At 43.9% G+C, this 144179-nt stretch overlaps 1 protein-coding gene and 1 pseudogene across 1 annotated transcript; one reads left to right on the top strand and one right to left on the bottom strand.

Annotated features, from left to right (window-relative positions):
- Nucleotides 1–13660: 13660 nt before the first annotated feature.
- RND2 (Rho family GTPase 2) lies at nt 13661–97127 on the bottom strand. Its single transcript, XM_033918625.1, has 5 exons — nt 96571–97127; nt 96092–96179; nt 42248–42357; nt 22269–22403; nt 13661–14270 (listed from the first exon to the last, which is right to left on the bottom strand). Exons 1-5 carry the CDS (start codon nt 96670–96672, stop codon nt 14022–14024), a joined length of 684 nt encoding a protein of 227 aa, XP_033774516.1. The 5' UTR covers nt 96673–97127; the 3' UTR covers nt 13661–14021.
- Nucleotides 97128–127399: 30272 nt separating this feature from the next.
- On the top strand, nt 127400–128055 carry LOC117347122 (annotated as a pseudogene).
- The last annotated feature ends 16124 nt before the right edge of the window (nt 128056–144179 follow it).

Genomic DNA, 144179 nt, shown 5'->3' on the forward strand with positions numbered 1-144179 from the left:
AGGAGGGTTGCTGGTGCCCCCACCAACATGGTGCATGGGGCAGACCTCACCCCCCCTCTTACTATGCCACTGAGTCCATATACCCAAAGGTGGGTGTGAGAATCCCTACTAGGCGCTATTCTATAAAGGGCACGGACCCCAGACCACCCTTTCTAGAGTCCAGCTGAGCACTGATTTCGTGGTGCCATTTACTGAATCCAGACCTATATTCCAATAGCATGCAAGCGCACTGGTGAATGCCATTTGTTTCAAACAGCCCATGTCTACCCCAGGTTAAGTTTATTAAGCCCTGACACAGGTTTAAAACCTGAGAGTGGAAAAGCAGTACCTATCCCCATGGGCCTTTGCTGTAATATCATCCAGATTTACAGATTAAAGAACCAAGGAGTCACGAAGACAACTCAACCAGCGGAAAATTATCAGGCAGAAAAACCTCGCTCCATTACAGCTTCTATCATTACTCAGTGCATTCGCCCCAGACACTGCAATAAATAACTGCCAGCTTTTCTCATGTCTCATTTGCAGAAGAGACGTAGTAACTTTCACTGGTGAAAAAACAGCCCTGACTGCATTCGAGAGGCTTAAATCATTCCAACCTCCTTGGAAGGCATTGCATGTGGAGAATAGGTGCCACTTTCGTAGAATGCATGCTATGACAGTCCAAGCTCAGTTCAGATCATGGGCTCCTTTCGACTAGCGCCCACAATCCCTCATTGTGAGGCATCTTTAGATTGTGAGCTCTTTCGAGCAGGGACTGTCTCCTCTGTGACTCTGTACAGCACTGCATACATCTGGCAGGGTTCTAGAAATAATCAGTAGTAGTAATCTGGTTGATAAACTGAGCTAATTGCCATAGTCTGGTAACCTGCTGGAATAAAGGTGTGAGGGGTAATGCTTGAGGAAGACTATTAAAAAAACATAGTGCCCCACCATCCAATGAAAAGTGACAACCCCTGCTGCAATATAGTTTAGTTAGGAGATTTGGGATGGAGGAATCCAATTCAATTAAAACCAGAGCTGATATTGGGCATTGTGAATATGCTATCACATATTCCCTCCCAAGTGCCAGGAGCGTGGATCCAGTGGTGTAGCAAGGGTGGGAGGTACCTGGGGCAGTGCTCCCTCCCACGTCCTCCTCTATGCTCCTTTCCTGTCCTCCACACCACACTCACACCCTCCCTTCCCTCTTTAAATCTTCACTAGTGCCACACTGGACAAATATGGGTTTAGTGGTAGGTTTGTATCAGCTATTAAGGCGCTCTATACTTCCCCTCAGGCGTTCTTTTTTGTTAATGATTACTCGTCTTCCTCCTTCAAGATCTTCCAAGGTACCAGGCAGGGATGTTCTTTATCTCCTTTGTTGTTTGTTTTATCTTTAGACCCCCTGCTTAGGGATATTCATGCCAATTCAGATATAGCGGTTTTAAATTAGCGGCGTTTGCAGATGACATCTTAGTCCACAAAGAATATGGTGATTTTGCTGGTTTTAGACTCAACTTAGCTAAATCAGAGGCCTTACTGTTGTCGTTAGACTTGAAGATCTTCTGGGGCTTTTCTTTTCTTTTGTGTTTGGCAAAGGATTCCTTTCGATATTTGGGTATCCAGTGTTACACCAGATGACTGAACAGTTGCAACGGTGGAAGATCTCCCCTTTTCTTTGCTCAAGAGAATAGCATTGATTCGCATGGTGATCTTTCCACACGGCTGTATATGCTACAGGTGCTGCCCCTGCAGCTTCTGAGGAGAGATCTTAAGGCATTTTGTTGGAATGGATGAAAACCACATCTTTGATATTCTCTTCTAGTAGGCACTTGGTCGCAGGGTGGATTAGGTATCCCTAATTTCAGCTTATATAATTGGGCATGTTTGTTGAGACATTTAAAGGATTGGATCTTACATGAACAACAATTTACTCCATTATCTCTAGAAGAGGCATATTATGCCCCATTTTTCTTACACGTTTTTTACATCAGTCGTTACATTTTTTCCTCATTGCTCTATAAGTCACTTCCCCAAGATGCATCCTCAAACTAGTCAATTAGGTGATAATTATTGGGGTTAATTGGAACGCATTGGCACTTAATTGGCAGCAATTTGAATTTCGTGCACATCTTCCCTAGTCACTATTCTAGAACGTTCACACCAAAATTTCATAGTGCACAACTGAAAAAGGGCGTGGTCTTGACAGGGGCATGGACAGATCAGGGGTGGTTTCAGAAATTAGGCGCAATGGTATAGAATACTCGTACATGGATTTACAGTTGGGGGGGAAGTATGGTGTAAGATCTCGTGCCCAAAGATTGGTCACTTAGACCTAGATTCTCTAAATGGTGCCGTTGTCGGCAGCCATCTTAAAAGTGGCCGCCGATTGCGTGTCAACCATGTGACAGCACCATTGAGCGAATTACGCCTCCGGCAAAGGTAGGTGCCAAACATGGAGGACAGAGTTTTCAAGGCCCACATTTCCGGTGCCTTCCTTTGACATGAATTGTGCCTAACGCTACAGTGGTATTAGGCAGTAAAAAGCGCCTACAGGGGCATGATTCTGGTGTCAGTAGGTGCCTTGAAAATCGTTTTAAAACATCTTTTAAATGGCGTTTTTCATTTAACCTAGGCACTACATTAAGGCACCGTTTATAGAATATGGGCCCTACTGCTAAGCAACTTTTATGGAATTGGGGCTTAACTTTGGGCACCATTTACTAAAGCTGGACCTTTTTCTCCCATTGCCTCAGCCACTTAAATTTTAAGCTTTTTAAGAACCGGTGAAATTTCACTTGAATGCTTACAGCCAATGCTCAGTGTAATAAAAGAAAATGGTCTATTTGCATCAGTTGATTTTCAACTTGAAAAAATTTGATCATGTAACTAGATTCTAGCAGAAGCTACATTGGCTCCCAGTTGAGGCAAGAATATTAATCAAGTTAGGTTGTACCTGTTGTTTGTACATTGTTTGGCCTTGTAGCTGATTATATTATTGATCACTTTAAATTTACTGACAGAAAACATTTTTCTCACCATTTTAAATTATTTACGTTTCCTAATGTAAAAGGTTCCATATACAAAAGATTTTTCCTTAGAATTTTATCTTTACAAGCTAGATCATGGGATAAACCCTTTTCTGTCCTGATAAACTCTAACTTCTATCTTTCCTTAAAAAAAATGCGAAAAACCTACTTATTTAACAAATTCTTCTGAATGTGATTATAATCCATTGTGCTTGTACAGTCTCTTCATTGATGTTAAATGCGTTAAACTGAGAGGTTACTGCGGTATATAAGTGAATGTTATATATATACTGTACAATATATTATATATATGTGTGTATAGTTATCCATTGCATAATTTTCTCTATCTACAGCTCTCACTGAACATTAGTTTTGAGAATGCCAGCTCATAACAGGACAACAGATTTCTTCCTTTAATTACCACTGCATTTAATTTAATTAGGTTGGCATTTCCAGTGTCTCTTTTATGGAAGCTTCCTCTCATGCACAGTTGCCATTCAGAAGTCAAATGGAGAGTTGCCATTTGCAAATTCCCACTGAGCTAATAGCCTAGTGGATCATGTCTGCCACCGATGCTGCATTAAATGGCATTCTGCCCATCGGTGGCACTGAGAGCAAAAAGTTTGTCAGCAAAACCCGTCAAGAGAAATAAAGAAAATCCATTTGAATTTCACTCCAGTGTCCTAGGCCATTGTCCTTTTTACAAAGTAATCACTTTCCAAGAGCATGAACCACTAAAGGATAACACAGTACTATTAGAGTTATAATTACTCTAAAAGTCACATATGTGGGATTAAGTGTGGGGAAAAGAGATGAAAAAGGAAAATGCAAACTGGAGTGGCCTAGTGGTTACAGCTGCTGTCTCAGCAGTCTGCAGTTGCAGGTTCAATCCCAACACTGCTCCTTGTGACCCTGGCAAAGTCATTTAACCCTCCCATTGCCCCAGGTACCGTGGTTAAAATTATGAGGTTACTAGGACAAATAGGGAAAATGTTTACAACAGTGGCGTTGTAAGGGGGGGACGGGGGAGGGTTCGCCCTGGGTGCTTCCTTGGTGGGGGCGTTGGCACCCATTCTCCTCTCTGCATGCGCCTTCAGTTTACCCCATCGTACCTCTAGCCTTCACTGGTGCAAACAACTCCATCCTGCTGCTCGCACCAGTGTTGGCTCTCCCATCTGATGTCACTTCCAGGTCCCACGCCTAGGAAGTGGCATCAAAGGGAGCGCCAATGTGGGCAGCAAGTCTGTGATGGTATTCATGCTGGGAAAGTTACATGTACATGGGGGGTGGGGTGGGGCACCACCGCCCCGGGTGCCTCTTACCCTTGCTACCCCACTGGCTTAGAGTACCTGATTTCTAGTCAGTGTGTTGTAAACTGCTAGTATATGGAATAAAAATAACCATATTTGATGGTTAACACTCAGGAACAGAGAGGCAGCACCATGCATGCAGAACAAAAAAGAAGACTCAAATTTTGAATCAATGTTGTTTATTTGATTCCTGTAAAACTCAAGTTAGACATTGTGGCACAGGAGACCAAACATGGCATTTTTCCATTTTATTTCCTTAGTTTTACGTTTTTCCTTAAAGTGTCTATGTGACATGAAGTCAAAGTTAAACGGTTGTCGAAGGCATTAGATAAAAAGCACAAGAAGCAAAAGAGGCTGAGGATGGGACAGAGAATGGATACCAGATATTTTGGCAGCTCTTGTATATTTTGTTAAAAGTTTTGAACACTTTTTCACATTTTAAAAAAAAAAAAATTCTTTATGTGAAATGAACTCTAGTGTTAGGGTACCATGCAACATTTGAGAATAACTGGACAGCGAGAAAATGCTTGCATTTGCTTAAAAAAAAGGCTGTAATTTGATGAGAGTTAGCCTGTCATTAGATGGAGCTTCTGGGATACCAGTGACCTACCCCCCCAGACCAGCTTCAAATGACCTTTACTGAATGCATGGCGTTCCTAATCAGACTTTTAGTTTATGCACATTTTGCCACCAGGATATATGGCAGGGATATGCCTAGGCCCTGCAGTGATGCAGTCTGCCAGTCTTCTGCTATTTATCTCCTGAGAAATTCTGGTGCCTGTACTGCTGATTTCCAACTGGGAAATGCAAAGCAATTAGGACTGAAATAGACTAGGAAAAGTAACAGTCAAACATTCATATCATCTAAGCACAGGTTTTCCATCTTGGGGGGGGGGGGGAAGACATTTTAATAGTATGTCTTCAGTGGCGGAGGGGGGGCATATGGTGGCAGGAGGGAGTGGGCATTCCTCCTGCCATTTTGGGGGGTTGGGGAGAGGGAGGGGGGCTTTTTTTTTCATTGGGTAGATATTTTGCATGTGTAATACATGCAAAATCTCTGTGCCATTAAAAATAAATGAAAAAAATCCCCTGGCAAAAGCCCCCGACAGCAGTGACAGGAGGCTGCTTCTCCTGTCACTACTGTCAGGGCTCTGCACCAACTCAATCACTCAATGAGCCGGTGAGTTTGCATGCAAATGATTTGTACCTCCGTGCAAATAATTTGCATGCAAACATGATAGTGAATCAATCACTGTTTGAAAATTGGGACCTGCAGAGCTGATTTCAGTGAACAGATGAGAGACTGCCAATCCAACATGCCTTTAGGATGTAAATTCAAAAACTAGAACTGGCCAAAAAGTCTCCCTCCTAGAACCAGGTAATTTGGCAGCTCCCTGGACCTGTGAACATACAAGATCCCATACGAAATCCAAACAAAAACAAAAAAGTGGAAACCAACAATGTTCAAAACCTTTTTATTTCTTCATAAAAAGCTAAAAAAATCCACTATTCACTTTTGTATTACACGGACCCAACCTGGGCCATGTTTCAGTGAAACACCTTCCTCAGGGGTCCAATAAAAGACGATGTGATAAAATAGCATTGTTAACCAAATTTGGAGAAGGGTAGGCGCTACAGCCTGGAACCTTGCTTAACCCTATCGTTATCTTTAATTGGACCCCTGAAGAAGGTGTTTCACTGAAACATGGCCTGTGTTATACAAAAGTGGATAGTGTTTTTAGCTTTTTCTGAAGAAATAAAAAGAAGGGTTTGAACATTGTTGGTTTCCACGTTTTTGTTTGGTTTGCAATTTTCTCTGTGGAAACTTGGGTCATTTTTTTTGTTTTTAGTTGTTCCCATACACTTAATCCAATATCCTGTTCTATCCTGTCTTATACAAAGTTTTGTAATAAGCAAAATAGTAACCAAAGATAGTAAGGCGGTTGTCTAAATATCCAGATTTCAAGGTATCTGTGGCCTTGGTGGACGGTAATTGGCCATATGGCTGTTTCTAGAAAGGTGACACATTACCAGCTTGGCTATAAGGTATCACCAGATGGTGCTTTCTTTTTCCTTTCCATTTATCACCTGGCCACCACAGATTAGCCTTCGTGATAGCACAAGGCTATGTTTACAAGATCACAAATTTGGCTACCTGGATTTTAATTAGGGAGAATTCTGTCTACCATTTCTTGAGCATTTTTAAACACAGTAAACAATCAAGCCTGGTTTCTTTCTTCCCAGGTCTGTTGTTAAGATTTCATTTGCCAATCAAATAGGTAATGAGGGAGCCATTCTATTGAAGTGTGCTGTCATTGACAATGTTATGTTTCATGTCAGGTATAAACCCATCCCATAGTCAGCATTTTACTTGGATTTTCTTTTAACTTGTCTAGCACATGCCTATCATATACAGAAATTTGCCTTAGCAAGCATGGAAGGGACATTTCACAGATGTCAAGCGATTCCTGGTCACCCTGCAGCAGACTGACCCCATGGCATGCTGGGAAATGAAGGCCTGTTTTTATTAAGGAAATTAAGGAGGTATGGATGCCTCTGTATAAGACTCTGGTGAGACCTCATTGTGTACAATTCTGGAGGCCGCACCTTCAAAAAGATATAAAAAGGATGGAGTCGATCCAGAGGAAGGCTACTAAAATGGTGAGAGGTCTTCATGATAAGGAGTATGAGGACAGACCTAAAGCTCTCAATCTGTATACTTTGGAGGAAAGGCGGAAGAGGGGAGATACGAGAGAGACGTTTAAATATCTATGTAATGTCTCTTTCATTTTCTTTGCCCTATATTGTTGAAAGGAAACTGCAATGAGAGGGCATAGGATGAAGTTAAGAGGTGAGAGGCTCCGGAGTAGTCTGAGGAAATACTTTTTTATGGAAAGGGTAGTGGATGCGTGGAACAGTTTCCTGGAAGAGATGGTGGAGCCAGAGACTGTGTCTGAATTCAAGAGGTCCTGGGATAGGCACGTGGGATCTCTCGGAGAGAGAAAGAGATAATGGTTACTGTGGATGGGCAGATTAGATGGACCATTTGGCCTTTACATGACATCATGTTTCTATCTCTCCCAAGATACAACTAGGGATGGATCAGCCTTTCTGATAAAAGGTGGAATCAGTCATTAACCACAGCTTGATGAAAACATGACTCAATAAAATGTCTTGTTCACCTTGTCAGCTGAATTGCATAATAAATTAGGAAGTACTAAATGAAAACATTTCTTCTGGTTCTTTCCTTATTGTGTAGGCAGGTGGACAGGCATTCATGATTACAGGCTGAATCAGAGGCAAGTCTCTGGCAACCGTGTTTCATAACATGGAGTTCTGGCTCTTCCCATCCCTCCCCCTCCTTACTTCAAGTCTCAATATGCTGGCAAACTCTAGGAAAGTTATGGAAGGTGTATCAGCAGTAGGTAGCTTCAGGCCAGTCTTGGTCCATGCAAAGAGACAAGAGAAATTCAGGCCTTGTGGGTAAAAATCCAGCTTTCTAAAGATCTTGTGCATCCATCTTGCAGTTAGAAGCCCTGATTTTGGCCAAAATGCCTGGACAGTTGTGGGCGATGCTACTCCACATAGCTCCATGTGGTGATCTTGAAATGGGACTAACCTACCTCGCATTAGCCCAAAATGGTGAATGTCCACAAGTACATCGGCAGGGGGCATCAGGGAAGGGAGAAGGAAGAGAAAGACAGCTGCCCCACTGACACTGAGGAATAAGCTCAAGAGCCTTTTGTAAATCAGTAACGGAGAACAGGACTCGGCCCACAGCTACATCTAGGAGACAGCCAAGGTTATCAAAATGTATAACAGTCTCATTCCCAAGATGCTGGGAGGACATAGTTCTCTAGTTATGGCCAGCAGCATACAAGTGGTGGGAATGAAAATCAAGTGAGCAATTTGTGGTTTTATTCTGGATTCTAAATTTAGACATAATTCTAAATACAGTAAAACCTTGGCTTGCAAGTAACTTGGTATGCACATGTTTTGCAAGACAAGCAAAGCATTTGATTAAATTTTAACTTGATATACAAGCAATGTCTTGCAATACAAGTACATACAGTATACACACATCTCTCTCTGATGCTGCAAGAGTGTAGTGACTGTTCTAAATGAGCAAAATCTTGCACTACGAGTACATACAGGATACACGTGTCACATCATCACAACTGAGCCAATGCTTCTTCTTTCTCTCTGACGCTGCAGGAGTGTAGTGACTGTTCTAAACAAGCAAGGTCTTGCAATACAAGTAATACAGTATTTTGTATTAAAGTTTTTGGGTTGTGGAATTTCCATTATGGGGAAATTTGCTTTGATATATGAGTGTTTTGGATTACAAACATGTTTTCGGAACAAATTATGCTCGCAAATCAAGGTTTTACTGTACTTAGCTTTCTACTGTATGTTGCAGGCTAGAGATCTGGTCAGTACAGAGCATAGTATGAAATCCCACTGCTGGCATGCAGCTTTCTATCACTATTGAAAGGAAAAGACCCAGGATTATGGTTTAACAAACACTGCAGAAGGTGCATTAAGAATTCTGGCTAGAGTTATGAACCAAGGGGAGGAGGGTTCTGCAAGCCCAGGGAGCTGACTAAGATGGTTAAGGGGCTGGAGGAGTTGCCGTAGAGTGAAAGATTAGAGAAACTGGGCCTCTTCTCCCTCGAACAGAGGAGATTGAGAGGGAACATGATCGAAACATTCAAGGTACTGAAGGGAATAGACTTAGTAGATAAGGACAGATTGTTCACCCTCTCCAAGGTCGGAATAATGAGAGAGCACTCTAAAATTGAAAGGGGATAGATTCCGTACCAACGTAAGGAAGTTCTTGTTCATCCAGAGAGTGGTAGAAAACTGTAACACTCTTCCGGAGTCTTGTCATAGGGGAAAACACCCTCCAGGGATTCAAGACAAAGTTAGACAAGTTCCTGCTGAACCAGAACATACTCAGGTAAGGCTAGTCTCAGTAAGGGCGCTGGTCTTTGACCAGAGGGCCACCGCATGAGCGGACTGTTGGGCAAGTTGGACCACTGGTCTGACCCAGCAGCGGCAGTTCTTATGCTCTTTTGAATGCCTACCCTGTTTCTGGGAAAGCTACAAGTCAGGAAATTCACCCAATCCCTTAGTCCTAAAGATCACAGGGCTCGGTACTTGGGCCGATCCTTTTTAATATTTATATCAATGACCTGGAGGAAGGAACAACCAGTGAGATCATCAAGTTTGCAGATGATACAAAACTATGCCGGGCAATCAGATCGCAGGAGGATAGAGAGGAACTCCAGAGCGACTTGTGTCGGTTAGAAACATGGGCGGAGAAATGGCAGATGAAGTTCAATGTGGAGAAATGCAAGGTAATGCATTTAGGCAATAAGAATGCGGAATATGAGTATACAATGTCAGGTGCAACTCTGGGGAAGAGTGAACAAGAAAAGGACCTGGGTGTACTGATAGATAGGACCCTGAAGCCGTCGGCACAATGCGCGGCAGCGGCGAAGAAGGCAAATAGAATGTTGGGCATGATAAAGAAAGGAATCTCGAGTAGATCGGAGAAAGTTATAATGCCGCTTTATAGGGCAATGGTCAGACCACACTTGGAATACTGCGTCCAACATTGGTCTCCCTACCTAAAGAAGGATATAAAACTGCTGGAGAGGGTGCAGAGACGAGCGACAAAACTGGTGAAGGGTATGGAGAAACTGGAATACGAGGATAGACTTATAACACTAGGATTGTTCTCCCTAGAGAAAAGGAGACTGCGTGGGGATATGATCGAGACCTTCAAAATACTGAAAGGAATCGACAAAATAGAGCAGAGAAGATTATTTACATTGTCCAATTTGACACAGACTAGAGGACATGAAATGAAGCTAAGGGGGGACAGGTTCAGGACTAATGTCAGGAAGTTCTGCTTCACTCAGAGAGTGGTTGACGCCTGGAATGCCCTCCCAGAGGAGATTATTGCGGAATCGACCGTCCTAGGCTTCAAGAGCAAACTAGATGCATATCTCCTTAAGAGAGGCATATAAAGATATGATGGACTATAAATTACGCCAGGGTACACCTGGCAGGGCCTCCGCGTGCGCGGATCGCCGGACTTGATGGACCAAAGGTCTGATCCGGAGATGGCAGTTCTTATGTTCTTATCATAACATATATCTGATTAATTCTGTGTCAATTTGATTTTGAAATAGGACCAGTTCAGACTTGCTAAGCTTTTTTCTTTCTTTTGGCGCAACAGTTCCTTCTGCACATTTATAGCGCCAGTCAAAACTAGCTTCTGCTGGGCTACAGAGTGGCGAGCCTTCGCTGGCACCAGCACTCTTCTTCATCATTCCCTAACTATGCCCTGGTACCGAGGTGATAATTCTTAACCAAAGTGCCAAAAATCAGGGCTCCCTTATAAACAGTGGATCTCAACCCAGTCTTCAGGACACACTCGGCCAGGTAAGATGTCAGACTATACATGAGACGTGGGCATACAATGGAGGTGGCACATGCAAATTTATCCCCTACATAGTCATTGATTCACAATTAAATAACAGGGACTTATCAATTCATTTAAATAGCTTCAAAATAGTTAATACCTTAATATACAAAAAAGCTATCACTTCATAGTTTAAAACATTTATTAAAGAACTTTCAATATATTTTAATATTATATCCATCAATTTTTTCAAAATATAATTTATCATACATACAAAACCTTCCCTGTCAGTGCAAGCAGTAAAAACCCCTAGTTCTTCAAGATAATTCTTGACTCCTTGGGTTTTGGTCAGGTATTAGTGACCTGGATAGGCTTCTGGGCTTGATGGACCATTGGTCGGACCCAGTAACGCTATTCTTATGTTCTTAACGAGAGAGAACAGCAGGTCCACTGGAATGAAATCTCAAGTCGAATGGTGCTATGAAATAAATTTGCTAATTGCTTGGACACTTTAGGGTTTTTTACTGCTTGCACTGACAGGGAAGGTTTTGTAGGTATGATAAATTATATTTTGAAAAAATTGATAGCTTTTTTTTGAAGCTATTTATATTAATTGATAAGTCCCCGTTATTTAAATGTGAATCAATGAATATGTATGCACACGTCTCATGCATATTCATTGTGGGTTTTCCAACATCCTGACTGGGTTGGGACCTACTGCTCTACAACATGGATAACACCGATCCTAGATTTGGCCACTAGCTGTCATCCTAGTGCAGGGCTATGAATTCTGCTATCACAGCATCCCCAGTGAACCAGAGGAGCAAGAGCTCAACTTGGATTTTCCTCGTGGTAATGTACTTAGAGTTATCAGATATGATGCAAAGACATCATCGCACTGCATCTGCAGATGCCCTCCAGACATGGCCCTGACAAGACAAGGTATGTGTAGGGCCGGGTTAGGGGGAGGTGGAATGGGGCGGGGCCACACATTCTCTTTTTTTGGAAGAAAAATATGGTAACCCTAAATGTACTGTACCTCTACTACGCCACCTGGCTGGATCTTTTATTGGAGAATGAGAACCCCAAGTGCTTAAGCACGAGAGCAAAACCAGTCTCTGTCGCTGATGATCTTAGAAACCTCAGTTCAATTGAGAATCGAAAGTGCAAAAAGCACAGACATGGCTACGAGGGTGCTGGTGACCTCAGGACATCAGCAACTTCACCCTAGTTAAAGCTGGATTCCAGCAGATAAAAGTCATTGATTAGTCACTGATTTGAGTGTGCGGACAGCCTGGACACCTCAAGGAAAGAAAACAAGATAAGCTGCAATTTTCCTGCCTTGTTCCTGGTGGGTGATTTCAGTACTTTTCTGCTAATCACTGTCTGTTCTTCTCTTTTTACCATTTCACTGTTTGTGCTGAATTATACAGATGTCTGACTCATTCAAATCAAGTCCACATATTACATGGGGTGGGAGGGGGGGGGAGGTAGCGTGTATGCTTCTTTGTGCATATGTATATACACATACTGTATATACACACCCACAATACATTCACACACAAACTCATATACAGAGGTATAATACATGTTAACACATGTACACATGTGCTTTGTATATATTTACATATAAAAATATGTATATATATGTATGCATACAGAAAACCATGTGCACACATAAATATATACAAAATACAGCAAACCTGGACTACCATTGAGTCCTACAGCATAAAACTACTCCCCAAAGGAAGCAGTGAAGGCCAATAATATTGTCCCCCTTGAAGTGACAATTCCTTCCCAAAGGGCCAATAACTTTTCATAAGGGGGAGGGGAGGAGCAGGGAAAAAAGGGAGTAGTTAACATTTGCTTTGAGGAACTGCCTCCCACCTGCACCCCACCAAAACCAGGTCAGAGGACCTCATAATACAGACTAGTACCCGATAAACTATTACCCTCCGTCTTCCTTATTGATTACGGAATCAGAAAAGGAGCTATGAAAGGTTATGATTTAAAAATGCCAGCTCTATGAAAATAGATGATTACTTCCAGAGGCTGTTATAGCGGAAAACACCCTCCAAGGATTCAAGACAAAGTTAGACAAGTTTCTGTTGAACAAGAACGTGCGCTGGTAGGTGCTGGTCTTAGACCAGAGGGCCGCCGCGTGAGTGGACTGCTGGGCATGATGGACCACTGGTCTGACTCAGCGGTGGCAATTCTTATGTTCTTGTTTTCTAATCTTGGCACTATTTACTCACAAGCTTGGCAACACCTCAATAAGCCCTCAGCTGACTGGCTCCTCTTCTACACTACCAGCCATTAAGGTTACTATATGGCTCCAGAAAAAGGAGGAAGGATTGAGACATCCACATTTTATTTCCATTGATGTCGCAGAAATAGAAAAAGTACAGAGGCGGGCAACGAAAATGATAAAGGGATGGGACAACAATTCATTGCCAGTTAGCTGGTTTAAAAAAAGGTTTGGATAATTTCTTAAAAGAGAAGTCCATGGTCATAGTAAATGACAGCAGATAAAGACCTGAACGGTCCATCCAGTCTGCCATGATTGAGATGGCTTGGGGAAATCCACTGCTTATTCCTAGGATAAGCAGCATAAAATCTGTTTTACTTTTTGGGATCTAACTAGGTACTTGGGACCTGGGTTGGTCTCTGTTGGAAACAGGATACTGGGCTTGATGGACCTTCAGTCTGTCCCAGTAGGGCAACTCTTATGTTCTTATGGGAGCCAAGTATAGGACAATCATTGTGATATCATTGATGAAGTTGGCTCCTAGGCATTGGAGGAATGAGGAATTATGATGTCACAATACCAGCTCTGGATTGTTGCTATTTGGGTTTTTGCCAGGTACTTGGGTTGACCACTGTTGGAAACCGGATACTGGGCTTGATGGACTTCTGGTCTGTTCCAGTATGGCAATTCTTATGTCCTCCTTCCTTCCATTGCTTTCAATGGAAGTAAATCCCAGATGTCTCAATCCGTCCTCCTTTTTCTAGAGCCATATGGTAACCCTAAACCAGCTTATCAGATGCACAACCTTCATGCAGGGGGAAGGGGAGAAAGAGGGCTTTCCACATACTCTCCCCCTCCATTTCTTTCCTCCTATTACTCCATGAAATGAAGTTTTGGGCCTTGCATTTAGCATAATGCCATTTGTTCCCCACCCCCCCTTCACCAGTTACTGTACAAAAATGAACAATAGAACACTAATTATTTACAGTTCATTTTCTTTCATCTGTTGCTGGTTTGGTGTTTCACATTATAGAGCAGCTCTTGGCCCGGTCCTTCCGAATTTCTGTGCCCGTCAACAAATCAGTCCTGCCGGGCATCTGAGAGACCCGCTTCAGTCCCCTCTTGGAGTTGCTGCGCTTGAGGTGCTTGTGCATTCTGTTCACGGAGGCTAGCGTGGTCACGTGAAACACATCCCGGACGCTGTTCTCCGACACTTTCGACGAGCACTCGGTGTAAGCGACAGCTCCTATTTGCCGGGCTAGCATGCTGCCCTAAGAGAGAGAAGGGATAAGAAGAAATGGAGAAAAGAAAGCAAAAAGTTACAAAGATTAAGCCAACATTTTCTCTTTCATGCCAACTTCCTCATCCTGCTTTTCAAATGCTCCAGTTAGTGACTACGGCTGCGCTGAGAAAAATGAGCCCAACTCCTTGGCTTCACAAGCTCCCACCAACTTTAAATCTGCTCATTTTGGAAGATGAAAGACCTGGCTTTGGAGACGCTGAAAGGCTCCGCGCATCCAATTACAGGCCAGTACAATTCCTGGCCTTCCCCAGCAAGCTCACTTCAGCTCTGAAGCAGCCCGCTATGGCACTCGAAAGCAGTGATAGCTTAATGCACGGTTCTACACGAGGAGGGAGCGGCCCAGCGTGGCTCAAACAGCTTAACCTGCATCAGAGTAAGCAGGCCCTAACTTAACCTTGTTAACATCCAAAAATCCTACCTGCCTCATAAACAGAATGTCAAGGGCAGTCAGAAATAAATCCAGGTTTCACTGAAGGAGAAACAAGGAAGAAATATATCCATCTATCTCCATACATATAATTATCATTCCCTCTGTGAGAAATTCCCTATTTGTCCTGTTGGTTTTGTTTAGATCAGGGGTGTCCAACCTGCGACCCTGTGAAGTATTTTGTGTGGCCCCGGTTGAGGGCGATGCAGTGTTTTCCTCTGCTGTCCCCGGATGTTTACCGTCTTGCCGGCTCCCTCCTCTGTCTTGCTGCAGCGTTTGCGTGGCCCCAGAAACATTTTTTTCAGCCAATGCGGCCCAGGGAAGCCAAAAGGTTGGACACCCCTGGTTTAGATTGTAAGCTCTTTCCAGCAGCGATTGTCTCTTATATGCGTTATGTCTGGCAGTGCTAGAGAAATGATTATTATTAATAATAATTATATTAGTGGGGCTCTTTCGAAACTCAGTAGATGGATTGTTAAGTATTTTTTGTATGTAATGTACTGAAGTCAGCTTTCTTTCAATGACTCTAAAGCATTCATCTTGTGCTTGCCTCTCTTTTTCAATTATCTGCTCTTTCCCCACTTCTCACTCTCTCTAGTATCTACATGTTGTCTTCTCTCTCTCGTTCTGTTATCCAGACTACTCTGCTCTATCTATTCTGACAAGATTTTAATAAACGAGAAATAAACTCAGGCACAAAACCTTGTCCAGCATATGTTGCCCACACAGAGCTGCCAAGTCACCCAGTCTCAGGAAGGGGATTTCAGGCCACTCCTGGATTTCTTATACCCCAGCCCTGGAACTACAAATCCTACATTGCTTAAGGTGCAAGTTTAAAACTAGAACTGACCATAACATCTCCCTCCTGGAACTAGATAACTTAGCAGCTCCACATCACCCATCAGACATCCCACCCTTTAACCTTTATGTATCCTATATACCCTTCATCTACCACACAATCAACATATGGTGATTAGGGTTGCCAGCTGGATCTAGATTTGCCCAACAGAGTTGATCCAGTTCTGGGTTTAAACCATTGCTTGCCAGGACTTGTAGTTCTGATTTCCCCATTGCATTTCAGCAAAACTACACATCCTTGCATGCAATAGGGTAAATCCAGGACTGATCAACTCTGTTGGGTGAATATGGATCCAGTTGACAAGCTTAATGGTGATCAGCTTGGGCTGCATAAATGCCTTCTGAGGAGTGATGGGACCATGGCGAGTTCAGCAGAAATAGCTACGAGCCACCACTGCCAGTGTCCTATGCCTGGCTGCAGCAGTGTAATATGCTAGTAGAGCAGGACTAGAAGGACACGGGCAATGGTGACCATGAAGTGAGGTTCCTGATGCCACCAAGAGCAGGGATGACTACAGACCGAGGCAGAAGGTGTATATCAGTGCTGCAAGGGGGACACAGATCTGGGCTGCAACTCATAGCGTGTGTACCCAGAAGCCACTAGGTCCATGGTACTGGCATCAGTCATTGGTCTACAGTGAAGGTAAACAAGAACTAGATGTTGAGGGCAGTGGGAGCTTTGGGAAAGCTCCTATTACCTCCAGAAGGGTGGGGGGGGGGGGGGGGGGGGAGGAGTGGGAGCTCTAAGATGGGATGCATCTCTGCATCCCTCCCTGTTTCCTTGGTTAGTTTAGTCTCTCTTCTGGAACTTGCTGTGCCACAAGTCTCTCTGACAGTCTGAGCATGGCAGGGTACACATATGCACCCCCCACCACACACACACTTTTGTGGACACAAACCTCTTCTGCTATTTTAAACACATGATAGATATATACACACTGACACCCCTCTTTCTCTCTCTCACATACACACACTTCGCTCTTTCCACCATTAGAGATCTCCTGTGCTTATCATCACAGTTCTATGCAGGTGTTGCACCGATAAATGAAAGCACGAATACACCGTAGGCAGCAAAAGAGCAGAGTTTCACTGGAGCCCTATGCAGAAGAGCAAGTTTATTCCCACCTCTCCTTTCTTCTTTGTCCTGGCACAGCTTCAAAATGCCAAAACACAAAAAAGAGTTGGTATGGGAATAAGACACAAAGAAAAAGCTATGGAACAAAGAAAGATGAAATTCATCCATGAAGCCAGCTACAGATTGCTTCTGTGGTATATGTGCATCCAGTGGCGTAGTGAGGGTAAGAGGTGCTCAACCCCCAACCGTTCCTTCCCTGCCCCCTCCTGCTGCATGCACACCCCTTCCCTGTACCTTTTTAACGTTCCCAGCATGAACAGCAACCCTAACCTACTGCTCACACCAGGGTTGGCTCTTCCTCTGACATCACTTCCTAGGCGTGGGTCCAGAAAGTGACATCTCAATACATGTTACTTCTCATTCATTTACCTAATTTTTTTAAAAAATTTTATTTTGGACTAAGGATACGCACCCTTCTATTGCAATGTGTCGCAAACTTTTTAACCTGTGGCACACTAATCTCAGAGCTGTGGCGTGGAAGTAGACGCAGATGTCCTCCATTTGCGGCCCTGAGCCACCTATTACCTGGGGGGGAGGGGTGCTGCAGAAAGAAAGGTGAGAAGTAGCAGAGGCGCCAATGAAGATGGAGAGGCACAAGCGCCAGCTGACTGCTTCTTGCCACGTCCTGTAAGCAGTCAGCCAGTGCCATGCCTCCTCGCCGGCATCTTGAGGCACACCTGGAATCTGCCGAGTCACATAGCTTGCAATACACTGGGTCCCCGTTTCTATAGCTAATAATCTCAATGCCATTCTTCAGCTGTTCATACTGTTTAATGTTTCTCTTGCATTGATGGGATTGTGTGCATGGATTTCTCATGACAAACAGCACTGCAGCACCCTCACATTCTAAATCATGGAATCTACTCCAAGGGTTCAAAATACCTCTCTCCTTGGGAAACAGACAGCCTTATATATGCTGTGAGATAAAATTATGAATTGGCATGGCTCAGTAGCTCCTCAGTGATCTGCAGTCCACCTTGAAACTCTTAAAGAAAAACAAAACCTTCCACTGATTTGCTGGAGGAAAAATGCAGTCAATAGGCCACTGACCACAAGACCAACTATTGAATTACAAACCTCATGTTACCTATCAGATGTCCTTCAGGTGACAAAATTGTCTATTGTTTATGCCTCACCCCAAATTGGCACTGCTCCAGCCCCTCCCTTGGCTGAGCCCCACGGACTGTGGACCAGGATTGAGTGGCTGTCTTCCTTGACTTCCCCCCCAGCGTCCTCCGGATTTCCCCCCTTTAAAGCTAATTAAAGCAGCCTGCAGAGCGAACCTAGCAGGCTGACGTCAGTCTCCGCAGCACGTTCCTTCTGCCGTGGTCCGCTCCTTAAACCAGCTGAATAGGTTTTAAGATTTGCTATGGTACAGTTTTCACAATGTTATGCAAATCAGTCCAATTCTTAAATGAATAATCTCATATCCACAACTTTGCAGTGAAATATTCTCAATAACACTAAAAATTTATCAGAAGTGTTTAAAGAGCCATCAGAAGCGGCACTCCAGATATATAAAATATTAAATTGAACTATCCCTTCCATGGTCTGGCATCTCTCTCTCCTTCCCTTTCCCTCCAGTAGTCTGACATTTCTTTTGTTCCCTTTCTCCTTTCTTGTGGTCTGGTATCTCTGTCCTCTCCTTCCCTGGAAGATTGGCATCTCTTTCTTGTTTTTCTTCTACATCCCCGCAGTCCAGCATTTCTCTAATGACTACCCCCTTGTGATCCCCCAGCCACCCCACTGTGTTCCTCCCTTCCACAGGATCCGATAAGGCAGCTACTCTTGCATTCTTCAGGCTGCCGGCAGCGTGATGCTGTCTTTGGTGGCCTGGAATTTTTCCCTCTTCTACTGCTTTGCTTCTAAGTGGGGACAGGAAGCAGTAACAGAAGGAAAGCTTCCAGGCAACGGAAGGCAACATGCTGCCGGCGGCCCAAAGAGTGAAAAAGCAGCTGCAGTAATGGATCCCACCAACCCCAGACCGACCATCTCTCTTTTTCTCACCTACTCTTTCATCCAACATCTCTCTCCCTCCTTTCCCACCACCCCAGGGTCCATCATCTCTCCCTTTCTCTTCTCAACTATCCTCCTATCCAGTATCTCTATACTTCCTCCCTCCACACCACCCCCTGGGTCCAACTTCTCCCCCTTTCTTTTCCCTCCCTCCATCCCATTGTCCACCATCTCTCTCCCTCTCATCTATTTCCAGGCCCATTATTTCTTTCCCTTCACCTCTCCTCCCCCCCCCCACACAATCAGTCCATCTATCTTTCTCCCCGTAAACTTCAAGAAGGGCCTTTAGGGCAAACAGAGCAGTTGCCCTCAGCCCTGCAGCTTTAGGAGGCCCTCCCTCTCGAAGGCCATCATACTTCCATCTTTTTTCCTCCCTCGCTCAGCATCCCCCTGGCCTTCCTGGTCTAATTTTAGAAGTTCATTATAACCCCACAGCAAACAAGCTTCCACTCACCTCCTACTACCCTCTGCCGTGTTCAACTCCAGTGCATGCTGTTCCGTTGTCTTTGTGAATTTTCATTGGTTCAGCTGGGACACAATAGACCAATCACAAATGACCTTTGAGTCCCTAAGGTCAATTGTGATTGGCCCATTGTGCTAAGGTAGAACTAATGAAAAAAAGTCAGGAAGTTTGCCAGATCCGTGTTATTTCTGTACATGTTCCGCAAACACCTGAAAGCATGGCTTTTCAGAAACCTGCGAGTAAAATTAGAATTTCACTTTGTAGAACTTTGTGTAACGATAAAGCCATTTGTAACTCACTATCTACAAAATGATATTTGTAACCCACTATGTGCAAAAGTCTCTATTAATGTCACAATACGATCTTTTTTATATATGATTGTAAAGTTTTATGAAATGTAAATGCTATTTGCCTAGAACTCCATTACATGAGTATTTGGCGGGATATAAGACTGCATAAAACATATGAAAATAAAGTAATGATAGGAAAGAAGAGGCAGCATCCTTTACTGTAAATCCACATTGGGAATCACTCTGGTTGCCAAACCACCAAAATTATAAGCTGTACAACCAGAAAATACTTGACTAGTTTAGTCCCAATTCACAGGATTCATCCAGGAAGTCCTGAATCAAATTAGAGACTATCGGACACACCCAGCACAGAACTCTGATGATAATGTCCTTCAGCTGGCCTCTCCAGGTTCAATCCTCTCTGTAGCTCCTTGTGACTCTGGGCAAGTCACGTAACCCTCCATTGCCCCATATTTACATAAATATGTAAACCACTTTCATTGTAACCACAGATAGATGGTAAATCAAATCCTTTTCCCTTTCTCTCTGAGACTCTCACAAATTATTTAAAATCCCAGCTCCAACAAAAAAGAAGGAAACAAACAACACAAGGACCACAATTTTGTTCCTTTGTCTTCTCTCTACTCCCGTTCTGGAAGTGAGTTGATGCCTGTAGGGGAGCAACCGTCCCTGCCTCCAATCTCCCCTTCACTTCCCCCCTCCCCCCAAATGATGGCAGAGTTCTTCCAAGACAAAATTCACCTCAAGTTCAAACCAGGACACCTCCCCCCCACCCCCCGTTCCAGCTGTCCATTCTGCCAACCTCTCTTCAACCCCTGCCACCTTTTCTGAAGAGGAACCTGTACATCTTCTCTCCTCCAAACCTACTACTTGCACATTTGATCCAATTCCCACTCTCCTACTCAGCACTCTCTTTCCCACTGTCATCCCTCCTATCTGTCACGTCCTCAACCTATCACACTTCACCGCAACTTTTCCTGATGTCTTCAAACATACCCTAGTCACACCTCTCCTCATAAATCTTCACTAGACCCCCCCACAACCCCCTCCAACTATTGCACCATCTCCATCCTCCCCTTCCTATCCAAGTTACATGCTGTTCACCACCGTTGTCTGGACTTCCTTTCATCTCAAGCTATTCTTGACAAACTTCAATCGGGCCTTCGCCCACTCCATTCCACAGAAACTGCCCTTGTTAAAATCTCTAATGACCAGTTTCTAGCCAGATCCAATTGCCTCTGCTCTACCCTCATCCTTCTTGATCTAACTGCTGCCTTTGATACCGTTGATTGACACACTTTCCTCGCTGGGATTCCAGGGTTCTGTTCTCCTGGTTTTCTTCCTACTTCTCCGATTGCATTTTCAGTGTATGTAATGATGGATCCTCCTCCACTGCTATCCCACTGTCAATTGGTGTACCACAAGGCTCTGTCTTGGGCCCTCTCCTTGTCTCCATAGACAGTATACCCACTTCCTCAGTGCACTGATATCCTACCATGGCTTTCAATATCACCTCTATGCTGATGACTGCCAGATCTACCTCTCCAGATCAGACATCTCTACCGGAATCCAGGGCCAGTTCTCAACCTGCCAGTCCGTGCAAATCATTTGCATGCAAGCTTGATAGTGAATCAATTGCTGTTTGAAAATCGGCCAGAGAATCAGCTAACAGCGATTGAGTCGCTATCTTTAGTGAATCTGGGCCTAAGTAATTTGCCCAGAGTCACAAGGAGCAGTGCGGGATTTGAACCCACAGCCTAAGGGTGCCGAGGCTGTACCTCTAACCACTGCACCACACACTTTATTGCTTAGTAATAGGAAAACTTCACCCCTGATTATACAAATGGGGAATCTAATGGATTATTCATGTGCCAAGGTACTATAAGGCTGAATGAAAGTTTTTATTAGAAAGTGTCTAGGATTTGAAACTAAATATGCACAGTCTAGAGAGGAGAGGACACGATAAAGATATTCAGATGCTTATAGGAAAGATAATTCTAGAAAGGTGTCAGGGTACAAGGCTTTGAGGGGAGCAGACTTGGGAAGAAGAACAGCATACATTTCTTCAAGGAAAGGGTGGTGAAATGTGTGGTCTGGACTCCCACAGGAAGAGGAGGAGGTACTCAAAATTGAAGAAAGCCTGGGAAAAGCACAGAGGATCTTATCCTTGTGAAGCAGAGAGGGGAAAACCATAAAGCAACAAGGATCTATGGCACTTTAACTGTAAATTAACTGGGCAGACGCCACCCTACATCTTTTGTAAACGCACTAGAACTGAATCCCGTGACTGCCAGTTAATTAAAGACTGCCACATTCTGCCATGTGTGAGTCTCATAATCAGCAGGTCGGATCGCACTTCTGTGCTGGTGTGAAACGCAGTTCTCAGTCAGGAAGTGAGCACTATGGAAACACTATGAAAATACAGCGAGCCATAATTCCTAAAGCCCCGTATAAATACCACAGCACCTGCAGAAGTAAACAGCTTGGCCTGAAACCCATTTCCTGGTTCTGATGGTCTTTGATTTCTCCAGGTCACTTGAGTAAGATGTAAGGTTGCTTAGGCAGCATCAGGCTTGGAAGACACTACCAACCTTTAAATGCTATTAACATGACAAGCAAAATGGTGCTCAACCTATTGCAGAGAATGTGCCTTTACAGTTGTAAAACGATGCGTTCACAAAGGTCAGCTCTTGACTCGAGTTAATTGTCATCACTCCACTAGGCCTTAATGAAAGGAGTTTGGGGAAGTACCTCACCTGCTCATGCGTGACTGGAATCAGCCGCTGCTTGGAGAGTTCACGGAGTGTGTTCAGGTCGGTCCTCATGTCTAATTTGCAGCCCACCAGCACGACCTTGGCATTGGGACAGAACTCCTGCGTCTCTCCTTGCCACTGAGAGTGAGAAAGAAAACAGTCAGAAACTGGAGCCAGTGATCAAGTGGAGGAGCTCAGAAAAGACAAGGAAACTTTAATGAAGCATTTTAGGCTGTTCATGGCCAACGGTCTTCACTCTCAGTCCTCAAGAGCTACCAACAGGTCAGATTTTCTGGATACTCTAATGATTATGCATGAGAAAAATTTGCATAAAATGGAGACTGAAGTTCTAGGGCAGTGGTCTCAAACTTAAACCTTTTGCAGGGCCACATTTTAGATTTGACGGTACTTGGAGGGCCTCAGAAAAAATAGTTAATGTCTCATTAAAGAAATGACAATTTTGCATGAGGTAAAACTCTTTATAGTTTATAAATCTTTCCTTTTGGCTAAGTCTTAATAATAATATTGTCATTTATAGCTAGAAACATATGATCAAGAAACTGTTTTATTATACCTTTGTGATTATGATAAACACACCGAAGGCCTCAAAATAGTACCTGGCGGGCCACGTGCTTGAGACCACTGTTCTAGGGGGTGTGAGCGCTTAGAAAAGTGCATGTTTTTAAAAAGCCCCTTACCTCCTGTAAATGGAGGCTAAAACATCTTGTGACAGTATTCCCTAATTTAAAAAACCTCAAAAAGGCAAAAGGTATCATGTCAGCAATATAGAGGACCTAAATCAACTCGCACAAAGCTAGTGCAGGGATGGCACATGCAGCAATTCACATGCTGTACCTGGCTGGCCCACAAGCCTTCCCTCCGACGTCATTTCTGATATCGGAGAAAAGGTTCTGGGTCAGCTACGCAGCGTGTGAGTCACTGCTTGCGTCCCTGCATGGAGTGGTGCTGGGGGAGGAAAGAGTCAGTCCGGCTCCAACAAAGTAACAGGGTTGGGCTTTGGGAGGTGAGGGATGGTGCAGATCGGCAGACAGGGATCCCTAGCAGCAGCTTCAGCAATGGGCGGGTGTGCAGGGAGGGATCTCTGGTGGCGGCCAGGCAGTGTACCGCGTGTTGAGAAACACTGTTGTATGTTGTGTAGTGCTGTGTTATGTTAATCAGGTTTTCTATTCCGCCTTTACCTATTCAGTTCATGGTCAGATTACATTACAAGGGGTTGGATCAGTTCCCCAGGAAATTGCAATGGACAGTTTGATTCAGACATTCAATAGTGTTGCTACTACTGGTAGATCAGTAGTTAATAATACAGTTAGGTCATAGTTACAAATACAAGTATGTCATCATTGACTCTTCATTTTGTCCCAGGACTTGCATTAGACAGTTTAGAAATGGGCTTTTACCATTAACATTTCAGTTACTTCCTGGCTGGCTCCCTGTCTTGCTACAGAAATGATTTTAAAAGTTTTCTGAACCCAAGATACTGGTCACAATATCATAGTGTAGTTGATCCAGTCACCGGATAACTTCATTGCATGCAGGAACTTGTAGCTCTGATGTGTTAATTGCATTCCCTAAGAAAAGCAAGACTACAAGTTCCTGCATGCACTGGGGTAAACCCAGGACTGGACCAACCTGAGCATCCCTAGCTCCTTGCCCTCAAGCATAACTACAAGAGCTCCCAAGTTACCCAGTTTCGGGCTGGAGATTTTTGGCCAATCCTGGTTTTGAACTTACATCCAAAGCAGTGTGGGATTTGTAGTGTCTGATCCTGCCCATTGAAATCAACGCTGCTCGTCCCATATAGTGCACTAGGATGAAGTGGTCAGAAATCCAGGATTGCCCTGAAATCTCTAGCCTGAAACTGGGTTAACTTGGCAGCTCTGTTTTTTTGGTTTTTAAAAAAATATATATATATTTATAAGAACTTCAGGGGCAAGAGAGAGAAGGGGTCAGAGCAATGGTATCATTGTTTGCCAAGCCCCCACCAATTGAGAAAATTACTTTTTCTTTTTAAAACCAAAACCTATTTTTCTCCATCTGTGGCAGTGCAGCCCAAGAGATTGTACCCCGCTGTGCCTGGGGGCATTTCATTCCAGTCGACACTTGAATTTGCGCACAATGAACTACAGTATTCTCTTTAAAATGGCAACATGAATACTCCGGATTATCTGACATCGCCAATCCCTCCAAGCCACACTTAATAACTGAAGCAAACTGCTCAAATCCTGCTCATTTTATGTTAGGAATGAAAAAAAGGAAAGTGTTGAGATTCCTTAAGCCACAGATTGCTGAAAAGACCTCTGAACTCATTTTACAGTTTACCTCGCACACGAAGAAAGGAAAGGACCTGCAGGCAGCGGGGCCAGAAATTCTAACACCAAGCTCACAGTTTGGAGGGGTAACTGGCAGGCTCCATCCTCTTTACATGTTTTCCAATTTTTAAGGAAATAAAGGACCCAGATTGTCAATGGCGTACCAAGGGTGAGAGGCATCCCTCCCCGCTCCCCTGCGCAAAGGGAGTATGTGGTGCAGTGGTTAGAGCTACAACCTCAGCACCCATGCTGCTCCTTGTGACCCTGGGCAAGTCACTTAATCTCCCCATTACCCCAGATACAATAGAAAGAGTTTGAGCCCACCGGGACAAATAGGGAAATATGATGAAGTACCTGAATGTAAAACCACTTAGGATATAAGTGGAATATAAAGAATAAAGCATCACCAACATGCTGCCCGCATTGGCTCTCTCTCCGACGTCACTTTCTGGAAGTGATGTCAGAGGGCGAGCAGCAGGTTGGAGGTAAGGGTGGGGAGAGAAGTGAAGGCACGTGCACGGCAGGGGAAGGAGAGGAGGATGGATGCCAGCGTCCCCACCAAGATGGCTCTCGGGGCTGATTGCACCCCCCTCCCCTTACTATGCCACTGAAGTCGGTATTTCTCCTGACCCCAGAATCAGTGTCACACATTTCAGAAGGAGCTCAAAGCCCAGCTTTAGGCAGGCTCGGGACCCTAATTTTTAAGTGGAAGCCACTTTGGATCCAAATGAACTGAAGGACAGCCATCAAATATCTTATGTGAGGACTCAGCCTCTCTTCAAATTTTCATTGGGGGTATCCTCATGGAGATTGGCATTTCCAAATATATTCTCTTTGTCTACTCATTACTACCTACTATTTATCATTTCTATAGCACTGAAAGTCATATGCAGCACTCTACTCTCCTTCAAGCATCCACTTCCCCTTCCTGCTGTGAACTTGGGTAGAGAGACAAAGCCAGAATGATGAGGGCCACCCCAAAGGTCTCTAGCTTCTGTCTTTAATCAGCTCCCACCCTTCACCTTGGTCCACATAAGACTTAAATGTTAGAACACAGCTCAAACTTCCCCATCCTCTGCTGGGATCTCATTCTCCTCAGCAATGTTCTCTACAACTACATGATGCAAAAGGGACTCGCCAGCCTTGCGCATCCCAGGCTAAACATGCTTCCCACAGACAGAGGCCAAACCACCCTAGACGGAGGGAAAAACACATCTTTAGAAGTTAAAAATGTTTCCCCCCCGAGACTCAACTACAATTATCAGTCTAAGAGATCTTAAAAAATAAGACTGAAAAACCATGAGAAATATTTATAACTCACATATATCTTAAGCAAATAAATCTATCTGAAAATTTATGGGAGGAAATACCTCAGGCAAATGGCAGGAAAAGGAAAAATACAAGGCAAGATGAGAACCCTAGTTACCCCCCAATTTACATGGCTGGGTAAATGAAGTTTCAATTTGATGGGACTTTGTTATAGGTCTTTTGATGATATTATTTCCAACTGAGGACGCAAAACCCTCCTTTCCTTGAGTCTAAATCACCTTTCTCTGCCTGTCGGGCCTTAACCTCGGTTAACATTTCAACAGCTGGATCTGAGCAGCCTACCAGCCCTGTGAAAGCTGAGGACATATGGCCTCTAATGCTAAATTGACTTTAAATGCGTTTACTCCCCCACAAGTTGTCCAAGTGGAATTATGGATCGATAGAAGCAGAATTAATGCTCTGTGGACTCAACTGAACTGTTCGGGAAGACCTAGAGGGAAGGCTAGAATGGGCATGCTAGGTGAAAATTATTGTTGGTTTTTTATATATAACGCTGGCAGAAGGCACCATGCCCAGTAAACTGAGACCTTGATACAGGGAGACAATTTATTATCAGTACAAGATGTATAGGAAGGGCTGATAGCTCAGTGGAAGTATAGTGTGATTATTGCTTTGCCATGGTTCTGGATTCACCAGACTCGGTTTCTCAGCCCGGCCAGAGCTCTGAGGAGATTGTGGACATGGTGATCACTGCCACTCCTCCCTTTACTTCCTCTATCCTTCAATAGGGATAAGGGGGAGCAGAAGGAGTTCCCAATCACAGATCCATCAAACAAAATGCTCTCTCGAGGCGTAGTACAAACAAACATAATACAATTAATACCCAACCAGTGTTCCCGCTAAGGTGCGCTGGCCTGCGCGCGCGCACAAAATATTACATCGCAGCGCAAAGTTTCTCTTCACAGCGCACACACGCGTCGCAAAGGTAAGGGGAGGTAAGGTAAGGGGACGCATTGGGGGGATTGCACTTCCCCACAATTGCCATGCTTCGGTTCCTCTTCTTCCTTCCTTCCTCCCCCCCCCCCGCGGGACCCTGCGGCACCATCAACTCTTACTCCCTCTAATGTCGGCCCTGCAGCTCCAGACTTCCTCGCACCTTCTCCCCTCCCCCTTTGGATCGCTATTATTTTAAATGTTATAGCCGCGGAGCTGTATCCATCAGTGGAGATGTCTAACCTCGGCCTGCCCCGGAACTCTTACTGCAGCAGCCGCCCGTCTAGGCAGGAACAGGAAGTCACTGTTGCAGTAAGAGTTCCAGGGCAGGCCGAGGTTAGACATCTCCACTGATGGATACAGCTCCGCGGCTATAACATTTAAAATAATAGCGATCCAAAGGGGGAGGGGAGAAGGTGCGAGGAAGTCTGGAGCTGCAGGGCCGACATTAGAGGGAGTAAGAGTTGATGGTGCCGCAGGGTCCCGCGGGGGGGGGGGGGAGGAAGGAAGGAAGAAGAGGAACCGAAGCATGGCAATTGTGGGGAAGTGCAGAGCTGCAGGGAAGAGTGTTGCGGTACCCAGTTGGAGGGAGAAGGAAGATGAGGGAGGGAATTAAAGGAGATGCCAGGGCTTGGAGCGTAGGAGGAAGGTATGCCAGTCTAAGGGAAAAGGAAGGGGGAGATGTGAGAGCATGGAGGGGGAACGAAAGATGGAAGAAAAGGAAAGGAGAGAGATGCCAGAGAATCAGGGAAGGGGAGATACCAGACTATGAGGAGAGGTGTGGGAGAGGGAAGGCGAGGAGAGAGATGCCAGACCAATGGGGTGAAAGGAGAGATGGAAGGGGGAGGCATACAGTTTCTGGAAGGGGCATAGAAGGAGAGAAGATGCCATATAGGGGAAGAGAGACGGCAGACAGTGAATGGAAGGAAGAGAGTTACAAGAAGATGAGGAAAGGAGAAACCACAGAAGACAAAGGTAGAAAAAAATTTCTATTTATTTATTGCTTTAGGAGACATGTGTCACTGTTTCTGTGAAGCATTGTATGCAGAGTCCAGCTTCTTGCTGGTTCAATTTAACCTTTGTCTATGTATTTTTATTTTATCCCCCCTTTTACAAAACTGTGAAGCGTTTTTAGCACCAGCCTTGGTGGTAGCAGCTCTGATGCTCAGAATTTTATGAGCATCAGAGCTGTTACCTCCGTAGCTAAAATCCACACTACAGTTTTGTAAAAGAGGGAGGGGTTAGTTTGTGATTACATATTCCTTACTAGGCGAAGGTGTTTTCTGTGTTCTGTGTGTTCGAAAGACATGGTTTTCTGTTAGGATTGACGGTGTAGGATTGATCTGTGCTGGTCTGGCTTGTTTAGTTTTACAATGGGTGTATTGATGTACTGCTCACTGCAATATGTAAGATGCTGCCTTTTCCTAGGTACTCATGTGTGACGTGTGGTTTGTTACTAAAAATCATGTTTTTCTTACAGATGGGGGGGGGTGCCAAAAAATGATGGGCCCCGGATGTTACATATGCTAGGTACGCCACTGTATGTAAAGATACCAGAAAGCTGGCGTAGCAAAAACTTCTAAGTTTTGAGTATTTAACCCTCCCACAATCTCACGGGCACTCGTTTCAAGTTTATTGAGATTTTGATTTAAACGCAATATCAAATATTTTCAATGCGTATAACAAAAATTAATTTGGGGAAATAAATAAAACCATTTGAACCAGTGTTCCCGCTAAGCTGCGCTGGCGTGCGCTGGCGCACAAAATATTACATCGCAGCGCACACGTTTCTCGTCACAGCGCACGATCGGAAGAGGCGTACGGCAGATGGCAGGGCGGCGAGAGGAGAATCGGGCGAGTTGGCTCATAACTTGCTGGCGCCCGATATTTTTGGCTCACGGTGAAAAAAGTTTGCTCACAACACCCGCCCGCTTAGAGGGAACACTGTACCCAACCCATTTAATTCCTTCTTTACCGTCAAACCTTATCCAAATAAAGCAATAAAACAATAAACCCTCTGATATTATCACCCAGTTACTCTGCTCACCTAAGGGTTTACAAAGGCAAAACGTGGCCTCAGCGCACCCTTACATGGGTCTTTCCCACAGGACTGCACATAATCTCCATCCCAGATGCGCCCCCTCAGCCAAAACAATCAAATTTGTTTCTTAGCGCAAGGGCAGCATGCTCACATGTACATCTTACCACAGTAAGCCATTTTAAGCTGTGGTAAACACGCATTAGTACTTAGCACAGCTTGGTAAAAGGACTCCCTATTCTTCCATGAAAGCCAAAAGCCAACAAGTCAACCCCTACCCCACAAAAAAAAACCCCACAAAAAACCAACAACCCAGGATTTAACCATTTTCTGAACATAATATAATTGGATTCTAATTAAATCCTCAGAGATAAAGAACTACTACTACTATCCATTCAGTCTTGTCTGACCCTTGGATACTCTGTAGGCCAGTCCTCGCCATGCTTCCCTGTGTCCACAACTTCTTTCAATTGCTTGATGTTCATTCCCATGTCATTCAGCCAATGGGCCTTTGGTCTCCCCTGCTTCCTTTCACCATTGACCATTTCGAGTAGCACCTCCTTTTCTAGTGAATTCACCCTCATTATATGTCCAAAACAGGTCAGTTTCCGTTACAAACAACTCTGGGTTTATATGATCAAGAATATCTTTGTTGGTGATCCTAGCTGTCCATGGGATTCGTAGATGTCTTCTCCAGCACCACAGCTCAAAGGAATCAATTTTTCTTCTATCTGCTTTCGTGAGTGTCCATGTCTCGCAGCCATATGTCACGACTGAGAACACAGTGATCAGTCTTTGTTTGATGGTGACAGATATCCTTGCATGTCCATATATGGTCCATGCTCACCATGGCTACACACCCCAGTGCTAATCGATGCTTGACCTCTGCTGTCGAACAGCCACTGTAATCAATGAAGGACCTAAAGAAAACAAAGCTGTCAACCACTTTTATTTCTTCATTGCTGATCTTTATGTGGACTTTCTTGTTGGCTATAGTCATGATTTTGGTCTTCTTTATGTTTAGGTAGAGTCCCATAAAGAAAGAATTCCATAAATGTGTGTGTGTTGGGGGAGGGGGATGCAAACACCCTTTGTAAATTGCAACAAAGTTGATAGAGGAATTAAATAATTTTTTAGGAAAGGAGCCAACAACTCAGCTAAATATCTTGGGTTTTCATAATGGAAAGCCCAGAAAACCAGACACATGATCTTAAATTTGGTTCACTTTTCAATGGACAACCAGTGTAGAAATCTCAAAACAGGGGATATATGATCATTTCACATTTTCCCCATTATAAGCCTTGCAGCAATATCCCAGGGGGGGGGAGGGTGAAGAGACCATATAAAAACATCTACAGTAATCTAATCGATTGGTTATCATTGCATGGGTCAAAGTCAAAAGTCTTCTTTCTGAGAAAAAGATTTGACTCATCGTAATGAATGCAAAGCAAACATATACCATTGATGAAATCTTGTTTGCTGAATTCCATAAGAACATAAGCCGTGCCTCTGCTGGGTCAGACCTGAGGTCCATCATGCCTAGCAATCCGCTCACGCGGCAGCCCATCAGGTCCAGGACCTAAATAGTAGCCCTCTATCTATACCCTTCTGTCCCCTTTTCCTTCAGAAAATTGTCCAATCCCTTCTTGAACTCCAATACCGTACCCTGTCCTATCACTCCCTCTGGAAGAGCATTCCAGGTGTCCACCACCCGTTGGGTGAAGAAGAACTTCCTAGCATTGGTTCTGAATCTGTCTCCTTTTAATTTTTCAGAATGCCCTCTCGTTCTTGTAGTTGTCGAAAGTTTGAAGAATCTGTCCCTCTCCACTTTTTCTATGCCCTTCGTGATCTTATCATATCCCATCTAAGTCTCTGCTTCTCCAGCGAAAAAATTCCCAGTCTCTCTAATCTTTCAGCATATGAAAGGTTTTCCATACCTTTTATCAAATATGTCACTCTCTTTTGAACCCTCTCGAGTATCGCCATATCCTTCTTTAGGTACGGCGACCAATATTGGATGCAGTACTCCAGATACAGGCGCACCATCGCCCGATACAATCTGAATCCAGCTAAATCCCCAGACTGCAGATAGACGTGCCAGCAAGCAAAGGTGGTTTACTCCACCTCCCTTCCAAAACCTAATGAACAAAGTGCTTCCTGATTTACCAGGGTTCAGCTTAAGTCTGTAAGAGTCAAACCAAGAAATCGAGGCTTCCAAGCAAAGAGGGGTCTTTATCTAGATACACTACAATGCGAGTATCATTCACAAACAGATAAACCAAAATACATCCCAAAATATTTAAATACTCCAACACAAAAGAGAAGCTAAGACCTTACACATATATGAATTTACTTATTTGTAAAAGATATAAATTATTAATTAATCAATAATACAAATCCCTTATCATCATAACATCATATAGTGAATATATTCAAAATAGCAATAAAAACCCTCCCCCACAATACTAAAACTTCTGCTCAAACATCCTCAATTATTAGGCAAAGTGTTTGAGTTAGTATCTTCCATATCATGTCATAACATAACAACAGTAATCTTATATACCGCTACAACCTCACAGCTCAGCGTGGTTTACAAGAAAGAGAACTGCGCATATGTGGATAAGTGGCTTAGTGGTTAAAACAGCAAGTCGTAAAACAAGAAGACCAGGCTTCTTAGGGCCTTGGGCAAGTCACTTAGTCCTCCATTGCCTCAGGTACAAACCTAGATTGTAAGCCCTCTAGGGACAGGGATAGGGTTAACATATTTATGATGTATAAATATAGGACATACAACCCCTCGCTCCTGCCCCGCTCCACCCCACCCCCTACCTTTCACCAGTCTCATACTTGCCATGCCCTACCTTCCACCCATTTCTTTAGTCCCCCTTCCCATCTTCTGTACCTCTCTCCCTCCCTCCACCTCCCCACAGGTATTTCCTCTCTATCCCCCTCCCTACAAATCCCCCCCACAGGACAGTGCTTCTCTTTCTCCCTATGGCTCTTCCCTGTCCCCCACCTACTTCTTTGCCAAAATTTAATCTTCAGGCCAGCCAACAGTAGCAGCAAGGTGAGCTTGCTGCCATCAGCCTGCTCCAGAAGCCTTCTCTCTGGAGCATCCTGCCTACACAGGAACAGGAAGTTGCTCCAGAGAGAAGGCTTCTGGGGCAGACTCACCTCGCTGCTGCTGTCAACTGGTCTGAAGATTAAATTTCAGCGGAGCCAGAGGAGGTAATTGGAGGACAGGAGAGAATACCCCAGATATTGTAGAAAGTTGTCTAAACGCCCGGATAGTCCTCTAAAATGAGGACATGTTCGGGTAAATCCAAATGTCTGGTAACCATAGGCAGAAAAAACCTACTATACCTGAATGTAGCTTGTCATAAACCACTACCAAGGTAAAATGCTAACCCCCCAACCAACCCCCACCAAAAAAATCACTATAGAAGTCAACCATGAAACTGAAAAACTTACAAGCTGTGATCATACTTCTCTGTGGCAGTTCCAAGTCATTTGGTAGCCATTTAGAAGGCTTAACATATTGGTTCCTCACACTCCAGAAAGTTCCAGAGAACCACAGACTGCAATAGGACTACACAAATCATAACACAAGAATACCCTCACTGGGTCATACCAATAGTCCATCAAGCCCAGTAGCCCATTCTCACAGTGGCCAATCCAGGTCCCTAGTACCTGGCCAAAACCCAAGGAGTATCAACAAAGAATAGCAAGATTCCGGAACCCCAATGAGAGCAACATTCCAGAGCTGAGATTGGGATGTGGATTGGCTACCCTGAGAACATTCCATGCTACCAATCCATAGCAAGCAGTGGCTTCCCTATGTCTTTCTCGATAACAGGCTATGGACTTTTCCTCCAGGAAGTTGTCCAAATCTAATTTGGGAAACAACCAGCACAAGAGTCTAGCCATCTTCCAGTGATCAGATATATCATGTGAAATACTTCCGTATAGCTGAACCCTGGAAAGCAGGGGACTGAGTCTTCTTGTAACTCACAAAGGAAGACAGAATTTCTTCAATCTTAGTCATAAAAAAAATCTCTAACTCACTCTGCAGTAAGCTCTGTGAAAAGGAATAGACTTGCAGATGTTGTCAAGTGGTGGGAAGGAAGAAGCCCTCAAACAGTTAATAAATGGTTAGAATAAATCTTTTTTAAATGACAGGGAAAGTAAACATTGTGCTCAGAAACTGATTTATGATAGATTTCCTCCACCCCACCCCCAGCCCAAGCTCTTTTCAGCCTTATTCAGAAAGTGATAGTCTGCCTATGTGGGAAAACATTTTTTTTTAAAAGGAAGTTCCCCATGAGTGAGAAATGCTGGATGCAGGGACAATGAATCTTTCAATGTTAAAAAAAAAAAAATGGCATTCCTTTTTTCAAGAGTGAAAATGGACTTGTGGAGTTGCTGAATGGTTTTCAAATTTCTGTTACATGTCCCCCAGCTCCTTTTCAATCAAAACTGGTTTCTATGGGGATACCAGTGCCATGAACCTTTAATCATGGTGGCCTGAGGTTTATTGCTAAATGGGCTAGGGCTTTATCCATCTTGCCACCAACCAGGGAGTCAGAGACTCTGCTTCTTCTGAAAGCCAGTGCATGTGCATCCCATGCCCAGCCAGTAGGTGTCAGCATTGTGCAGTGGGCTGGGCCAGGCCTCCTTTCCTTCCTCTTATTGATAGCTGTGAACACTGCCTCTTTAAGGCATCCCTGGGTCACAACAGCCAGGTTAGCAATTGTGCCCGAGTGCTTCTGTCACCAAGTCACTGTCTGACAAATCTCACCTGGCCATTTACTTCATATTAGACATATCAGCATAACAAACTAATTACTCCTGGTGGAATTCTGCACAACTGTGAAATGCAGAATTGCACAGAATTCCCTTCTCCTGCACAGAATCTTGATCATATCAGCATCTTTGGGTTGCAGTATCAGCAGCAATTCCCACTTGCTGCCTGCCACTAACCCAGAAGTCCATCCGCTGCAGAGGGGAGGCTTCCGGGTTAGTGGCAAGCAGCATGTGAGAGTCGTTGCTGATACCGTGATCCAAAGAAGCAAGCCTTAGAGTATAGGGGAGGAGAAGAAGGAAAGTTGCTGGCACAGGAGGATGGGAGGGGTGAGAGGAAGGAAAGATGGTGGGCCAGGGGGAAGAGAGGGAGACATGCATGGTGAGGGGAAAGGATAAAATAGCACATAATGGAGGGGAGGAAGGGAGAAATGGTGCATGGAGCGAGATAGAGAGATTTGACACAGGACACAAGGAAAAAAAAGAGAGGTGTTGGATATGGGGGTGGATGAGAGGGAGGGAGAGATACTACTGCTACTATTAATTATTTCTATAGCACTACCAGACATACACAGCTCTGTATAGAGTCACAAAGAAGGAGGGAGATATTGGATCCAGGAACAGAATGGAGAGATGCCTGGAAATGGGAGTGAGGTAAGAGAGTGGGAGAAATGCTGGACCATGGGGGAGAGTACAGCAGGGAAGAGATAGGGATATGTCAGGCTATGAGGGTGGAGAAAGAAGGAAGAGAGAGCAGATGCTGGGCTATAAGGGTGGAGAGAGTGGCAAGGAAATGGAAGAGACGATAAGTTTCTAGTTTTATTTAAAATTTGTTAAATCGCCTATACAAGGTTTCTAGGCGATGTACAATTAAAAAATAATAGGTATTTATAAAACAATACACTTTAGACCACGATTTAGTCAGACAAACTTACAAATACAAGCAGCAAAATGAATATCAATAAGGAAAGAAACATGACAGGTAAAAACATGGGGAGAGGAATTTTCATGTCGTCCTAAAAAGGACAGTTATATATTATAGGCGTCCCTAAATAAAAATGCCTTTAGTTTTGATTTAAAACGTTCCAATGATGTTTCTTCTCGTTACGTGAACAGGGGCAGCATTCCACAGCGATGGAGCTGTGACAGAAAAAATGGAATGGTTAAGAGGTGTTGTGAGGCAGACCTTAGATACCTTGAAGGAATGAGGTATCTATTTATGAATTCTGGACAATTAGAAGTTAATAGAGAGATATTACAGAGGGTAGAAATGGAGGTACATTGATGATAAAAGGGAATAAGGGCTGAGGAAGGAATGAGAGAGAAGATAAAAGTGAAAAAGAGAAGGAGGGTAAGAAAAAGGCAGAAAAAGCTAAAAAGGAATGATCAATATATCTGAAGCAGGTGTAGTGAGGGAATAGACAGAAGAGAGTAGAAAAGCAAATGGATAGTAGCCACAGACAACAGGAAAGCAGAAAAAAGAAACTGGAACCAACATGATGGAAAAATATAACATCCAGGCAACAAAAGTAGAATAAAAACATTTTATTTAAAATGTTTTAAATGGAATATAGATAATTAGCAAAAATATTGTTAAAATTTTGACAAGTAAACTTGCAGAAATTTTAATTTTTTTGCGCAGAATTCCGCTAGGAGTAAAGCATTGCCTATGCTGCTGGTTTTATACACAAAACCAGTCTAAAAGCAGTTTGTTGCCTTCTAATTCTAGGCAGCATAAAGCCAACAACTTTCAGTGCTGCATATAAGACTCAACTCCCAGGTATTCCCCCACCCCCGAAGAAAGTCACAGCTCTGAGCTCTCGCTCATGCTTCTCAGACCGAGTTACTCTGTCCTATAATTCCCTCAGTTTGCCTCCACCCTCCTAGTGGGTTTATCAGAGAAACAGTAAACAAATGCTTTGCAGAGGCTTGGAGTGCCACCAGGGCAAGAACAAGGCTCTTCATGGTACTCAAATATCATTCACCAAAAAGCACAATGCTTCTCCAGTGTAAAGCCAAGCCATGAATGTATTATAGAGACAAGAGATGTTGGGTGAGGGGGTTTTACCCAGGATTGCTTCGATATAGGAGGGAGGGTCCCCAAACTCCACTAACCAGGAGCTAAGCATGCACATAAATTCGGCCCAAGAGTCACCACAGTCTGCAGTATAGTGGTACCTTGGTTTGCGAGCATAATTCGTTCCAGAAGCTCTCTTATATCAAAGCGAATTTCCCCATAGGAAATAATTGAAACTCGGCCGATTCGTTCCACATCCCAAAAACTTTATTAGAAAATACAGTACTGGTATCTCTCCTCCTCTCTACACCTTATCTTTTTTCAGCCCTCCACTGGTGGTGGAGGGCCTCCACGCATACACAGATGTCGATGTGATGATGTCATGCATGTGCATGACATCATCACTTGGACATCACGCACTTCCAGATGCCCTCGAGCCACGGCCCCCAGTTCAGTGTGCCGTCAGCTCAACAGATGCATTACAGACATAATACCCAGGATGGTTTAAAAGTATATTCTGCGATGGTAAACAATTTTTCAAAGCAATGCGGTTTTGTAAATCAGATCCATCTAGGGGTGAAAATAATCATTTTAACAGTTCCCAGCTGATCACCCAAGAATTGGCAGGTCAATAAAGAATATCAGATTTATAACCCCTATTATACCAAGGATGGCAAGAAGGTGATAAATCTTCACACAGGCCTACACATTGCAGCCATTCCCTCCTCTCACCTCCCGTGCCCAAACTTCGAGAAATATTTCTTTCCCTGACAAGAAGTCATTGGCTCGGCAATGTGAAGGTTCTTTGTCTGCTTCAGCTGGTAGGGGAAGGTCAGAGGGAGGGAGGGAGGGAGGACGGGTGGGCATCGCAACCTCCACCCAACGCAGAAGCATTTCCGACCAGGCAGATGGAACCGTACAAAAGGAGTTAAGGTCTTCACTTCACTGCTGTGGTTCTTGCCGTGACTTTTGGGGGTCAAGAGGCCAAGAGAGACCACAATGCAATTTATTCATAAAGACGCAGCCCGGCCTGTAACAAATAACTGCTTTAGCTGCCTCATGGTGGGGGAGGGGTTGTTTAATCGCCTGCAACCAACAATAATGTGCATGATGCTATTTACGGGCTCTGTGCTGGGCTCGTTTGAAATCGCAAAAATCTGATTGTTTTTAAGCCAGACAGAAAATGCTGGCGCGTAATTACTTGTGGAAGGGGGTGCTTAGGAAGAGTTCTGTCCTACAAAGAAATCTTTTTGGAAGAATTTATTCATAAGCTCAGGGACTAAAAAATAAAATAAAAGGGCTGTGTGTTTGAAACAGAATCTTCTTCTGTGAGAGATTTCAGCTCCAGAAAGCTTTGCGACAAAACATTTAATTTGATACACAGTTTTATAGCCTGCCACTTTCAGCTTAACAAACTGTACAGGACGGGTGACAACATAAAACATTCATCATAAAAATATAAATACATCATTCCAAACCAGCCATCCCCTCCAATCTCAAGCTAATATCTGAGGGGGGTTGCTGAAAAGTTCTCGTCCCAACCAACCAAGTTAGGGCAGTCTCCCAGATTCTCAAAATGGTGCCGTTCGGAAGGCGCCTACGTGTTTTAATTAGCCGTTAACGGTGCAGTAATTGACTGCGCCATTAAAAAACAAATTAAGAAAAAAAAAGTAGGCGCCATGAGGTGTCTATTCAGATGACACTGACCTGCGCCAAACGTCAAACGAGGAGCGGTTATGGACGGGGCTGACGTTCAGTGCTGCTAAGTGTGGTCCTACGTCGAAGACAGGTGCCAGGAATGTAGGCCTGTAAAACCCTGGCGCCTATCTTTGATGCACATTCTCAAAACAGCGCTGTAGTTTGAGTGATGTGCAACGGGCGCTGTGTTTTCAGGCGCCGGCCAATTGCGGCACCATTTTGAGAATCCGGGCGATTTTCAACATTTTTTTGTTCCATATTTTTCTGACAGAATGAAAAAAGTGGAAAATTGCTGGACCTCAAGCGTATAGCCCTCGATGGAGACTGCCCCAACTTTGTTGCCTTTTTAGCGGCCCCTCGTATAATAATCTTACTTTCTCCCTTAAGAAGGAGCTAGAACACTCCTTAAAGATCCAAATTCTCAATCGATTCCCGAAAGGTACATACTTGTAGTGACAATACCTTCAACTCGGTCAGAAATTATTCCACATTTGTAGAACAGCACCTGAGAAACCTTTATTTTTGTGAGGCACCAGGTGCACCTTCTGTTATTCCCCCCCTTTTTTTTTTTCTTTCTCTTTTTTTTTTTTCTCTTCTTTCTTTTCTTCTTTCTCTCTTCTCAGTGTTGGAGTTTAGCTTTTCTCTTTGGCAGTGGGTTATCAGAGTCCAAGCCTACTGCACTAGGGTTCTTCTACTTTTCAGATCAGGGAGTTTGGGGTGGGGGTGGGGTGGGTGGGGTGTTGAATCCGATCTCATGTATCTGATTATTTTCTTTGTCCTTGTGATTCTTGTTTGTTGGTTTGTGTTTTTGTATTATTTGATAATAAAAATTGATTCAACATAAATTCCTTCACAGATGGAAAGTACAAATTATGAGCATTTTTGAGCATAAATTTTCAGACTTTTCAAATTGCCCAGCCCTATATCAAACATCAGACTCAACTGGTGACAAATGCACTGTATATAATAAAGGAGTGGCACCATCCCCCCAATTTCTCATATGTGATCACACACATCTCCTAGCTATATGTCACAGACATAGGCTTCTTTTTCCCTGCACTCAGCACTTTTCTAGCGCTACGAGCAAGAAGAGCCAGTAAAGCCACTGTTGAGTCTCCACCATAGGGTTACCAGACGTCCGGGTTTTGAAAAACTTCCTGTCAAAATTGCGCTGGGAAGGGGCATCCACGCATGCAACGCCACGACATCACATGCACTTGACGTCATTGCGTTGCATGCGTGGATGCCATCTGGGGGCGGGGCAGAATGGGGCATGGAACTTTTCGGGCCTAGGGGGGAGCGTCTCCACCAAGAGATCAACTCTACAGTCGACCTCGTTCGTTGTCAGCATCTCTGCGCAAACTCAGAGGCTCAGGGGAAAGGCAGAAAGATACAGAAATACTTCCTATTGTTTTGGTGCAACAGACTTGATTATAAAGAATTGGTTCACTTTGATAGGTTGCCTATACAGGTAACGTCTTATGAAGTCCAGAAGGAAGCTGTCTGCTGGGAGTTCCCGTAGTAACTCCCTACAGCCATTTCCTGATGGTGATCTGCATGGGGCAGGAGCGTAGGAAGATGGCTCCTGCCCCGAAAGCCCTCTAGACCACCAGGTAAGGCCGGGAAGGTGGCAGGGAGGTGGGGGTGAGTCAGAGCCGGATAATCGCGGTTTTTCGCCATTCACGGTCCGGCTCTGCCCGTATGCCCCGCAAATGACGAGGGAGAAGTGTAATAGAACTTTGAATGACACAGTTTAAACTTAAACTTAATGCGGATAAAACTACGTTTTTTTCTGGCTAGTCCCATTGATAAAATTACAGATAAAATCCTTCAAATCAATGGCATAAATTTCCCACTTGCTACCTCTATTAAATTTTTAGGAGTAACATTAGATCGACTTTAGAGGAGCACAAAGAGATGTTGATTAAAAAATGTTTTGCTATTCTTTGGAAACTACGAACAATCAAAAAATACTTTGATATAACATCGTTTAGATTAGTAGCTCAGACTTCTATTCTATCCGTTCTTGATTACTTAACATAATATATCTAGGGACCCATAAAAAGATTTGTCACAGATTACGTTTAATACAAAATACGGCAGCCCATTTGATTTTTGGTCTAAGAAAGTTCGATCATGTGAGTCCTTTTTATCAAAAGTTACATTGGTTCTTGTTTGCTGTTGTGTTGTGTCTATTTCTCAAAACATAATAAAAAATTTATTTAAAAACGAACGAACAAACAAAAAAAGTTATATTGGTTGCTGTTTGAGGCGAGAATTTTGTTTAAATTTGTTTCAAGACATTATTTGGCTTAGCCCCTGAATATCTTTCCTCTCAATTTAAAGTTTACAATTCTAACAGGAATCCTCAAAACAACATGTTTATGTATCCATCTTTACAATCTGTTCGATATAAGAGATTTCATGAACGAACGTTTACGTTCCAGGCAGGGAAAATGAATGTTTGGTTGAGCTCTTTCATTTCCTTAGGCGAATCTTACAAAATTATTTGGAAAATTGAAAAACCTGACGGACTTTTTACCTGTTTGTATAACGTTTATTCTTATGTAAATTTGATGAGTTTTTCTTTCAATTTTTGCATGCATCACTGAATGAACAGTGTTCTTTTATGTAAACCGCTCAGAACTTATGGCAGGGAGGTATATAAAAATAAAATGTATTATTATTATATTTCCTAGATGTGTTTGTCCTCAGTGCGTGAAGACAAAAAAAATCCAAACAAGGGACATAGGAGAAGCCAGCATTCCCAGCAGACTGGCCACAGCCATCCCAGCAAAGCAGTCACTGCAGTGAACTTCACTTAAAAGCTCTCAGGTACACGTCTCGCCATAACCCCCTTACATTGTATGGTGAACCCTCTAAAATGCGCCCACAACCTACTGTACCCAACTGTACACAACAATAGTCTTTATGCCTGCAGGGGGCACTTATATGTCAACATAATAGGTTTATGGTCTAGACCAGTGGTTCCCAAACCTGTCCTGGGGGACCCCCAACCAGTCAGGTTTTCAAGATATCCCTAATGAATATGCATGAGAGAGATTTGCATATAATGGAAGTGACAGGTATGCAAATCTCTCTCATGCATATTCATTAGGGATATCTTGAAAACCTGACTGGCTGGGGGTCCCCCAGGACAGGTTTGGGAACCACTGGTCTAGACAATGGTGTAGTAAGTGGTTGGGCACCCATCCCCCTGCCCCTTCCCTCGTTAACATTCCCGGTGTGAGCAGCAACCCCAACCTGCTGCCCGCACCAGCGTTGGCTCTTCCTCTGATGTCACTGCCTTGGAAGTGATGTCGGAGGAAGAGCAGACGCTGGCGCAAACAGAGGCTGCGGATGCTGCTCGCACTGGGAACATTAAAAGAGGTATGGGGGAAGGGGCACGCAGCAGGAAGGGGCGGGTGGGGGTGGGGAGGGGAGAAGAGGCACCACCGCCCCAGGCCATCTCTCACCCTCGCTACGCCACTGGCACTAGTTAGAGTGAGATACGGCCTACTCCAGCGACTTGCTTGCTGCTCCAATAGGACTGGTCATAACACTTAAAAGCTGTCATATAGGCCGGTGGGAAGTAAAGGGAGCCAGCAGTCATCTGGTCAGTTTGGCCACCTTGTTGGCACTCATTCATTACTGACATAGGTCTAGCTTCAAAAGTTCAAGTTTTGCTCTGGACGTTTCTGCAATGATCCATTATTGCAGAAGAATGACCAAGTCAGAAGTTCACCCTAATCCTGACCAAAACACACACCCCTCGAGATTTACATGCACTACAGACAAACAGCATAGAAAACCGTTTAAAAATGTTGTTTTGAAAATGGAAATTTGGACGTTTTAGCAAATAAAGATGGCAAATGCCACTTTATGCCAATTTTGGGGAGGCTTTTTTTTTCTCTTTTGAAAATGAGCCCCATAGCGTAATTAGAAAGGGCCACAATAGCTATAGAGGCCTAGTATTTGATTTAGTAAGATCCAGAAAGCCTCCTGCCTCCCTTTTACAAACTGAGTACAGATATAAAACAGTTTATGTCCCAGGGAACACATTCAAAGATCCAGAACAATCTATAGCTATGGCCAGCTCCTCACACTCAATGTAAAATTTGGATAGAAAGTTCCAAGTGTCTGCCCTTGGTCTGTGGTAAAAAAAAGACGACGACAGAGGATCAGGGTCTGGGGCCTGGGAAAGTCCTGCAACTCAGCTCTGGCTCAAAGCCAAGTCACCCCTTGTGACTTGGCTTTGCTATGAAATTTTGCTATGAATTAAAAATATCCACTGACATTTACATTTTAAAGCAGCTTCCATCAGCATATACTTCAGCCCTTTTGGTTTGGCTGTTTCAGCACTGTGGGATCTCTCTGCCACAAGCCTCAGCCTGCTGGACATCCATCTGTCCATACTTTGCTAAACAGAGGTCCCCTACTAGCTCAATGATGCGATTCTTGGTTCCAAGCCAAATCCCATCTACCCCATTCTGAAATAAATTTACAATGTATGAGTTCAGAGTTACCCACTTATCCATTTTCAGCCTGGAGATTTTGGGACAGTCCTGGATTTCTGGCCATTCCATCCTGGTGCACTGTGGGACAGGCAGCACCAATTTCAATAGGCAGGACCACGGACAACAAAGCCCACACTGCTTTGGGATGTAAGTTTGAAATCAGGGCTGGCCAAAAAGTCTCCAGCCCGGAACTGGGTCAGTTCTAGGGCATTTTGGTGAACCCTGGGATCATAGTTACCAGATCTGCCTCCATATAAAGGAAGGGGGGTGGGGGGTTTGAGGAAGTCATGCTAAAAGAAAAAAAAATGAAAACACCAAACCTTTTTTAGCACGCTGTCTAGCGTTTCTGGACGACTGATGTCAAAACAGATGAGAACAGCATCAGAGTCAGGGTAGGCTAGTGGGCGAACATTGTCGTAATATGCAGACCCTGCAACGGAAGAAAGGGAGAGAAAGGTAAGGTGGGATGATATGGAAAATTTATTTTGTGTTATTTATTTAATTCATTTTCTGTCCCATTCTCCACAAGGAGCTCAGAATGGGTTACAGGTTAAACATACATAATATACAGTGAACAGGTTACGATTTGCCATAATTATAGTACAGGTTTTTATCCAACACCTGAAGCCTTTAGTAGAGAAAGATTGATTATAAAATAACAGGAGAAAAGAATAAAACCAAGTTGACTGAAATAAAATTTTATTTTTATTAAGAAAGGCAAAACAGTTTACAAAGAGCCTTAGCACTGAATGTTACTACTTCTACTTATCACTTACCGTATATAATCGATTATAAACCAGGATTTTTGGGCCCAAAAATGGGGATCCTGGTTTATATTCGGCCCAGTGCCCCCCTCCCAGAATTATTGCAAGCCGCCGCCAGGCTTTGCACCCTGGCCCCCCTCCCTGGCCCTGTCCTCATACCTCCTCTGCCAATCCCTGGTGGTTCAGAGGTGCAGTGGGCAGGAGCGAACTTTCCGCCCTCCAACCCTGCTGTTAACCTGGTCAGTGGTGGCTGCCACGAGATTGGGTTTCTTCAGCCGCTGAGCGGCAACGAGCAGGAGCTCGGCACTGAGCGGCTTCCTGACTGGCTCCCGCAAACTCAGCAGCTCGGGTTCTGATGGTAAATCCCACTTTGAGCACATTACACCAGGTTTAAAGAAACTGCATTGGATCCAAATTATATTTAAAATACAATTAAAAATTTTGAAAATACCGTATTTTCACGCAAATAACACGCACCCGTATAAAACGCGCACACGTGTATAGCGCGCAGAAATCACGATGATAAGCACAAAAACTTTGGTATAACGCGCTCACGATTATACCGCGCATGCTGCCCGACTCTCCGTTCACCCCCCTGACTTCCGTGCACTGCCCCGCCTCTCCGTGCGCTGTCCCGACTCTCCGTTCACCCCCCCCTGACTTCCGTGCACTGCCCCGACTTTCCGTGCGCTGTCCCGACTCTCCGTTCACCCCCCCTGACTTCCGTGCACTGCCCTGACTTTCCGTGCGCTGTCCCGACTCTCCGTTCACCCCCCCTGACTTCCGTGCACTGTCCCCCCTTGAAGGTCTGTCCCCATCCTGAAAGCCTGATGCCCCCCCCCGACGTCCGATACATCCCTCCCCCCGAAGGACCGCCGATTCCCCAACAATATCGGGCCAGGAGGGAGCCCAAATCCTCCTGGCCACGGCGACCCCCTAACCCCACCCCGCACTACATTACGGGCAGGAGGGATCCCAGGCCCTCCTGCCCTCGACGCAAACCCCCCTCCCCCCAACGACCGCCCCCCCAGCCGACCCGCGACCACCCTGGCGACCCCCACGACCCCCCCACCCCCCTTCCCCGTACCTTTGGTAGTTGGGCCAGAAGGGAGCCCAAACCCTCCTGGCCACGGCGACCCCCTAACCCCACCCCGCACTACATTACGGGCAGGAGGGATCCCAGGCCCTCCTGCCCTCGACGCAAACCCCCCTCCCCCCCAACGACCGCCCCCCCAAGAACCTCCGACCGCCCCCCCAGCCGACCCGCGACCCCCCTGGCGACCCCCACGACCCCCCCACCCCCCTTCCCCGTACCTTTGGTAGTTGGCCGGACAGACGGGAGCCAAACCCGCCTGTCCGGCAGGCAGCCAACGAAGGAATGAGGCCGGATTGGCCCATCCATCCTAAAGCTCCGCCTACTGGTGGGGCCTAAGGCGCGTGGGCCAATCAGAATAGGCCCTGGAGCCTTAGGTCCCACCTGGGGGCGCGGCCTGAGGCACATGGGCCCAACCCGACCATGTGCCTCAGGCCGCGCCCCCAGGTGGGACCTAAGGCTCCAGGGCCTATTCTGATTGGCCCACGCGCCTTAGGCCCCACCAGTAGGCGGAGCTTTAGGATGGATGGGCCAATCCGGCCTCATTCCTTCGTTGGCTGCCTGCCGGACAGGCGGGTTTGGCTCCTGTCTGTCCGGCCAACTACCAAAGGTACGGGGAAGGGGGGTGGGGGGGTCGTGGGGGTCGCCAGGGGGATCGCGGGTCGGCTGGGGGGCGGTCGGAGGTTCTTGGGGGGGACGGTTGTTGGGGGGGAGGGGGATTTGCGTCGAGGGCAGGAGGGCCTGGGATCCCTCCTGCCCGTAATGTAGTGCGGGGTGGGGTTAGGGGGTCGCCGTGGCCAGGAGGGTTTGGGCTCCCTTCTGGCCCGATATTGTCGGGAAGTCGGCGGTCCTTCGGGGTGGGGGTGCGAGTGGTCCTGCCGGGGGGGGGGGATGTATCGGACGTCGGGGAGTCGGCCGGGCAAGAGGGCTTGGGCTCCCTCTTGCTCCGATCGTGGATGCGGGTGCGGGTGGGAGCGCGTGCGAGCGGTCGTTCGGGGTGGGGGTGCGAGTGGTCCTGCCGGGGGGGGGATGTATCGGACGTCGGGGAGTCGGCCGGGCAAGAGGGCTTGGGCTCCCTCTTGCTCCGATCGTGGATGCGGGTGCGGGTGGGAGCGCGTGCGAGTGGTCGTTCGGGGTGGGGGTGCGAGTGGTCCTGCTGGGAGGGTGAATCGGGCGTCGGGCGGGGTGGGAACTATGTTTTAAAACTTTTGTATACCGCGCTCACGCATATAACGCGCGAGGGGTATGCGCGGTAGGTAAAAACGCGTATAACGCGCGCGTTATATGCGTGAAAATACGGTAATTCAACAAGGAATTTACAAAACTATACCAGACTATTTGAAAATGTACAGAATAGGTAGAATGTTAAGATCGGAAAATCCTGTTTTAGGGTTGCAGGTCCAGTTTTATGGAATGAGATACCTGGAGCAATACGATTCTGTAAAAATGTTTTACAGTTCAGGATATTGCTAGAAACATACTTCTTTATCCAGGCTTTTACCACATGTACTCAAATATAAACCGACCCAAATATAAACCAAGGTAACCTTTTTACCCCCCAAAAAAGGAAGAAAAAAGGTTGACTCGAATATAAACCGTGGAGCTTAATATTCAAGTGCAGTGCCTTGCCAAGCTCTGCACCCTGTTCCCCCTCTCTCGGTGCTCTGCCACAATCTGCACCCAGCCCCCTCCCTCCCTGCCAGGTTCTGTACCCTTTCCCCCCTCCTTCCCAATGCCTCACAGGTCTACACCGAACCTGCCGTGAGGCCTGATGGTCAAGCAGTGGCCAGGACAGGAACGATCCCTTCTGTTTCCTATCCTATCCTGATTCTAATTATTTTTATCTCCTTCCCACCTCCCCCCACGTACCTTAAGTAACCTGGTAGTCCAGTGGTGAATTGTGGCAGGAGCGACCTTCCTTCGGCTCCTGCCTGTGCAGGACCACTAGCTAATTGCTTGCCGCGAGAACTCATAGTAGCCAATCAGATAGCAGCTCTGCACGGGCAGGAGTGAAGGAACGTCGCTCCTGATGCAATTCACCACTGGACCACCAGATCTCATGGCAGGCCCGGCAAATGCCTGCAAACAGGTTCAGGAGGGGGATGGCTCATGCTGACCCAAATATAAACCAGACCCCCATTTTTGGGCCTTTTTTTAGGTCAAAAATCTCGGTTTATATTCAAGTATATACGGTAATTGATATTAGTAATCTATGCCTAGAAGTGAGATGGTGGAGCCTGATCTAGAAGAAAAGTTAGTGTAGAATTCTGATTTCTTTGTAGCAGGGCTAGAATTTTAAGTGTGGCTTTGTAAAGTCTGATGAATGGAGTTTTGTCTAATGATATTATGAGCTTCTTAGTTTATTAAATGGATTAGAAATATTTTAAAATATATATAATAAACTCTTCTGTACCCTTGAGAGATGAGATAAGAGTTGCTTAATCACATCACTGGGCTATTGTGGAACTGTTTGAAATAAAATTGGAAAGCCTTTAAAAAAAACAAACAACAACCCAACAACAACCTGGAAGCCCTTCCAAACAATAATAAAATGGCTAATTAGATTGTAAAGAAATCAGATGGCGTGCTTACAAGGCACTTAGGAGTTCAGTGGCTGCCATTAATTTTTGGAACCAAGATTTTACAGTCCATCAGTCCACACCTCCTTCCATCATTACTTAATGGCGTCGTTATTCGTATCCAAGCGTGGACAGCTCACTCGCAGCCCAGACCAACTCTCAGTTCAAGAATCTTTCATTTCATGCTTAAGCATATCTATAGCAAAAATCAGATCTATGGAGAGAGATTTTTGACACTGATGCTGAACTATGGTACCAAAGTAACACCCCTGCCTTGAAACATGGCGATCCTGGTTAATATATGATATGGTATTTATACTCCACCTACTCCCAAAAAAGGTTCAAAGTGGATTTTTATAAAGAAAACCATCACAGAGAAGGAGACTTGAAATTGAAGCTGAATCTTTAGACTGAAGTCAATGTTTCTTATTTTTTATTTTTTCTAGTTTATTTAATTATTTTTAATCTTATTCATTGTTTTTACCAGTTGTTTTTTTGTCTTGTTCTACTTCTACTATTTAAATCTCTCCAAAATTCCTTGTTCAACAGTTCCTCCATATGCATCTATATCTTTCTCTTCTCTCTTCTGCATTCCAAAATACTTAATTCAATACAATCTTGTTAGAAAGTTTAATTTAATTTAATCTGTACTTTGTACTTCTCTATTACTCTTTAGGTACTTTAGTTAGATTGTGAGCCTTCGGGACAGTGAGGGAATTTTTCTAAGTACCTTCCTTACTTATAATTTAATGTATATTTTCTGTAACCGCTTAGAACCTAACGGATGTAGCGGTATATAACAAATAAATTACATTACATTACATTTTACAAGATACAAAAGTAAAAGCTGAAATTTATCCTAATAAATGTTTCCTGAATAAATATGCTTTTAACTCCTTTTGAAAGTTCAAAATCCTCTCCCTAGTTCATAAAACTCATCACTCAGACACACCATCTAATCCTTTATCCCCCCTCCCCCCCTTACGATCTTTGAGATCTCCTCAGGCTGGCTTGCTCCACATGCCTTCATTCACCATATCTATGACTCTACTCGTTCCTAATTCTTCAGTGTAATAGTCCCCATGCTTTGGGACTCACTTCCTCTAGAAATTTGCTCACTATCCTCTCACTCAGGTTTTTAGGGTGGCTCTAAACTCAGTTCTCGTCAGCGACACATTCCATGATTAACCAACACCTTCCTCTCCAATACCTTTCTCATTCGATGACCTGCCCCAATTGACAGCACTTGGGCTCCAGCAACCTTTGCCCCCTTTCTGAACTGTCCCCCCCCCCCTCGGTTCTGTATATAATGGAGTTCTTTTTCTTCTCCTAACTCTTTCTCCGCTCCTATTTTACTATGACCATTTTGTAAGTAAAGCGCCCTGGAAGCATCTACCCCAGGGCAGTAAAACAAATACAGAAAAACCTTGGTTTGCGATCATAATTCGTTCCAGAAGCATGCTTGTAATCCAAAGCACTCGTACATCAAAGCAAATTTCCCCATAGGAAATAATGGAAACTCGGACGATTCGTTCCACAACCCAAAAACTTTAATACAAAATACTATACGTACTCGTATTGCAACACCTCGCTCGTTTAAAATAGTCGCTGCACTCTTGCAGCATCAGAGAGAGAAGAACCATCGGCTCCGTTGTGATGTGTATATACTATATGTACAGTATTCCCCCACGAATTTGCGGTTCACGGGCTCACTCGCAGTTTTCTCCGACCGCCTCTTCCTGTAGTAAAGTCGGGCTACACCAATCAGGAGCTGCGTGTCAAAGCAGTCGGGTTTTCAGGATATCCCTAATAAATATGCACAAGAGAGATTTGCATACCTCTCACTTCCATTATATGCAAATCTCTCTCGTGCATATTCATTAGGGATATCCTGAAAACCCGACCGGCTGGGGTTCCCCAGGACAGGATTGGGAACCACTGCACTAAAACCTGAGAGTAGCTCACATACCACCACCACCGCCTCCATGCTGCCTTGCTACCAGCCTACTGAAAATAGTGATGTACAGATTATGATTGGCTAGAATCAAGGTACCCAAAAGCAACTTCTATACAGTATATGATGCATTTCAAGATGGTTCATTTATGTGAACACCAAGAGAGTAGCACACCCTTACATCCCCCTCCAAACTCTGGTGGGTTGGCCCGGGGTGGCATGTCGCTCCAGAGTTTGTCACAGAGACAACCACAAATGTCACACAAATATTGGACCAAGCAGGCCCAATTGCTCCCAGGAAGTGGGAATTAAGCAGAAAATAATGAGCGTTCCTGGCGCCAGATTGGTAATCATGCAGGGTTTTAAATAAAACAGTATGCATTATTATATAATGTATACAGTACATGATGTTTTTGTATCGGGATTGTTTTATTTGCAATTTAATAGAAAGACTTAAATAAATAAAAATGGATCCAATGCTTTGTGGCCTCCCATTGTTTTCTTTTTCTGTCTGCGTAAGGTGGTGGCTGTACCTCGCGCACTTTCACTGCATTTTATGTTTTGGTCCTTTATTGTGGCATCCCTTCCCAAGTATGTTAGATGAGAATCTTCCTTATCTCGAGTCAGAAGACAGGCTCTTTGGAGCTGGTGTTTGCTGATGAGCTGGAAGCTGCTGGCGTTGGTGGCGAGACTGGCACAGCCCCTCTTGCTCGCTCGGTTTTATGTAACTTCTAGTTTAGGATTACTCATTGTAAACCTCTTTGATACTGTTTGAAGTGCACTATATCAGCCTCCAGAATAAACAAAAACAGAAACTGTCGATTCACTTTTGCCAAAAAAATATGGTCAAATTATGGGTGGAGTGGGAGTTGCTTAGCCAGATTGTGAGTTTTCAAAGGGCAAAGCAACCTACAAGACCCCTTTCAGGTTAAAAGTCCTATTTTTCTGTATAATCTATCAATCTTGGCACCCCTGTTTGACCCTACCAGGGTGCCTTTCTGCTCTAACCCTCTTTGCACCTGTATCATTTAACCTCTTCAGTTATGAGGGTGCAGATCATCTGCCAATTCCTCTCTCTATTCTGCTGTCTTCCCCCCCACACCCACAACTCTCTTACTTTCTCACCCCCACCCTATCAGACTAATCAGAGCCCCTGGACCTAGGACTCCCCCTTTGTTTCCAAGATCAGCCACTCTCTGGACTTGACAATATTCAACACACAAAGGGAATTATGCAGCAAAAGCTAAAGATTTTAAACATCCCCAAAACTAACAGCAATAAACTTTTGATCTATTGGAGTTTCCAGTCAAGCTGGCCAGGGGCCCCTCCACACACTTCCAATAGCATGTACTCTAAAATAAACATGATTAAGAATAGCTTTTAAAGTACATTTCGATGCCTTTCAAACCAGTGGCATTTATCAAAACAATCCCGCCCCATATCCTAAAAAGCAGGTGTTTTTAGAGGGACACCCCAACATACATCTCAAACAGACTTTTCCTTCAGAGGCATGAACACATCTGGTCAAAAGGTAGCCGGAATAAAAACAAGAAACCCCAGAAATCCTTAAGTATCAATTAACCAGCCTAACTGCTTACATCAGCTAGAAAGTTTTCTTCAGTGTGCCCCAAAGGTATAAATTACAGCGGGAATGCGGAAATGGACTTAAATTGCTTCTTAGGCTGATTAAACTTCATGTTTTCTGAACAATGTTTTTCAGTGCTTTGCTGGAAAAGGTTCAGAGAGTCTACTGCTTGTGCTGAACTTGGTTTTGTTGGGGGGGGGGCTAGAGAGGCAAGATGGTGTCACTAAATTGGAAAATGTATTTATTTATTCATTCAATTTTCTTTACCGTTCTCCCAAGGGAGCTCAGAACGGTTTACATTAATTTATTTAGGTACTCAAGCATTTTTCCCTCTCTGTCCTGGTGGGCTCACAATCTATCTAATGTACTTGGGGCAATGGGGGGATTAAGTGACTTGCCCAGGGTCACAAATACCCATAAGGCTCCACAAGGCCCAAGAGCAACAAAATAAAAAAGGTACTTGAAAATGCCAAGGAGTCAGGAGAAAGGGCACCAATCCAACCCTACCACTACGTAGACTAGGCAATTGCCTATGGCAACACAATTTGTTCACTGCCATTGTCTTGACTTTCTTTCATCTCTTATCTTCTACTTGCTTCAATCGGGTTTTCGCCCTCTTCATGCTACGGAAACTGCCCTTGCTAGAGCCTCCAATGACTTGCTTTGGGCCAAATCCAAAGGCCTCTAATTCCATCCTCATCCGCCTCGATCTATCTGCAGCTTTTGACACTGTTGATCACCGCCTACTCATCGATATGTTGCCCTTGCTTGGGTTTAAGGGCTCTGTTATTTCTTTGTTTCCGCCTACTTTTCCCATCGTACTTTAAGCGTTTGCTCTGGCGGAGCCTCCTCTGCTGCCATGCCGCTATCAGTTGGAGTACCTCAGGGCTCTGTCTTGGATCCTTCTCCTTTTCTCCATCTACACTTCTTCCCTTAGTGCCCTAATCTCCTCCCATGGCTTCCAGGACCTGTGCAGTAATCCTCTATCTATACCCCTCTATCCCTTTTCCAGCAGGAAATTGTCCAATCCTTTCTTGAACCCCAGTACCTTACTCTGCCCTATTATGCCCTCTGGAAGCGCATTCAAGATGTCTACTACACGTTGGGTAAAGAAGAACTTCATAGCATTTGTTTTGAATCTGTCCCCTTTCAACTTTTCCGAATGCCTTCTTGTTCTTTTATTTTTTGAAAGTTTGAAGAATCTGTCCCTCTCCACTCTCTCTATGCCCTTCATGATCTTATAAGTCCTCTTTAGTCCAAGCTCCACTAAATAGTTTGGTGTCTTCCGCAAATTTTATTATCTCACACTTCGTTCCTGCTTCTAGATCATTTATGAATATATTAAATAGCAGCGTCCCGAGCACCGAGCCCTGCGGAACACCATTCATGACCCTCCTCCAGTCCGAGTAGTGGCCCTTCACTCCTATCCTTTGTTTCTTATCCGCCAACCAGTTTCTGATCCATCAATGTACGTCTCCTTCCACCCCATGGTTCTTCAGCTTTCGGAGTAGACGTTCATGAGGCACCTTGTCAAAAGCTTTTTGGAAATCTAGGTATATGATATCTATGGGGTCTCCTCTGTCCATCCGTTTGTTAATTCCTTTGAAGAAGTGCAATAAGTTAGTTAGGCACGATCTCCCCTTGCAGAAACCATGTTGGCTGGTTATCAGAAGTTCGTTTCTTTCAAAATGTTCATCGATGTTTTCTTTTATCAGTGCTTCCACCATTTTCCCTGGAACCGAGGTCAGACTCACCGGTCTGTAGTTTCCCAGGTCACCTCTTGATCCCTTTTTAAAGATGGGCATAACATTGGCTATCTTCCAATCCTCCGGGATCACGCCTGTTTTCAGGGATAGGTTGCAAATTTGCTGCAGTAGTCCCGCTATCTCCTCATTTAATTCCTTCAGAACCCTTGGATGGATTCTGTCCGGACCCGGGGATTTGCCAGTTTTTAGTTTTTCTATCTGCCTGCGCACAACTTCAAGGCTCACTTCCATGGATGTTAATTTTTCTGCTTGATTTCCATTGTAGAATTGCTCAGGACTGTCACTTTACATTTCAGATGCTTAAGACTTAAAAAGAAAAACTAAAGGAGGCCTGAAACTTAAAACCCATGATGAAAGAAAAACCACTGGCATTCCCCAAAACCATGGCAAATCTGGTGGGACGGAGCTAGCTGCAAAACAGGGCACGTTGCTCAAACCAAACAAAAAAAAAATTGCCATCTCAGCTGTAGTGACCTTTAGCATACAGGGCAATTCAAAAGGATAGAACTAGAAACCCCACCTTCCCTCTCAATAGCAAATCACTTAACTTCACTAGTGGCAAGGCCTTTGGCCTCCAGGTAAATGATCTTGTTATTACACAGTGTTAATACAGAAATCTGTATATTTTTAAAGTTGTCGCATGAAAAGCTACAATAACTTTCACTAGGGAACAGACGACAGACACTGGGGAAGCTGGTGAGAAATGTTTCAAGCCAGGGACAGAAAATGTTATACTGTCTCCTGGAAACTAATTTTAGGTTGGCCAGATGGTTCCCATCTAGTAGTTTAGTCTCCATTGAAGTGGCCAGCTGCAGGAGCCCAGATTGCGGATTCTCGGCTTTTACATCTCTAAATATCACCCGTGATAGCAGGCAACATTTAAGATAATGAGTATGTTTATGTGAAATAATGAGCAAATTAAGATCTTCCCAAATTCTCCCCATGTGAGACTCTAAGAGTGCTAGTGTTGGACAACTTCTCCCCCATAGCCATTCCCGCTGTATTAGCTCTAAGGAACTTGGGGAAGTTATGCTTATCATAAACCCTCCACACCCCCCCCAATCATGCAAGCATCACATATAGAACAAGAATACTGCACAAACAAGAGCAGAGCAAATATTCAGAGCCTAATGCAGGCAGTGGCATAGAAAAGGGGGGTGGGGAGGGGCACCCGCACCCGTTGTCCTCTCCACCCCCCCCATGCTCCACTTCCCTTCCCCTGTATCTCTGTAACGTTCAAGAACACTGCGATCCCATCGATAGATTACTTCTCCCTTTACTGCTCTTCAACAGATATAAATCCTGATGTCAATCTGTTGGGACACTGGCCTTTATTGCCCTTCTGAAATGGAAAAGCATGTATTTTCTCTAGGCATGACCTAAGTCCCATCCAAAACATGCCCAGACCATGCCTTCTTGCCATGTGCACACACCAGGGGTTTTCATATGCATATCCCAGCTTTCTAAAATAGAGACTTAAACATTTATCTGGCAGAAATGTCCAAGTACCAGTTTAAACAAGTTTCAGATATGAATAGCCTTCTAAGGTGATTGCCATAGACATCTTTTCAAGGTGAGCTTGGAAACTGCTTTTTAAATCAGGCCCATAGGCTGAAAACTGAGATCCAAGATGGCGTCAGGCTAGACGCGCTGAGAATCCGCTCTGGGGACTTTCTCGTTTATTCAATTTCTGTCCTGAATTACTTATTCCTCTTACCCGATGCCGAAACGGAGGGGCCGGAGCGCCGCTAGTGCCTCGCGGAATACCGGTATCCCCGCAGCTGGCAATATCGAAGAGCTCCTCAGGCAGATGCAAGGAGCACTTTCAGCATTGGAGAGTAGCCCGCAGAGGATCCACGGAACGAGTGAGACCATGGTAGTTCCTCATGGACTGGAAACAACATTGAGTCCCGACGTCAGGGTGCCATCCCCGCAGCCTCAGACTAGCAGTTCTCCAAGGGGTTTGGAAACCCCTGAAGTCGGGGCTTTACCTTCCCCTGAGGCATATAGTCCATCGGAGAGCCTGCGGATAGGAGCTCATATCAATGAGTCCTATTGAAGAATCTGAGAGAAATACAACGTTGGAGGGTCGAGTAAGCCTATCGGGACAGCGACAAGAAATACAACAGACTGGTGAGCACTATAACATTACTACACCTTTAATTTCCTTGGAAAATCCTTCAGAGGTAACCCTGGATTCACTGTGGGACCTTATGGCTGGCCTAGTGAAGACCATAAGCCCAAAACTTCAGCAAATTGATGGGAAATTGCTTCAACATACTACTGAATTGAAAGAATTGAAAACTGAAATGACTGCGTCTAATTCTTCTGTTCAGAAGCTTGAACAGGAAATTAAGTCATCTAGACAATTACAGGATACTTTAATGAAAGATAACATCAGTCTTAGGAGAAAGATGGAAAATTTGGAAAATAACTCCAGATACAATAACTTAAGGCTAATTAATTTCCCTAGGTTAACGTTGGTAACACCTAGGGAAATGTTTAAGAGATATCTTCTTGAAGTTATGGGTGTTTCAGAAGATTCATTACCCCCCCATATCACGAGTCTATTATTTGCCTAATAAAAATCAATCTCCAAAGAGGTCTTCAGACCAAGGACTATTGAATGTCTCGGAGTTACTGGAGAAATCTGATAAAGAGGCAGTAGAACCAAGTACCTTGATTATATCAGTAGCTCTTTCTGTTGACAAAGTTTGGTTGTTAAAGTTATTCTTTAAAAATAGGCAGAAAGAATTCATGGGATTTAAAATACAGATTTTCCCTGATTTATCACGGGAGACCCAAAAGCGTTGCCGAGAATTTCTTTTGTTGAAACCAGGTGTTCTATCTTTAGGTGCTTCTTTTTATTTGCGACACCCTTGTAAATGTATAGTGTACCACCGTACAATTAAATATGTTTTCTTTGAGCCTAATCAATTGACTTCTTTTATAGCGTTATCCCGTTTAGAGGCAGAAAAATCTTAAGCCCTAGGATTATTATGGAATAACTCCTGACTCAGCCTTATAGTCATTCTTATGTATAAGGATGTACTTTATGTTCAATTCTTTTTCTTTTGTTCTCGCTAAAAGAATACCTTGGATCTTATAATTTGAGGACTTGAGCACATTAGCTATAAATTATCTTTGTGTTGTGGTATGATTTTCTTGATGTACATAATGCTAATTTTGCTTTCTGTACAAGTTTTTTCTTGGTTGTTTGATTTGAAAATGAATAAATCAGGCCCATCACGATGGGAATTTCTTCTGTCCTTCTGCTACATTTTCTTGGTCTCTGACTGCATTGCTTAGTATTCGAGGGGTTTCTGTCTCTCCAGCTTAAGAAGTGCACCGAGTGCTTTAGCAACCTCCTTGTGAGAGCTCCTTTACAAAAGTCCAAATTATTGTTTAAAAAAAAAAAAAATCAGTGAATGCCCATCCTGAGGAATTCATTGGTGGGAGACAGAAGCTGCTGTTTGCTTCTTCTGCAGGATTTTCATTTGTGCCTTAATCACAAACCAGGAGAGGCCATTCCTGTCCTCGGGTGCTAAAAGCTGGTTGGGAGTCCAGGATCTCTATGTTAAATATGCATGAGATGCATTTACATTCTCCAGTGGCACACCCATTGGTGGGGGCCTGGGCGCAACCATTTTTGCCTCAGTCACATCCAGCAGCCAGAAACGCCTTTCTGTAGTTGGTGGAGACCCCATCCCCAACAGCTGCAGAAATTCAGAGCCCATCCGATCACAATGTCTGAAAGTACTGCCACTGAAGCCAGCGTCACAAGCACAAGAACGTCAGCAGTGGCTCCATATTTCTCCAGCTGGTAGAACTTAGGGATTCCCATCATCTAAGTCAGTGTTTCCCAAGTCGGACCTAGAGCACCCCCTCACCAAGCAGCTTCTCAGGATATCCACAATGAATATGCAAAGAAAATGGAGCCATAGCCTAATGGTTAGAGTAGCTGCTTATAAACCAAAGCACAGAATCTAAGGTTGCAGGTTCAAATCCCACTTTTGTGTGTGCTGTTTGGTCTAGGGGTTAGGGATGTGGGCTCTGAACACAGGGGAACAGGGTTTGATTCCTACTACAGCTTATTATGACCCCTCATTTCTGTGGGGCAAGTATATAGAATCTTCAAGGGAGAGTTGATGGCTTTATATACCTTAATGTTCCTATGAAATTGATTTGCATACACTGCCTCCATGATATGCTAATCTCTTTCATGCATATACATTGTGGATATCTTGAAAACGTGACTGGCAAATGGGTACTCCAGGGCTGACTTAAAACACTGATTTAAGGAATTGAGGAAAGAAAAGGGGGTGGGGGAGGGAGGGAGGGAAGAGCAGTAAGGTATGTAGTGTCCAACCCATATTTGCTACTGGCCTACTCAAAACTGTTGTGGCTGCCCTACTAGTATGCAGCGCCTGTATTGTATGCAGACATCCCATGCATTATTCAACGTTGGAAATCTTGAAAACCTGACTGGTATTCGAGCACTGGATTTGCCTTCCTTTAGACAGTTACTTAAAGCAGTGGTCCCCAACCCTGTCCTGGAGGACCACCAGGCCAATTGGGTTTTCAGACTAGCCCTAATGAATATGCATGGAGCAGATTTGCATACCTAGCACTTCCATTATATGCAAATCTCTCTCATGCATATTCATTAGGGCTAGCCTGAAAACCCGATTGGCATGGTGGTCCTCCAGGACAGAGTTGGGGACCACTGACTTAAAGGACATGCTAGGAGCCCACAAGAGGCCCCTTTAAACAGATTTCACGTCATCCGAGATTAGTTTTCCCTCTCTACCACAATGCTGTCACTTGCACCTCCTTAACACAGAGTGTCTCAGCTTTCCGAAGGAAGAACACAGATACATGTGTTTCATGTGAAAAGAGGGAGAGTAGAGAGAATGGTATTTTTTCTATCTTATTGCAATGCAAACAGCCATTATTCCCATCAGCTGCTTGCGACTGTCCCTTTTTGGGGGGAGTTGAGGAGGGTTATAGGCCTTTGAGTGCAAAAATTTCTCCGGAAGCTTGTATCATAGCAACATCTCCCATTCAGTACGTGCAAGGGCTCTGTGTGGCCCGTGAATAGCTTTATTGCTATTTCAGTAATCAGAACAAGAGACAAGAAGGTCACTTTTGCTGAATAGATAGATGGAGCAGTATTTTGAAAGATTTTTTTTCCTCCCTCCTCCTCTTTTCTCTGCAGCTCCTTCGAAAGCAGCTCTCTTCTCCCCTTTCCCCCCCCCTCTCTCTCTAGATTACAAATACATTTCCAGAGGTCTTTTGAAGACTATTTTTAGGTATCCGCGTTTAGGCTGGAAATATATTAGAGCCACTATCCCAGCTGACAACCTAAACAGAGTAAGGAATTCAGGACCACCATAGAAAACATGACTCCTTCCAAATGCTGCTGAAATAAAAGTGGTAAAGGAGCTCTGAACTTGGAGCTTACAGAGTTCAGTTCAATAACTGTCAAACTCCCATATATCATCATAGGTCCTAAGTCCTTTAATTGTGACCCTATTAAAATGAATCAAGTGCTATTACGTGAATCTTTAGTTTACCATTTTCTTGTGGGTTGTTGGTTGTTGGTTTTTTGGGGGTTTTTTTTTGTTTATACAAAAAGCAACCAACACAATGTAAAAATCATTTATCTGCTTCTGGACCGAACACAATACAATACTGAGGTAAGTAATTGTGTCAAATACAATACAAAGGGGGACAAACTAACTCGAGCGGGAAAATCTCCGGACAAGCATAAAGATTGGACAGCCATGTATGTTAATGCACGTAGTTTGGGCAATAAAATTCTAGAGCTGGAAACAGAAATGAGAAATGCCGACCTAGATGTGGTGATAACAGAAACCTGGTTCTCAGAGTCCCATGGATGGGATATGGCTATACCAGGATATAACTTGCTCCGTCGGGATAGAGTAGGCAAAACAGGAGAAGGAGTAGCACTATATATTAGAGAGGATATCAAAGATACTAGGATCACGGATGTCAAGTTTACGGGAGAATCCCTAGGGGTGAATCTTGCCAGGGGCAACGACAAATGCCTATATCTTGGTGTTGTTTACAGACCCCCAAAGCAACTGGACAACATAGACAAAGAATTAATTGCAGACATCGAAACCATCACTCTGCATGGAGACACAGTGCTGTTGGGGGACTTCAATATGCCTAATCACCAACTCCATTGAGAAGATATTGAAATGCTGAACACACTAGTTTAAGCAAAAAAATTTTTAAAAAAAAACCCCACACAAAACATTTTACATGTGCGCACTCATATATAAAGGGTTACAAAAGGGAGCCTGCTCAAAGCTTGGTAGCCAAGCGAAAGCTCTCATCTCTATGCCCGCTAGAAGGCCTCAATCCTAGCAACTTACATTCTCAGGGAATCCCTTGTGGGAAGAACAGGCCTCACTCACAAGCTGGCTCAGAGTTCAGAGCTTCAAACTGCACAACCCAAAACCACTCAGACTCCTAAAAGCAGAAAAGAAAGCTGATCTTTCTTGAACTGCTCCCAGGGGCGGTTTATGTCCTCATTACAGAATCCCAAAAGGCTCAAAATGACTATAAAACAAAAAATCATTTTTGCAGGGTTTTGTTTGTACAAGGAGCCATGAGTAGGCAATTTTTTCTCTCTTGTGAGCTTATTTGGAACCAGAGCTGGAATATGGCGTTATGAATCTTTGTTCACAAGATGTTTTGCCTGTTTTATATATCTTCTCTCAATTGTTTTAAAAAATTTGGTTTTGTAGTAACAGAGCCAGTGTTAAACATGCTGGGGCCCAGGACAGATATTTGGAAGGGGGCCCCAAAGATCCACCAGCAGGCTGTATCTTCTTCCCTTTTAGACAGGCTTGGGTAGGGTTACCAGACATCCAGGAAAACCTGGACATTTCTTTTTTAAAGGACTGGTCGGGTACCTGAAGGAATTTCCAAAACCTGGCAGTTTGTCTGGGTTTTGGAAGTCCCTGAGCTCAAGGTCGTGCCTGGAGACCCTCTGCTCATGAGTGGATGTCGACCCAATGAGGTCATGTGCGTGATGTCATTGCATTGACATATGCAGAGGTCCTACAGACCTCACGGGAGACAGGAGGTTTGGCTAGAGCCGTGGGTTAAATAGGACGGAGCTGGAGGCAGAAAGGGCAGGGCCAGGTGTCCTCTTTTATAAAGAAGAAATCTGGCAACCCTAGACTTGGGGCCTTGTTGAAGTCGCATGTAGCTGCCGTAAAGGTCATCTCTGAAGCAACTGGAAGTTGCATCAGAGACAACCTTTCCTGTAGCCACACGCAACTTCAATGCTCCAGCTGCTTGTAGGAAGGAAATTTAGAAATCGCCCGCCACGAAGATAAGGGGCAGGGAGGGAGAACAGACGCTGAAGGGAACTGGGGAAGGGAGGGAAAAAGGGCGGCAAGGTGGGGTGGAGAGAACAGACGCTGAAGGGAACTGGGGAAGGGAGAGAGAAAGGGCGGCAAGGTGGGGTGGGGAGGAACAGACGCTGAAGGGAAATGTGGAAGAGAGAGTGGGGAGAAGACGCTGAAGGGAAATGGGAAAGGGAGAGAGGGAGGGAAGTGGGGTGGGGAGGAACAAACGCTGAAGGGAAATGGGGAAGAGAAAGATTCCAGACTATGGGGGGAGCGGAGGGAAGAAGATGGGTGCCAGACCAATTGGGGGGGGGGTGGAGGGAGAGATGGAAGGGAGAGGCACAGTAACAGAGCATATGGAAGAGACAGAGAAGGCAGACAGTGGATGGAAGGAAACTAATGCGAAGATGAGGAAAGTAGAAACCAGATAACAAAGGTAGAAACAAAATTTCTATTTATTTTCGCTATAGGATAAAGTGGTATATTAGTTGTGCTGATAAACATTTATAAACAAAGCCCTGCCAGCTGAACATCTCTCTAGTTCAGCAGCCAGAACTTTGATTTATAAAATGGCAATTGTACAGAATATTGTTTCTTTTTATACTTTAATAAAATAAGTTCAGTACAAAACTATTCAAGGCTTGTGTGGATGGGATCAGATGGTTGATAGGGACGGGAACGGGGACTGAGCTCGTGGGGACTGGATGGGGACATCAGACAACGGAATCCAGCCCCTGGAAAAGAGCTCCAAACAAGAAGCATACACCAAGTCATGTCACAGCTATAGGGTGTCATGAGCCACTAACTACAACCCAATTTGCCTGTTGATTTTAATTAAACTTCTAGACCATTTTCTAGTGAAGCACTGAGGTCATGAAAGGGTATCAGACCAAACAATCGGTATGGTTGGGTACCAACCCATGACTAAACATGTACATTTTCCTTTTATTTTTAAATATTGTGTCCCTACTCTTTCTCCCTTTGTTTCAAGTTTTGTCTTAATAGTTACTATTAGTTTGTCCCCCTGATTGTAAAGATATAAAACCACTTTGGTATGTATAGCCATAATAAACTTGAATAAACTTGAAACTCATCCTTCGCAGTGTTTATGAGCATTTTACCAGTTCAAGAACAACCCTGGGGCAGAGCCAGCCAGCAAATATTAAAAAACTGCGAATAACTTTCAGAGCTGACTCTGACCCACCCCCGCCTCCCGGACCTCTATACAGCTTACCTGGTAGTCTAGTGGTAAAGCGGGGCAGCAGTGCTCTTCCTACGCTCCTGCCCCGTGCAGAGCCATCCACAAAAATGGCTGCCATGAGTTCCCGCTCACAGGAACTCATTGCAGATTCATAAATGATCTAGAAACAGGGACGAAGTGCGAGATAATAAAATTTGCGGACGACACCAAACTATTTAGTGGAGCTCAGACTAAAGAGGACTGTGAAGAATTGCAAAGGGACTTGAACAAACTAGGGGAATGGGCGACGAGATGGCAGATGAAGTTCAACGTTGAGAAATGTAAAGTATTACATGTGGGAAGCAGAAACTCGAGGTACAGCTATACAATGGGAGGGATATTATTGAATGAGAGTACCCAAGAAAGGGACTTGGGGGTAATGGTGGACATGACAATGAAGCCGACGGCATAGTGCGCAGCGGCCGCTAAGAAAGCAAACAGAATGCTAGGTATAATCAAGACGGGTATTACAACCAGAACGAAAGAAGTTATCCTGCCGTTGTATCGGGCGATGGTGCGTCCGCATCTGGAGTACTGCGTCCAATATTGGTCGCCGTACCTTAAGAAGGATATGGCGATACTCGAGAGAGTTCAGAGGAGAGCGACACGTTTGATAAAAGGTATGGAAAACCTTTCATACGCTGAGAGATTGGAGAAACTGGGCCTCTTTTCCCTGGAGAAGAGGAGACTTAGAGGGGATATGATAGAGACTTACAAGAGCATAGAGAAAGTGGAGAGGGACAGACTCTTCAAACTTTCGAATAATAAAAGAACAAGAGGGCATTCTGAAAAATTAAAAGGGGACAGATTAAGAACCAATGCTAGGAAGTTCTTCTTTACCCAACGTGTAGTGGATACCTGGAATGCGCTTCCAGAGGACATAATAGGACCCGAGTATGGTACTGGGGTTTAAGAAAGGATTGGACAATTTCCTGCTGGAAAAGGGGATAGAGGGGTATAGATAGAGGATTATTGCACAGGTCTTGGACCTGTTGGGCCGCCGCGTGAGCGGACTGCTGGGCACAATGGACCTCAGGTCTGATCCAGTGGAGATATTGCTTATGTTCAGTCATTTTTGTGGATGGCTCTGCACGGGGCAGGAGCGTAGGAAGAACGCTGCTGTCCCACTTCACCGCTAGACCACCAGGTAAGCTGTATAGAGGTCCGGGAGGCAGGGATGCTTCAGGGTTTTAAAAAAACCTCACAAATAACCAAAGTTGCGAGTGTTAAATGCGCGACTCAGGAGGGTGAGGTGTAATATCATTACCCACCAAGGGAACAAAAGAATATCATAAGAACATAAGAAATGGCTTCGCCGGAACAGACCTTAGGTCCATCTAGTCCGGCGACCCGCACTCGCGGAGTCCAAGCCAGGTATTCCCTGCTGAGAAACCTTGTTTACTCATATCCCTCAATGTGATTTATGAGAAGGTGTGCATCCAACTTGCCCTTGAATCCCGGAATGGTGGTCTCCATCACGACCTCCTCCGGGAGAGCGTTCCAAGCGTCCACCACTCATTGTGTGAAACAGAATTTCCTGACATTTGTCCTGGGCCTGGTGCCCCTCAGTTTCAGTCCATGACCTCTTGTCCGAGTCACATTTGACAATGTGAATAACGATGTTTCTTGCTCTATTTTGTCGAATCCTTTTAGTATTTTAAAAGTCTCTATCATGTCCCCTCGCAGTCTTCTCTTCTTGAGGGTGAACAATCCCAGTTTTCCGAGGCGTTCTTTGTAGCTCAAATTCTCGATACCTTTTACTAGCTTCGTGGCTTGCCTTTGCACCCTCTCCAGCAGGGTTACGGTATATCCTTCTTTAGGTAGGGAGACCAGTGTTGGACACAGTATTCCAAGTGCGGTCTGACCATTGCTCTGTAAAGTGGCATTATGATGTCCGCCGATCTACTCGTGATTCCCTTCTTTATCATGCCTAACATCCTGTTTGCTTTCTTTGCTGCCGCTGTGCATTGAGCCGACGGCTTCAGGGTCCTGTCTATCAGTACCCCCAGGTCCCTTTCTTGTTCGCTCTTGCCCAATGTTACACCTAACATTTTATATTCATGTTCCTTGTTTTTCTTACCCAGGTGCATCACTTTGCATTTTTCTATGTTAAACTTCATCTGCCACTTTTCTGCCCATTTCTCTAGCTGGTTCAAATCTCTCTGAAGTTCTTCTCTGTCCTTTTGTGACCCAACTACCCAACATAGTTTTGTGTCGTCTGCAAACTTGATTAAATTACTTGTTGTTTCATCTTCTAGGTCGTTTATGAAGATATTGAACAAGATGGGCCCAAGAACCGAACCCTGGGGTACACCGCTTGTCACCTTCTCCCAGTCCGAGAACTTCCCATTTATGCCCACCCTCTGCAATCTGTTTTCCAGCCATTTGCCTATCCATCTTAGTATATCTCCTTCTATTCCATGGCTTTGTAGTTTCTTCATAAGCCTTGCATGTGGAACCTTGTCGAACGCTTTCTGGAAGTCCAAGTATATTATATCCACCGGTTCACCGCTATCAGTTTGTTTGTTCACCTCCTCAAAAAATTGAAGTAAATTCGTCAAACATGACTTCCCTTTCCTGAAGCCGTGTTGGCTAGCTCTCATCAGGTCATGAATTTCCAGGTGTTGCACTATGCTATCCTTTATTAGTGCTTCAACCATTTTCCCAGGAACCGACGTAAGACTCACAAGTCTATAGTTGCCCGGTTCTCCTCTCGATCCTTTTTTGAAGATTGGGATGACATTCGCTATCTTCCAGTCATCTGGTATTCGCCCAGTTCTAATTGACAAGTTAGCTAGGGATTGTAATAGTTCCCAATTTCTACCTTAAGCTCTTTTAGCACTCTCGGGTGAATTCCATCTGGTTCAGGGGATTTGTCACTTCTTAGTTTGTCGATCTGATAGTATATCAAGTCCAACTCCACATTCACTGTGGTGAGGCTATCCTCAATTTCTCCCTTGAATGCTCTCCCTGTTTCTGGCATTGATGCAGTGTCCTCCTTGGTAAAGACAGACGCAAAGAATGAGTTTAGCCTATTCGCAATCTGTTTGTCTTCCTTGATGTACCCTTTTCTTCCTTGGTTGTAGAGAGGGCCCACTGCCTCCTTAGCTGTTTTTTTCCCTTTTATGTATCTAAAAAAGGGCTTGAAGTTTTTGGCTTCTTGCGCTATCTTTTCCTCATAGGCTTTTTTGGCGTCTCGTACCACCTTGTGACACTTCTTCTGGTCGACCTTGTGACTGTTCCAGGCCTCCGTTGTGTGGTCATGTTTCCATTGTTTAAACGAGTTCCTCTTATCCCTTACTGCATCCTTCACCTCTTTAGTTAGCCAAGCTGGTTCTCCTTTGTTTTTATATTTCCTTCCTTTGGATTTCTGCGGAATGTAGAGATTCTGCGCTTCGGTGATGGTATTTTTTAGTAGGGACCATGCTTGATCGACCGTTTTGATTTTGGCTGCCTTTTTCTTGAGCCATTTTTTAACCATGACTCTCATACTATCGTATTTCCCTTTTCTGAAGTTAAAGGTTGTGGTTTGAGTCTTGGTACGTTTCCCCTTCCCGATGCCAATTTTAAAATTGATCATGCTGTGATCGCTCGTCCCCAACGGGACCGGGACCTCTACATCTATTGTCCTTCCAGTTATGCCATTTAGGACCAAGTCCAACTCTTGTCAGTTCTCCCACCATTTGTTCTAGGAAGCAGACCCCTATCATTTCCAGGAACTTGGATTCCCTGCCGCAATTTGAGGTTCCAAAGTCCAGTTTATCCCGGGAAAGTTGAAGTCTCCCATAATCGTTACATTACCTGCTCTACATCCATGGTTGATTTCCTCTATCATTTCTACGTCTGTTTCTTCCGTCTGTTTCTTCGGTCAATAATAGAGGCCGTAACTATGTTTTGCCCTCTGTGTCAGACAACGTTTGCCATGCATCTTCTACCATATGATAGCAGAGTGTGGTGCAGTGTTTCTATCTATTGTCCCTGCACCCTGATTTTGGGGCTCCTTGTGACCCTGGGCAAGTCACTTAGTCTCCTATTGCCCAAAGCATATTAAATAGTGAGCCCACCGGAACAGACATGGAAAAATGCTTGAATATCTGACTAAATCCATGTGAACCGTTCTGAGTTCCCCTGGGGGAACGGTATAGAAAACTGAATGAAGAAATAAATGATACAGCCTGGTGTGTACAACAGAGGAAGGAGTTAAGACCAGCACATCTTGCATTCTCCCAACCAAGATATTCAAACTCCCACATGCACCACTCCAAGGTAAAGGTCACTTATATGAACACCCTTAAAGCTGCATCTGAAAGAAACAGACATTTTGAAAGTCTGTGTGAGCCCCTCAACAAGAAAGGAAGAAAGTGAAGAACCAAGAGAATGCATGCCTTTGACAAGATGGCGCAACAGGTTGCCAAATGAAGAACACTAAGTGTTATCATTGTACAACTGGAGCAAACAATCTCCCTCCCCACCAGGACTGTGAATACTGCTTCCAGTCCTGAAAGTTTCTCTTGCTAAAATCAAAAACAACCCTTCCCTCTAAAATCCACAGTCATGGACTGCAATCACCAAACCACCTGATAATGTAAAAATAGTAACATAGTAGATGATGGCAGATAAAGACCAGAACGTATGCAGGTAAGGCTAGAGACTCAGTTAGGGCCCAGGTCCTTGACCTAGGGGCTGCTGCGGGAGCAGACTGCTGGGCACAATGGACCACTGGTCTGATTCAGTAGCGGCAATTCTTATGTTCTTATGGTCCATCCAGTCTGCCCAACCTGATTCAATCTAAAAAAAAAATAAATATTTTTTTTTAGCTATTTCTGGGCAAGGATCTAAAGCTCTGCCCAGTACTGTGCTTAGTTTCCAACTACTGAAGTCTTCGTCAAAGCTCACTCCAGCCCATCTACACCATCCCAGCCATTGAAGCCCTCCCCAGCCCATCCTCAAGCAACCGGCCATATACAGACACAGACCGTGCAAGTCTGCCCAGTACTGGCCTTAGTTCTTCAATATTTACTATTCTTTTCCGATTCTAGATCCTCTGTGTTCATCCCACACTTTTTTGAACTCTGTCACCATTTTCCTCTCCATCATCTCTCTCGGGAGCGCATTCCAGGGATCCACCACCCTCTCCGTAAAGAAGAATTTCCTTACATTGCTCTTGAATCTGCCACTCCTCATTCTCAAATTATGTCCTTTGGTTTTACCATTTTCCTTTCTCTGGAAAATATTTTGTTCCACGTTAATACCTTTCATGTATTTGAATGTCTGAATCATATCTCCCCTGTCCCTCCTTTCCAGTCTAGGGTATACATATTCAGGGCTTCCAGTCTCTCCTCATATGTCTTATGGCGTAAACCTCCTATAATTTTTGTTGCCCTCCTCTGGACCGCTTCAAGTCTTCTTGTGTCCTTTGGCAGATACAGTCTCCAAAACTGAACCCAATTCACCAATGACCTGTATAGGGGCATCAGCACCTTCATTCTTCTACTGGTTATGCCTCTCTTTATACAGCCCAGAGGCCTTTTTAGACCAGTAACAGCTAAGGCCTTTTTCCTTTCAGCAACACAAAAAACTCCCCTCTCCAACCAACCCCCAGGACTCTCATAGATCCTCTCTTGAATCCCATCCAACCTGCCAGCAAATATCTCCCAAATCTGCATGAGAAAGTGAAAGAGCAGGCCTCACAACAGGCCCAGCATTTTCTCCCTCCACTCCCAAAACCCTGGTCCAGGGCCCAAGATGGAAGTAATAAAAGAAATGGACACAAAAGGAAAGCCGGTGTGGAAACATGACAAGAAAGAGTGAAAGAGGAGAGGGATGGCAGTCTTCCCAGAAAAAAAAAGCTCTCAGTAAACAAAACCAAAAAAACAATTGCTTGTTCCCACAGAGAGCCTTGGAAACTTCACTTCAGTTACAAGAAAATGTAGGTCCAATTGTAGTATCAGATCCGCTTCACCTCAGTCTTCTCTCATTTTTATCAGGATATGATTGGGCTGGAAGCTAACCCAATTTTGCACTCTTTCAGACACCAAGAAGTGTCTGCGATGTTGCTCTTTAGTGGCTCCAAAGGCAGAGAGATTTTTGAAGAAATATTTCTTCTTCACTGGATAAAAGAAAAATTAATGAACAGTTCAGCTGGATTTGTTCTGATGAAATCCAGTTCCTCCTTTGAGAGAATCAGAAAAATGAAAAGCTTCCGAAAGGTATGGGGGGAGGGTTGCAGGGTGAAAACACAGCACAATCTGCTCAGTCTGGGGAAAATGGTAGCACACTAGGCAAGACTAGGCAGTCGCCTACAAAAGGAGCTTCAAGGACAGTGTATTGCAAACTGTGTGCTGCGCCACACTAGTGTGCCTCCTGAGATTCCAAGTATGCTGCGTCTCACAGAGGAGGAAGAGAAGTACCGGCCAGCTGATTTGCCTCTCACCGCGTATCTCCCTGGACTCCTGCCTTCCGCGTTTTCGCCGCACCCCTGGAACAGCAGCGGCAGCTCAGTGTGCTTTTAACTTGGCCACAGAGCTGCCGCGAGGATTAATTTAGTTGCAGTTTTCATCAACAGCCCCGAGGGAAAGGAGGGAAGGATAAATGTCACACTTGGGGGGAAGGGGGGAGAGGGCACAGTAAAAAGTTGGGACTCATGGAGGGAGAGACAGAGATGTTGGTTAGGGGAGGGAAGGAAGACCAGAGGAGAAGCATGCAGGAGGAAGAGAGAAAAAAGTCTTAGACTGATGGAAAGGAGGGAGAAATGTTAGACTGGGAGGAGGGCCAGAAAGGAGGCTACTGTTAAGACACATTTATTTACTACAGGTATTTGACTCCAGTTATTAGTTGCTAGGTCTCATTGCATAAAATGGCACCTTATTAAAACAGCACAAGTGGTAAAATAACACATCTTAACAGTAGCCTACATTAATAACTTCCTCCCTAGTGTGAAGAGCTTCATTCTCTGGTAATCAGAGCTGTGATTGTGATGTCATAATGCTTCATTTCACCAGTGCCTAAGAGCCAACTTCATTAATGATATCACAATGGCTGAATTGTCCTGTACTTGGTTTACTTTTATTATATATATATATAGTTCTAGATAGGATTACCATATGTCCGGGAAAACCCAGACATGCCTCTTTTAGAGAACTGTCCGGGCGCCCGGAAGGATTTCCAAAACCCGGCAGTTTGTCCGGGTTTTGGAAATCCTGAGCTCGGAGGCCACGTCTGGAAGTGTTTACACATGCGTAGCTGTCAACGTGATGACATTATACGCATTTGCGCATGTGTGTGATAGCATTGACGTCCACGCATGCGCAAGGGCTTCCAAATGTGGTCTTCGAGCTCGGGGAGGTTCATGCGAGTTGGGTCTGGGCAGGGCCAGGCATCCTCTTTTTTCAAAGAGGAAATCTGGCTACCCTAATTCTAGAGACATTTCTTTTTTTTTAAGTATGATACCATCAAGATGTGTTATTTTAGCACTAGCATGTGTCATTTTAGCTCAGGTCCCATTTTATGCAATTAGACCTAGCTACTAATAACTAGGGTTAACAGGAAAATAACAGGTCTACAGTAGTCCATGTTGATAACTTTCCCCCTTAGCTGGATAAAATGGATCTTGGAAATTGCACTCCTTATTTCTCTTTATACACACACCCAAAGTTTTATATTTATAACCATGAAATCTTTGGGTGTGAGGGAAGATTAGGGGTATGAAATATAATTGAGCAAGGGGCAGTGAAAGTACCTAAGGCCAGGTCAAGATTAAAGCATAGGCAAACTAAGAATGGGCCTATGGCCCAAATATGTAGGAAGGGCCCTCTCAAATGTATAAGTCAAGGCAGAGTTTTGCCCTGGTACATTAGCTGCTGCCACAGAGAAGAGAATCGGGAGGGCGCAGTGCCATTGCTCACCACAGAGGTCTGTCTATTCTTCCTCACTCCCTGTGTACTACTTTCTAGTCAGCAGGGGGAGCCAGCGAGCAAGGCCTCTTATCTGCCTTTTCCTCCTCTGCCAGATTTCCTCTATAATCAGAATCATGCAAGGCTCCATTTGTGGGAGCTTTAAAATATATTTAAATTACAATGAGGCGGCCCCAACATACCTGTTTGCCTAGAGCCCAACAAAGAGTTAATCCTGCCCTGCCTAAGGCACCCAAACACTGTCAAAGGCCCTGGTAATACTGCAAAGATTACAGTCTCAAATCACAGCTGGGGGAAAAAAAACGGGACAAAGAGCAGCTGTTCAGCAAGCAGAAATCTGAGCGACCATCAAACTGTTTGCGTGACAGCTACCAAGCTCCTTGTCTGGTTGCCAGTTCTGCTTCCTTGATGTTCTAGAAGCCCTACTGGCAACTCTGTACTCCCAAGCAATGTGGGGGGAAGGGAATTGAAAGGGGTATCTGATTATTCAGGCTGAGCTAGAAGCCCCTTACTGCAGAAGCATAACCAAGTATGTTACAAATGCATCCTAGAATGTCTTCACACCTCATCCTAAGTGAAGAAAAAACTGTGTGAAAGGTGATCTGTCTGGGAAAAAATAAACAGACTGTGAGATTTGTCTTACAATGATACGAGGTGTTTCTCAGCCGTAACATAACTTTGGGGCTGTGTCTTATCACATTACAACTACCTCCGTTACTATTTCTAAACTTAAAAGGGCAAGTTCTTCCAAAGGAAGACTAGAACAGCACCTGCGGGAGATTGTTTCCTGTCTAAACCCATTTCTATAGTCTTTCCTCCCCAGTCCTCTTCCATTCTGGTCAGAAAAGCATACAAGTTACCATACTTATTAACATAGCAGTCATGAGATACCTCATAGAAAATGTTTGCCACTTATTAGGACAGGCGTCTCAAAGTTCCTCCGTGAGGGCCGCAATCCAGTCGGGTTTTCAGGATTTCTCCAATGAATATGCATGCAGATCTATGTGCAAGCACTGCTTTCAATGCATATTCATTGAGGAAATCCTGAAAACTCGACTGGATTGCGCCCCTCACGAAGGGACTTTGAGATCCCTGTATTAGGAGAAAGCTGTCCTTTTTCCAGATTTTATAACATTTTCAAAAGCAAACGGACATCTTAAAATGCCGAAAAAAGTCATATCCTGATTTTGAAAAGTCAGAATTTGGAGGTTTCACATTGCAGTTCATCCAAATAACAAGGGTGTTGTGGACCTGATTCAGGCAGGACTAGGGAGGGCCAAAAAGTAGGACGTCCAACAGGGGTTTTCGAATGGGAAGAGGTTGTGGTAAGAGCAGATAGCATAGCTGATTTTTAGAAAGGTTTGGACAGTTTCCTGGAGGAAAAGTCCATAGTTTGTTATTGAGAAAGACATGGGGGAAGCCACTGCTTGCTGTGAATAGGTAGCATGAAATGTTGCTACTCTTTGGGGTTCCAGAATCTTGCTATTCTTTGAGATTCTGCATGGAATCTTGATACTCTTTGGGGTTCCAGAATCTTGCTATTCTTTGAGATTCTGCATGGAATGTTGCTACTCTTTGGGGTTCCAGAATCTTGCTATTCTTTGAGATTCTGCATGGAATCTTGATACTCTTTGGGGTTCCAGAATCTTGCTATTCTTTGAGATTCTGCATGGAATGTTGCTACTCTTTGGGGTTCCAGAATCTTGCTATTCATTGAGATTTTGCATGGAATCTTGAGCTTTGGGTCTGGCCCAGAGAAAGCCATTAAGAAGGAAAAATTAAATTACATAAATCAGTAATTTAAAGAGAGGGTATTCATTGGGGAAATCCTAAAAACCCGATTGGATTCCAGCCCTCGAGGACCGGAATTCCCCATGTCTGTTCTATGGACACGTTAGCATTTAGCGCGCGCTAAATTGGCTAGCATGCCTTAGTAAAAGAGGGGGTTAGCTAGCTGATAAAAACATAAGAACATAAGAAACGCCTTCACCGGATCAGACCTAGGTCCATCTAGTCCGGCGATCCGCACACGCGGAGGCCCAGTTAGGTGCTCTCTGTTGGAGACCGGGATTTCCCGTATCCCCCGATATGATTTGCAAGAAGGTGTGCATCCAACTTACGCTTGAAACCCTGAACACTTGTCTCTGCCACAAGCTCCTCTGGGAGAGCATTCCAAGCGCTCACCACTCGCTGTGTGAAACAGAACTTCCTGACATTTGTCTTGAACCTGCTGCCACACAGTTTCAGGCTATGACCTCTTCTCCGTGTCACATCTGAAAATGTCAGTAATGCTTCTTCCTGGTCTATTATGTCAAATCCTTTTAATATTTTAAAAGTCTCTATCAAATCCCCTCTCAATCTTCTCTTTTCGAGGGTAAACACTCCCAGTTTTCTGAGGCGTTCTTTGTAGCTCAAATTCTCCAAACCTTTGACTAGTTTCATGGCTCGCCTCTGCACCCTCTCCAGCAGAGTTATATCCTTCTTGAGGTATGGAGACCAGTGTTGGACACAGTATTCTAAGTGTGGTCTGACCATTGCTCTGTAAAGTGGCATTATGATGTCCTCCGACCTACTCGTGATCCCCTTTTTAATCATGCCAAACATCCTGTTTGCTTTCTTTGCTGCCGCCGCGCATTGAGCCGATGGTTTTAGGGTTCTGTCTATCAGGACCCCCAAGTCCCTTTCTTGTTCGCATTTGGCTAATGTCACACCCAATATTCTATATTCATGTTCTTTGTTTTTCTTTCCCAGATGCATCACCTTGCATTTGTCTATATTGAAATTCATTTGCCACTTTATCGCCCATTTCTCCAGCTGGTTCAGATCCTTCTGAAGATCCTCGCAGTCCCTTGGAGAGCCAACCCCCCGACATAATTTTGCATCATCTGCAAATTTGATTATATTACATGTCGTTTCCTCTTCAAGGTCATTTATAAAAATATTGAACAAAATGGGCCCAAGAACCGAGCCCTGGGGCACGCCGCTAGTCACCTTCTCCCAATCCGAGAATTTCCCATTTATGATTACCCTCTGTTTTCTGTTTTCTAGCCATTTGCCGATCCATCTGTGCACTTCTCCTCCTATTCCATGACTTAGTAATTTACTCATAAGCCTTGCGTGCGGGACCTTGTCAAACGCTTTCTGGAAGTCCAAGTAAATTATGTCAACTGGATCTCCACTATCGATTTGTTTGTTCAACTTGTCAAAGAATTGAAGTAAATTTGTCAAACATGACTTCCCTTTCCTGAAGCCGTGTTGACTAGCACTTATTAGGTTGTGCTCTTCCAGGTGTTGTACAATGGTATCTTTTTTTTTTTTCAATATTTCTTTATTGGTTTTCAAAAAATTACCTTACACTATAAGAGAACATGGTGTTCACAGAAATACATGAATACCAACAATCTTCCGAACTTCACCATCAGCCATAAACCCCCTCCATCCACCCCCCCATCCCACCCTACCCAATTAACCAGAAATTTACAATACAAGACAAGAAATACATTCCCCATTCCAGAAATTAAGTCAGTGTAATAGTCAGGCGTTAAGCAGATGACTTCGAGCTCTAGGGGTCAACGTTAGCCAAAAGGGTTCCCAGCATAGACGAAAAGTCCGACCAAGTGACGTATCCAACGAAGAAATTCGCAGGCGGTCCATGGAAGCCTGCTGTAACATCAAAGTGCGCCAGTGAGATAAAGTAGGGGATTCAGAGGAAATCCAGCAGTGCAGGATCACTTTCTTCCCCATCAACACTGCACGTGCCATAAAGCTCCTAAACCCTCTCGGGGAGGCGGGTTTGAGGCTGTCCAACGTGAACAGCATAACTGGACTAAATGCAAAATTGTAGGTCCACATACTTCGGATATGCCTTTGAAGCTGTTGCCAAAATGTTTGCACCTTCACACAGGTCCAAAACTGATGCCCAAGAGTTGCAGGAGAATGAGAACATTTAAGGCACTGAGCTGAAGTACACATTTTTGCCCGAAACATATAAGAGGGGGAGCGATAGAGACGCAGCAGAAATTTGTAGTTCATTTCAATCAATAATGCATTAAGCGTCACTCGAGCTGTCGCAGAAATCGCTCTCTTAATCATGGGGGATGTAACCACACAAGCCAGCTCCAAGGACCATTTAGTGGCATAGTTCTCATAGGAAAGCTCGCCCATACTCTCCTGAAGGTGCCGATAATGGAATCTCATCGGGATCAGTACCTGCGCCGACAAACTCAAGGCCTCCGAGATGGACTCCATCCAACGATCAGTAAGAAAATCCTGGGACAAGGTACGTATATATGAAGATAGTTGAAGGTATGAGAGCCAATCGCACGCTCTCCAGCCGTGGTCCCGCTGAAGATCGGCAAAAGGTTTCACGGATCCATCCGAGTTGACCAGTTGAAAAATGTACAAATTGGCATCAGCAGACCATACACTGGTTGGAGTAGGAGTGAGCCCTGAAGGAAATCCCCCATTACCCCGCAGAGGCAAATAAGGAGTTACTTGGGGCGGGATATGGAGTTGATGGCAAAGAAGTTTCCAGACTTGGCGCATGGGTCGCAAGAAGAGATCTCTTGCAGAGGAAGTCCGTGGAGGAAGACTCTGTGCATGGAGCAGGTAGCTAAAATGAAAGGGAGCACAAAGCATAATTTCTTGTCGAGAGGCTGAAAAATAATGAGTCCCACGGAACCAGTCGTTAATATGTCTCATCTGGCACGCCTGGGACAACAACCGAAGGCTGCGCAATCCCAAGCCCCCCAGATCTTTAGGACGTGCCATATGTTTCAAGGACATACGTGCCCTCTTTCCATTCCATAAATACTTTTGTAAATATTTTCCAATTAGTTTGTCATGTTTAGCTGTTAACAACACAGGAAGCATCTGAAACATATACAGCCATTGGGGCACCAGAACCATATTATATAATGCTATTTTCCCTAGCAAAGATAAGGGATATACTCTCCAGTTCTCCAATTTGTGTAAGGTGGAGTGGACCAATGGCTCTATATTAAGGGTATACAATGCTGAAAGGTCGGGGGATATAGTAACACCCAAATATACAAGAGTACCTGGGGCCCAGGTCAAGGGAAACGGTCCCCGCCACTGAGACTGAACCTCGGGGGACAATGGCAATACCATTGATTTTTGTTTATTTAATGTCAGGCCCGAGTACATACTGAATTCGTCCAGCAAATCCAACGCTCTCGGGAGAGATACAGTAGGATTTCCCAGAGTCAGCAAGAGATCGTCAGCATAGGCCAGGACCCGTAGTTGCGTGTGTCCCTCCGGTAACCCCTGCAATACATCATCCCTCAAAAGTGTGCGGATAAATGGGTCCAAGTATAAAAGAAATAAGAGAGGGGATAATGGACTGCCTTGTCGGGTACCCCGGGCTATAGAAAAATTAGGTGACCTGGAATTGTTTACCAATACACACGCTGTGGGGTCTGTGTAAAGCAAGTGTACCATGTCTAAAAACCACCCCTCAAACCCCATGTAAGAAAGTACCCTAAAAAGGTAGACCCAGTTCACCTGATCAAAAGCTTTAGCTGCATCTAAGCCCACCAAAACTCCCTGAGTACCAACATCCCGTGAGCGCTGTAGTGCCGTGAGCAGTCTACGAACATTCAAAACCGAGTGTCTGTGAGGTACGAAACCAACTTGTTCAGGGGTAATCAGGGCAGGCAACAGTTCAGCCAATCGGTTAGCTAAAATTTTGTCAAGAATTTTAATATCTACATTAATCAACGAGATAGGTCTATATGATTCAAGATCCGTCCCAGGTTTACCCGGTTTGGGGATCAACGTTATAAATGCATGATTAGCTCCCACCGGAAAGTTTCCCTTTGTTAGCGCCGCAGTGTAATATGCCTCCAATGGGCCACAAAGAGAAGCAGAAAGCAGGCGGTAAAACTCGGGGGAGAACCCGTCAGGGCCCGGGGAAGTGCCACATTTGAGTTGTTTTATCGCCGTTTGAAGTTCCTTGCCCTGAATCGGGCGATTCAGGGCCTGTCTGTCAGGCGAAGTCAAACGAGGAACCCCAGCATCTGTAAGATAATCCTCCACCTCAGGACCCCCCTGGGGGTCTCTAGAAGCATAAAAGTCCCTGTAGTATGTCAAAAAACTATGTGTGATATCAGCAGTGGAGGTCACCTCCCTACCCGAGGGTAGCACAAGGCTGGGAATGTAACGAGGATAGCGTCGAGGTCTCGTCAGGCCAGCCAGTAGTCGGCCCGATTTATTGCCAAATTTGTAATATTGAAACCTAGAGTAATGGCGGTATTTCAGAGCACGTTCATGCAATAATGTGTTCAATGCAACCTGTGCAGCCACCATAGCTTCCCGGGCTAGGGAAGAAGGGTGTGCAATATATGTACGTTTCAGCCTCCTATACTCTCCCTCTAGATGTAAAATGCCCCTGGAAAGACGCTTTCGCTGTGCCGCTACATAGGAAATAATATCCCCCCTAAGGACCGATTTCGCCGCTTCCCAAAACAAAAGTGGTGTTTCCAGATGTTGAGAATTAAATTCTACATAGTCCTCCCATTTCTGGGCAAGGTATTTTTGGAAGTCAGAACTGGAAGCCAAGTAAGTTGGGAATTTCCAGTTCCCCCCTCCGGTCGAGTCGTCACCCTGCAAAAAATCAATCCAGATTGGGCAATGGTCCGAAACGGACAAAGGGCCCACCTCCGCTGAATGGACCCGAGAAAAAGAAGCAGTAGAGGTCAGGATGTAATCAATTCGTGAAAAAGTGTTGTGAGCCCGAGATTGATGTGTAAAGTCCCTATCAGTGGTATGAAGCAAACGCCATGGATCAATAAGATCCAATGTATCGCAAAGGAAGGGAATACCTCTTGTGGGACTAGAGGTCTGAGAGGAACCCGGACCCGTCCTATCCAGTGTGGGATCGAGTACCTGGTTTAGGTCTCCCAGTAAAATTAACGGGCGTGTCGTGTCCCTGAGCCCCAATGAAACTAAAGATGTGAAAAAAGTGTGTTCGTATTGGTTGGGGGCATAGACTACCAGCAAGTTAAAAGTACATTCGGACATAGTCACTCTACACAATAGAATCCTCCCCATGGAGTCTTGGTAAAGTTGCTCTACCCTCCCCGGAAACCCCCTACGGACTAACAAGGCCACCCCTGCCTTCTTATTCGGTGAAGATGTGGAAAACACCTGACCCACCCAACCTTTCAGCAATTTAGCATGTTCAGCGTCAGTCAAGCGGGTCTCTTGGAGACATGCCAAATCTGCTCTATGATGCTGAAGGCGCTGTAATATTTTACTTCTCTTTACAGGGGATGTTATTCCACACACATTCCAAGATAATATTCTAAAAGTTCTAGCTCTCATGGATCATAAAGTGAGAACCGCTCTGTCCTTTGCCACAGGAAAACCCTCCCAGGCTCCCAGCCAGGCCCAAGAGGGAAAACATTGTCAAATACACACTCAGAAAACACTCTAGTATTATTGTGGATAGCCACAGTATGCCCTGGAATGGAGAAAAACAAAGCTCTGTACAATAGCCCACCCTCCCTCAACCCAATAACTCCCCCTCCCAATGTACCCCCATACATCCCCAAACCCCCCCTCCCCCACTCAAACCCCCAACAGGAAACCTGGCTTGCCAAGAACCTTCCTGGTTCCAGGGAAGCAAAATCACGCTTATGAGGCCGTCAGGGCCCTGTCCTCTCAAACAATTATTTCAACAAGTCCAGAGAGTTAGTATGATAAGTTGAAAAATTCAAAGGCAAATCTACCATCCTCGCCAGCAAAGTCCCCATCAGGCAATGCAAATCAGGCTGGTGATGAGGAGGACTCCATACTATTAATAAAATCTCCTGCCAGTGCCTCTGAGTCAAACACGTGCCACTTCCCTTGGTGCTGAATTTTTAAAATGGCCGGATAGATGAACATGAAGCGCCGCTTCTTTTCTACCAATTTGGTACAGAGAGGGTAGAAAACTTTGCGCCGGTCTGTTAGAGCAGCTGAGTAGTCCTGTCCAATGCGCACCGGGTGGGTCTCGTACATCAGCGATTCTCTGTTTGCTCTGTACGCCCGAAGTATCTCCACTTTGTGGCGATAATTATGTAACTTCCCGATGATTACCCTAGGGCGCTGGTCTGTCCCAGCTCGGGCGCCCACCCGATGCACTCGTTCAAAGCGGGCTGGTCCCAATGAGGCCGGCATTGGCAGCATACTAGCCAGCCACGATTCCACCACCGAGAGGAGTGCTGATTCCGCTATGGTTTCCGGGAGACCTACAAATCTCAGGTTTCCCCGGCGCGATCGGTTCTCTAAGTCCTCCAATTTGTCCTGACAGGAACGCAATTGAGTAGAGAGCGTAGCCACCTCATTTTCCAATGCCAAAGCCCCGTCCTCTACTGCTGACACCCGGGTCTCCAATTCAGTGACACGTTTAGAATTATCTTCCAGGAGCGTTTCCAGCCTGTTCAACTGAGTGGATATCAGTTCCATTCGCGGTCCCAGCGCCTGCAAGATTACTTGCTCCAGGTCCGCTAGCGTAGCCGGGGTAAAGGTCGGGCTTGTTGCTCGGGACGCGTCCGCCATTTTGTCTTCGCTCGGTTTTGCTTTTTCCCGATCTTTTTTCGCCGATTTTGAAGCCATCACGATCGGGGATTTAGCCAGAAACTTGTCCATATAAATCTAGCACCAGAGCTGACAGCGGGAGGCAGAAATTACGCGGGTTTATTCTCCGTTTTCAGCGAGAGGAGGAACAGGGCTCAGGAGCCGGTACAGCGTGCTGCCTACCAGCTCACAGCATCACGTGATCTCGTACAATGGTATCTTTAATTAGTGCTTCAATTATCTTCCCAGGAACCAATGTGAGACTCACAGGTCTGTAGTTTCCCGGTTCACCTCTTGATTCTTTTTTGAAAATTGGGATGACATTTGCTATCCTCCAGTCATCCGGTATTTGCCCGGTTCTGATTGACATGTTAGCTAAGGATTGTAATAGTTCGCCAATTTCTATCTTAAGTTCCTTTAATACTCTTGGGTGAATTCCGTCCGGTCCAGGGGCTTTGTCACTTTTAAGTCTATCAATCTGAAAGTATATCATGTCCAACTCCACATTTACTGTTGTGAGGCTCTCCTCTATGCTTCCGGCGAATATCCTCCTTGTTTCTGGCATTGTTGTAGTGTCCTCTCACCTGCATAGCCTGAAATGCAGGTTCCAAGATGGTCATGGGTGCCAGTGACTGAGCTACAAGAATGTGTGGGAATCCAATAGCCTCACCCCCACCAACACCAAATCTGAAGGCTCTGACCCCGAGGAACATCCCAAACCATGCCCTGTCACTGATCTCAACATCCCAGCAAGAAAGCAGCACTTTATAGCCACAGCTGAGATAAAAAGGAATAAGAAACTTCAAGGTGTACTCGCCATTGTAAAGGAACGACAGACCTGAAGTAGTTTGCAGTGGTTCAGAAATAATTCCACTCCCTCCAAACTGTGGCTGCAAGCATTTAGAAGATGCCAAAAATGCCCTTTTTTGTGAGGAGGTAGAATGGGGCAGCAGCATGGCGGCAGGTTGGATGGGGAATGAATCTGGTACCAACAGATGTACCCCCTAAAGTAGGCACCGCTTAGCCTAAACACCCCCAGGTAACCCACTAGAACGGGGGAAATAATTAACTGGTTGCCACGGGTACGGGGACAAGGCCATTCACCACCCTGTGGGGCGGTGAATAGCCTTGACCCTACAGTAAAGGATCTACCGAGTTGTCTCCCTTCTTTCCCCTTCAGATCAGCACTGGCAGCTCCCTTCACGCTTGCAGCCACCTGCCCGCCTGACACCCTTCCTCCCTATCGCCCATGAGTCCGGCAGTCCCACACAATCACACCAGGCCCCCCTCCACCCCCTCCGACTGGAGGGCTTCCCTCCGATGTCAGAGCTGATGTCAGAGGGAAGCCTTTCTGGTCAGCCAAGGATCCCAGGCAGTTACCTCGACCATCGGACACCATCTTACTTCCAGCTTGGCTGTTCCTTATCTTCAGTGCCAGCCGCACTTGTTTGCTGGGACAGCGCAAAGAGCCCAGCTTTTGTATTCTCTACCTCCACCTGCTGATGGATGGTCATAATGCACTTGTCTCTGGATTCAACTGCTGCTGCTAACAAGGAAAATGGCCTTAGTGTGCAGGTTTTCAAGTTAAGGCCACTTTTTACTTCAGCTTAGTACAAAGACCCTTTAATTTCCTACAGAGATATTATACTCATATACACACAGCCATGGGAGCAAGGGTAGACGGTCATATGAACAGCATACTTTTAAACCAGGATTTTAAGAAAAAAATGACAAAATCCATCCTGCCTCTTGGGACCACAGTTTTTCATATGTAAAATAAAATGAAAGCACAGAACTGGTGTCAACTGATCAATGAGGCACGAAGTCAATCCCAAAAGCAGGTTGCTGTATGCCCCCACCTGACCTCAAACCCTCATCAGGCCACAGAGAGAGGTCAAGGGTGCATGACCTCCAGCGAGTCAAAAGTTACCATGAGCTGTCCATCTCCTCGACAGGAAAGCCCTGTGAACATCTGGAGATAGGGGTGCACCCCCAGAGAGCAGACAGGCTTAATTCAATATCCCACGCTCAAGGTAGCTTATTAAAGCTTGGGTTTTAGAGAAAAAGTGCATCCAGGATACCAAGCAACAAGAAGAGAATAGCAGAATTGTGGGAGCGGGAGAAAGAACAAAACCTAAAGAGAGGGTGAAGAGCTATTTTAGTCCAAAGAGCGATTTAAAAGTCTGCTTAAGGCAGACTAGGTAGGCAATTGAAATTCTGTTGCCGTTCTACAAACTGAAAACATTTCAAAAAGGGCATTAAGACATTTTTTCATCTTTAACTTTCTTAGACACTGGATTGGCGGGAACAGAAATAAAACCCAACCAAAAAACCAAAGCCTATATTATTGTACAAGGATCCTGTTATTTTTAGTTTGTAATTTGGATTCTTTCAATTTGTTGTGTTATTTATTTGAATTGTTTAAATTGCCTTGATTCACACTATGAGCAAAATCAAGACAAGTAAGAACATAAGAATGGTCCATCTAGCCAACAGGTCACATGTACCTGGCAGAATCCCAATAGTAGCAATATTCTAGAGCTGAGATTGTGATGTCATAACGCCTCATTCCACCAATGCCTAAGCTCCGTCCTCCTCTTCACAAGCTTCAAACACTTCAAAATCATAAGCGTTCGAGGTTTGTGTGGTTAAGGCTGAGCTTATAGGAATGGGACAGGGACAAAACTTGCAAGGATGGGATGGGGAAATTGAGTTCCTGCGGGAATAGGGAAAAATTTGTCCCCGTGTCACCTAAGTGGAAGCGCCATCCAATGCCTAGGAAGGCCCTAATGACGCCTATGCTAAAAAGTAGGTGTGGTTATGTCAGAGAATAGGTGTGGTTGACTTAGGAGTCATTAGTGAACAGTGAATGGAATGGCGCCTATATCTATGATGCCTAAGTCCGCTTAGGCGCCACTAGGCGTGATTCTATAAATGGCACAATTTATAGAATCTGGCCCTAATTCTATAAAGTTGTATGTCCAAGTTTGGCCAGAATTCACTAACCGGCCAGATTGGGCCCCATCCGGGCAGGTCCAACCAATTCAGAAAACAAAAATATGCAGATGGGGGTGATCGGAGGAATGCCCCCATCTGCCTGCACGGCTCGCACATGCGCAGACCACACAGACCTGTCCCAGCTGTGAAAGAGAGGAAACAACTTAAGAAACTCTTTCTTTTCATGTGTGCTGTGCTGTTGCAAGGTTTATGAAAACAAACTGTAAGCCTAAATGAAAAGGACCTATTCATGTGAAAATTACTCTGCAAACTACTAGCCACAAAGAAGGCAGCGGCAGCCTCTTCCCTCCTTCCTTTCAGTGCGAACCCATGGGTTTAAAGCAGGGCTGCACTGCGGCATGCAGCCCCCGCTTTAAACCCTCGGGCTCACACTGGAGGGAAGGTGGCAGAGCCAGGGGGAGCAGAGAGGACATGTCAGGCAGGCCTTGGGGGCAGGCAAGCCCAGGGGTGCAGGACCGTAAGAGCCAGGGCAGGCAGATCAGGGCTGCAGGAGGCGTTCTGGGCTGCAAGAGATTGGGGCTGACAGGGCAGAGAGCAGGGCTTCAATAGAACAGGAGAGTTGGAAGGACGTTTTCAACTGCTCCTCAGAAGTCGCTTCTTCCGTTGATCGGCCAGCCCTGTCCAATGTGAAATTTTGTGTAGTGAATCAGGTAGCTGTCCAATTTGCATGCGTTTCTCCTCATTTGCATGCATGGAATCGAAGCGGATCGCAGGAGAGGTAAGTGAATCAGGCCGGAGGGAAATTTGCTAATTAAGGGGTCGCAAACCGATCGGTACACGATCGGTTTGCTTAGTGAATCTAGCCCTTTGCGACTGGGGTGCAAGCTGTAGAACTAGGATCCATTACTCACAAAACTTAATTAGCTAATGAGCTGCTAATTTGTATTAACAGCCAATTGGCACCAATTAATAGTTGGAAATCTATAACCTCCGCATGCAAAATCTAGAGTACACAACTGCACAGAGACTTTTAAAATATTAAAAGGTTTCAACAAAATAGAGCAAGAAACTTCGTTATTCACATTGTCAAAAGTGACTCGAACAAGAGGTCATGGACTGAAACTGAGGGGCGGCAGACTCAGGACTAATGTCAGGAAGTTCTGCTTCACACAGCGAGTGGTAGATGCTTGGAATGCTCTCCCAGAGGAGGTTGTGACAGAGACTACCATTCTGGGATTCAAGGGCAAGTTGGATGCACACCTTCTTGCAAATCACATTGAGGGTTACGGGTGAACAAGGTGTCCATTAGGGATCACCTGGCTTGGCCTCCGCATGTGCGGGTCGCCGGACAAGATGGACCTAAGGTCAGATCCGGTGAAGGCATTTCTTATGTTCTTAAGCAGTTACACGCACAAGTTAGTAAGCCAGACAAAGCCAGGTGCGTAAACAGACTTACGCTAGTGTTCTAGAACTTTAGGCAACCTTTTGTATTTTTGTAAAATGTGCTGCAAACTGTAAATGCCTCTTCTCCATCCTTGAAGGCCTTAACTGTGTTCAACAAAGACGAACACTGACAAATATACAGGGAGAGGGAGACAGGAGAAAAGGGGGATGCGAAAAAGACGAGAAATGAGAAGACAGCGAGAAGAGTGAAAGAATAAAAAAAGAGAGAGATGAGGCCAGGGCACAAATGAAAGAAAGAAATCGGTTTCATTGCCAAAGACAATTTTCATTCTTTCAGTGACAAGTTGATGGTTTTGGTCCAAGCAGTAAATTCCTAACAGACTGCAGCTGGTCTGTCAGGAGACCTCATAACAGGAAAGCAAGAGGACGGAGATGCATTAGGCTGTAAGCCCTCCGGGGATAGGATAACACCTACTGTATACGAGTATGACTCACATTGAGCTACTCAGAAAGGCAAGCGTTAAATCCAAACCCAATCCAATTACCTTGGGATGGGTCATGGGTTCCAGAAACCACAGCCAAATTTTGTATTGAATAAATAATTGATAGAGGGGAAAAAAAATATCACCAAGAGGAAATTCTCGGATCCAAAACAGCCAACATAATAGCAACATGGGGAATTCTGCAGTTACTAATACACATTCTCTTTTGTCTTGAATTTCTGTAATCTCGGTGTATCCAGCAAAATCCTTCCAGGTAAATGTTTCAGCATCTCCCTAACACCTCAAGACCATCTCACTAACCTTACAAAGAAAATGCTGAGAGCAAAAGTCAAAATAAAATGAGTTAAAGAGCCAAGAAAGCAGAGGGATAGAGCTGGGGGTTCTTCTGAAGGCTAAGCAATGTTTTATAAAGATTGGGCCTCCCTCAGGGCTCCTGCAAAGAGAAGCGAAAATCCGTTCATAAAGTGGTACAAGCTCTATTCAAGCTCTTTGATGCTTCTCCTTTAATTACTCAACCCAGGGTTATGACCCTAAACATAATCCTGTGGATTCCATATATGGCCCTCAAATTTGGCCATCAAAAGCACGGAGCAGAGCAAAAATGTGCACACAAATTGTTTAGGAGACTAACTAGCAATTGATTTATGTTAATTATTACAGTTAATTGCCAGATAATTACATCATAAGATTTGCCATACTGGGACAGAATGAAGGTCTATCAAGCCCAGTATCCTGTTTCCAACAGTGGCTAACTCAAGACACAAGTACCCAGCAAGATCCCAAGGAGTAAAACAGATTTGATGCTGCTCATTCTAGAAATAAGCAGTGGATTTCCCCAAGTCCATCTTAATAATAATGGCTTATAGAATTTTCTTTTATTAATAATAATAATAATAATAACTTTATTTTTCTATACCGCCATAATCAAACTGACTTCTAGGCGGTTCACATGGAAAGAAGGCTGGGCAATCAGCGAATTACAAAATGCAAGAAGAAGGAAGTTACATCATGAATTGGAGAAACATGAGAGAAGAAAGATGTTACATAATACAATGGGGTTATAAGGTGAAAAAACAAACAAACAAAAAACCTGAGAGAGGTGATCTCATTAAGCAAGGAATTTGTCAAATAGAATGGTTTTAATTGATTTTCGGAATGTGTTGTAGGTTTGCCTGGCTTTATTTATGTGGTTTCCCAGCCAGGATTGCTGTCTGTTTGCTTGGAACATGCTGATCCTATCTACCCTAGATCAGTGTTTTTCAACCTTTTTTGGGCAAAGGCACACTTGTTTCATGAAAAAAATCACGAGGCACACCAACATTAGAAAATGTTTAAAAATTTAACTCTCTGCCTATATTGACTATATATAAAGTAATTCTCTTGAATAGGAATCAAATAAACACAAAGAAAGTATTTTATAATTACTTTATTACGAAATAAAAATTATAAAAATTATAAAATACTTTATTCAGTGCGAAACCTGGGCCTGTTTGGCTGAACACAAAGCTGATATTCTGGCTGGAATCGAAGAAAGACACACACGTAGCTCTTCGTCAACAGCTCTCAGTCTCTCTCTGTATTTGGTTTTTATAGCATACAAAAATAGACAAATATACCCTCCATCCTTTTTATTAAACCACAATAGCAGTTTTTAGCGCAGGGAGCTGCGCTGAATGCCCAGCGCTGCTCTTGACGCTCATAGGCTCCCTGCGCTAAAAACCACTATTGCGGTTTAGTAAAAGGGGACCATATTGTAAAATATAGACAGCAGATATAAATTCAGAACTGTGCATAGTAAGTGAAGGGAAGTTTTCATCTCTGGGAATTTACCCAGTTAACTTTTAAGTTATTTGGGCAAATTCCTTTGAAAACTGTGGTAATACTGCCTCCACTTTGCTAAATTTAAAATAAAATCATTTTTCCTACCTTGTCTGGTGATTTCTGGTTGCACTTTCTTCTTCTGACTGTGCATCCAATCTTTCTTCCCTTCTATCAGCCTGAATGCTTTCTCTCCTCCACACCTCATTCCCTCCCCCAACTTTTTCTTCCTCTCTCCCTGACCTTTCTTTCTTTTTTTCTGTTTCTCTTCTTTCCTTCTGTTTCCCTGCCTGCCCCCTTTCTTTCTTTCTCCCTGCCGTTCCCCAAGCCACTGCCACTGCCGCTGCCATCGGGGAACAGGACCCACCAATGGATAACAGGCCCCAAAGCCGACGCCGACGCATGCTCTCCCTGACGTCAGTTCTGCAATCGGAGAGGAAGTTCCGCCCAGCCAGGCAGCGATTGGCTGGCCCGAACTTCCTCTCCAACTGCAGAATTGACGTCGGGGAGAAGAAGACTTATCGATTAGATCGCCAAGACAAAGTGAGTCCTGGGTGACCGACTCACTTTGCCTTGGCGAGCTACTGGCGCCCCTGCCTCGGGCCCCCTGTCAGCTCCGGGCCCGGCGGCCCTGCGGCACACCAGGCAACATCTCGCGGCACACTAGTGTGCCGCGGAACAGCGGTTGAAAAACACTGCCCTAGATTACTGCAACATCGCCTACCTGGACAGTACAAAAAAACGCCCCAAAAAACAGTACAAAAATTAAGATTAGTGCAAAACACTGCAGTTTGCTTGATCTTCGGACTGAGAAAAAAAGACCACATTAGCTCCTATTACAAGAAATTACACTGGCTACCTGTGGAGGCGCGAATACTGTTCAAATTTGCTTGTATCTGCTTCATGCAAGTCTGGGGCCTAGCACCTTCCTACCTGCAAACACACTTCACCCTACACAACCCCACACGTACAACCAGAAACAAAAACATCTTTGCATACCCAAAGATCACAGGCTGCAAATACAAATCCTTCAGGGTATCTATGCCAATTCGTAGGGTGTGACAATTCATAGGAAGACAGTACCCCAAGTTCACAATCCTTTTCTTCCAGATAGTGGAACCACCATAGCAACTCTTTCATTCCCTCCCTCCATGTCCCAAGATTATCTCCATCCCTTCCATGTCCCGATGCCACCTCCATCCCTCCCCTCTGTGCCCCAAGTTCACAATCCTTTTCTTCCTCTGTGTCCCAATGTGCCCCTCTCCCACCTGTGTCCCAAGTTCATGCCCCCCTCCCATCCTTCTTCCTTCCCCACAGGCCTGCGGTACCTCAGTGCCTTCCTCCCCCTGTCCTCAACCCTTCCAAACTCCCTCCCAACCACCACAATGGCCATGCCCCTCCCTCCCCCTCTCCCCAGCCCATGGCTATAGCTCTCACTGGGTAAGCCCCACCCAGACTAACAATGTACCTGGTGGCAAAGTGGGGGTCTGCAGAGGGTTATTCGTAACAGGAACATGGCCCTCTCATGCCTGTCTTGGCAGGTGAGGGGTATCTCAGTGGTAGGTTAGGTTCCTGGTGCTGGGAATGACCCCTGCTGCTGGACCATCAGGTACTCGGTTCAGGTCAATCTTGGCAGGGGAGGATCATTTCGGTGGAGGGTTGGAAGACCCCCACTGGACCACCAGCTAGTTGGGGGGCGAGTGTGTCAATTCAGGTCGGGTTCCCCATGTTCAGTACATCTTGTCGGGTGAGGTCTGGCAACTGGTACATGACAATTGACAACGACAATTGGTAGGAATATCCTACGAATTGTCTTCCTACAAATTGTCGGGATCCCTCTTTTTGGAATTTATACCAAACCTTTTTTAAATCCCAATACGCTAACTGCTTTCACCACGTTCTTTGGCAAAAAATTCCATAATTTAATTACAGGGTAAGTGAAGTAAAGATAGGAATTATTTTAAAATTTGATATACCACCTCACCTTTACCAGATCTAGGTGTTTCACAATTTCATAAAACACAAAATTCTGAAAAGAATTCCATCAGTTAAAAAAGGAAAGACCTCCAAATTTGTCTGTCTCGTATGACTATGTTTATTATTTGTAGTTTGTTCCCTAATTAATATTTTAAACTTTTACTGTCCAACGCTTTGAATTTTATGTAAAACGTTTAACCAAATTTTTATAAACTATGAAACTCTCACACACACATATCTAAATATGTACCAAGAACCCCAACCTGACCCTCCCCCCCCCCAATTCATTCAATCAGTTTTTGAGTCCTGCAGCTACATCATTACTGTTTTAATAGAGTCATAGCTAGAAAGCCGTAGTGGCTGCGGCTCGAGACATCCCAGAAATGCGTAATGCTGATGTGATGACATCACGCACATGCATAACATCATCATGTTTAACGTCCACACATGCGTGAAGGCCCTCCAGACGGGCTCTGAGCTGCCAGTGGGAGGTGCCGGCATACAGTTTGCAATACACTGAGCATAAGAACATAAGCAGTGCCTCTACTGGGTCAGACCAGAGGTCCATCATGCCCAGCAGTCCGCTCGTGCAGCGGCCCATCAGGTCCAGGACCTGTATAGTAATCCTCTATCTATACCCTTCTATCCCCTTTTCCTTCAGGAAATCATCTAATCCCTTCTTGAACCCCAATACCGTACTCTGTCCTATCACGCCCTCTGGAAGCGCTTTCCAGGTGTCCACCACCCTTTGGGTGAAGAAGAACTTCCTAGCATTGGTTCTGAATCTGTCCCCTCTTAATTTTTCTGAATGCCCTCTCGTTCTTGTAGTTTTTGAAAGTTTGAAGAATCTGTCCCTCTCCACTTTCTCTATGCCCTTCATGATCTTGTAAGTCTCTATCATGTCCCCTCTATGTCTCCTCTTTTCTAGGGAAAATAGCCCCAGTTTCTCTAATCTTTCAGCATATGAAAGGTTTTCCATACCTTTTACCAGTCGTGTTGCTCTCCTCTGAACCTTCTTGAGTATCGCCATATCCTTCTTAAGGTACGGCGACCAATAATGGATGCAGTACTCCAGATGCGGGCACACCATCGCCTGATACAACGGCAGGATAACTTCTTTCGTTCTGGTTGTAATACCTTTCTTGATAATACCCAGCATTCTATTCGCCTTCTTAGAGGCCGCTGCGCACTATGCCGACGGCTTCATTGTCCTGTCCACCAGTACCCCCAAGTCCTTTTCTAGGCTACTTTTACCCATTACCAGCCTTATCAAAAACACTTCTATATGTTAAAGTGTGAGGGGTGGTAAATTCACAGGAAATACATATAGGGTCATCATCTTCCTAACCCAATAGTATACTTTGTGTATTAGTTTCCTGTAAACTTTATTTTCAACTACTCTAGCAAAAATATTCCAGATGCAAAGTTAAGGGTGATTTATACTAAGTCTATATTATGTACTGCAGAAGCTTGGCCAGAGCATATAAAATATTATGGAGTAGAAAATTTGTAAAATCAAAACATGTTTTCACTGGAGAAAAAAGTGACACTATAACACTCAAACCACTTTTAGCTAATCCAGATTCCCGAAAGCACCAAGTGGATATGAGCAACGTTTGACTCTCATAAATAAGGTGGGTTTTTAACGCTATAAAAACTGAAATACCCTAAAAATAAAAAATAAAAAAAAGGAGACATACTAGCAGTTTTAAGATTCATTTCTACTTAGACTATTAAAGTATGGCATTACCAGCACTGTGAGATGCCCACAGGAAAGAGAAGCTAGGGGGGTGGGGGTCAGGATTTCATAAACTCAGTTTCTGGTGATGAACTGCAATGTAGCACCCTTGCTCCATAAAATGACTCAAATGGAACTTTCAAAACACAAAAACATAACACATCCATCAGTTTCAGCAATAAAAAGCAACAGCCAGAACAAGAAAAATAGAAAAAGGAAAAAAAAAAGAGGGATGTTAATATTTTTATCCTCCCAAATAAATTCAGCTAGAATACAAGAGTTTAGTGGTTTTGTCTTGCTATTACTGCAAAAGTCATTTGAAAACATCCCTCCACGGTATCAGCTGAAATGTGTTTGCTATAAGACACTCTGTGACAGCAAGCAAATGGGACACAAGAGAGGCGCAATGCGGGTAAGCTTTGATGAATTAATCCAGGGTTAAAGTTTTGCCGGCTTCCTTTTCCACACAGGGCCCCCTACACATTACTGTACTAAGAAACAGACAAATTTTTTCCCAACGCATAGTTTCAATGGGAACGAATGGGGTCTGGGAACCCAGAACAAGGTCAGTGGAGCTAAACCTTGCTGCCTGTCCACTCTAACCCCCACCCCAACCCAGTCTTTTAATCTTATCCACAGTCCTGACAGCTCTTCACTGAAGAGGGGAGGGGAGAATTCTTTAATCCAAGATTGTGGCTTTCCCACACTCTGTCACCACTGCCGGGAAGAGACCGTACTCCCTCAGGCCAGGGAAAAGAGGCACCGAGGGGCAGCCTGCTGATGGAACAGTAGCACCCCTCTCCCCCAAGCACCATCTTTTAAGACAAACAGGAAAGGGGAGAGAGAGCAATTCTTCTTCTTCCTATCACCCCAATACAAACCGGAATAAAGAAAGCCTTTTTCAAAAGCCTCAAGTTTCATGAGGACTTCTGCCAAAATCTCAAGGCAGAGCACAGTAACTCCAAAAACTAGTATCAAATGCCATACAGAAAAGGTCATGTCAGGGCATAAAGAGCTTTCTTTTTCCCAAAGATGGGGCATAGCTATTAATAGGACACAGATACCTGAGGGCTTTAGTTTTCTACTGGAAGTCATTCATATTTTTGAGGTGGCGGGCTCACAAGGGGTGGGCCCTAGAGATACAGAGTCTGTCGCCTGGAGGGCTTAGGGAGAGGGGAGAGAGTCTGTCACCTCTACTATTCACCTGCTTTACAGCCACCATTGGTCACCAGGGTTGAACCCTGTGATGTAATTATTCAGGCACAGACATGCGAGTACATCCGTGGCTTCAGCTCCTGAAGGAGGGCACAAGTTTCACAGATGTAGCTGAATGCTGTCAAAGACCAAATGGCATGCCTCATCTAATCTTGATAGTATTGTGACCCCAGGCACGGCACAGACTATAGAGGCATCACCTTAGGAGCCCTGGGAGTGTCTTTCGGTGCAAAGCTAGTTCAGCCCAGCTCCACGTTGCTCTCCTAATGCACATTACATCCGGAAACAAAGCTCCGAACCCCATCACTGAATAAAGTGCTCTGGCCCTGCTCCTTGTGCTCTGCCCTCTTACAGGTGATTGTTGATGGGTTATCAGACACCTCTGGGTCCTTCATAGACACGATGACAGCACCAGCTTCTTGGAATTCTGCACAAAGGCAAACCAGTGTGCTAATCCATCATCTTTATGTATCTGCAGCCATGTTTATGCTTTCTAAGAATTTGAAATGTGCCATGCAGTTCAACACGGAAGGCGGGCTGCTTTGAAAACATCCCTCTTTTTAGCATGTAATTTTATCAGTCGCTAATCTTCTGTCCGGTCTCACCCTCCCAAAAGTGCATTTCCTGTTAGTCCAAAACACCAACTGGCTAGGACAGCCATTGGCCACAATCAGCCAACTGTCAATAGCTTGCTCATAATATGGTTACCATCCTTAAGTGCATTTTTGCTGCTTATGGTTTAATAGCAATAAAGAGAAACCCAATGCCCCCCCCCCCTCCCCGGAGTCTCACCTTGGGGAAGTAATGTGAAGAGGGAGAATGGCCTCTTTGGGTCATGCAGCCTCTCCCAGCAGACGTCCTAATAGCTTTTCTGGGAACCTAATAGCTAAGAAAGATCAATAAGAATTTTCTGAAGTAGGGGGTGAAAAGTGGTCGCGTTTCTTTGGGGAGTTTCAATCAATTCTGCCTCGGTTACCTATCAGAGGGAGAATAATTCAAGAGGAACAAGGAGGGATCTCACCAGGAGAGGCTGAGCAGCAATCCCAGCAACTCCCCCTTTTCCTCTCTCCCATCGTGGAGAAAGGAATTCCAGTCAATTCTCTGCAATAGCAAACAATATCCAGCACTGGGAAGCCAGTTCATAAAGGGGCAGCAGGTATCGCAGGGACAAGAGGAAAAGAGAGCCCCAGGAACCTCCTTGCTGAATCATGGCAATTAAATTGCTCGGGAGCCCTTCGTCTCAAATGGGGTCCGAGTGCTTTGTGTAAAAAATAATACTTGGGTTGAGGGAGGGGTGCTTTGCTATACTGCAGAAAGGTCTCCATTAGGAAGTAGAAACTACCAAAAGCCAGAATTACTAGCTTGATTTCCAATTTCTAATTTAACTTCATTCTAAAATTTATATGCCACAGTCCTAAAGGATGTTTAAGGTGGAATACAATGAGATGATATTAATTATCTTTTATAATGAACTGCTCAGCTTTAAAGGCAAAACTGTCCCTTCCTCAGGCAGCAAATGAAAGAGGTGCAAATATCTTAATTATACATAGGAGTCCTTGAAATTTTGATCTTTTTAAAATTTTCTATACTGTTGTACCCCATTCAGATGGACTCACTCTGAAAAGGGTGATGGACAGAAGGACTAACTTCCCCAGGGGAGATGAAAGGGGGGGTGATAAGAAAACAGTAAAAAAGTTTAAGAAAGTCTGGGACAGGCCCATGAGGTCTAATATTCAGCTGCCAGGGGGCAGCACTTTGGACCATCTGCTGCTGGCGTTCAGTCCGAATATTCAATGCCAGGCCATTTCCAGCAACCAGCACTGAATAGCCAATGTCAGTTTTAACTGTACCAACTTAATTGGCTAAGTCAATATTCAACGTTAAGGCTGAATCCTTTCTAGTTCCTAAAAAGCATGATAAGACAAGAAAGAGCATATGAGTGGGTAGAAAAAAAATATTTTTTAAAAAAGGAACCTAAGAAGGAGCACCTCCCCCTCCCCCCCCAAAGAAAAAAGAACCCTAGTGAAGAAGCAGGCCTGGAGTTAGCAAGATTTTTCTTTAGCTATACAAGCGGCAAGCAGGCAATACAACTTACCGGAAAGCACTTTATATACTTAAAAGAGAGAGAACAACCTAGAGCAGAATTAGTCACAAACAATCCAAACCAAAAGATAGTCTCAAAAATTCCCACTTTCTCTGTGTCAGCTGGATCACAGTGCTCAAGTCGCAGGGCAAAAACCATGAAACACTTAATTGGCCCATACAATTGTGGCCTTCTGGCTTCTCACAAGTGCCTGACTCACACTGCGGTGGCGGCAGGGAACTGTTCCTGCATAGCTAACAAGTGACCTCTACCTGCCAGAAAGACTTACATTTAACATAATACAGTGGGAGCAAAAAAAGAAAGAAGAGACATGTGCACATGCCTTTATCACAGCACATACATTTCTCCCTCCATATTCGCAGGTTCAGCGCTCACGACTTTGATTATTCACGGTTTTCATCTTGCTGACTCCGACCCCCGAATGATATCATCCTAGAATGCCGAGAAAAATGTTCAGCGCTTTTTGTCGGAGTGGTCGGACAAATGGCAGCATTGAAGAAAAGTGTGCAGAGAAAAAGGGGTGCAGAGAGAAAAGTTCAGTGGGGTCGCGATTTCACGGTATTTGCGAGGGCTATACCACAAACCCTGCGAATAGAAAAGTTGAAAAGTTATTTACAATATTTTGGTATTTGCAGGCCATCTAACCCTAATCCCCGTGAATATAGAGGGAGAAGTGTATAGACAGACAATGCCATGTCAAAACCCACTTATCTAAATTTACAGTTTTTCTAGGTTAACATCAACTTTCCAAAACAGCTAGGCCTGTTCTTGCTCTAAACTCAAGTTTCATTTTTGTGGCATTTTTCTTGATCTTAAAAGGAAGAAGGGGGAGAGTTGGAATGCTTAACATTTTTTTTAAAAAGCATAAAATCCACAGATGTTGCAGACCGCCACAGGGCAAAAAGAAACATTGTTCTTTAGTATAAAAATATTAAAAGCCTAAGAAATGAAATTTGGAAATGCACAAAGCTGGGTAAGCCAACAGGAGCCAGGCTTTAAGGTTCTTTTTTGTATTTCCTTTGTGGCTTGAAACAAACTTGAAAGTAGCTCATTTGGGGAAAGAAAAGCAAGGCTGCAGATATCTCCTGGTGTATCACTAAAGCTTTTGTGATTTCTGGCCAGAATTGCTGCGTTCCGAGGTTGGTAAGGAGGACTTTGGCAGGTCAGTTGAATAGCCTTCTCTAATCCCTGGAAATTCCAGTTTTAAACTGACCAGTCAAGCTTCCAATGCAGGTTGCACAAGGTTTAATTTGCTGAACAGAAGTCAGTCTTTCTCATCCCTCTACCCTACCCCTAATCATTTTCCAGCATTCCGACTAGTCCATTGTCTTAATTAACTCACCCGCTTCTCTTAAAACCCCTTACTCATTTATTTGACCTAAAGAAAAAAAAAAAGACCGAGCCTCACTTCACTGCAGTTCCTCAAACAAAACAGATTCCATAGCCGACGTGCACCATGAAACCAAGCCTGATGGTTCCTGTCTTGTTGAGCTTACGTTATTGCTTTGCATCTGACTGCACAGAATAATCCTGACCTAAACAATAAAACAGACTGGAAACATCTTACCTACAAAAATTGCAACCAACATAGTATCTCTCCAATTTGAAAGCAAGCCTCGGGAAGGGCTGGCTAATTGTGTGGCTGGTCCAGGAGGAATAACACATTGCACTGCTCGCAGAGCTACAGAAATTCTCAGCTGTACTGAGGGCCACAGAATTGATTAAACAGAACTTCCAAAGCGCCTCTTGACATTATGCCTCTATATCTATATATCTCTATAGAGGCATAATGTCAAGAGGCGCTTTGGAAGTTCTGTTTAAACCTTTGTTTGCAAGTAAATTCTCCCCCTAAGAAATAATGGAAACTCCACAACCAAAAAACTTGTATTGCAAGACCTCATTCATTTAGAACAGTCACTACACTCCAGCAGCGTCAGAGAGAAAAGAATCATCGGCTTAGCTGTGATGATGTGATGTGTGTATACTGTATGTATTTGTATTGCAAGGCATTGCTTGTATATCAAGTTAAAATTTAATCAAATGTTTTGCATATCAAGTTACCTGCAATCCAAGATTTTACTGTATATATAGACTTTGTTAGTGAAATGCAGATGTTAGCAGAGAGACTGAGCTCAACTCCAACATATCCTGGCTTAGGAGCAAAGCTGGCCCAACCATTAAGCAACCCAAGCAGTCGCCTAGGGCAGCTGCAGCTTCAGTCAAAGTACACCATTAGGTCTTGACAGCCACACAAAGAACCATCACACATCGTATGTGATGATCGTAATTGTTCCGTTTAATTAATAAAATTTTAGAGGTTGCAGGCTAGGGTCTTGAAAGTTATCTGAAAGGGGGGGGGGGAAGATACTGTCCTCCTGGGAGCTCTTTCCTACATACCACCACCACCACTCAACTTGTACAGGGATCTGATTAAAACAAAACCCAACAACAACAAAACAAAAGCAAAATAAAGTCCACTGTTCAACATGACTTTTAGTCTGATGCACTAGCTCTGGCCTTGACCCTACTTTAAATATAGAAATAAAATGCTACAGCAGCAAATGTAACATTTTAAACTGAGATTTAAAGTGCCGATCTCTGCTCAATGGGCTAAAAGAACAGGGTAGCTGGGATGGGACACATTTCACAGTCGGCTATTCATTTTAAAATGCACAAGGATCACTTACAGGTCATGGACCTGATGGGCTGCCGCGTGAGCGGACTGCTGGGCGCGATGGACCCCTGGTCTGACCCAGCGGAGGCAACTTCTTATGTTCTTAAAAATCACATATAAGAAGAAGAAAAAGGTGTACATCAATCATGGTACACAACCTTGGCAGCTGCCTGTACCGAAACATGGTACAAGATATTACACAGAAAATCCAGACCGTCCAGGTCAGTAGGTTCCTTCCATTTGCCCAGGTGGCACATCAAATGAATGGAAAAGCATTCCTCATGAAAAATGTGGTGTGAAATTTACAAGATTTGTTTTTCATTTCATATGGCACATACATTCGAATATAAACCAACCCAAATATAAACCGAGAGAACCTTTTTTCCAAAAAAAAAAAGGGGGGGGGGGAAAGGTTGACTCAAATATTAAGCAAGATAAGACATTTAGGTCATCGTGGTGAGCCATCTACAAAGACTAGAAGTCCTCGCCCTCTCCGTTGATCATTAGCACACTGCTGTCTCTCCTTCTTCAACCCCTCCCCCAAGATGACCGACACTGCTGTCATACACCTGGATCCTCCGGCCATCGCACTTCTTACCCACGCTGAAAAAGCTGCCAGCGATCCTCTGTGTTGGTCCGGTGGAGGGCCTTGAGTTTGCTCAAGGCCTGCCAGATCTTGCTGGCTCCGAGATTATCGGAGAGTGTGAGAGCTCGCAGGCCTTAAGCATACGCAGAAACTCAAGGCCCTACACCGGCCCAACATGGAGGTTCGCTGACAGCTTTTTTAGCATGGATAAGTGCAATGTTGGTCGGGGGGGGGGGGTCCTGGTGTATGATAGTATCTTGAAGGAGGGGTTGTGGAAGAAAGTACAATGCCTTTTGCGGGGGCTGGGGGAGCAGCAGCGCACCAATTGTCAGAAGGGAGGGAAGAGGAGACACCAGTGTGATAGTCATTGGGGGGACTCAAATATAAACAGAGACCTCCATTTTGGGGCCTTTTTTGGCCCCAAATCTGAGTTGATATTTGAGTATATACAGTACCTATTTACCCAATTACTTTGTAGGAAGAATAAATTAGAGTATAATAGTTTTGACTATCTTACAAAGGGGTCAGATATATTTCTTCTCATTAACATTCGTGAAGTTGGCAGGTCATTTTGGGCCAGATCAGTACATGGCAAGAATATCCATACTGGGTCAGAACAATGGCCCAGTATCCTGTTTCCACAGTCATAAGTACTTTGTGATGTCACAATGCCTCATTCCACCAATGCTTAAGAGCCAACTTCATCAGTGATGTCGCAATAGCTTGTTTGTCCTATACAGTACTTGGTTCACATAAGAATTTAAATGAAGGAAGAACAGAGAATGTTGACGTTAAGGTGTTGGTCACCGATGTTTTATTGTCTGGTTTTTTGTTTGTTTTTTATTTTTAAATGTAACTTTGTATTTTTGTATGTAGTTTGTAACCCGCCCTGGATAAGGGCGGGATATAAATAAATAAACCCAACCAAAACCAAACCTAAGAATAGCCATACTGGTCCATTTAGCCCATTATCCTGTTTCCACAGTGGCCAATCCAGGTCACAAGTACCTGGCAGAATCCCAAAAAGAAGCAACATTCCATGCAAAATCTCAAAGAAGAGCAACATTCTATGCTTCCGATCCAGGGCATGCAGTGGCTTTCCCCCATGTTTGTCTCAATAACAGACTATGGACGGTTCCTCCAGGAACTTATCCAAACCTTTTTTGTAAAGCCATCTACATTAACCGCTGTTACCACGTCCTCTGGCAATGCATCCCAGAGCTCACCTATTCTTCGGGTCTTTGTCATTTTTGATGGAGCAAAAAACGGATTCACTATGGCTCACATTAAGATAGTATTCTGTAGGGAGCTCCATGCTGCCTGCCCTTTACAGAATAATAGCTTGGCACACTTCCCATGCCTAATTTTGGGCGTCAGCACTTATACCTGACAAAAAGCTGCTATAAACACTTGTGTCCAACTAATGGCAGTTTGGGCACACAGATCTAAGTATTCTATAACACTGGGCGTAATTTCTGGGAATGCCCCGCCCTTGGCTATGCCCCCCTCTGAATGTCATAGTATAGGGCAGGGGTAGGGAACTCCGGTCCTCGAGAGCCGTATTCCAGTCAGATTTTCAGGATTTCCCCAATGAATATGCATAAGATGTATTTGCATGCACTGCTTTCAAATGCATATTCACTGGGAAAATCCTGAAAACCCAACTGGAATACGGCTCTCGAGGACCGGAGTACCCTATCCCTGGTATAGGAGGTAAAGCAGATAAACATGTAACTTTATTACTGACAGTTAAACACCAATTAACTTCAATAATTAATTGTTAGCGCATAATTGACTAATTAGTTTGAACAGGCATCTGTGATCGTCACCCAAATTTGGGCAACTTGACACAGAATCGGTGAGTTTGTGGCTGGTTGCCTCAGCTGTTTTATTGGGTGGGGATTTAATTCTGCCTGAATTTAAATAAGAACATAAGAAGTTGCCTCCGCTGAGGCAGATCAGAGGTCCATCTTGCCCAGCGGTCCGCGGTCCCTGACTAACTCTATAACCTATCTCCACTCCTATCCCTATACTTGCCTCTTCTCCTATCCCTATAGCCTACCTCTACACCTATCTATACCCCCTCAATCCCTTTGTCTTCTAGGAACCTATCCAATAATTTGGTTGGCAGCTCTAAAAATGAACTTCTGCTAATATTAGGGTCAGTGAAGTGCCAAAGTGTCTGATCTGAAGGGGAAGGTGACAGGCAGATTAGTGGCACTGGAGACCTGCAAGCATTTCTTTATTATTTCGGCAATCCCCCTTAACAGGACGAGTGAAACCATTTAAATCAGCATGAAAAGAAAAGGAGAAGACGTCACCTACCTGACGTGTCCCACATGTTCAGCTCTATCCGCTGCTTCTCTATTTCAAAACTGGCCGTGTAGTTCTCAAAAACGGTGGGGACGTAATTCTGAAAGCAAAAGGGGGGAAAACGTTTTAGCCCAGGGACCGTCCAAAGAGAAGGAAAGCGGCAGCGGGAATTCCACGGCACAGTTTCTCTTTGCCGCTTGCCTTCCACGCCAGTACAGCCTTTCTCGCTACAGATCTTGCGGACAAAAAGTTTCTGGAGGAAGGAGGCTGTTTCTGATTTGGGGGGAAATGGAGCAGATTTTAGTGCTGTGAAATGTGCCCCCCCCCCCCCCCCCCGATGCATCTCTCCCTATCTAGAGCTGTGCATGATACCCAGCAGAAACCACCCCACCCCAGGACAAAGTCAGTGGGTGAGGATGCTACCGAGATGCTTTCTTTCAAAACCCCTGAATTCCCCCCCCCCCCCCCCAACAAAAACTATCATCTCTTGCCTCGGGGTAGCAGTCCTTGGCAAAGACGTGCAACAAAGCCGTTTTCCCGCACTGAGCGTCCCCCACCACCACGATCTTGCAGCGGACCACCTGGTTCTCCATGCTCGCCTCCTTCGGCGTGCAATCCGGCGCTGATCTCCTCTTTTTTTTTTTTACTCCCCCCTGCGGGGGGAGAGGTGGAGAAACTCCCGGGTCCGAGCGCGCAGCTCCGGCGCCGCCAGCTACAGCAAGAAAGCGCTTCCCGGGCCGGGGGGCGGAGCCGGGCAGTGTGCCCCCGCCCCTGCAGGGAGCGGCGCCCACCAACCGGCTCCGGAGCCACGCCCCAACATTACCATAAGAGGCGGAGCTAGGTTGAGGCTTCAGCCGGCAGCGAGGCGCATTTACGGGGACGGTTAAAGCAGTTGTTTTGCGCTTATCTTTCTGGCGCACGAGGCAGATTCGTTTGGTAGATGACAAATGATGTCATTACGCACAGCAATAAAAAAAAGTCACCCCAACAACCCTTCTTGCCGTTCTATAAGAAGCCTGGACAAATAAATGTCTTTAGCTGTGTTTTTTAAAACCCCTGAACATTGCACCAGTACAGTAATAGAGAGCGCAGCTTCGTTAGGGGGAAGCAAACAGCTCAAGGGGGCCCTGCGGTCCGGGCATCGCCCTTCACCTTCTGCGGCGGGGCCTCAGCAGCAGCCGTTTTCCAAAAGTGGCGCGCGGCGCCCCTCTGACGCAACTTCCCGTTTCCAGCTGGGCGGATTGCGTCAGAGGGAAAGCTTTGGGCCGGGCAGCCGCGCGCCACTTTTTTTTGAAAACGGCAGCTGCGCTGAGGCCCCGCTGGAAAAGGAAAACGTGCTTTGGAAAGGTGAGGGGAAGGGGGGGGGAGAGGTTGAGTGGCGCTTGAGCTTTATTATGTTTGGGTGCGTGTGGGAAAGCAGCAGCGGTGGTGAGAGGACAGGATACGCAATAGATGTGAGGTGGAGGGAGAAAGAGGGGCATGATAACTGATGGAATTAGGGTGGAGGGAGAAGGAGGGGAAAGAGACTCAATGGAATTGGGGTGGAGGGAGAGAGAGGGGTCAGGCTACTCGATAGAATTGGGGTGGAGGGAGAGGGGGCAGGATACTCGATGGAATTGGGGTGGAGGGAGAGAGGGGGGTCAGGCTACTCAATAGAATTGGGGTGGAGGGAGAGGGGGCAGGATACTCGATGGAATTGGGTGGAGGGAGAGAGGGTGGAGGGAGAGAGGGGTCAGGCTACTCAATAGAATTGGGGTGGAGGGAGAGGGGGCAGGATACTCGATGGAATTGGGGTGGAGGGAGAGAGGGGGCAGGCTACTCAATAGAATTGGGCGGAGGGAGAGGGGGCAGGATACTCGATGGAATTGGGGTGGAGGGAGAGAGAGGGGTCAGGCTACTCAATAGAATTGGGGTGGAGGGAGAGGGGGCAGGATACTCGATGGAATTGGGGTGGAGGGAGAGAGGGGGCAGGCTACTCGATAGAATTGGGGTGGAGGGAGAGGGGGCAGGATACTCGATAGAATTGGGGTGGAGGGAGAGGGGGCAGGATACTCAATGGAATTGGGGTGGAGGGAAAGAGAGGGGACAGGATACTCAATGGAATTGAGATGGGGCAGATGGTAGAAGTGGAGTAAAGGGAGAGAGAGAAGAGGGCAGAAATTGGATGTCAGTGGGGAGGGGAGAGCAGATGCTGAATGGAAATGGAGATAGAGGACATTTACTGGATGGCAGGAGTGGATAAAAAAAAAGGCAACATGCTGGATAGGGGGGTGGGGGAAGAGGATAAGAGTTAGAGAAAGGAGGTGGAGGTGAAGGAAAGGGGTGGCAAGCTGTAGGTAGACACAGTGAAAAGAGGGAAATTGAGGACTAGATAGTAAGAAAGAATTTAATCTAGAGGGAGGCAGAAAATAAATTAATAAGGAAGATCAGGGAAGAAAATGAAAGGAAAGAGAGACAGGAGGAAGGAGACAGAGATACCAGATCTGAGGAGAGGAAATGAGAAGAGAGAGACACTAAAACCACAGGTGTGGGGAGGAGATAGAGATGCCAGATCATGGGAAGTACAGAGGGAAGAAGATGATGCCAGTCCAGTTTGGGAGGGGGAAAGGAGAGATGGGAGGGAAGGAGACAGAGATTCCAGGAGGGGGGGAGCAGAGGAAAGAAGATGAATGCCAGACCAATGTTTGGGGGAGGGTGGGGAGGCAGTTTCTGGAAGGGGAAGAGAGCAGATGCCATACAGAAGAGACAGTGGATGAAAGGAAGAGAATGACAAGATGAGCAAAGCAGAAATTAAACGAAAAAAGGTAGAAAAAAACACTTCTACCTTTTGTTTGTATTTTTTTGCTTTAGGATAAAGTACTATTGTAGCTGTGTTGATAAACATTTATAAACAGAAATAAAAATAAGGTGATCCTTTTTTTGGACTAATTTTAATGCAATTTTGACTAGCTTTCAGAGACCAAAGCCCCCTTGTTCAGGTCAGGACAGGATACTGTAACAGCAGTATACTTTACTGACCTGAGGAAATAGATTTTGACCTCTGAAAGCTAATTGAAAAATGTCCAATAAAATGGTATTATCTTATTTTCCATTTTTTGTTTTATTTTTATTTGTTAATTTTTAATGTGATTTCTTATTTCTCTTTTCTCAAATATACATCTGCTGTCTTTATATTTTGTACAATATTAGGGGGCATGCATCACTGTTTCTGCATTGTATGCAGAGTCCGCCTTCTTGGTTGTTCAGTTTAACTTTTGTCTACATTTTCTTATTTTTAGTTTGCGATTACTTATTCCATATTGGGCGAGGTGTTTCTGTGTTCTGTGTGTACGAAAGGTATGTTTTTTGTTAGCATTGATTGTGCAGGGTTGATTTGTTCTAAGCTGGCTTGGGTTTGCTTTACATTGGGTGTATTCAGTGTTCTAGTGCTCGCTGCAGTGTGTAAGATGCTGCCTTTTCCTAGGTACACTCATGTGTGACTTGTGGATTATTACCAAAAATCATGTTCTTTATAGAGAGGAGGGGATGTTAAAAAATTATCGTCCCTGGGTCAGGGCAGGATTAATTCTTTGGCAGGCTCTAGGCAAACAAGCCCATTGGGCCCCTTATCATAATCTAAATGTATTTCAAAAGTTTCAGAATGGGGTCCCCTTGGTCCTTGCTGCAGAGGAAAACCAACAAAGGACGGCACAGCAGGGAAAGCTTCCCCTGCTCCCTGGAGAATGACATCAGAGGATAGAAAAGTACATACTGCTCTGGCCTCCCCCCAGCCAACTATTCTTTCTGCTTGCAACTTTCTTACCAGGACCTTGGCAAAAATTGAGAGGGCCCCTCCTAAACGTTTGGGCCCTAGGCACATACCTAGTTTGCCTATGCATTAATCCTGCCCTGCCCTGGGTGTCATATATGCATATATATGGTGGAATATGTTAGCTTTGGGATATGTACATCACAGATTTTTGTATTGTGTCCAATGGCTTACCAGACAACTGATGGGGGAGTGAGGATGGGCAGTGGCCCTGAACCCAAAGTGGCTGGTCACTAAATTTTCTTCCTACCATGCCTCCTTCCCAAATGCAAAATATAAATATAGGTAGTCCTCGGGTTAAGAATGAGTTACATTTTTAAAGCTATACTTAAGTCGGATTTGTATGTAACTCAGAATTTGTAGATTTTCAATTTCTTGCTGCTTACCGCTGCTCCCAGCTGACAAAAGGGCCAACTGTCCCTACTAGTGTTCCTTCTAAGGTACAGCATGTACAACCACACACTGTTCTTAATGTGGCCATGCGTCATTCCTGAATCTGCTAAAGTGAAGGAGTCTATGCCACTGGAAATATTGCTCAATGGAATCAAATGAAGCCGCAACCATGTTCTTAAGTACGAGTCATACAAGTCGGGCATCTGTAACTCGGGAACTGCCTATACCTAAGTTGGTGGATTTCCCAAAGTCCTGCCAGCTGAAAATCTTTTCCTTCAGTCCGACAGCCAGAACTCTTCAAGCTCTACAGCTGGTGGCAGCTCAGAAACACTGCTGCTAGCTGAAGAGCTTGGGAGGTTTCTGGCTGCCAGACTGAAGGAGGTGGTCTTCAATTGGCAGGGTTTGGGATCTCCACCATCTAGAGCAAGGGAGGCAGAAAAATTTTGGTGGACCTGGGCCTTGTGTGTTTAGTGACCCCTGCCTCTGAGTTATTGTATCTGTGGGGGGATGGGACGGGTGGGTGGGGGGTTGGGGCTTCTTTGCTGTGGGGTGGGGGTGAGGTGGGTCCGGGGAGGGCATAAGAGTCCAGTCCTCCGCGGTTGTATGATGAAAATGTATACCATTGTTATTTTTGCTGTTGCTTTTTCTTTTGCTTAATAAAATAGATTTGAACATAACGACCAACACTAAACCAGTTCTAACTGGTTTAGCATAAAAATATTTTAGCAATTGATGCTCATAATGGCTCACCACGGACTTTTCCGTGCTTCATAGCAGCCTCCAACTCAGCTATAAAAATGTAGTACAACAGGGTAATTATTATTAAAACGAGCACTCTGAACGATGCCCTAACATTGCCTACTGATGCATTAAATGAAACACTGACCTTTAAAGAGCCAGAATTAGCGACAGGTCTGGAGATGCCTGTAATGTCAGGGTCAGTACAGGGTCCTATCTTTTGGACTAAGTTACCTTTGGATTTAAGGCAGCTTCCAGTGTGTTACAGTTTAGGAAGGAGTTAAAAACTGTATTGTTTGCATGAATTTTTGCAACATGAATCAGTGTATTTTGGCATTTATTAGTTGGTATTTGTTGAAGAGTTGATTTTTAGGGTTCTGTCCATGATTTAGTAAGTTGCATTTTTGTTTTTAATTATTTTTAATGACTTTAGTGCTTATTTTTGATGAGGAACAATGTTGTTATTAGTTTTAGTGGCTCATATTTTTAATGTTTTTTGTTATGTTGTATTTATTTGTTCGATTGTATGTTTATGTTTTTGTTGCAATTTTATTATATGTGTTTTGATGTTATCTGCATAGAATTGTTGGATATGCGGGCTATACATTTTTAAATAAATAATGTGTTAAAAAAAAAAAAAAAAGAAGTATCTGATTTTATTTATCTAGTATTGTAATACTTGCTGAGTTTAATTTCGTGGGATTCCCAGTTCAGTTTCTATTTCTGGTCTCTTGTTCTGTATTTGGTAAAGGTCAGTCTGTGTTTTGTGTGTGAAGAAGTCATTTAAAGTTGTTTTATGTGTGGTATTAATGGGAGGTAGGGATATCAGGGGGAGGATGCAGAAAGGAGAAGGGATCAGGGGCCCCCTCCTTAATTTTTGCCCTGGGCCCCAGCATTCCTAAAACTGTCCCTGCCTATACTATACAGCAATGCAAAAGAAGAACCCCTAATAATGTGTTTTCTAATTGTTGTCTCTTAAACACTTAAATTTATAATGTGATCTGCTTCACATACACTCAGAATTGTGCAATTTGGCCAAGAGTAGGAGCTTCTATAGTCGAATCCACCATCCAATCATTGTGTATGGAATAGTGGAAGAATGTGAATAAAAGTGCTATTCAAAAGTTAGAATCAATATTCTCCATGGCAAAAAAAGAATATTCTCACTTAGCTTTTAAGGTTTTCTACAAGTCCCTACAAGATTCTGGATCTAGAAGCTGTGATGGAAGAAGAGGAGTTGGATATAGTGGCGATCACTGAGACATGGTTCACAGAGAACCATGACTGGGATGTAGTTATACCGGGCTATAATCTGTTCAGAAAAGACAGGGTAAGAAGAAAAGGAGGGGGGTGGTAGCGCTATATGTTAAAGAACATGTTAAAACTACACAATTGCAGGATCTCCAGGGCAAGGAAGAGGGTAGTAATCAATGGAGATCACTCTGAGGAAAGGGATGTTACCAGTGGTGTGCCTCAAGATTCTGTTCTTGGGCCTGTTCTTTTTTAACATTTTTATAAACGATATTGCTGAAGGATTGTTAGGTAAAATTTGCCTCTTTGCGGAAGATACTAAAATCTGCAATAGAGTAGATACGTCAGATAGTGTGAATAACATGAAGAAAGACCTGGTGAAGCTTGAAGAATGGTCTGAAATGTGGCAGCTAAAATTTAATGCTAAGAAATGCAAGGTCTTACATTTGAGCTGCAAAAACCCGAGGGAACGGGACAGATTAGGGAGTGAAGAGCTTATGTGCACAACAGAAGAGTGGGATTTGGGTGTGGTTGTATGTGATGATCTTAAGGTGGCCAAACAGGTTGAAAAGGTGACCACAAAAGCTAGAAGGATGCTAGGGTGCATAGGAAGAGGTATGGCCAGTAGGAAAAAGGAGGTATTGATGCCTTTGTATAAGACTCTGGTGAGACCTCATTTAGAATATTGTGTACAATTCTGAAGGCCGCATCTTCAAAAAGATATAAAAAGGATGGAGTCGGACTAGAGGAAGGCTACGTGGTCTTCGTGATAAGGCGTATGGGGACAGACTTAAAGATCTCAATCTGTATACTTTGGAGGAAAGGCGGGAGAGGGGATATATAATAGAGATGTTTAAATACCTACGTAATGTATGAGTCGAGTCTCTCATTTGAAAGGAAGCTCTGGAATGAGAGGGCATAGGATGAAGTTAAGAGGTGATAGGCTCCGGAGTAATCTGAGGAAATACATTTTTTCAGAAAGGGTGGTAGATGCGTAGAACAGACTCCAGGAAGAGGTGGTGGAGACAGACTGTCTGATTTCAAGAAAGCATGGGATAGGCACGTGGGATCTCTCAGAGAGAGAAAGAGATAATGGTTACTGCGGATGGGCAGACTGGATGGGCCATTTGGCCTTTATCTGCCATCATGCTTCTATGTAACTGATTTAGTATGAACATGTGCATATAAGTAGGATGATGGATTATGGCATAATCATGCCGGTATTAATAACTCTGCAATACCACCACAGAGCTCTGTGTATTTCAGTATAGAGCCCATGAATTGTAACACCTCACTAAAGCATTTTCTAACTCTGTATGGTAACATCTCTACAGAAGCTCATGTATTGTAGCGCCTTTGCAGAGGCTCATGTTGATCGCTCTGAATTGACTCCCCAGTCATTAGTAGCGGTATAGAAGCTCTCAATAATCATAATCATAAGGGCTATTGATGTGGTATTCAGCTGGCTCCAGTAGGTTTTGAATTGGTTTTGGAGAGTTCACCATATACAGTACCATAAGGGGGTTATGGTGAGATGCATACCTGGGACCTTTATGTGAAGTTCACTGCAGTGTCCCCTAATGTGCCCCATTACTCTGCTGGAATGTCTTTGCAGCCAGTCTACTACAAATGCTGGCCCCTCCTACATTCCAATAGCTTGTTATGTGCGTTTTTTTCATTTGGACTTTTTTTTTTTTCCAAAAATGGTTCAAAAATAGACACATAGAGCACAAACGTTTTGCAGTTTTGAAAACAGGCATGTTTGGTACTGGATTTTTGTGCATCTTCTGTAAAGTGTCAAAACTCGGACTTTATATCAAAAATGGTCTTCCACATGCCTTATAATCGGTGAAGTGAAAGCATATTTGATAAATGAGGGGGTATGTACTAGTGAATTTGATTGAGATGATCTTAATAGTCCAGTAGGAGGGATGTTAAGAATTAAATAACCACACTGATTATAATGGTGTACCTGAATTTACGAATTTTGTGAATTAAAGTAAGGGTTTTCAAAGCAATACAGTGGGCAACTGGAAGCCAGTGTTGTTCTTGAAGAAGGGAAGTTACATCTTTTGAGTCCAATTATGAATTATACAGCGGTATTTTGTGCAAACTGAAGTCTTCGTAGATCTGTAGATAAGCTTCAGCCCACAGACCCAGGTGCTCGTCCATTCCATTAAACAGCTCAAGTATCATTTCAGAAAGAAAAGCTTCGCTAGAGGACACTAAGCTCCCATGAATCAAGACCCGCTGCAGCAAACACGGTTTCTATTGGCAGAGAGCGGCTGCTCTTCACCCAACACAACTGGATAAAGCTCTTTAAACCTCTCATCTTTACACCTGTCAAATTTTGATTATCTGGAGCTGCAAAGCAATTTGCTTTTGGGCAATAAATGCTAAATCAAGGCAAGGAAAAAAAGAGGTGGGAAATGCAGAAATTAGGCCTGTGATAAAGAGGAAAATCCTCTACTACAGTAATTAGCTTTGAAATGATAAATGGATCCCCCCTCCCCCCCACATACACTATAAAAGACCAGATGTTGCTGATAGTTTAATCTGCAGAGAACAGGAGAATTTGTGGCATCACAGGGAATCTCTTAAAGGGTTTTTTGTTTTGCCTTTTGCAGTGGATCATTAGACACAGACTTCCTCCGCTCCCTGAAATCTTCCCCTTACCTGACTTTGCATGCCAGTGACATCTGGAAGTCTCCTGCTGGCATCTGAAGCTGAACTGAGCAGATAAGCTCAAGTAGGGTCTTCAGATGTTATTGTAGAGAAACCTCAAGAGAGGAGTGCAGGCACCAGTTCCCTGTCTTTCACTCCTGGTACCCAGAGTTTTTGGAGGACTCTGAGTGGATAGAGATCACAGATGCCGTATTGCAAGAAAGGAAAAGACTGGCTGTAGAAAGGACAAAGGCCTAGATTCACTAACCTTACCAATCTTGTTCCAACCAGTTTGCAACCACTTTGCGATCCCGACCCGATTCACTAACCTTCCTCCTGATCCGATCCGTTATCCCAGGACAAGCAGGCAGCATATTCCCACATATGGGTGACGTCACCGACAGAGCCCCGCAGCGGACAGCCTCGAAAGCAAACTTGCTTGAAGATCTCGAACTTTCGAGTGCTGCACCGCGCCTGCGCGCGTGCCTTCCCGCCCGAACTAGGGGGCGCATCTCCTGAGAGGATCCTCAGTTCATTTATTTCCGCGGAGACAAGAAGACACGTTTTCTTTCTCTGCAGCATTGCCTTCTCATCACCGCGGCTGTTTCTTTTAATTTAAGTCGGTCGCTGTGTTCATTTTAATTTTATCTTTTATCTTTTATTTTTCGTGTTAAAAAAAAAAAGTATATTCTTTTTTTCCTTTCAGTTCGGCCGTCGAGCTTTGGGCCTAGGCCTAGGCTCCTTCGTTCGACACGGACTTTATTTTTTCCATGTCCCGGCCTCTTACCGGGTTTAAACGTTGTCGACAGTGTAATCGGGTGATTTCAGTCACCGATCCCCACTGCCGTTGTTTACAGTGCCTGGGTTCCTCTCATTCCCCAGAAGATTGTCATCGCTGCTTTACTCTTACTCCACGAGCTTTTCGGCGGCGTTGTGCTCAATTTTTTCAACTTTTCGGTATGGAGCAATCTTCGGAGCCGGCCTCGACCGTGGCGGCTGCACCGGTCTCGAAGGCCTCGACTCCGACGACCTCGACACCTGTGGTCTCGAAGGCCTCGACCCAGACTCCGGCTGGAGTTTCGGTCTCGAAGGCCTCGACCTCTTCTACTTCGGTTGCCTCGAAGACGACGTCTTCCACGAAGCCTTCTACGGGGGGTAAGTCTCCGAGTTCTCTTTCTGGTGCCGTATCCAAGAAGCCACCAGAGTCCTCGGCGCGACCACTTTCAAAGCGTACCTCCAAGATAAGGGAATACTCACCTTCGAGGTTGCCCTCTTCGGAGCGTACTGCTGCACCTACGAGGTCAGAACCTTCTGTCTCGGTGCCGATGCTGGAGGACATGTTAAAATCTATCCTCACCACTCAGATTAATTCTTTGGTGGCTCAACTGGTCCCGTCCTCGACCTTGCCTCGGGCTGACCAGCCTGTTACTCAACCGGAGCTTCCAGTCTCCCGAAGCCGATCCCGGACACCGAAAAACATTTCTTCATCGGAGTCGTCTCCGGGCTCACCTCCCCCGAAGCATCGGTCGAAGCATTCCAGACATGTAGCCTCCAAGCTTCGGAGGGAGTCTTCGACGATAGATACCGAGGCTTCTTTGTCTCGTTCTTCGAAGGCGAAGCAGGGTTCTCGACATCGAGCCTCCACTCGAAGCCCTTCTCGATCCAGAACCCCATCGAAACCAGTCCGTCGAGACAGTTCTCCACACTCCTCGACTCATTCTCTACCACGTACACCGGGTACTTCTCCATCCAGGAGTCTGAAGAGGAAACATTCTCTTACTCCACTTCACAGTACAGCTTCTTCTCCTACTGTGCGTATGGAATCGGACATTTCCACATACTCTAGAGAAAATTCTCCATCCTACTCAGTACAACATAAATCTCGCAGTGGCTCTCCTGAAGAATCATCTGACCCAAAATCAGTTTCTTTTGCCAAATTTATTTTTGATATGGGCCAAGCTCTCAAGCTAGACCTTCATTCAGACTCTAAATATACTCCTGAGTACTTGGCGGATATGGAGCTTCCCCATCCTCCTAAAGAGTCACTCAGATTGCCTATGACTCCCGTTCTACAGCAGACCTTCACTCGCAATATGGAGACTCCTTATTCTATCACTGCCATCCCATCTAAATTGGAATCTCGTTACAGAACGGTTCCATCTAAAGGATATGAAAAGTCTCAACTTTCTCATCAATCTCTAGTGGTAGAGTCTTCATTGAAGAAAGCACATCCCTCCAAAATTTATGCTTCAGTTCCTCCTGGTAGGGAAGGCCGTACCATGGATAAATTTGGTCGACGTTTATACCAGAATTCTATGATGGCAAATAGAGTTCTGAATTATAATTACATTTTTACATCCTATTTCAATCATTTTTTAAAGATTTTGTCTTCCTTTTACCCGGATGTCTCCACCAATCGTCTATCAGAATTTAAGAATATCCTTAAGACTCTTTCTCAATTGAGACTATTCATGCTACAAGCTTCCTATGATGCCTTTGAACTCTCGTCTAGAGTCTCGGCATTTGCAGTAGCCATGCGTAGATTAGCATGGTTACGGATAGTGGACATGGATCCTAACCTTCAGGATAGATTGGCTAATCTTCCTTGTCAAGGAAATGAATTATTCGATGATTCTATTGAGGCTGCTACAAAGCGTCTTTCAGAACATGAGCGCTCTTTTGCTTCCCTCATCCGTCCAAAACCTAAACCTGCACCAACTAGAGGTTTCAAACAAACTCCACGTCGCTATCCACAGAAAACAACTCCTGCTTTTTCTAGACCTCCTGCTCGTCGGCCTCCTCCACAACAACGACAACAAAAGTCACAGACCCCTGCTAACACTAAGCCTGCTCAGTCTTTTTGACAATCTCAACTTGAGCATTCAAATTTCTCTGTTTCCAAATTCTCCCCTCCCCATAGGGGGTCGCCTGTCCAATTTTTATCATCAATGGGAGCTCATAACATCAGATCTCTGGGTACTTACCATTATCAGAGAGGGATACTCTCTTCGACTCCTTCAGGTGCCTCCAGATCGCCATCCAAGAGAGTGTCTTTCAAATCAGTCGCATCTTCCTCTTCTTCTTCAAGAAGCTCGGGCTCTTCTTCTCCTGCGAGCTGTGGAGGAAGTTCCTCTCTCCCAAAGGAACTCGGGATTCTACTCCCGTTATTTTCTAGTTCCCAAAAAGACGGGGGATTTGCGACCGATTTTGGATCTCAGAGCTCTCAACAAATTTCTAGTCAAAGAGAAATTTCGAATGCTCACTCTGCCAACTCTATATTCCTTGATGGATCAAGGGGATTGGATGTGTTCCCTCGATCTCAAAGAGGCCTATACTCATATCCCCATTCATCCAGCTTTTCGCAAGTACCTCAGATTCCAAGTAGGAAATCTTCATCTTCAGTACAAAGTTCTCCCCTTCGGACTGGCTTCTTCCCCCAGAGTTTTCACAAAATGCCTTGTGGTTGTAGCTGCAGCTCTTCGCAACCAGGGTCTCCAAGTTTTTCCATATCTAGACGATTGGCTCATCAAGGCTCCCTCTCTTTCAGGGGTTATTGTAGCGACCCAACAGACTATTCTCTTTCTTCAAAGTCTGGGATTTCACATCAATTTTCCCAAATCTCAACTGATTCCTTCTCAGTCTCTCCAGTTCATAGGAGCAACTCTGGACACTATCAGACTGAGAGCATACCTTCCACAACCACGTCAGGATGCACTCCTTCAAATTTCTCAACAATTCTTCCAACTTTCCACTGTTCCAGCAAGGAAAATGATGGTTCTGCTCGGTCACATGGCCTCTACAGTTCATGTAGTTCCTTTTGCCAGGCTTCATCTTCGCATTCCTCAATGGACACTGGCATCTCAATGGCAACAATCAGTGGATCCACCAACTCGACTAATTTCCATCACTCCTTCATTAAAGAAGTCTCTCCGTTGGTGGATGCTCTCTTTGAATCTTTCAAGAGGTTTAATGTTTTACCCTCTTCCTCATCAGAAGGTCCTCACAACCGACTCGTCAATGTATGCCTGGGGAGCTCATGTGGACGGTCTTTGCACTCAAGGGCTCTGGACTCAAGCAGACCGGAGTTGTCCTATAAATCTGTTGGAACTCAGAGCGATATTCTATGCTCTCAAAGCTTTTCAGCATCTTCTTCACGACATGGTGATTCTAGTACGTACCGACAATCAAGTAGCCATGTATTATGTCAACAAACAGGGAGGGACGGGATCTCACTCCCTCTGTCAAGAGGCTCTGAAATTGTGGCAGTGGGCGATTCTCCACAACATCTTCCTCAGAGCAGTTTACATTCAGAGTCAACACAACTATTTGGCGGACAAATTGAGTCGTCTTCTACAACCTCACGAATGGACACTCAATTCTCCTACTCTTCGCCAAATTTTTGCTCGTTGGGGGACTCCACAGATAGACCTGTTTGCGTCACCTCTCAACTTCAAACTGCCTCAATTTTGCTCCCGCATCTATACTCCTCAACGTCTCGAAGCGGATGCGTTTCTACTGGACTGGAGGAATCAGTTCCTTTATGCTTTTCCTCCGTTTCCTCTGATTCTCAAGACTCTAGTCAAGTTGAAATCAGACCGGGCCACCATGATTCTGATAGCTCCTCGGTGGCCCAGGCAACCTTGGTTCTCCCTTCTACTTCAACTCAGCACCAGGGAACCTCTACTTCTACCAATATTTCCTTCTCTACTCACGCAGAATCAAGGATCTTTGCTTCATCCCAATCTACAGTCTCTACATTTGACAGCTTGGTACCTTTCTCTGTAACAGACTTTTCTCAATTTTCTCCGTCTGTACAAGATATTTTACTTGCTTCCAGAAAACCATCCACTAGGCAATGTTATGGTCAAAAGTGGACAAGATTTTCTGCTTGGTGTTCTACACATAATTTACCACCCAGATCCGCTTCATTGACTTCAGTTCTGGACTATTTACTTCATTTATCACAATCTGGACTTCAGACTACATCTATCCGAGTCCATCTTAGTGCTATAGCTGCTTTTCATCAGCCTTTGGAGGGCAAATCCCTTTCTGCACATCCTATGATTTCTCGTTTTATGAAAGGACTTCTCAATCTACATCCTCCTCTTAAACCACCTCCTGTGGTTTGGGATCTCAATGTTGTTTTAGCTCAACTTATGAAATCTCCTTTTGAACCACTTGACAAAGCTCATCTCAAGTATCTCACTTGGAAAGCTGTGTTCCTGATTGCTCTCACTTCTGCTCGTCGTGTCAGTGAGTTACAAGCGCTAGTGGCTGATCCACCTTTCACAGTTTTTCACCATGACAAGGTTGTTCTCCGTACTCATCCTAAATTCTTGCCTAAAGTCGTTTCAGAATTTCACATCAATCAGTCTATTGTTCTACCTGTATTTTTTCCAAAGCCTCACTCTCACCCAGGAGAGGCGGCTCTTCATACCTTGGACTGTAAACGTGCTTTGGCTTTCTACCTGCAACGCACTCAGGTTCACAGAACGTCTCCTCAACTTTTCATATCCTTTGATCCAAACAGGTTGGGTCGTCCTATATCGAAGCGTACCATCTCCAACTGGATGGCTGCTTGCATTTCTTTTTGTTATGCTCAGGCTGGTCTTCCTCTGCAAGGTCGAGTGACGGGCCATAAAGTTAGAGCTATGGCGGCATCTGTAGCTTTCCTCCGATCAACTCCTATTGAGGAAATCTGCAAGGCTGCCACTTGGTCCTCGGTTCATACTTTCACCTCTCATTATTGTCTGGATACTTTATCCAGGAGGGATGGCCATTTTGGCCAATCTGTTTTGCATAATCTTTTTTCGTAAATTGCCAACTTCCCTCCATCCCTTTTTACTTAGCTTGGAGGTCACCCATATGTGGGAATATGCTGCCTGCTTGTCCTGGGATAAAGCACAGTTACTTACCGTAGCAGGCAGATATTCCCACAACCCTCCCACCTCCCCTGGTTGGCTTCTTGGCTAGGTATCTGAACTGAGGATCCTCTCAGGAGATGCGCCCCCTAGTTCGGGCGGGAAGGCACGCGCGCAGGCGCGGTGCAGCACTCGAAAGTTCGAGATCTTCAAGCAAGTTTGCTTTCGAGGCTGTCCGCTGCGGGGCTCTGTCGGTGACGTCACCCATATGTGGGAATATCTGCCTGCTGTCCCTGGATAACAACTGTTACGGTAAGTAACTGTGCTATCCGTGCATTCAAATGAGGGGAAATGGCATGCAAATGTAGGAAGGCAGTGATTCACTAAGCAATTTCAGGAACACCGATTGGGCTGGCCAATCAAAAACGAAGTGACTGCTGAGGACCAGTTGCTCACATCCTTTCCGACTGAAATAACATCTCCCTTGTGCAGAAACCCTGCTCTCTGCCGCCCTTTGAGCTCATGGTTTTAACCCGCGGGTTAAAAGTGTGTTCTATTCCTGACTGCAGCGGGGCTCTGGCTAAAGCGTGTTCGGTTCTCCCCCCTCTTGTTTTGACCTGTTCCTAGCTGCAGTGGGGCTCTGGCTAAAGTGTGTTTTGTTGCCCCCCCCCCTTGCTTTGACCTGCGCATGCGTTGGGATCGCTCTGCAGCGAACTGTGGGGTCCGTGTGGGGCGTGCCTCCGATTGCGTTCATTTGCATAAGGGCTGGTAGTGAATCGGTAGCCTGCCATGGATTGCCCATGGATCAGATGGGATTGGTAAGCTAAGTGAATCCAGCCCAGGTCTCTAGAAAAATAAAAACTTTCTGGCTGTCGCACCTTTTTACAGTGGTTGTTTGTGCTATTTTGAATGCATGTGGCTAGGGTTGCCAGATTTTCCACAGCACAGTAGAACATTCATATAACCAAAATGTGATACAGTGTCAGCAAATTACTGATCTTTGGGCTTAACTTAACTTTATTCTTCTATACTGCCATAGTCAGACGACTTCTAGGCGGTTCACACTGAAGAGAGCTGGACAATCAGCGAATTACAATGTACAAATTATAAAATTGTAAGATAATAAGGGTACAACATATTACACAAGAATAGATATAATAAAATTGTTAGAATTTAGTTTAGGAGATAAATCTATTGAACAATGCAGTTCTGTATCACATTTCGGTTATATGAATTTTCTACTGTGCTGTGGAAATCTGGCAACCCTAGCCACATGCATTCAAAATAGCACAAACAACCACTGTAAAAAGGTGCGACAGCCAGAAAGTTTTTATTTTTCTAGAGACCTGAGTCTGTTTCCTCACAGACTCAGGAAAGGCACAAACAACTGTTTAGTTTTCTTAGCTTTAAGTCACTTCCACATTTATTTTCTTTATGGGCTTGTTTACCCTGCTCCCTGGAGGTTCTTGTACACATCCCAAATCTTTCCAAGACTCCCTCAACCTACAGCTAGGAAAAGGGAAGTTTTTCTCTCCCCAGGATTCCTTCCTTCTTCAGAGATTGTCCTCTCATGGGGACCTCTCTGTGGCAGATAAACATCTGAATGCTGAGTCCTGCCCCCTGACTCATAGTAACATAGTAGATGACGGCAGATAAAGACCCGAATGGTCCATCCAGTCTGCCCAACCTGATTCAATTTAAATTTTTTTATTTTATTTTATTTTTTTTTAAATTTTTCTTCTTAGCTATTTCTGGGCAAGAATACAAAGCTTTACCCGGTACTGTGCTTGGGTTCCAACTGCCAAAATCTCTGTTAAGACTTACTCCAGCCCATCTACACCCTCCCAGCCATTGAAGCCCTCCCCTGCCCATCCTCCACCAAACGGCCATACACAGACACAGACCGTGCAAGTCTGCCCAGTAACTGGCCTAGTTCAATATTTAATATTATTTTCTGATTCTGACTCAGCAGGGTTACCTTGTTAAGGTGGCTCAGCACTGAGCTGTAAAGCCCAGTGCGGTCTGGGACATGTAGTCCGCTTAGCCTTGGGCTGCTGTGTGGAGGTGGAATGGTAGCATTAGTGGAAGATAACTCCTTACTCTTCCACAGTACCTGTATACAATGGATTAAACCCAGGACCGGCTCTGCCTATTGGACAAATCTGGAGTCAGTTGGCTGGTCCTCATTGGGTGATACTAGCTAGAGACATCTTTTAATACCTGCATAGTATAAATACATAAAAGTTGAGTGTCTTTCAGTTGAAAGGAAACTCCAGAGTGAGAGGGCATGGGATAAAGTTAAGAGGTAATAGGTTCAGGCGTAATCTAAGGAAATCTTTTTTTCAGAAAGGAAGGTAGATGCATGGTATAGTCTCCCAGTAGAGGTGGTGGAGACAAAGACTGTCTGAATTCAAGAAAGCGTGGGACAGGCATGTGGATACTGCAGTTGGGCAGACTGGATGGGCCATTTGGCCTTTATCTGCTGTCATGTTTCTATAACTATAAACATGACCTATGACCTATAAACATGACCTATAAACATGACTCTATGACCTCACAATGCACGTGTAAAGAGCCTTAGCCAATAGGAAGAGGAAATGCAAATATTAAGAGCCTTAGCCAATAGGGAGAGGAGGAGTTAGTGGATGGGCAGACTGGATGGGCTCTTTGGCCTTTATCTGCCATTGTGTTTCTATGTTTCTATAACCATAAAGCTCTATGACCTCACAATGCAGGTGTAAAGAGCCTTAGCCTATAGGAAAAGGAGATGCAAATGTTAAGAGCCTTAGCCAATAGGGAGAGGAGGAGATAGTGGATGCTGTGGAAGGGCCGTTTGGCCTTTATCTGCCATCATGTTTCTATGGGCTAGATTCACTAAGCAAACCGATCGGTTTGCGATCACTTTCCGACTACGGCTCGATTCACTAACCTTCCTCCAGACCCCATCCATACCCGATCCGATCTGTGCATGCAAATGAGTAAAAAGGCATGTAAATTTCTTAAGGCATCGATTCATGAAACCATTTTGTCCAAACCGACTGGCCTTTCCGATCCAAAAGTTTCGACTACTGAGGACCAGTCGCTTTACATCCTCGCCGATTATTCCTGCCTAGCAACTGCCAAGTGCATGTTAAGAATCCCATTAAAAATATATATCTACCCCGCAAAATAATATATGTAAACTTTCATGTACATAAGCGTTAAAAATATTTTTTTGATTTTTTTTGGAATGCGCATAGTGAGCACGGGAGTGAATCTCAAATTTGTAATGCGCATGGCGAAAAAATCGTGAATTAACCTGTGCTCTCCTTGCGCATTGTACATTTCATATATCAATGCCAAATTTTTTTTAAAAAAATCAAAAATAACTTTTAAGGGCCAGCTATCCCTCCCCCCTCTTCCTTCCAGCTAGATTGTCGTGTGCATCTGACGTCATGGGGTCGCCTTTGATTGCTTCGTGCTTCACGGCAGAAAGAGCTGCACAGGCTCGCAACAAACTTCAACATCGATCCATAAAAAAAGGACGAACTTGAAGAATTCCACACCTCGCTCACAAACCTCCGATGCTATTCCTCCTTAAACTTCTCCAACAAATTTTTCAAAAAGCTACGGTCACAGCTTAAACAGCTTGCAACAGCACTTAATAAAAAAAGAGAGGTTGGTAAAAACTACAGTTTTTATATTGCATTTTTTGCGACATCAATGCTTTGCGGTAGGCGCATTCAGAGCCCGTGATTAAACCCCTCCCCACTCTATGCAGTGAAGTCCTAAAGAGCTAGCGCATGTGTTTTGTGCTTCAAAACCGACGAGGATACAATGCGCACGCGCATCGATCGATGTTACAGCGAGACATGTGCGAGAATGGGGGCGTGTTTATGATTTGATCATTTGCATGGACAAGCTTTACTGAATCGATCAGCCAGAATGACTCGGAAACGGATAGGATACGAATCGGATCGATTTGTGGACTTTAGTGAATCTAGCCCTATGTTTCTATGTTCAGACATAAGACACAACACAGAAACCATTGCTTTTACATCTTTGGAGGGCTTTACTGTTCTGCAAATCCAATTAACATTTTTGCTGTTTGCTCAAATTCCTTTGTTCCTATTGTATGCTTCTGCAAACTTGCAAAATAAACTGCCATTTCTTGTCCACTACCTCCTGCCCCACCACCACCTTCACACACACATACCGATTTTTCATTGTACATCAGACAAAGAACAAGCTTTGCACATTTGTATTCTGCTAGCAATTTCTCTGTTTATCGGCCCTTTTCATCTCCTGCATTTGGCTTTTAGCGATTTCCATACACCAGCCCAAAGACACAGCCTAGCCGTGCAGAAAAAGACTGTTTTGCAATTCTCTGTCTGCTACAGTTCCGTGTTATAAACATATGTAAGAAAACAAGCTTTTTCTAGGTGAGTTAATGAATGCTGTGAGTAAACACAGTGTAGACAGCCCCATGTAAGTGCTACACTGATACATGTAAAATATGAACACAGCACAGACAGCTGAAGAATGACGCTTCAGATCCCCATGCTGGGACTGATACACAAAAAGAATGAACACAGCATGGACAGCTGAAGAGTGAATCTTCATCTGAGCCCTGTTCAGGTATCACAGTGATACATGTAAAGCATGAATATAGCATAGATAGCTGAAGAGGGAGGGAGGTCATCATTTGAACTGCATATTAGCATCACACTGGTATGTGCAAAACAGGAATACAACATGGAGATCTGAAAAATAGATCTTCATCCTATAATCATAAATACAGCACGGACAGCTGGAGAATAGACTGAGAAGGAAGTTTGGCCTTAATAAAAGCAACACAATATCCATTGTAGAACATGCAAAAACAGCAGAAAAAATGTAAAAGCATTAGGGACAAAAGAGAAAGGAGAGTCAGGATTCAGGAATAAGACCACAAATTAGAGATAAAACAACATTCAGTAAAGAACAGGGAGGCTTGAAGCTTTGAGCAGTCTGCTAGAATGCCACCCCAGGCTTAGTCAATCTGGCAAGCAGTTTAATCCCATGACCCTCCTTCAATAGATCTCAGGTCAGAGGGCAGGAGGGGTGAGAGGAATGAGAAGAAATCTGTGTGCCCTGGGAATTCAAGCACATGGGTTTCACATGCTTGCACCTGTGCAGCCAGTTTATGGAGACCTACGATCTCAGACAAGTTGTGAAAAGGTTACAGGCCTTGTCCGCAGAGTTTCAATCATTCATGTATGGAAGCAGTAAAAACCTAAGAAAAGCCATGTGGGGTCAAAGCAAGCTTTCAGCAGAGTCTATAAAGTAGATGTATTTCTTGTAGCTCAGAGGTTAACAACCTTTTTGATTGTGTAGACCTCTTATAATTTCCAAAACGTTCAGGGATCTCTGATGAATTCCTACTATTCTTTCATAAGAACATAAGAATTGCCTTACTGGGTCAGACCAATGGTCCAGCAAGCCCAGTAGCCCGTTCTCACGGTGGCCAATCCAGGTCCCTTGTACCTTGCCAAAACCCAAGGAGTAGCAACATTCCATTCTACCGATCCGGGGCAAGCAATGACTTCCCCCATTCCTTTCTCAATAACTGACTATGGACTTTTCTTCCAGGAAATTGTCCAAACCTTTCTTAAAACCAGCTACGCTATCTATTCTTATCACAACCTTTGGCAATGTGTTCCAGAGCTTAACTATTCTCTGAGTGAAAAAAAATTTCCCCACTAATCTCTTTCTGTTCCCCACTAATTTCTTCCTCTTCTGCTAATCCTCACCAGTCTCTCCCTCTCATGCTGTCCCTAGCCAGTCTCTACTAGTCTCAGGCCTGTATGCACTAAATGTTCCGATCATTTAACGATAGTCGCTAAACCAGTTTGACTGGTATAGCGACTGACCTAATTTGCCAACCCAATGTATAAATTGGCTTACCGTGTGCTTATCCATGCATCGTACGTTCTCTGTCTCTGCTGTGAAAACAAGGTCATTAATATTAGAACTAGCCCACCGATCAATGCTCTAACATTGCTTTGCCTTGCACTAAATTTAGCGATTACCTTGAATGACTCTAAAAACCTGACAGGTGCAGATCTGTCGGTGACAGTGTTACTGATAGGTCTGCCTTTTTTTTTTTTTTTTTAATGGACTCAGATATTGTGCAAGTGATACCCATCCACAATATCTGTCCCCATTTAAAAAAAAAGTTCTGCTGCCCCCCTCCCCCAACCACAATCTTGAGCCCCTGATGACAGCAGCATTCCCCAATGATAGCCAGTGAACCCCCTCCCCGACAACAACCAAGGGCCCCGATGACTGTGGCAACCCCCAGTGACAGCCACCAAACCCCCCTTCCGATGATATCTGTGGGCCTCCGATGACAGTGGCGCCTCCCTGATGACAGCTGCCAAACCTATGACAGTTGCCTCCCCCAACGATAGCAACAGTCCCCCAAAACTAAGAGAGACATGAAGGATGCCCACTCCCTCCTGCCTCAGCAACCCTAGTGCATCCGGACACCCCCCCCCCCAAACACACATGAAGGCCCCCCTCCCATCACCCCACCAGCAAGTACCCAAAGGAAGTCCCTGGTAGTCTGCTGGGCTGGGGGGGTGGTCAGCTCAGAATCCCCCTAGGTTAAACACTCTCCCCCCCTCCACCCCTGTACCTTTTTGTGAAGACCAGCAGGAGGCGTGCCCACTCCCTACTGCCATTTCCTTTAAACTATACAAGCTGGGTTTTTTAAATTGTTTTTAAGTTATAAAATTTACTCATGAAACTTTTCACTTAGCTCATGCTTATTCTTCAGTGCATATATCATCCGTTAAACCACCTCTCCCGACACGCATGTTTTACTGGAAACTTTCTTCAAGGTCGAGGGGAAACAAAGCAGACGCTAGCTCCCTCAAATGCTTTGTTTCCCCTCAACCCTGAAGAAAGTTTCCAGTGAAACTTTATTTCAACCAGTTAGTCAATTACTATACAGGACACAACACAGACCATGTTTCAGAATAACTGCCTACATCATGAGTCTGCAATATCTGGTAGCTAATAATCCTATCTCATATGAAGAAAGACTAAGAAGGTTAGGACTCTTTAGCTTGGAAAAGAGACAGCTGAGGGGAAATATGATTGAAGTCTACAAAGTCCTGAGTGGTGTAGAATAGGAACAAAATAAATAGCTGCCAGGCTAGCAGGTGATATACAAGAAATGAATCAGCCAATCAGACATGGGGGAAAGCACTGCTTGCCCTGGGTTGGTAGCATGGAAATGCTACTACTATTTGGGATTTTGCTGGTACTTGTGACCTGGATTGGCCTCCGTGAGGACAGGCTACTGGGCTAGATGGACCATTGATGTGACACAATAAGGCTATTCTTATGTTCAATATTCAGCCAGTGGTGGACAGAGATTTTTGTCTGCTGCTAGTGCTAAATCCAGAAATTCAATGGCAGACCCTGTGTGGGCTTCGGCATTTGATTTCAGACTTAACCGGCCATGGGTTAGCGCATAAAAATAAGACAGCTATTATGCAGGAAATCTGGCCAGTTAGGTCTGAATATCGGGACCTAACCAGACTTCGCTCCCAGAATGCCAGTTTTAAGTTTGGCATTAACTTGCCATTTTCAGTGCAAAACCACTTGGTAGTCAGTACAATTTTTATTTTCGCCGCATCAAGGATACTGCTTGTCCAGCGCATCAGTGTTAGGTGCTACTTGTTTGGCTAATCATGTGTGAGTTGCATTGATCGACCCCTGATGCAGGTGGACTCGCTGAAACACAGACTGGGTCATGTCATTTAATAAATAGATTTTTGATTGCTAAGAACTTGAAGGCCCCTTGTGCTTCTCTTTTGTGCTTCCTGTTCGGTCTGTACATCGACATTTTGATTGTCGATTCAACTTTTATCTACAGATTATTCACGCTATTAAACAGAAAACAAGGGGAGGGACATGTCTGGTGCACACACACAAACGTTTTGTGGTGCGTGCAGCTCTTGTGTGCATGCCCAGACAAAACCAGAAGCGCAAGGCCACATTGGTGCTGTTCTTCTGCGCTTTTAAATATCAGCGTTTCAAAAATGGTTTGCGCATACATTTTTTGAAAGGCTCAAATTTAAGCCCAGAAAAACAATCACTTTCACTTTTGCTTGGACCCACACTAAGGTGGGTAGAGACAACAGGGGCTTCAATCCACCTCTAGAAGAAGACAAAACCGGCAGCTTAAGGTGACAAATTGACAATAAATCCTCTCCTCAAAACCCTCTAGGCTGCCCCTGAACCACAGTGTTATAAACCATCGTTTGCTTCTGGGCATTGTAGGGCTGCCATCTGAGCGTTAGGAAGGATTGGTTACTGAGACCATTAGCATCATTTTAAATACGTTACAATCCAATTTGTGGTCATCTTTGACACAGGTATCAGCGTCGGGGCTCGAACCCTCTAAGCACTGAGCTCTGTGTAACAGGCATGCCAACCTCTTTTACCTCTGTCGTTCATTTTAAGCATCGACCCCTCAGGAATCAAATCTAGGTCCCTAAATAACAAGTGTACAGAATTGCCACCAAGCCATAGTGGCAGCCACCCTGTAATATGACTATTAACAAATTAACAGCTCTTATATTAACAGTTAATGTAACATTTTGTTGTCAGTTATTTCTACATAATAAAATGAACTCACCCAGCAGCCACAATGCAAGTACAGTGTAGCAAGAGCTCTCTGCAAGGGTGAGTAGAGCCAGAGCGCCCCCTGCTGTCCGTTGAGGAACTCAAGAGGTTTATCATAGGAACAACCCTTGTTTTGGGGTTATTGGTTTATGAAACATAATAGAAACTTAGAAACATGATGGCAGATAAAGGCCAAATGGCCCATCCAGTCTGCCCATCCACAGTAACCATTATCTCTTCCTCTCTCTCCCATGTGCCTACCCCATGTCTTCTTGAATTCAGAAATAGTCTCTGTCTCCACCACTTCTTCCAGGAGACTGTTCCACACATTTACCACCCTTAAAAAGTATTTCTTAGATTACTCCTGATCCTATGCCCTCTCATTCCAGAGTTTTTTTTCAAATGAAAGATTCTCGACTCATGCACATTTACGCCACGTAGGTATTTAAACATCTCTATCATATCTCCCTTCTCCCGTATTTCCTCCAAAGTATACTTATTGAGATCTTTAAGTCTGTCCTCATACACATTATGACGAAGACCACACACCATTTTCGTAGCCTTCCGCTGGACCGACTCCATCCTTTTTATATCTTTTTGAAGATGCGGCCTCCAGAGCTGTACACAATATTCTAAAAGAGGTCTCACCAGAGTCTTATACAAAGGCATCAATACCTCCTTTTTCCTACTGGCCATACCTCTCTCTATGCACCCTAGCATCTTTCTAGCTTTTGATGTCACCTTTTTAACCTGTTTGGTCACCTTAAGATCATCACATACAATCACACTCAAATCCCGCTCTTCTGTCATGCACATAAAGTTCTTCACCCCTAAACCGTACTGTTCCTTTGGGTTTTTGCAGTCCAAGTTTTATCCAAGTGTTAATTAAAGCATTTACAAATTGCCTTTCTGTGTCATCAGATGCCTCAAAAGCAACATAAAAATAGCAAAAAGATTAACAAACTGTAAGCACATCAGATCAAAACAAAATACATAGCACATCATTACTAATTAGTCCTTTCCTGGTTAGTTGTCTGAAAAGCACTTCAGCCATGCATACTGTTGCTAATCTCTTCATGCCAGACAGGGCCAGATTCAGCAAATGGCTGAGCCTCCCCTTAGTATGGATTTCTGCACCCAATTTTGCATCATGATTTCTTGTTAGATCACCTAAGGGGTTTAGGCATAAATGTGAAAGTATCAGCTGGTTCAGGTCTTTCTTGACAGCTAGAAGGTTTAGGGTGGGAGTACTGTAGATTGATGTTTCAGAATGGATCCATGTACGAAGGGCCCAGCCAACAAAGTGGGGGCAGTCTTCAGTAAAATGCTGAGGGCCACCAGCTAAATATTGACCCCTACAAGTGTACCCGCACACATGTATGTTTGAGTGAAGGCATTTGTCTGAATTTGATCTTTATAAAGACACATAAGCAGCTATTTTGTAGTTATATTTTAAAATTACCTCCCATTTCTCTAACGTCATATGCTTGAAAATGTGAATACTGAGTTGGTTCTATCAGTGGGCCAGGATTTAGTTTAAAATTGAGCAGCAGGAACTAGGGAAGCAAGTATGTAGTGCAGAATAAAATGTTTCATAGTAACATAGTAAATAACAGCAGATAAAGACTTGAACGATCCATCCAGTCTGCCCAATAGTCACACGCATTATACATTCAGGGTTAAACTGTCTTTTTTTTTCTTCAATATTACTGGGCCATACTCCATAGAAGTCCGCCCACTACCGTCTTGAGGTCCCCCTATCGGAGTTGCTGTCAAAGCTCACTCCAGCCTATCCTAACCATCCTGTTGCTTGCGGGATAGAGACCATAAAGTCTGCCCAGCACTGTCTTCATGTTCCCAATCACTGGAGCTTCTATCAAAGCTCTCTCCAGCCTATCCTAAACCATATATGGGACACAGATCATGTAAGACTGCCCAGTACCGGCCTTAGTTTTCTACCATTCTGTATTAGCTCCGATGCTCAAAGGAATTCTATGAGTGTCAGAGCTTTTACCACTGCAGCCAGCAATAAAAAAGTCTAATGAGGCTTAATAAGGAAGGGGGGGGGAGATATTGAACAGAATTGGCCCCAACACCCGATTTATTTCATGTAGCTTTTAAAAATATATCATTTTGGGTTTTCTTTGTGTCATTCTGATTTGCTTGGCTCGCAAAAGTTTCTCTCATGCTTCTGCATGTGCATGGATTGCACTCTTGTTCCTATATCTGTTTATTTAGAGCTGTAACGAATAGCCTATCGTACTCTTTGGCTGATCATTAATAATGGGTATCGAACTTTAACATAACAAATAATAAAAGAAACAATGTGAAACCAGGGATCGAGGCCCTGATATTGACCCCGCAGGAGGCAGCTACTTCCTATGCTTGGTGGTGGTCCTGGATATTGAATGCTGGGGCCCTTTCTGGCCACTGACATAAAATATCCATGTCACAGTTTGCTGCCTCGGACTTAGTTGGCCAAGACGATATTTAGCGGCTGGCCAGCTAAGACAAAGACCTGTTTTTTAAGGTGTACAAGTGGATCGATTTTTCACTTCGTCAAAAATTACAAGACTAGGGGACACTCGATAAAGTTAACAGGGAAATAATTTTAAAATCAGTAGGAGGAAATTTTTTTCATTTAGAGAATAGTTAAGCTCTGGAACGTGTTGCCAGAGGATGTGGTAAGAGCAGATAGTGTAGCTGGTTTTAAGAAAGGTTTGGACAAGTTCCTGGAGGAAAAGTCCATAGTCTGTTATTGAGAAAGACATGGGGGAAGCCACTGCTTGCCCTGTATTGGTAGAATGGAATGTTGCTACTCCTTGGGTTTTAGCCAGGTACTAGTGACCTGGATTGGCCACCATGAGAACGGGCTACTGAGCTTGATGGACCATTGGTCTGACCCAGTATGTTCTTATGTTCTAACCCAGGGGTAGGCAATTATGGTCCTCAAGAGCCACAAGCAGGTCAGGTTTTCAGGATATCCACAATGAATATGTATGAGATGAATTTGCATGCACTGCCTTCTTGAGATGCAAATCTACCTCATGCATATTTATTGTGGATATCCTGAAAACCTGACTTGCCTGTGGCTCTCGAGGACCGGAATTGCCTACCCCTGTTCTAATCTACTGTTTGATACCGTTAATCTATTAATGTAAATGTTTGTCTAGTATTGATACCAGTCTGTACAACCCGTACATTTTATATTTTTATCATTGTATGCTGCTTAGAAATTTGATAGGCGGGATAACAAATTTTAAATAAACTTGAAACTTAGACCTGTCAGGGGTGAAAGTCCTTGCACCTAAGTTGGGCACAAGAATATATGCCAAGTGCTATTCTACAAAAGATGAGTAAGCTATAGGAACATGACGGCAGATTTAAGACCAAATGGCCCATCCAGCCAACCCATCCAAGGCATCCACTATCTTCTCCTCTCCCTATAAGCTAAGGCATTGTGAAGGTCATAGAGCATGATGGTTATAGAAACATGATGGCAGATAAAGGCCAAACGGCCCATCTACAACATCCACTATCTCTTCCTCTCCCTAAGAGATCCCACGTGCCTGTCCCACGCTTTCTTGAATTCAGGCACAGTCTTTGTCTCTACCAGGAAACTTCCACGCACCTACCACCCTTTCTGTAAAAAAGTATGCCTTCTCACTCTGAAGTTTCCTTTCAATCAAAAGTGGAAAATAGGTTGAAACCCATATCCATGTTGGATATTTACATGCTAGCCCCCCTCTAAAAGGAAATATTGGCCACCAGTCACTAAAATAGTAAGTGGTCTTCTTAATAAGACATATGGGGACAAACTTAAAGATTTCAATATGTGTATTTTGGAGGAAAGGTGGGAGAGGGGAGATATGATAGAGACGTTTAAATATCTATGTGGTGTAAATGCACATGAGTCAAGTCTCTCATTTGTAAGGAAACTCTGGAATGAGAGGGCATAGGATGAAGTTAAGAGGTGACAGGCTCCGGAGTAATCTGAGGAAATACTTTTTTACGGAAAGGGTGATAGATACGTGAAACAGTCTCCCGGAAGAGGTGGTGGAGACAGAGACTGTGTCTGAATTCAAGAGGGCCTGGGATAGGCACGTGGGATCTCTCGGAGAGAGAAAGAGATAATGGTTATTGTGGATGGGCCATTTGGCCTTTATCTGCCATCATAGGGCACCTAACTTTTAAGAATGCCTACCACCCGCCCATGCTCCTCTCTTGGTCACAAATCCCCATGAGATCCGTGTACTAGAATTTGTGTGCAGCACTTTAGAATACGCTTAAAAAGTTGTATGCATTAATTCTAATTAGTGCCAATAATTGTTTAATTGGCACTTATTGGTTATGAGTTTATATTTATTGAAAGCTTCTATACTGCTACTAATGACTGGGGAGTCAATTCAAAGTGGTTTACATGAGCTTCTGTAAAGGTGTTACAATACAGAATTAGGGAAAAATTCAATAAGGATGCCTAAAGTTAGCGTCCACATTGTGAATGTCCAGCAACTTAGGCGTCCAAATAGATTGAATAATAAGAACAATTAACGACTTTAACAAGCAGTAATTGAAAGTTAGACTTCCAAAGGCTGTGTGCGATTCACAGAATAGGCGTCCAGAATTTCATAGACGTACATTGGAAAAAGCTCTGCCTGACAGGAGAAGCGTGGGTGTGGTTTTAATATGGACATCCATTTACAGAATCGCATTGTGCTCAGTATTCTTAAGTGTTCTAAGATGTCTATATTCTTACCTAAAATGTAGGCGTTGCAAAATCAGGTCTACTTTTGGGCACGAGTTGGATGCTAAATAGGCGCACCATCTCTCACTCACACTCATGCCCAACAATTCTCCCTTTCTATTCCCTCCCCCTCATGCCCCAAGTTAGTGCCCCCTTCCTCACTCCATTCTGTCTCCCATATTCATACCCCCCCTTTCTTTCTGTGTCGAGTTCGTACCCCCTCCCCATCACTGCCTTCCAGCCTTCCATCCTTTGTCCCTGCCTGACCCGCTACCCCTTCTCGAAGCCGACCCGTCCACAGAAACCGCAGGGGATCCCTGCCCGACTACCTGCCTGTCTGTCTGCCGGCCCATTGCACCCCCACCCCCCCCCACCCCTGAATCCACACCTGTTACTTTGTCGGAGCCGGACTCGCTCCATCCTCTCCCAGCAGCAACTCCATGCAGGGATGGCGCATGCTGCATGTGGCTGGCCCACAATCCTTCCCTCTGACGTTAATTCTGACGTCGGAGAGAAGGTTGTGGGTCAGCTACGCAGCGTGTGAGTCACTGCCTACGTCCCTGCACAGAATTGCTGATGAAAGAGGATAGAGCGAGTCCGGCTCTGAAAAAGTAACAGGGACAGCTTTGAGGGTGAGGGGTGGTGCAGTGGGCGTTCAGACAGGCAGGGAGGCATCCCCGGAAGCGGATTCAGCAGCAGGTGGGCAGGGAAGAATCCCCGGCAGTGGCATCCAGGCTGCGTACACCCAAGGGTACGCGTACCGCGTGTTGAGAAACATTGCTCTAACCCAAGAGATTGTCGTAAGCATTTTTCATAATGCGTTTGTTCTGTAACGTGTTTGTTAAGTAATTAAGTTGCATGCACAAATCTGCAATGTCCTTTGATTTGCATGTGAAACTTTGGACGCAATATGCAGAATTTGAAGAATCTCCTCAAATTACCCAAAATATCTTATTACAACACCTATGTAATCACAGCAGACTCCACCATAGATTTTTCTTCATGTTTTAACTGTACTCTGCTTTATGGACCCTTTAGAGAGTGAAAAGGTGAACTGTTAATTCTTAAAGTAAATTACATTAAATCTGAGGTTTCTTCTCCTTGAAGCCTGTTATAAATTGTCATTAAAACCTCTAATCCCAATTGGGCATCAAAATATCTGATATTTTTGTACATGAGGTGATATAATAGGGGAAGAGGAGGCTCCTCTTTTCCTTGTTTGCTGATGTGATAGCATGATGTCAGAATGGGGTTTCAAGCATCACTCTCTGGCTATGACTAGCTGCTCCTAAGATATTATTTTACCACTGCGTTTCGAGAGAGCAGGATGAGACTGATTTTCTTCTTCTGCACCCTCTGATCGTTTGTTCCAGAGCCTGTGAGAGGTGAGCATTGAGGGCAGGGATGGGGGGAGGTTGTCCTAGCGCTATGGTTGGTATGTAGAGTTGGAATTTTAGTGTTTTTTCGGAGTTTGGCCCTGTTGTCTTGAGGAGTTTGTTGCCTGTATACCTTTGCTCTTGTCAATCTGTTGAACATTAATGGTGATGAGCAGAAATTTCTCTAAGCATTGTATTTATTTATTTTAAAAATTTCTATTCTGCTTAACAACCTTTAATGCAATGACACCATTAATGCAAAAAAAGATATAAGAGATATAGAGAATTAGTAAATTATAAAAAGAAGGAGTCGATCTCTTAGGAAGGCCTGGTCTTAACAGAGGATCTTCCACTTGGACATGGCAGAGCAAGGCTTGGCTAGATATATAGAGATGGAGAAGGAAGCCAGGGTCTGCTTGTCTATTTTCTAACAGTTCAGTTTAATATTGAGTGAAATGGTGTGGTGGCCATGTTAGTCCATTTTTCAAGGTGACATAAGAAATAAAGCAAAGGAAATAAAGTGACACCTTTTTTAATATTGGAATGAGCTGTTGGTTATTGTAGAAGAAAGGGAACGATGTCTTGGCAGGAGACAGGGTTGGCTGCATCACAATGGGATGGTGGTTGCTAAGGAAAGCTACATTAGTCCCTGGGCCCATCTCTAAGTTTTATGAATAATACCAAATAGAGGGGAGACTCCTGCACTGAATCTTGTGCCTATCTCACTAATGGTATTTAGTTAGTCTGAGGCACTTTCAGGCATTAGACATGCATACTTAATTAGGGTGAACTTCCTATAGCATTTATGTGACTGGAGGCAGTTCCAGCTACATAAATGCTTTTTGTTTTAAAATCTGGGATGGTTCTATGAATGAATTTAATTTAATGGGTAATTTAATTCATAGAATGGCCATTTTTATCTGTCTGGAAAAGGGGTGTGATTTGGGACAAGGGCAGGGACAAACTTGTACATTCAGTTGCAGAATTAAGCACACAGCGTGGCAGGGAAGACTGGGGGACGCAGGCCAAGGAAGAGTAAGGGGCGCACGATGATGCCAGGTGCCAGTGCCCTGGGCACCACCCTCCCCTTGCTATGCCACTGCAGGGATCTGCAGCTAAATTTTGCACCAGGATCTACGCAAGGTTTCAGCTGGTATAAATCCAAGCGCCCAAAGTTTGAAGCAGAAATCAACTCTGAGTGCCTATTCTTAGTCTAAATGGTGTCCAACTCTTAAGTCCCAATTATAGAATAGCACTCTGCATGGATTTTTTTCAGCACTGTTTAAGCGCCATATACTGAATCTAGTCCAATATTTATGGGGTAACTTTAGCAAAGCTGTTTGGGGAATGTCTCCAGATGAGTTAGTTTTGTGCTTACAATGAAACTTACTCCTGTGCCAGGGCATGTGGCATATTATTTCAATCTGGGCCAGTACTGGGCCTTAGACTTGCACGGTCTGTGTCTGTATATGGCCGTTTGGTGGAGGATGGGCTGGGGAGGGCTTCAATGGCTGGGAGGGTGTAGATGGGCTAGAGTAAGTCTTAACAGAGATTTCGGCAGTTGGAACCCAAGTACAGTGCAGGGTAAAGCTTTGGATTCTTGCCCAAAAATAGCTAAGAAGAAAAAATTAAAAAATTTAAATTGAATCAGGTTGGGCAGACTGGATGGACCATTCGGGTCTTTATCTGCCGTCATCTACTATCTCTCAAATTTAATGCATGCCAACAAGGTCTTTCTTCCTGAATTTATTGGATAGGCAACTTTTTGAGGTGTGACTGGAAAGTGCTTTTGATCAAGTGCATTGCGCCTGCATGGCTTGAGCTGCGATGGAATATATGAAGCACACACTTTTGGTGGGGGAATCTACATCAGTGTTTGCTCAGAATATGGGATATCCTGCTGAAGATTTAACTACCAACAAGTCTGTTTCACTATATTCCGCATGGTTAAATCAAAATTGTCAGCCAAATTTCTGGAAGAGTGTGGTGCCAGATGCTTCTAAATTCTGTGGACTGTACAGACCGGCAAAAGGATTAAATGAAGGAAAATGGAATATCTCACCAAAAGTTCTCAGTGTTAACAGTCATGATAACAACTGTTATGATTATAATTGATGGAGTTGGAAACATTGCTGCTGGAATATCTACTAATGGTGCCACACACAAAATCCTTGATCGTGTAGGAGATTCCCCAATAGCTGGAGCATATGCAGTGGCAGTGCAGCAGCTATAGGAGATGGTGAGATAATGATGCGTTTCCTTCTCAGCTACCAAGCAGTGGAATACATGAAAAAGGGATCGGATCAACTTCAGCTTGCCAGAAAGTAATTTCTCAAATCCAACTTTATATTCTAGTATTCTTTGATGCTGTTATCTTTGCCATAGCAACTGGAACTGGAAGCTATGGTGCTGCCTTCTGTAAAGCTCCTGGACTTACTTGGTTTCATTACATGGTATATAATTTGTTGCCCAAGAATATATAAAGCCAAACAGAAATTCGGAGAGGTCAATACTGAATACTCCAATCTAAAAGACCAACTCCTAGTTCTCTAATTTGCACACAAGACCTAGCATCCAAATTTGAGTTTGCTGAAAGTTATCAATAATTGAGCAAAGGTGATTTATCAGTTCACGGCAGTAACCATTAGAGTAGAGAATGACACGGGAACTCAATTTCCTGTCCCTGCCCCATTCATAAAAACATATGACTAGCCTTACTGGGTCAGACCAATGGGCCATCAAGCCCAGAAGCCCATTCTCACGGTGGCCAATGAAGGTCCCTAAACCCAAGGAGTAGCAACATTCCATGCTACTGATCCAGGGCAAGCAGAGGCTTCTCCCATGTCTTAATAACAGACTATGGACTTTTCTTCCAGGAATTTGTCCAAACCTTTCTTAAAACCAGCTATGCTATCTGCTTTTACAACCTCTGGGCCAGCATATTTAGTAGACTGGCCACACAGACATCCCTGCAAATGTAGCGAGGTACCCTAGGGCACACTGAAGTGATCTTCACATTAAAAGACCCACTAGCCCAGGCACAAATCGTAACATAACCCCCTTATTGTGTATGGTGAACCCTCCAAAACCCACCCAAACCTACTTTGCTCTACTAGAACTGGTCATAACATCTACAGCTATCATACAGGCAGTTAAATACCATCTCATTCACCTCTTTGGAGGGTAGGAGAGGGGTCAGTGACCAGTGGGGAAGTGTGGGGAGATCTTCAGTGGTCATCTGCTCAGTTTGGGCACCTTTTCCCACTTTTTTATTGTTAAAACAGGTCTATATCCAAACATCTAAAATTGTGCCCTGACCGTTTTCTAAAATGGCCCTAGTCCTGCCTCTTCAGATTCAGACAACTACAATAGAAATCTGTCTACAAAATACATTTCAAAAATAGCAAATTATAAGGCATGGCGAGATAAATGTCCATCTGCCCCTTTATGTCACTTTTTTGGATGTTTTTCTTTTTTTTTTAAAATGAGCCCCAACACAGTAACACAGTAGTTGACAGTAGATTACCTGCACGGTTTATCCAGTTTGCCTAGCAAGATATACTCTTAGCATAAAGTATACTACATATGCAGACTTGATTTGGTCATTGATTTGTCCTTGCTGTTTTCAGTATACAGACCAGTGATGTACCTAGGACTGAATGGGCCCCAGGCAAAATAATTGAGGTGGACCCCACATAACACCATCACCCCTAATTGGTGGGGATGGGGGAGAGGGTGCACATTTCCTAAAGCTGGCATATTACAGTTAATAAATTAAGAATATACTTTTTTTCTACCTTTGTTATCTGAGCAACACTTTGGTCCTAGGGTTTCTCCTGCATTAATTTTTTTTTTATTAACTCTCTCCAATTTCTCTCTCTAGTCTACTAGCCATCTTTCATATGTGTCCCTATCCATCCTGTCCATCATCTCAGACCCCTCTGTGTTCCTGTCCCTGTCTTTGCCCCGTCTTTATCTTCCCCCTATCTTCAGCATCTTTCCTCTATGTCCCTATCTCTCCCCAGTGTCCAATATAACCCCTCTGTGTCCCTCTCCCTATGCTTCCTCCATAGTCAGTATCTCTTGTCCCTGCTTCTCTCCTTTCTCTTCCCTTCTTCCTGTCCCCACATGGTGTAGCATCTCTCTCTACCTTCCTCCATTAATCTAGCATTTCTGCCTCCCCTTTCTTTCTCCCCCTCAGTCCAGCATCTGCTTCCTCTTTTCTTCCTACCCTTTGGTCCAGATCTCTTTCTCTTCCCCCCCCCTCTCTACTCCATCCCCTTTAGTCAGTGTCTCAGTTTCTCTTACTCTTCCATCTTAACTTTATGTGTCAAGTTAGCCAGGCACAAATCTGAATATTGGCTGGTGCCTGATTAACTTCTGAGTCAGTGGACGTATCCAGATATTCAATGCCAGGAGCCGCATATGCCCCAGCATCAACCACTCAGGTTTAGTTCCGTCAAGTTGTTTACTATCACGGGCTGAATATTGGCCCTGTCTAGCTTGTCCTTTCTATGGACAGATGGAGAGACAGAAAGATTCTATAATAATTTGTATCCTCTTCTATGTTCACAGGTTTCTCAGCTGATCTGGTAGAACCAAAGTCGTGTGATCATCATGACCATGAACTATATTTTTAAATATCTATTTTCAGCAGTGGAGTCTGGGCTCCAACTTGCTGGTGCTGTATTTAACCATCAGGTAGTCAAAGCCAAACGTCTTCTGTTCCAAATATGGAACAGGAGCTTGCCAGATTCCAAGGTAAGTTGACATGGGGGAAGTGGGGAGGAAGGAGAGAAAGAAGGAACACACAAATATGACAGGTCATAGAGACTGGGAGACTCATTTTCACAGGTATAAAGTGTTTTCCTTATTAATCTGCTCTCTGAAGCTTTCTGTTGCTTGATGCGGCTAAAAGAAGGTACATAATTTTAGCCACACTGAGGGAAAGCGCTTCTGTGGACATGCTTCCTGTGGAGGTGTGAAAGAATTGATATAGAGGGAGTTTTCACACATGAACTCTTTCTGCAAATTTCTACTCACAGGGAAAAAAGATACACATGATTATCTGTAACTTGTAGAAAGCTCAATATAAACGTACTGCTATATAAGTACTATTGGGACCATCATTCAAACATACATAACTGAAGCAAATAATAAATTGCAAAATGGAGAAAAACAGACCTCAATAACTTGGCTCCTGGACTCACAAAGCATCCTTTAGAACCCCTATCATCATAGGTCTGTAAAAAAAATGCCACATAACCTGAAAATCAAATGCACTCATTCTAAATCTTCTTACTCTTTGGTAGGAGTCCACAATAATAAACATGTAAAAGTGATGACTCTTCACCTGAGAGTTCACTAAGAATATTGCCATTTAGGTAGTTTCCATTTTTTTCAAGTTAGCTGCTGTCATATTTAAGTCAAAGTCGGTGAAAAAGGACGAGCAGGATGGATCACAGGGCCAGTAGATGACTGCTACTCGTAGAGGTAGGGGAGAAAACAGATGGATGGAATGGACTTCAAAGTAGGGAGAGCGTTGAGATGGTGGTGGGAGAAGGGGTTGAAATCTGCAAGAGGGTGAGAGTAGCAGCCCAATGCCTCCTCTGTGACCAACCGTGTGAGGTGTGTGGGAGAAAAGGTAGCCTCCATGACACAGGGCAGCAGCTGAGATAGAGTCATCAGGGCAGATCCATGTTTCAGTGCGAGCAGGTGGAAAGATCGAGAGATTACGAGATCATGGATGAAGGAAAGCTTGTTGGAAACAGAGCGGGTATTCTATAGGGTACAAGAGAAGGGCAAGGAGGAGGGGAGAGGAGAGGAATGTTAGAGAAAAGGTTGGTGGTATTACGGGTTGGCCCGTAAGTGGACCGTAAGAGTAGGGTGGGAGTTGGTTGGGAGGACCAGGATTGGGGTTGTCTCCAGCAGAAAGCAAGAGAAGAAGGAGGAAGGTACGGGTGAGGGGAGGGGAAGGGAGGGGAGGGGAGGGGGGCATCTGCTGTTGCGATGTGGATGAGGTGCACTTAGGCAGAAGAGGAGATGATCAAATGAGAGAAAGAAAGTGCTGGATCTTTAGAGCAAAGAAGAGGGTAGAGGATAAGAGGAAGGGAGAGTCAATGGGTTTAAGGAGTGAGTGCTGTGGTGTTAAGGAGTTCCATGGCTTGGGGAGAGGGGTGAGATTGGAGATGGTTAATATCAGCAAGAAGGGGAGTAAGGGATGCCCGGAGTTCAAGATGGCATCGAGGATGGACGTCTGAGCGAGTTGTGCTCCCTTGTTTGCTGCCTGTGGCGTTGGTGTAAATCTTTCCCAGCTCTTGTTATGGGGAAGAGAAAAGGAGCCTCCCGCCCTAACCCTCCGGCAAGCAGTACCCCCCCCCCCAATGCACAATGCAGACAACAATAGAGAGCGCATTTCATCGCTCGGGAGCAGACACCTGACCTACTTTGGGGGATAGCCTGGAAACTTCAGGCGATCTCAGCGCAGGATTGAGCCAGGCGTCACTGAGTTCAGAACAATGTCTGGTTCCTCCCCAACCTGGAAGCAATTTGGTGCAGGGAGTGCTTGCAGTACTGTCGCCCCAGGAGGGAAGTACAGACTTCATCGCAGGAGGGATGCCCACGCTGGACTCCAAGGAGGAAAGGAAGTTGGCTTTGACCAATGTACCCCAGGCACCGCGGTGGAAGAGGTGAGAGGTGCTTTGACAGGTATTACCATCAGTTTAGGGGAGTTGAAAAAACCAGACAAAGTTGATATGGAAGCGCTATGGCAGGCCATATCGGTCATGGACTCCAACCTTAAATTGACTCTATCTGCTATTAAGGTAGATTACGGAACTGTCTTCTCTAAGGTGGCGCAACAGGGGGTATTACTATCCAAAGTGTCTAAGAAGTTGGAGAGACATAATGATAAATTAAAGGATATGGAAAAAGTAGAGGTGGAAATGGTTAAAGACCGTATGTATACAGCATAAAAGATGGAGAATTTTGAGAACCAATTGAGGATAAATAATTTAAGATTTTTAAATTTTTCAAAGTGTCATATCATATCTCCGGTCGAAATGGCCAGGAAATATTTTTGAGAGGTCTTAGCCATTCCACCAGAAAATATACCTCCAATTGTGAGAGCTTATTACTTAAATATTAAGAAACCTCAGGAAGAATCTACTCCAGTAGATGTACTGGAAGAAAATGCTTTGGAAAATAATTTATCATTATATCTGGAAAGTTCCCTTGAGGTGGTTACAGATAGGACAACCATGCTGCTTACTCTTGCCTTAGAAAGTGAAAGGGAATTTGTGTTTAAATTGTACTTTCGGCATCTTAATGAGCAGTTCTTGGGCTCAAATGTAAGAATATTTCCAGATTTGGATTAAAGAACCCAGAAATGTAGGAAGGAATCTTGGTCATGAGACCAACCCCCTCTTCTACAAAGCCGCGCGGTAACGGCCCCAAAGCCCATAGAGATTTAAAGGGCTTTGGGGCTGTTGCTTCTAGCATGACTTTGTAGAAGAGGGGGCAAGAGTCCTCGCTCTGGGAGCAATATTCCTTATTAAATTTCCTGCAAAATGTTATGCATCTTATTTAAATAAGAATTTTTGTTTTTTGAGCCTAAGCAGCTAATAGAATTCATTGAGTCAAACGAAAAGTTGGTGACCATGCCAGATAATGGTGGACCTTCCATACAGCTGTAGGTTAGGTACTCCATTGCCGTTACTCTAAATAGTAAGTTTATTTTCCCTCCAATGTGTTTATTTCCTTTCTTGATTTCCCATGATTGTTTAGTGGGCTAAATAAGAGTTTATTAATTTTCCTTTGTATGTTATGTATAATTCTTTTGATCTATATCAAGTTGTGAAATACTTGTAAGAATAATTTAGAATCTTATGAATAATTTTTTTTTTTTTTAAAAGAAGGGGAGCAAGGAAGTCATATTAGTGGAAGGGGGTAAGGGGAACCAGGAAGAAGCTTGGTTATGTACCAGTCTAGAGAGCAGAGGGATGCGCATGAAGGTAGTGTGTAAGTGTTGTAAAGAGGCAGTGAGGTTGAGATAAGGGATAAAAAATTTCTGCTCGTGTCGACTCCACCAGACTGAAAATGATCACTCTAGATTTGCAGTCCCTTTATAAAAAACCTTGCCATATGATTCATTGGAGTGGAGGAGAGGAAGCCATTCAGTGCAGGTAGGTAAGGCAAGGGATTACTCAATTTTAAGCCAGCAGGGATGTCTCCAGGAGAGAAGACTTTAAAACCTTGTATGTGATTCAATGGAGTGGAGCAGATGGTTTAGTGTAGATTATTATTATTATTATTATTCTTTATTCTTATATACCGCCATACCCAGTGAGTTCTAGGCGGTTTACATCAATTAGCAAATGATCTGCATTGAATAGCAGATTTACAACAAAATTAGAGGTAGATTTACAAAATTAGAAGCAGATTTACAGCGTTGGATAGCAGATTTACAACAGAATTAGCAGTAGGTTTACAAAATTAGAAGCAGATTTACAGCATAATTGGAAGAATTTTTGACAGAAAATTGCAGGCTGAATTACGATAAATTACAGTGATTTGCCACAGTCAGCCGTGAAGTTACAGCGATTCTTAACTGTCTGCAAGGAGGGCAGGTTTACATCAATATTACAGAAATTGCAGGTTTGACCGAGCTAGGTAGGGGAGGTAGAGAGTGGGGGAGGGAGGGACTGGTGAAGGAGGAAGGGGGCAGCGGTGGGGTAAGTGTCATGTGAGGTGAATGGGTTATTAAGGGTCGTGTTTGCTGAAAAGGTACGTTTTTAGTAGTTTTCTGAATGATAGGTAAGTGGGGGCCTCGAGTATCATCTGAGCTAGCCATGGGTTCGACTTGGCTGCTTGGAAGGCAAAAGTTCTATCCAGGAATCTTTTGAGAGGGCAATGTTTAGGCGAAGGGAAGGCGAACAATTGAGTTCTCCGTGATGTCCTGTTGCTGCAGTAGAGGTTAAAGTGTGTGTTTATGTAACTTGGGGTGTAGTGTAGATGGTGTAGTGTAGATGGTGTAGTGTAGATGGTGTAGTGTAGATGGTTTAGTGTAGAGTATCCTTGAAAGATACTATTGAAACAGGATATTTAGGGAGTCCCAATAGAGAAGTTTCAATAATGGTTAAAGAAAGGCAGGAGTGTTTAAGAGGAAGGCAGAGTAAAGGACTCAAATTATCCCTGTCATCTTTTCAGCAGCCTATAGATATAAGGAAAAAACACAATTTGAAGTGTCTGCATACAAAAGGTAGAAGCCTAGAAAATAAAATAGGAGAGTTTGATATACTGTTAAGCTTAGTAGTAGTTAAAAAAAAAAAAACAACAGCAAGGTGGGTTGACCCCTAAACTTTGTTTTAAGTTAAATTTTGTGTGTTTTTAATGGAATACAGTTAGCCTTGTGGACAAACGAAATGTGTTAATGTTTTTGGACCACCCTAATGTTCCAGTGGTTGGTGGATTTCTCAATATCTTCAGTGTCCTTCTCTTCCACTACTGTCAAAATATATTTTAAGATGTCACAGAGCATGTATGTGATCCGTTCCACCACTCAAATCTTAAGTTTTGACTCACAAGATGTTATTTAATGGAGCTCATTTGGTAGTGCCTTCTCTCCCTGAAAGATGCCATTTTTATCTATGTGATAGCATCGTAAGTAACTCATTTAAAATCCCAAATTAAGTTGCTGTCTTCCCAAATGGCATCACTTCCCTTTTCTACTTTTGGTACACTTCGTAGGGTTACGATATGGCTCCACAAAAGGAGGACGGATTGAGACATCCATGTTTTACTTCCATTGCTTTCAGTGGAAGTAAAACCCGGATGTCTCAATCCGTCCTCCTTTTTCTGGAACCATATGGTAACCCTAACACACTGGGAACTGCTTATTGCTGACATCACAGTTGGGGTCAAGCAAGATCAAAATGGCTTCTGCGCATCTTCTGGGTTAAGCACCAAGGCCCCTCCTCCAAAGAAAGCATTGTCACTAAGCTCTTCTCCCTCAGATAATTTTCAAAGTGGAAGCATGTGCATTTGTTCTAAAAATTTTCTGGTACCTATACAGCAGTGGTCTCAAACTCACGGCCCATGAGCCACATGCAGCCCACCAGGTACTATTTTGAGGCCCTCGGTATGTTATCATTGTTCTGGAACGTTGTCCGCCTCACTGCTGTAACCTTATGTAAGCGCTTTCTGCTGTAACCTTATGTAAGCGCTTTCCTGCGTCAGTACTCGATTGCAAGGTGGAATGGAGAGGACAATCGCATACAAAATCATGGTGTTAGGTGGGCTTAGGCGCGAGGACAGACGCAATTCTATATAGGACGCCCTTGTGCGATTCTCAAAAGCTGCTTAGGTGGCTTCAGAGACTGGGTGTCCTATACAGAATCCGGCCCTCATTCTTTCATGTCTTTATACGTATTTAAAAGAGTTTCTGTGTTTGGTAAAGCCTATGGGAATTTCCCAAACTGGACATCCTCACAAAGTCTTTTTTTAGCATTAGGCTTTATACAGTATACACTATAGACAGATAGATAGATACACAGTGAGGCAAAAATGTAACCCCCCCCCCCTAGAGTTTTCTTCTGTTTTCTCAGCAACTGCTTGGAATTTGAATGTGAAAATGTATATCTTTATTTGTTGTTACTATCTACATTTATGTGTTGAGTGAAATGAGGTTATCTTTAAACATGGCAAAATTCCAAACTTTGTAGCATAAACATCCAGCAATTTTTAAGTATTCAAAACTGTTTGACTGTAAAACTACCATTATTTGAAAAAACTGAATGCAGGGTATCAGCTATAAGCCACAAAAAAGGTGATTATAAAATCAAATGAGTGATATGAACTACCATCAAAATGAGATCTTAAACAATCACCTAATTGAAAGTTAATGACCAGTTCCAGCAAACATGATATTGGCCCAGAATGAAACCATTGGCCGTATAAAAAGATGCTGTTAGTAAAAATTTGAAAGATAACGAGAATGATAAATAAATATTCTCATATAAATTTTAAGCATTTAGAAAAGCCCAAACGTATTACATCAGACCAGTTGAGGTGAGTCAAAAAGATGCTGGAAAAATACAGACCTCCCACAAAAACATAACTAGATCACCATAAAAAGAGTGATGTTACTATAGAAAAAAGAGAGAGTTCAGAGAAGAGCGACAAGAATGATAAAAGGTATGGAAAACCTTTCATACGCAGACAGGCTAGAAAGGCTGGGGCTCTTCACCCTGGAGAAGCGGAGACTCAGAGGAGACATGATAGAGACTTACAAGATCGTGAAGGGCATAGAGAAGGTGGAAAGGAACAGATTCTTCAGCCTATTGGGAACTACAAGAACAAGGGGGCACTCGGAGAAATTGAAAGGGGACAGGTTTAGAACCAATGCTAGGAAATTTTTCTTCACTCAGAGGGTGGTAGACACCTGGAATGCGCTTCCGGAGGATGTGATAGGACAGAGTACACTAAGGGGATTCAAAAAGGGTTTGGACAAGTTCCTGAAAGATAGGGGATTGAGGGGTAAAGATAGAGGTAGAGATAGGATTATGGAAGGGTATAGGTAGAAGAAAAATGGGGATTGAAAGGTTTTAGACAAAGGATCACTTACAGGTCATGGACCTGATGGGCCGCAGCGGGAGTGGACTGCTGGGTGCAATGGACCCCTGGTCTGACCTGGCAGAGGCAACTTCTTATGTTCTTATATTAGTGACCAAAGGTTGCTTGGAATTATACCAGTTACTAGAGGAAAAAAGGGTAATAAGATGATCATAAAGAATACCATATTTTCATTATTCCAAAAGATGATGGTGATCGCCTAAAACTGCTGATTTTATAACCCTATTTCATCACCTAAAAAACTCTTTATATTCCTTCACTTTGATTTTCTAGAAAAAATCTCATTAAGGGCTCATTTTATCAAGCCGTGCTAGCGGTTTAACGCATGTAATACCGCACGCTAAACCACCGGCTGCGCTAGCCGCTACTGCCTCCCTTGAGCAGGCGGTAGTTTTTAGGCCAGCGCGGGGGTTAACGCTTGATGAAAAGTCATGCGCGTTAACCCCGCTAGCGCGGCTTGATAAAAGGAGCCCTAAATCTGAAATATACTATGGGAGATGAGCATATCTCAAAGTTCAAGAGCTCAGATCATAGGACCTCCTATGATTTAGATATCATTCCAAGTCCACATTCTGTGCTCTATTTTTTAATCATATATGCTCACTCCTCCCTCCCTCCCTCCCTTTTAAATACATTGTGAGTGCTATCTAATCATTAATTTCTTTTCTGAAGTGTTCCTGGTGCAAGAACCCTTGAAGAAGACCTTTAAATGTTATTTAAGCGTTGGTTTCTTTCATAAGATGTTACCATAACAAAATCAAAGAAGGCAACACTTATCTTCTAGTGGAACTAGCCACAATCGGCGCTGAACCTGCAATTTTTAGGTGATGAAATAGGGTTATAAAATCAGCTATTTTTTTTGTGATTACCATTATCTTATTACCTTTTTTTCCTCTAGTAACTTTTGATTTGGGTAGGGTGTTAGTTTCAGAGCCTGCATCTGATTATTTCATATTGGAATTATACCAGGCCAGAAAAATGTCTTACAAAAAAGATCAGGAAGAAACTCTAATTAATGAACCTGAAGAAATTATCTGTAAGTCACAGAAAAGTATTCCTGAACAGAGAAACACATTGGTAGATTATGAAAATTTAATATTGGTCAAAAACCTGAGTATACAATGACAGGGAAATTCTATAAAAGGTGCCTAAAGATAGGTGCCAAATAGAGGCCTAAATAAATAGATGCCTAAGTTAAGTACCTAACTTACCCCCCTCTTTTACTAATGCGCGCTAGCCAATTTAGTGTAACTGTTTTTCTGGTTAATTGAGAGTGTGTTGGAAACCTCCCTCAAGCACCCAAGCCCCAAAGCAGCTACAAACCGCATCCCCCCTCCCCCCCCCCCCCGAAGCACCAGTGTGGCAGTGGTCCAGAGCCACAAAGCTCTCCTCCATTCCTCCCTCAAGCCCTGAAGTGGCAGAAGTAGGTGGCAGTCCTGAGCCGCGAATCCCCTTGATCCCTCTCTTCCTCACCCAAAGCGCAGCAGGAGGCAGTAAAACAGGCTGCTCATGGCCAGCCCTGGCAGGGCCTTTCCTCTGATGAGTTGGAAGCTAAGTGTCTGAGGTAAACCCCTGCCGTGGCTGGCCACAAGCAGCCTATGCCTCCTGCTGACTGCTGCGCTTTGGATAAGTGAGAGAGAAAGGGAGAAAGTGAAGGAGTTTGCAGCTCAGGACCACCACCTACTTCTGCCACTTCGGGGCTTGAGGGAGGGACGGAGGAGGACTTTGCGGCTACACTGCTGCTGCACTGGTGTTTTGGGGTGGAAGGGATGGGGGTTCATAGCTGCTTTGGAACTTGGGTGCTTGAGGGAGGAAGGATTTGTGGCTCAGGATACTGCTGCTAGTGCTCTAGGGGGGGGACATTTTTTTTCCATCTGTGATTTTTTTTGCCAATTGTATGAGAGTACTAGTTAACTGAGACCCAGTTAACTGAGATTCTACTGTGCATTAGCTTCAAGTATGAGCTTTAATAAGCTCATAATTGAAAATAATAAAAATTAATTGGGTGATAGGCGTCTATCTTCATAGGTGAGATTCTACATTAGATAGTTGCCTATCTTATGGTGCCAAATATCACCTAACTCAAAGTAGGCGTTTTTAGGGGCAGAGAAGGAATTAGGCATCATTAGACGCAATTATCTAAAGTACTTAGGCGCCTATAATGTAGGCTTTTAAAACCCTGGCCTACATTGTTTAGTTAGGCATGATTCTGTAAGATACACCAACAAATCCTCGAAGGACAATTCCACTCTGACAAATGCACCCAACAATTGCGTGCACGGGCAAGTGCGCGCAGGACAATTGTGACCCATGAAGGATATCTGGAAGGCCCTGATTTACTAAGACTCCTCAGGCCCTGTCCCTTGGGATGGGGCCTGAGGAGTCTCAGCATATTAGGGCCTTCAATATATCCACTAAAAGGGTTCCCATAATCATGCTGTAAACCTAACCCATAACATTAGACAGGAAGTGAATCCTTTAAGTATCTTGCCGGGGCAGACCCACATGCATGCATTTGTCGTACGCACAAATGTTGGGGTGCAATTGTTGGCGCACGTTTTTCCTGTGAGCATTTGATGGGTCACCATTCTGTAATGGGTGCCTAAATGTGATTGAAATGAAACAAGTGCCTAACTTTAGGCATCTCTCTTTTAGGCACCCAGATATAGAATCTGTCCCTGAATTATGAACAGGAAGATGCCAATGAACAACAGAAATGTAACTACAGGAATGATTTGATTTACATTCAGAAAGAGGTGAGATGTGGTCTCAAAGAAGTAATAATGACCTAAAGCATATTGTAACTCATATTCAGCAAGATATAACTATTTCTGAATTTGAATCCTATTAGGAAGCAACAGAGACATCTGTAGAAAAAGATCTTTTTTTTACTAATCAAGAGAGCAAGACTTCTTTCCAGGAAACTGATTTAAGCCACATAAAAGAAGACATCCGTTCAAATGAAAATAATATACTCGACAATCAAAATGAAATTTTCCACAGTGCCCTAAAAAAGGGGTTAAAAAACTATGGCCACCATATCAGCCTAGCTTTGCAGAATGAAGCTATTCAACATGAAGAAAAAGATGTTTTTAGCCAAAGTGTAAAAGGTATTGAATTTGATAAAGATAAGCACTTAGAAAAGGTAAAGCCATGTTACACCACACCTACTGAAAAGACTCAAACAGATGCTGTTCAAACAGAGACTTCACATAAGAAAATAATCGTAGATGAGCTTGAAATATTTGGTGTTATCACAGCAAAGGCAAAAGTTAATTATCAAGAGACACTTGCAATTACATCAGGTCAGAAAGGTGACATAAAACAAGACAAGAAAGTAAATATAATTACTGAATATAAAGAAATTATTTGTAAACCACAAGAAGTCATTCCTGAACAGAGGAGTACATTGAATAATGACCAAATAATTACTATTGGTCAAGAACAAAGGTTAATCATGACTTCTCATCAGGCAGATGACTATGCTCAAGATAAAAAGAACTACAAAGATGATATGACTTACATTCAGAAAGGGGAGAGCTGTTCTCTCAAAGATGAAATTCTGGATGATAATGAAAGAGTTGATATTATCACAGAAAAGATAGAGATCAGTTATAATGATATTTCTTCAATTATACCAGATCACAAAAATGGCCTAAAAAAAGATCATGAAAGAAATCTAGTTACTCTATCTAAAGAAATTATATATGATCAACAAGAAATTATTCCTGAACAGAAAATTACATTAGACAAACACCAAACATTTTCAGTCAGTCATGAGAAATGGTTTATTAATACTCATCTTTTGGAAGATGCCAATTCTCAAGATAAAATGAACTACAAAGATGATATGACTTACATTCAGAAAGAGGAGAGCTGTTCTCTCAAAGATGCAATTCTGGATGACAATGAAAAGATTGATATTATCACAGAAAAGATAGAGATAATTTATAATGATATTCCTTCAATTATACCAGTTCACTACAATGATCTGAAAAAAGATCATAAACAAATCTTAGTTACTGAATCTAAAGAATTAACCCATGATCAACAAGAAATCATTCCTGAACAGAGAGTTACTTTAGTCAATGATCAAATATTTACTGTCGGTCAAGAGCAAACATTAATTAAGACTTCTCATAAGGAAGAAGCCTTTGCTCAAGAAAAAAGCGAATACAAAGATGATATAATTTATATTCAAAAAAAAGAGATTGGTTATCTCAAAGAAGTAGTTTTCGACATCCATGAAACAGTTGATATTATCACTGAAAAGAAAGATATTAAATTTAAATATCATCAGATTTCCCCAAATATACCAAGCCACAAAATAAATTTTAAAACAGAACAAGAAGAACTTCAGATTACTGAGAATAAAGAAATAACCTTTGAGTTGCAAGATGTTATTCCTGAACACAGAGTTCCTTTGGACGATGATCAAATATTTACTATTGGTCAAGAACATAAGTGTAGGATGACTTTGCACAAAGGAGATGCCTATACTCAAAAGACATGGAACTACAAAGATGATATGACTTACATTCAAAAGGACAACTATTATCTGAAAGAAGAAACTTTGGATAACCATAAAAAAATGGCTTTTATCACAGAAAAGATAGCTACTTCTTATCATGAGATTTTGCCAATGCTACTAGATCACAAATCTGGCCTAGAAAATGATCAAGAACAAATTCTAATTACTGAATCTACAGACAAAACCTGTGACATGCAAGACATCATTACTGAACACAATATTCTTTTCGACGATGATCAAATATTTACTGTTGGTCATGAGCAAAGGTTTATTAATACTAGTCATCAGGAAGATTCCTATCTTCAAGATAAAATGAACTACAAAGATGATATATCTTACATTCAGAAACAAGACAGATGTTATTTCAAACAAGTAATTTTGGACACCCATAAAAGAGTTGATGTTATCTTGGAAAAGACAGATGTCAGTATTCATGAAATACCTTCAATTATACCAGGTCACAAAAATGAAATGAAAAAAGATAAAGAACAAATTTTAGTTAATGAATCTAAAGAAATAATCTATAGGCTCCAAGAAATCATTCCTGAAGAGACAGTTATTTTACACGATGATCAAATATCTGCAATTAGTAGAGAACACATGTTTAGAATGAAGTCTTATAATGGAGATGCCTTTGCTCAAAAGAAATGTCACCACAAAGATGATATGACTTACATTCAGAAAGAGGACAGCTCTTATCTCAGTGAAGTAATTTTAAATCACTATGAAAGAGCTGATATTATCACAGAAAAGATAGATGTCAGTTTTCATGAGATTCCTTCAATTATACCAGATTACAAAAATGACCTCAAAAAAGATCATGAAAGGAATCTAGTTACTCTATCTAAAGAAATTACATATGATCGTCAAGAAATCATTCCTGAACAGAAAGTTGCATTAGACAAAGACCAAACATTTTCTCTTGGTCAAGAACAATGGTTCATTAATACGTATCAACAGGAAGATGCCTATTCTCAAGATAAAATGAACTACAAAGATGATATGACTTACATTCAGAAAGAGAAGAGCTGTTACATGAAAGACAAAACTTTGGCTGATCATAACAAAATAGTTTTTTTCACAGATAGGACAGATATTAGTTCTCATGAAATTCGTCCATTGCTACTAGATCACAAATCTGACCTAAAAAAGGATCAAGAACAAATTGTAATGACAGAATCTACAGACAAAACCTGTGACATGCAAGACATCATTCCTGAACACAATATTCTTTTGCACGATGATCAACTATTTATTGTCAGTCATGAGCAAAGGTTTATTAAGACTTTTCATCAGGAGGATGCCTATGTTCAAGATAAAATGAACTACAAAGGTGATATATCGTACATTAAGAAAGACAGCTGTTATCTCAAAGAATTCAATTTGGACGCCAATGAAAGAGTTGATATTATCACAGAAAAGATTGATATCAGTTTTCATGAGATTCCGACAATTATTTCAGATCACAAAAATGACCTAAAAAAAGATCAAGAAAGTAATTTAGGTACTGTATCAAAAGAAATTACATATGATCAACAAGACATCATTCCTGAACACAATATTCTTTTGGATGATGATCAAATATTTTTTCTTGGTCATGAGCAAAGATTTATTAATACTTCTCATCAGGAAGATTCCTATCCTCAAGATAAAATGAATTACAAAGATGATATATCTTACATTCAGAAACAAGACAGATGTTATTTCAAACAAGTAATTTTGGACACCCATGAAAGAGTTGATGTTATCACAGAAAAGATAGATGTCAGCATTCATGAAATACCTTCAATTATACCAGGCCACAAAAATGAAATGAAAAAAGATGAAGAACAAATTCTAGTTACCGAATCTAAAGAAATAACATACAAGCTCCAAGAAATTCCAGAACAGAGAGTTATTTTAGATGATCATCAAATATCTGCTATTAGTCAAGAAAATAAGTTTAGAATGACCTCCTATAATGAAGATGCCTATGCTCAAGACAAATGTCACCATAAAGTTGATATGACTTACATTAAGAAAGAGGAGAACTCTTATCTCAATGAAGTAATTTTTGATCACTATGAAAGAGTTGATATTATCACAGAAAAGATAAATGACAATTTTCATGAGATTCCTTCAATTATTCCAGATCACAAAAATAACCTAAAAAAAAGTCAAGAAGCAATTCTTGTTACTGAATCTAAAGAAATAACCTATGATCAACAAGAAATCATTCCTGAATATAAAGTTAGTTTAGACACAGGTCAACTATTTACTGTCAGTCAAGAGCAAAGATTAATAAAGACTTCTCATGGGGAAGAGGCCTATGCTCAAGAGAAAGGTCACTACGAAGAAGATATAATTTATATTCAGAAAGAAGGGAGTAGTTATCTCAAAGATGTAATTTTGGACAAACATGAAACAGTTGATATGATCCATCAAAACACAGATGTTAAATATCAC

This window comes from Geotrypetes seraphini, chromosome 13 (assembly GCF_902459505.1).
Source record: "Geotrypetes seraphini chromosome 13, aGeoSer1.1, whole genome shotgun sequence".
In the NCBI taxonomy this organism is placed as follows: domain Eukaryota; kingdom Metazoa; phylum Chordata; class Amphibia; order Gymnophiona; family Dermophiidae; genus Geotrypetes; species Geotrypetes seraphini.

Excerpts from the sequence above, each read along its gene's own strand:
- RND2 (XM_033918625.1), bottom strand. The coding sequence starts at position 96,672 with ATGGAGAACCAGGTGGTCCGCTGCAAGATCGTGGTGGTGGGGGACGCT. Across the intron at positions 96,180-96,570 it reads CCAAGGACTGCTACCCCGAG|AATTACGTCCCCACCGTTTT; the intron begins GCAAGAGATGAT and ends TTTTGCTTTCAG. Across the intron at positions 42,358-96,091 it reads GAACATGTGGGACACGTCAG|GGTCTGCATATTACGACAAT; the intron begins GTAGGTGACGTC and ends CTTCCGTTGCAG.